We start from the raw sequence: 144179 nt of genomic DNA on the forward strand, positions 1-144179 counted from the left end.
ATTTATGGAGGGTTGCGTTTAATTTATTCGGGAATTTTTGATTTGCCGTTTTATTTCTTTAAGACCGATTATTCTGACGGGATATTTTACAGTATTTTTTTCTCTCTAATTGAAGCTTGATTGTTGAACATGCGTCACGTGACATAACCTTTATTTTCGAGGTAGACCGTGCAAAGCCGGGGAACGCAGCTAGTTCTTAATAAATGTTGATTAGAATTTATCGGCTACAAAGTTGATTAAAGAAAAGTAGTATTTCTTGCTTTATTGGACGAGTCTTTCTTAATGTGAAATGTTTTGCTTTTTATCGGAGCTCATAGTTTAAAACAGTTAAACTAAGTCTTTGACTAAATAACATAAACAATTCTAAGTTAAGTTGTTAAGTAACACACGCACCAAAAAAAAAAAAAAAAAAAAAAGCTAAAATTTGAGAAAAATGAGAAAAGTTTAAAATAGAGAAGAATTGAGACCCAAAATGAGGCGTAGTAAAATGACATCATGTTTTTAAAGTTCTGAACAAATTTTTTAAAGTAAAAATGTTTCTTCGTTCTTGAGGAGAAAAAGTAATGATTGCAGGGAGGCAAGTCGTTGTGAAACAATAGAAAATATATTTTAAATAAAGTTTGACTCAGATTATTCTCTAAAAGTCATTAGAGAAGGAAAAACAAAAATCATCCATCCGCGATTCCCCATTTCCTCCATCTTTTTTAAACCTATTTTTAAACTATTCTATTTCAATTTAAGTTATATGTTTACCTACTCTCAATGGAATTTTGCTGGAAAATTTAGTGTGCTTTCATTGTTTGTTTTCTAAATATCATTTTGTTTTAAGTATGTTTTCTCAACTATGCTCGTATTTTAGGGGAAGTTAACAGCCAAAGAAAACGTATCTAACTCTAAAACAAGCGATATTACCTGCATTAAAATAAATGTATAGAGGGGCCAAAAAGGGGGGGGGGAGAAGAATATTTCTTTTTGCCCAGATTGGACCAAATATCCATTAAAGGAAGACATTGCTATTTCATCGTATCGTTCAGTATTCTTCATGTAATACTCCCCTTCCTCCTTAAATCTAGTACTTTTTTCTCATGAAATGTGTTATTTTGATATTTTCATAGTCCTAATTTGAAGCAATTTCCTTCAGTAAAAGTACTACTTTTTGTCACTGAAAATGGTAGACTAAAAAAAGAAAAAAAAAAAAGAAAGAAAAAAACATGGACCCAGAAAATACTTTCATTTTCCCAACAGTTATTTTTAAATTAATTTTTTTAAATATCCGATTTTTCAAACGAGGCGTGGTCTTGATGACGTCACAAATGATGTTCTTTGGCGCATCTTTCTACAGCATTTCCACGTTATGATAATCAAGAAGCGAATTAAAATTGCGTTCTACGCTTGCTATCAACCATATCGTTGCCAATAAACGTGAGTAAAGATGCGAATTAAATATTTTGCTCCGTGAATGGCAACACTGAATAGCATTTCATCATTAGTAACGTCATCGGACAGAAAAGTAAACAATAAAAGCGCACCGATTTAAGTAATTTTTTAAAAATATGTATTAAACTTATCAAATTATTTAAAAAGTGGTCAGATCCTATGTTTTTAAGCATGCTCTTTCAAAAAAAAAAAAAAAAAAAAATATTTTTAAAATTTTGGAAACGACCTCATTCAACCCTTTAAAATGTTGATTCGATAAACTAGTTATTTAATTAAATGACATTTTCCGTGGGGAAATAATATTTTTTCCCTATCACCATCCATCGATAAATTCCCATGATAAAGAGTTTCGCGGTATCTGCCATATTTCCGAGTTTCCCTTCGGAAAACCAGAAGTTCAATAACCCAAGATCATGATGTACTTTTCAAGCGCAATCTTTCGTTTTCTCCGAAATAGCCGGATATGAAGTGGACATTAGCGAGATGAGGGTAAAATTTTATCGTCTGCGAGGTAAATTATCACTCCTACTTCAACTCTGCGTGCAAATTTCATTAATGGAATTTCACGAGATTTACTTGAGCATAAAGATGTCTTTCCTTCGCTCCAAAAAGAGAAAATGGTAGCAAAAATGGAAAAGAAAAAAGAAAAAGAAAAAAAAAGAAAACAGAAAACGTTTTAGGGTGGAGGGATTCATTAATAAATTGCAAGTTTTTGTGAGATGAAAACCCTAATATCTTTTGAAAAACATTAAAAATATTGCGACCAATAATTTTCATTCAACTTAGAATGTTATAATATTGAAAGTTTTGCTTCTAAACTACAAAATTTCGAACAAAAGAAAAGCACACACACACACAAAACAGTTACAGTTTTACCTTGATTTAACGATTGTCAAGGGACTGGAAAAAATTATCGTTAAATCAAGGATATCGTTAAATAGAGAAGCATCAGGAAACTGTTTCAGAACTCCTAAGAGGTGTAGGGCGCATCGTTACGACTCGAAATCGTACAGCAGTGGGGTCGGAAATAATTTCTTGACCCGAAAAATTTTAGATACGCCGGGAGTATTCCGGACTGTTCCGCTGAAGATGTGAGATGTGTATCGTAGCCGGTGGTAAAAACTTCGAACACTTACTTTGACCCATGTACCTTTTGCTTTATTGCATGCAAAATTACAAAGATTTTTCACTTGTGATATCTTACTCTATGGTCTGTGTACATCACCCAGGGGTGCCCACCTGGGGGAGGGGGCGGGTCATGATGCAAGCTGCGCCATTGAAATTTTAAGAGGTTGTTTTAAGGGGTATTTTTTCGTTTTTAGGTGGGTTCTTGTTTTTTGGGGGGACTCTTCGTGATATTTAGGGGGTGTGCCCTTGCTCTTAGGGGAGTGGGCACCCCTGCATCACCGCTTCAGGAAAGCATTTCCGACCCTACATTGCTATTGTTTGACCACGAATTGTATGGAATTGGCAAACATCCAGTTAAGGCGACTCCATCTGAATGAGGGGGAAAATAAAAATTTTATGCGCTCATTTGAATGAGATTCTGCTTAATTTAGAGGCTAAAACACATCTGCAAAATCTGACATCCCTGAAAACTAATAGATGCTTCCATTTCCGGATGTTTGCCTTTCCATACAATCCGTGGTTAGACAGTATATGATTTCGAGTCGTCACGATGCACCTTACCCTCTTAGAAGTTCTTAGATAGTTAATTGAAACACCCTGCATATTCAATGCAGTTAAATCCCGGCCAGTGAAATGTAGCATTAAATAGAGGAAAACGTTAAATCGGGAATTGTTAACTTGAGGTTATACTGTAGTTTGAATTTTGAGATCTTGAATTCTCTCAATGTTTTTCGCAATCACTAATTACGATAGAGTCCTGCTCGTTGGGATTCTTGTTTCTACTAATTTTTTTCATCGCAACCATAATTTGAATTCAAGACGTCAAAATTCAAATGAATGCCAGGGCTGGATGTCATGTGCTGGGTATTGTTTTCGCGTGAAAAGGAATGTGTAGAGTCGAGAAGTGTCGTTTATAAATAATTCGATTCCGAGGCACATGGATGCCTGCATTACAAGCATAGAAAAAATGAAATCAAAGGACGGACGTCATTCAATGGACAAGTGAAAACAATAAGCAATTCGTGATTGCTCAAAAAGAAACAATTTCAATTATTTTAAAACTGTTTTAATGCTTCTGCAAAGCTGAAAAATTTAAGTTCTAAAACCAAATGAATGAGCTCAAAGTTTAAATGTAATACATTAAAAAAAATAATAAATAAATAAAAATAAAAATTAATTTAAATTTTGACATCTTGAATTCAAATTACGTTTTTCGCAATCACGAGTGTGTGTGTGTAAGCATGTGTGTTTGTGTGTGGGGGGTATGTGTATGTGTGTGTAGGCATATGTGTTTGTGGCTGTGTGCAGGCATGAATGTGTGGGTAGTTGTGTGTATGTGTGTATGTATGTTTTTGTGTGTGTGTATGTGTAGGTGTATTTATGCGTGTGTGTATGTGTTTGTGTGTGTATGTGTTTGTGTGTGTATGTGTTTGTGTATGTGTGTGTAAGTGTATGTGTGTGTAGGTGTATGTATATGTGTGTGTAGGTAGATGTATGTGTGCGTGTGTAGTTGTGTATGTATGCTTGTGTGTGTAGGACATGGATGCAACCTGGAGACGGCCTTCGCTATAGCAGCAGCATCGTGAGGAGCCGGTTGACGGTGATGGTGCGGAGGGTGGCGGTGGGAAAATAAAATGATAGGGCGCCAAAAACAGTCAAATGAAAGCAATAAGCAATCGTGATTGCTCAAAAATAAATAAATTAATTAAATTAAAAAAAAAATAAATTCGAAAATAAAAATGATGAAATTGATAGTATTCTACATAAAAAATATTTGCTTATAATACGATAAACTAATTCCGAAAAAAATATGGCAAGATCATTGAAAAACTAGATTTTCTGGCGTAATGAAGTAAAAACAAATAACTCCTTTGATCTAACATAATTTCGGTAATGATAGGTTCGTCGATTCGGGGAGTTAGGGGGTGGGATTCGAAATCAAGGAATCTGAATGAAATTTGCTGATTTCTCTAGGAACAGCGAAAAAACTTTCAGTGAGATGTACGCCGGTCAAAATAAGAACAACACTGCAGGAGAATTTTTCTAGAAATAACACTGAAGAAATTTAACAAGATTGCTGATGACTTTCCTCTGAGAGAACATTTGTTCGTCCTTTGTGACCGGGATCTTGGGACAGTATAGCGAATGTTCAACAGATATGACAGATTATAACCATGTGAAATCCCATCTTTTATAAGTGAAATCCTGAAGTTACATCAAGATTCACCGTCAAATCTGTTGAAAACAATGAAATCTGTAACTGCTTAAACGGGTGCCCTTCATTTTTTAAGAGGACTTATCCCCCAAATCGAAATTTTGGAAAAAGATTCTACTGGGCGACAAATGTTTTCAATTATCAACATTCATTGATGCTTAAATATTCGATAGAACATCAAAGGAACGGTTTCAGACTAGCTATTTTATAGACGCTTTTCAAGAGAATATTGCAAAGTAATGCTTGTCGACTGAACTACCTTTGCCAATATTGAGTATAAAGAGAAAATTTTCATATTGTTGAGAGAAATAACAAATACCAAGATGATTATTCAGTGCAATTTCGAACATAGTCATATTAATATGTACATCGAACTTGGTACACTAGACAAGAGAAGGATGGAAAAAAAGATTTCCATGGAAGATGTATTTGATGAATATGAATATTTATATAGTTTTATGCACAAATGTAAAACTTTTGCTTTTTATCTCTGTTAGTTTTTATATTTTTTTCTTCTAAATTTTTTACGCCAGGCCAGACTTTATTATTTCACTAAAACAAGACGAGAGAAAGAAACGATGCATTTTCTTAAGAAAATGAACTTCTGAATACAGACTTCACTAATTATTTTTGTCACTTTGTAATATTACTTTTTATTATTATAAATCAGTTTGAAACAAATCTGTTTCACTTGATTTAGATTTTCATCATTGTAAACTAGTCTTTCAGGAAATTTATAACAGAAAGGGCATAAGTCCAAATTAAATTGTTTTTTTAAATTAATTTCAGTGACGAAATGAAACGTAATTTAAGGTGAGGTAATGATCCTTCTTGTGGTGAATAGATTACTCAAAAAAGTTTTTGTAGAATTCAGTTCATTTCTGAATGAAATATTCACTTTTTATTGATTCCTGAAAAGTTGCATTAGTTATCTTACGCCCTTTCTGAAATAATCAATTCAAGTATTGTCGCTGATTAAGGGGGGAGGGGATCGCGACCCTCATGACCCCCCCCCTTCTTCATGTAATGCCCGAAAAATTAAATTAAAAAAAATACGTTTCCTTATTTTTTTTTCATGAAGTTTTTTGTTTTTTCTAGCAAATATTCAAATACTGTCGCGGGTCTGTGAAGGGGGGGGGGAGTCATGTATCTGCCACTGTCTAATACATTAAACTGTCGAAAATTATTGAACAAATTGAAAGCTTCATTTAAGGAAAAAAAGGGAAACTAATTTCATCCGTATTCTTAGTACGAAAAAAGAAAAGAAGAAAAAAAGGGTGGGGTGGGGGATGGGGATGTTGGGGGGCGCCTATCTCAGGGAAATATTCTAAACTAGATGAACGTCTAACTCAGCTTCTGTTCATGTGATTTTGTTTCAAAAATTAATTTTTCTTGAAAACAAAGTTTCATATTTTTTCGCTTTTAACCTAAAATATCTTTTCAAACACTTTTCTTCATGAAGAAAAAATCCGCTTTTAAATTAACTCAAATCTTTTGAACTCAATTTTGAATACCTATTCTGTTTAAAAAATAAACTTATCTGATGTTTATACGTTAAAAGTTGCCACAAAATCTAACAGATGTCGCTAGAGTCTGACCGGTTTTTTTGTTTGATTGGTTATATACTACAACTTTTATTGAAATTGTTATTGTAAAAATATATATCTGCAATTCTATAACTTTAACTGTAGCAATATTAACTGTAAGTAAGTAGTTCAGCTACTACTCAACTTTGTATCTGTATCGCGTGTGGTGTGTTTACTATGATGTGTGCACTTTTTCTCGTGTAGTATGTATATTAATCTTAATGTAACTTGCTTAATTACTTAATATAACTAATTTGTCTACTCTGCTGCTTTTTAATTCAAGTGGTTATGGGCCCAGCAAGCATCCATCGTGCAGAGTTGTTAATGCAAGTTTAGAAACTGTTGACTTAGCGCCTTTGATCGTTCGTAAGGCCTAACTTCTACAGTGAATCACACGTGTGTTTTTGAAATTGATTTATTATCTCCAGTATGGATAAGATGAATTCAATTGAGAAGTTAGAAGGTGAAAGCAATCGGGCTAGCTGGAAATTCGATGTAGAATTGCATTTAACAGTGCAGAAAGCAATGCCAATTGTCTTAGGTGAAATGGTCAAACCGGAAGCGCTAGCTACGGAAGCTACCGAAGCAGAAAGAAAAGCGCATGCAGCTTCTTTAAAATCCTTTAATGAGGCAGATGCGATTGCTCGCTACGTTATTGGTTGCAGTCTAAGATCTGAGCCAAAGCAACATATTTTAACATGTAAAACTGGAAAAGACATGTGGGATGTTCTCCACTCTGTGTATGAGCAAAAGAATGAACGGCGACTCGATCTTCTGTACTCTCAGTTGTTCAACTACTCCAAAGATCCTTGTGACAGTATTGCAACTCATGTATCTAAGTTGCAGAAAATCTGGCAGGAGTTACAGGAAGAGTTAAAAGGTGAGAAAGTTGAACTTCCCATGTCGATGCTGTTAAATAGAATTTTAAATACTTTACCTAATGAATATTTGGAGTTTAGGAATGCATGGGAATCTGTTCCAGGCAGTGAAAGAACAATTTCGAGTCTTACTGAAAGACTTCGTTTGCACGAACAAAGATTGGAAGAGTTACATCCTGTTGAGAACAAGAATGTTGCCTTTGTAGCAAAGCCCTCACATGCCAAGAAAACTCCTGATAAGACTTATTCAAATCAGAATGAAGCCAAAAACAAGAAATTTAAATGTTTTTTCTGTGGTCTCGCTGGTCACATGAAAAAGAACTGCAACAAGTGGAAATTGCAGAATAATGAGAAAAAGGAATCTTCAAAATCTGGACAGGTCTTTATGACTGTTGCAAATCAAAACAATCAAGATTATTGGCTCATTGATTCAGGAGCCTCGCACCATATTTCTTCGAAATTGGACTGGCTTTCTTCATACAAACAGTTTGATACTCCAAAGCCATTAAGATTAGGAGATGGAAGATCCATGTTTGCCAAAGGTATTGGTGAAATTAAAATTGAAATGTTAATACGTGGTAAATGGATACCTGGTCTTCTTACTAAAGTTTGGCATGTACCTGAATGTGATCAAAATCTTTTTTCATCTGGTGCTGCTTTGGATAATGGCCTTCATGAATATGCAGATAGCAAAGTACGTGAGTTTAGAACTTTAACTGGTGAAACTGTTGCTGTTGGTATTAGATATAACAGTGTTTAGAAACTTCTTATGAGAGTTGTTCCTGATTTGGCATGTGTTGTTGTTGACAATGACAGTCTTCAACTGTGGCATGAACGCCTAGGCCATCAAAACAAACGCCATGTTCAAAAATTTTTGAAGAGAAAGGGTATTGAAGTAAAGCTTGATGGTGAATTTTGTGATGCCTGCATGTATGGTATTGACTTAGTTTTGGCTCTCGTCAAGATCGCCCAACTAGTCCTGGTCATCTTATTCATGCTGATGTCTGTGGTCCAATGCCAGAAAAATCTCTTGGAGGTAATAGGTACTATGTAGCATTCAAAGATGATTATTCTAAGTACAGAACTGTTTACTTAATGAAAGAAAAGTCTCAAGTCAAAGATATGTTGGGCATCTTTATGGCAGAAATGAAGACAGCAGGTTATATGATGAAAGAATTGTTAACTAATGGAGGAAGGGAATTTAATAACTCTGAAGTTCATCAAATTGTGCAAAAAGCAGGGCTGCATCATCGAATGTCTATGCCATATACCCGAGCAAAACGGAGCAATAGAGAGGGAAAATAGAATTCTAGTTGAAGCAGCTAGATCAATGATCCATGCCACAGAATTGCCAGAAAAACTTTGGGGTGAGGCAGTGAATACAGCAGCCTATGTACTCAATCGAACAGGTCCCTCATCAGAAGAAGCAAAATCTCCCTTTGAACTATGGTATAAGAAAGTACCACCAGTTGACCATCTCAAAATATTTGGTACTGAATGTTTTGTTCATGTTCCAAAAGTCAGAAGGAAGAAATTTGACAAGAAAGCATTGAAAGGCTACTTAGTTGGTTATTGTGGTAATAGAGATGGGTACAGAGTTTGGATTCCTGGGAAAAATGATGTGGTTTTGTCCAGAGATGTGGTTTTTAAAACAGAAAAAGTGGCTGACAACATCTACCAAGAAACTCTTTCGCCTCTACAATCTACAGAAGATGTTCCTGTTCCTACTGAAGATGGAGGTAGTAATGATGTAGGGGAAGCTGCTACAACTGAAGATGAGAATAGATATACTACTCTAAGAGATAGATCCTAGTTGCGAAAACCAACAAAATTTGATGGATATGTTATGCTAGCTGAAGATGAACCAGCATCTCTTCATGAGGCAGTAAACTCAAGTAATGCTGAAAATGGGAAGGCTGCTATGGAAGAAGAAATGAACTCTCTCACTGAGAGTGGAACGTGGGAACTTGTTGATCTACCGAAAGGAAGAAAAGCTATAGAAAATCGTTGGGTTTACAAAATAAAAAGAAATTCTGAAGACGAAATAGAGCGGTTCAAAGCAAGACTGGTTGTTAAAGGATTCTCCCAAAAAGCTGGTATTGATTATCAGGAAACATTCAGTCCAGTGGTTCGTTGGGACACTATCAGATCTATTATTAGTGTGGCTGCTAGTGAACGTTTGAAGCTTGCTCAGTTTGACGTGAAAAGTGCCTTTCTATATGGAGACCTGCATGAAGAGATCTATATGAAGCAACCTCATGGATTTGATGATGGAAGTGGGCGTGTTTGCAAATTAATAAAAAGCCTATATGGCTTAAAGCAAGCTCCCAGATGCTGGAATCAAAAGTTTAAAGATTTTCTTCAGAATTGTGATCTCAAGCAGATGGACAGTGATCCTGGCTTATTTGTAAATAAAGATAAGACTTTGTTTTTGATCTTATATGTGGATGATGGAATTGTTGCTGTGAAAAATAAAAATCAGTTGGAAATATTTCTTAAAAAACTTACAAAAGAATTTAATGTTAAAGTTGAACCAGCTACATACTTTTTGGGCATGCAAATTAAATATTTAGATGATGGTTCTATTTTCATTCACCAAGAAAATTATTGCAAAAAGATCTTGGATAGTTTTACTATGTCTTCAGCCAATCCTGTTTGTATCCCCTTTGACAAAAGTTTGTTATCTGAACCTTTTGAAAAGCTTGATGAAGAGGTACCATACAGAAGAGCAGTTGGCAGTTTAATATATTTATGTATGGTAACTAGACCAGATATTGCTTATTCTGTTAGTGTTCTATCTCAAGTTTTAGACAAACCTTCCAAAATGCATTGGTGTTTAGTGAAGAAAGTTTTGAAGTATCTTCGAGGAACTTCAAAATATGGTATCTTGTATAAGCCAAATTATATCTGCAAGCAATTGGAAGCATATAGTGATGCTGATTATGCTGGTGATACATCAACCAGAAGATCTACATCAGGGATGGTCTTCAAGTTTGCTGGAGGAGCCATTACCTGGGCCAGCAAGAGACAGACTTGTGTATCGCTCTCAACTACAGAGGCAGAATTTATTTCAGCCAGTGAGGCTTCAAAGGAAGTAGTGTGGCTACAGAGACTTTTCCAGGATATTTGTCCTTTGATAAGTGTTCCTGTGTTGCAGGTGGACAATGAAAGTGCTATACGACTAGTCAAGAACCCTGAATTCCACAGTCGTACTAAGCACATAGATGTCCGCTACAAATTTATTCGTGAGAAGTATCAGAATGGGCAGTTAGATGTTCAACATTGCGAGAGTAATTCTCAAGCTGCTGACATTTTTACTAAACCTCTACCAAAAGCTACATTCCAGAGACTCCGCCAAATGATTGGCATGTGTGAAATAGAGACTTGATCTATGATATAGACTTGAAAGAGAGCCCCCCCCCCCTCTTTTTTTTTGTATTGCAGATATCAATTTAGGGGAAGTGTTATTGTAAAAATATATATCTGCAATTCTATAACTTTAACTGTAGCAATATTAACTGTAAGTAAGTAGTTCAGCTACTATTCAACTTTGTATCTGTATCGCGAGAGGTGTGTTTACTATGATGTGTGCACTTTTTCTCGTGTAGTATGTATATTAATCTTAATGTAACTTGCTTAATTACTTAATATAACTAATTTGTCAACTCTGCTGCTTCTTATTTCAAGTGAAATGACTGAGCCTGATAAGACGCGTATCAAGTGAAGCCTTGATTTGAGAATTAGTTGACAAATTATTTTACGTGTTAACAAATTTAAAGAAAGAAATATTAAAGAAATGGCGATATTTGGTTACATGGTGAAAACCGAGAAACAGTATTGCGTAGTCTTTAGCTTCAAAAACAGCTACAGTTGAAAAAAATGCCAAATGCCTTAGCTATTGAAATGATTCCACAAAAAAAGTTTGGCTAGATTCCAGCTGATCGATTAAATACCCAGTCAATACATATAGATAAAAAAAACATTAATTGCCTCAAAGTTGCATTAAAATGGAAAAAAAAATCAGCCAAATCCATGTATTATTTGCCAATCTTGTGCAAAAATCTTACTTCAAGATTTGACTTGAGAAAAGCCTTGAACAGTCACGAAAAGCAAAGATAGTCAACAATACAACAATAGTCGTTATCGACAGGGAGTTGAGATGATACACTAAATATTGTATTGAGTTAAGGAAAGCCTTCGAACATGGAACTAAAAAGCTCATAATTCGTTTTTTATTCTACTTAGAATTTTCGAACAGGTGCCATCTTCAGCAGAAAAATCAGAGCTTTCGATGGACATATAATGTTAATATGTGCAAGTATTTTTTCATCCCCATATTAGAGAATTTATACGAAAATTGTGTTTTGTTGCCCCCTAAGGGGGTTTTGCCCCCCATAATGGGACGAAAACTACCCTATGTGTTATTCTGATGCATAAGCTATATTATTGTAAAGTTTCATCAAAATCCATTCAGTAGTTTTTGCGTGAAAGAGTAACAAACATCCATACAGACAAACTTTCGCATATATAATAGTAGTAAGATTTATATCAAAAATCGCAGTTAAGAGTAATGTTTAGAAGGATGGAGTTCTCTCCCGAATCTTCATTAAAACTGAAGTCAGTTTCAGCTTTTGGTGACGTTAAGAAGTTTTTTAGTCTTTTAGGGTCTTTTCTTGAATATTTTCCAAAATTTACGTTTTAAAAATTCAATTTAAGTCTGTCTTAATGGACGTTTAAGGGAATGAGGAAGGTTCAGGGGCTCACAATGGAAACATTTCAACTTTGAACACTGAGAAGCGCAGTAATAGTCATAAGCAAAACCTTACATTTCGAAGAGGTTTTTTTTTTCTTTGCCTCCAGTAATAGATTTAAAGTATGATTCCCTTATTTAGCTTTTTTTTCTTGTCCACATCAAAGGTGCTGAATCACCGCCCCTAAAAAAATGCCGCCCGCGGCGGACAGCCTTCTCCCCAACGTCCTAGGTCGTGTCTCCGGCAATTCGCCTTCTCCACCGTTTCGCCATCCAAATGATTGACAGGTGAAATCAGGTGAGGCATCATCACACTTCAGTGATTTCCCTACAAAGTAGGAAGGGAAAAGTCGTAGGGATTATTTATCCCTAAAGAGAGAAAATATTCCTAAAAGTTTAAGATCCCTTGACCCCTACCTAGCCCCTTATCACCTCGTGGGTGTTCATTTGCACATGGATTGAAGAGAGGTACGCATTGGAAAAATGGCGGTCAACTTCATCAACTTTCTTTACTAAGAACATTTTACGCATTTTATCAGGGGAAAAAAAATCTGAGCTTTTCTATAGCAATAAAGTTTTTATGAGCAACAACGACCAAACAAAAGAAAAAATAAAATAAATGGAATTGTTGTATTTATTTTATTGTATATTATTTAGACTACGTTTTTTATTTATCGTTTGCCAAATTTAGCTTATGCATTTTGGAAAAAAAAAAAACATTTTTTTTTTATCTTTTAATTTTTAGAACACCGATGAGAAAATAAAATGTTTAAAAGTTAGTGTTATAGGTGGCTTTAGAATTATTATCATACATTTTTTAACAGTATTATACAAAAATGAAATTCTATCTTTTGAAATTCGTGTTATATTGAAACCGTGTAATATTGAATTAAAATTTTGTTCCGTGTAATATCGAAACCGTGTTGTAGAAGCACCGTGTGATATGAGGGACGCCTGTATACAGATACGCTAATCTCCGCTCAATGAGACTAGGGGCCATTCATTAATTATGTATGTGTAACGAGGAAGAGGGGGAGTTGGAAAAATCTCTACATACCCTTACTTGGGGGAGGGGAGGGGTCAAACCCATTCTTACGTAATATTTTCCAAGTCGATATTTGATATTAGAAATCGCGCGGTCAATTGGTTTGGAAGGGATCATATTTCATTTGCTTCTACAAGGTTAAAAACGTATTAGGATGAGATGTTTTTTTCTTTTCTTGTTTATCAAAGACAAAGAACTAATAGTGTAAAATATAATAAAAGAATCGAACTGTGTATCGTATGTCTCATTTTTAATTAGTATCGCATTATTTTCAGAAACAATTTGTCGAAAAACATTCAGTCACGATTTCTTTTAATAAATAATTCTTTGCACAAAAATGTTTTTAAAAAATTTAATAATAGTGAATTTAATAACATTTCCAGTGATGTACGATTCGTTATTTTATTATTTTGAATAACGAAGTGGAATCTTACGTAAGATGGGGGGGGGGGGGATGAAAATCTTACTCACCTTATGGGGGAGGGGGGGTCAAAAATTGCCAAAATCATCCTTACTTAGTTGCTGGATGGCCCCTTACTAAGACAATAATTTTGAAAACTTGTTAAATTTTCAGAAAATTTTTCAGTGGTCGATCCAAGTTTTATTTTCCGGGTCCCCATTTTGTTAAAAAACAAAATTTTTTAAAAATTTTCTTTGTTTTTGAAAATGAAGTTATTTTGAATTGCCAGGTTAGATATGGGCATGCCAAAATGATGCTCATTCACAATATGAAGTACAGTAGAGAACCAATTATCCGGGAAGTTCGGGACCATCGCTATCCCGGATATCTGAATTTCCCGGTTTTCTGGATCGCTAAAAAGCGCTATTGGCCGGTTCTTTGTTAATCTTTAATACATAGTTATGCATACACTGTTAAAAATTCAGGAAGATTTTCTGGTAATTGTTACTGTAAAATGGCGGGCTAACGCATCGCTGATTTTTACGGTAATTTTTACCGGAGAAATTAGCGATCCCAGCGCCAATTGGTTGCTGCGGCCTACCAAGGAAACCGTAAAATTTTACAGTAACATTTGATTTTTACGGTAATAGTTACTGGCAACATGGATGCCAGTAACAATTACCGTAAATTTTCCAGAAAATTTTTAACAGTATTAAAATAAGAAGAAAACAGTTCAGAAATGCCTTTAAATACCGAAATATTAAAAAACTAATAGTGAGAGAATAATTTAAACACCAAAAAACTTAAATTATTCATAATACCTGGGACCCTCACATTCTGTTTGGAAAAGAAAAAAAAAATCCACCACTTTTCGATGTTTTAAAACGAAAGAAAATGAAGGGAAGGGCAAAAAATAAATTTTTAAACCTAAATGTGCGATTTTTCTACTATAGTGTATGGATAACTAATGCTTTTGTATTTCGTTAATATGAACAGAAATTTGATTTATGAGTTCTTGCAGTCTTATTAGTCTTGCGTTTAATGGATTTCTAGATTTCACGATCAACTAACTATCCGGAAAATTCGCGAATCTAGTTTCGGCGTTTCCCGCACTTTCGCGACGTCACTTCGGCTAAACGCCTTAAATTATAGGCCATTCAATAAAATACTGCATTAAATAAGAATTGTTTAGAAATTATTTAGAAATTAATGCGACCCTTTTCAGTTAGAAGAATAAAAGACGAAAATTTCAGAGTTACTACTCATAAAGTATAACCAATTGAAGTTGGTGTTTGCAAACATTTTCCCGAGTTATACTTGGGTAACATGGTTTTATTGAGAAATTACTCATATTCTTTTTTGTATTAAAAAAAAAATGCTTAATTTTTCGAAAATTGCCAAAACTGCTTATTTTAAAAAAATAGCGGGAAAACCGTGCAAAAGTTGCCGGTTTTCTGGTTTCCCGGTTTTTTGGTTCCCGGATAAAAGGTTTTTTACTGTATAAGAAGAGAATTGTTAATGTCCTAGTGACAGAATCACAAAAACCGTTTTTTGGAGATCGCCACTTTGTCAAACTGGATCACCATGTGGCAAGGGGCGACCCTATATCTTAAATTTTAGTTCATGATGCAAATTTTTGTGAATGAGCCGCTTTTACGATGCGAAATTTTGTGAAGCTGCCGCTTTTACAATGCAGATTTTTCTGAAGGGGCCGCAAAGCGGACCCATTTCCAGTCGGGGGTCGACCCTATTTTGGTGAGCGCAGATCCGCATAGAGCCGATGCGGGCCCCTTGTCATTTTTGCCGCCAGGTCTCCCTCTTCTCACAAAACTTGTACATTTATATGTCTCAGATTCCAAGCTGGGCCCCTAATTCCCGACTAATCTGACATGGCCTCTGGGGGAGCAACAAATGTTGTTCGCTAATTTTGTGTTTCTCCCAATTAATAATGTTGAAAAAAGAGCAATTATAATTAAAAACACATGCTGGTATCTTTGTGGTACTCTACTCACTGACATTTTTGCTGTTGGTTATGATATGGCACTGGAGACTCTGGAGAAATACAGCGGTTTTTTGCAGAAATTTAAGAGAATTTGAATTCATAGTTTTAAATTTTATCAAGATCTTGGTTGGAGGTTGTGCTGTACTGTAAAGTATTGTTTCTGAATTCAATGAAATCCATCAACTTAAAACAGCAAAACATGCAACAAAAAAAATCAAGTAACTTTAATTGTTAATGGAGTTTTTTACAATAACAACAAACAATATCAATAATCCTGATTATTACATTACGAAATAAAATGAAACTAATGTAAAAATTTGAGCATCAAAACACCATAATTGAAATAACATTGGACAAGAACTATTTTTACCTACCTGTCACAATTCAAAAAAGTGTAGCCTATAGAATAAAAAAGTCAGCAATTGAGTATGTTAGATTTTAAAGTACTCTCTTAAGTAGCATTCTCTTTTGCTGCCCATTTTGTGATTGATGTTTCCATAACAAAGTTCGTTTGATGCAGTAGCGTATTATACAGACTAACTTTATATTCAAAAGAACAATGCAGGAATGACAACAAAAAAAGCTTGTAAACATTTTTTTTTTTTGAAAAAACTTTCTTTGATTCTGACGCCTCTAATGCATATTCAATAAAATCAAAAATGAGAACTAAATAGAAGACGACAGAATACTTAAGGCGAATCCGATTGACTTTTTACATAGTTTTTCTTAAGACTATGGATTGAGCAAATGACAGGTATGGAAGCTTCTACATTTTACGCTACAACATGATCTTCATTCCCTGTTTCCAAATTCGATTGCCAAACAGAAGCGCGGCGCAATGAAATCTTTCTCCCAAACCAAAAATATAGCATGAAAACACCAAAAACATATTTTTAATCCTGAATTTTAACGGCGAACTTTTCCAGTACTTAGCATTGATATTCAAAATGTCAACTCACGCGAACCACGTGGTTTCCCCTAACCTCGAACCCAAATCGTGAATAGACCCCTTTTTCCCTAAAATTTTCCCTGCCGTTAAGAAAAATCCCTACGATTCAGTAACGGTTCATTGATTTGCAATGTTTCCCCCTCTCCTGCAGAGCAGACACGCCTTCTTTGTGAGCGCCTTGAATGGCGAATATGCGGAGAGGGCGAATTTGGGGTGCATGGATTTTTTCTTAAATTCCGATGATATAAAATAATGAAAACACCCATTTTGTCCAATTTATTTTACATCTCATAACTTATGTTTTTACCTTTTTACCATACGGTTGACTATTGTTATGAAATAGTACATTGTGCAAAAATTAGATTCCTTTTAATAGTTTATTAAATTTGTGAAGTGTTATTCTTTGTACATGCATCTCTCGTACAACACGGTACTTCTACAACACGGTTTCGATACTACACGGTACCAAATTTGCGAGTATGTATTATAACACGGTTTCGGTATTACACGGTACGAAACTTGAATTTAATACTTCATGGTTTTGATATAACTCGAATGTTATATATTTATAAAAGATGGAATTTAATTTTTGTTCATTGCATTATGTTGATGGTTGATAAGTCTAAAAAGGTTTTAGTTTGTTTTTATGAAACTTGGTTTCGATATAAAACGGTACACATCCCTTGATTTACATTATTTCTAAGTCTCGCATAACACGGTTTCGATATGAAACGTAACACGGTTTCGATATCACACGATACATCTTAACCTGGTTTTTCTCATGCACATACATAATTAGTATTACAAATAAATAAAAATGTTATTTAAAAAAAAAGTCTCGTATAACACGGTTTCAGTACTACACGGAACGAATTAACCGTGTTATACGAGGGACACCTGTACTTGGTGTTTTACAACGCACACTGGTTCGCTTCAAATTTTTATTGGCATTGGCACACATTTTTATCTTTTTTCCAGTCTTTTTGTTTTATGAGTAATTGAATAAGAATCCTATCCCTCTTCTTTATGAATTTCCTTTTTAATGTTTGATAGCCTAAGTTTCTGCTAAAACGGTTAAGAGGAGTTCTCTGATACGTTTAAATGCAATAAACAAGTGTACAATTAGGATATTACTTATGTGTAAAAGTGTATGTTGAGCAAGGATAAAACAAGTTTTTCTTCTTCTGGTAGTTAACATTGGCAGCCCTATATATTAGTATGAGCAAGTATTCGAAAGATTCTTTAATAATATCAGAAATCAATCGTTTTCATTCGTAGAAATTACTCACTACGGCCCTTTAATCGATCGAATGACATTAGAGTCTACCTTTAAGCGATTCTAAAGTACGTTTGATGGAAAATAGAAGGAAAAGAAAAGAATGAAAAGCATTCGTGTTCATTCTAGAATGAAAAAAAAGAATAATTGGTTGCCATTTTTACTGGATCGTTTGCTTTGAGCATTTTTCTAATTAATCTGCGTGGCAACAGACCATCCAGGTAACATTTTGTGTTTAGCTTCTCTCTCTCTCTCTCTCTCTCACTCTCTTACAATAAACGCTCACTCTTCTTTCTTTAAAAGGAAATGGTGGCCTTAATACACTCAAAGGCGTGTGTTTTTGTTTCAAGGTTAATGTCAAAAGCATTAGCACAAAAAAAAGTAACCTTCATAAACAACTTTTCACAAACTCCTTTTGTTCTAAGTAAAAGTTTATAAGAAAACTACACATAGTTAAATTAATATTGAAATGATTGAAACCTGATAAAACAACGAAACAAATTTATTCCAAACCATACTGAAGCAGTTATTTTTTAAATAAATATTTTCAATTCAGGAAAACTTTCAGACGAGGAATCATTACTGAGAAAATTAAGTCAAGTAAAACTTTCCTTTTTTCTTTCACTCCAACTAAACTATAATCATTTTCCTCGTTTTAATAAAATTCATTAAAACTCTAACATTTTAAAAAATGTATTTGAAACTCTAATACTAATTTATGAACCGAAAAAACATTTAAACTAAATTATTGACTTTTTTAAATGTCAATAAAGTTATTATAAAGGATAAGTTTTTGATAACTTTTTTAAAATTACAGGGTCTCATGCAGCCTTAACACTTCTAAAGATAACAATTCGAAGTAAAATACAAACTTCTTATGGCATTAGAGCAGCGGTTCCCTACTGGTGGTTCGTGAATCCCTGGGGGTTTGCGAGAGGTTTTCAGGTGGTTCGTGAAAAAAATATTGTAATGGCGGAGTTTTATCGTGAATGTTTTTGATACAGTTTCATGTTCAAGCGATTTCAAGCAAATTTTGCTATTTTTTTTATTTATTTGGCTCTAGCGCATTCGAAACTCTTAACATGAAAATATTTGCATACTTCATGACAATATTTTACATTTAAATAATTTAGTCTGTCATTGCAAAGTGCCGGTTTTAGTGCTTGTATTGAGAATGATATCCCTGAATCCATGCTGAAAAAGTTCTACTTATGACTACAATGTCCGCAGATGAAAGAATTTGAAAGCGTTCGTTTCCTCGGAAGCGTTTTATCGCAAAGATTGATTAAAGTTGATGAAAACATTACATGGAGCATATGCGAGCGCCTAAAATTATTTTGATGATTAGTTTCTTTACCATTTGAGTCCGGCGAAGAGCTATCCCTCTTTTCTTGCGTTGAGTCTGAAATGCATATAAGTGAAATTACGCTGTTATTAGTAGCTATAATTTTCTACATAGACTACAATTTACTTCGAGCTTTACTGTCGAAAAAGGGAAAGTATGGCTAACAACCAAAAAATATCACAGGGAGTATGAAAAATTAATTCATTAATTGCTCTAGAAAATTTCGTGGGTGAAAGTTTGGCAGTGTGAGGTTTACGCAGTAAAAAAAAAATATTCATTGGAATTTGACCGCGCAACTTAATTTGCGCTTATATTTGAATAAGGAGTTTATAAAATTTGTATAGAAAATTACTCTTGTAGTTAAGTGAGCTTAAAAATATTTGTTTTGATAAAAAAAACCTTTTTCGTAAAAATTACAGTAAATGTGTATATTGAAAATACTAGTCGCTTCTATTATTTTCAATATATGCATTTTACAATATACGCACTTATAGCATAATTATAAGAAAATTCTTCAGCAATCAAACAATTAATGTGCGCAGTATATCTTAATCAAACAGCTAGGCACATAGTTCTTTTTAAGAAGACTTAAACCTGGAGATATTTCTCATTTTACTGCAAGAAAAAAGTTCATTTAATTAATCTGAGACAGTTCCCTGAAAGGTATTTTAAAGGTCATTCTTTAATTGACTTCTAATTTAGTGATAATATTGATGAATGTACCTTTGTGTCTGAAAAATTTCAGCCAAAATCTTTTTGAACCTTTTTGTTCCACAAATATCCCATTTTCAAAAATCTTTCGAAGTTGATTGAAGCTCAACACAGAATAATCAATGTGTTTATTTTTTGGTGAATTTGTTTTGCATTATCTTTTAGCGATCATTTTAAGTTCATAGCAATATTTGTAATTTTATATTTTGCAATTATGCTTTCGTTCTACTTATAAACTATGCAACAGCACCAAACTAAAAAAGATGTTCCAAATTTTACTGTCTATATGTGTGCGCGTTTTTTTTTTTTTTTTTTTTCTTTTTGCTTGCTACTTATTACCTAGTACCCAAGGGGTTCGCCGACTTCTTTCGGAGTTTAGAAAGGGTTCGCAAGAGGGGAAAAGTTGGGAACCGCTGCATTAGAGGAATAAAAAAAAAAGCACTCGCAGTGAAATTGTTATTGACTTGACAAGCTAATTTTTTGTCTCTAAAATAAGTTACGTCATTAATTGGTCCTTTAGTATTTTGTTTCTAGGCAGAATCCTCGTTGCCATGCCAGAAAGCTGGAGCGGAATACTGCTTTATTTTGCCAAAGGTTTTCGGACATTTTCAAAAGTTGTCATTTTTTGGAATTTTTAGAGGAACACAGACGAATTGTTCTGTAACTTTTCTCATGTAGAGGGTATTGCACTTTAGCTCACACTTTCCAGTAAACATTCAATCAAATTTGCATAATATTTGCTGAGAATTTAATAATTTTTATCCGTACAGGATTTAATCATCGTATTTCGTAGTGGAGGGGAACTTGAAATATGCAAACATACTTCATGCAGTATCTAAAAATTGCGATTGTTTTTTCTTTACTAATAATAAAGCTGAAAGTCTCTCTGTCTGTCAGGATCTCTCTCTGTCCGGATCTCTGTCTGTCAGGATCTCTGTAACGCGCATAGCGCCTAGACCGTTCTGCCGATTTTCATGAAATTTGGCACAAAGTTAATTTGTAGCATGGGGGTGTGCACCTCGAAGCGATTTTTCGAAAATTCGATTTGGTTCGTTTTCTATTCCTATTTTAAGAACAAAAATATCATAAGATGGACGAGTAAATTACGAAATTATCATAACGTGGAACCGTAGCATGGGCACAAGCCAATTGGCGAGATACGAAATTATGATAACGTAGAACCGTAACATGGGTACAAGCTAATTGGCGAGAAAATTCACCACATATTATTTGTAAATATACCGGCGAACCAAAAGAAGTTTTAATTTTTCTATTATGGGCAAAGCCGTGCGAGTACCACTAGTAGAGTTATAAAATATGAAAGTTGAAGACAACCAAAACAAAAGGGGGGTGGAGGGCACAATTTTGATATGGACATAACAAATTTGATATGGTGTGCTGTTTCGGAGTTGCAAGGAACTGCTTCTTCAATGTATAGAAGCAGGGCCGTCCCAAGAGGGGGGTGAGCGGGGCAATCGCCCCGGGCGCCACGAAATGAGGGGGCGCCGCAAGGCGCCCCTCGTTTCAACGAAACACGACGACATTCACGCGAAATGAGGGGCGCCGTTACCCCGATTGTATACAATTAGGAGCGTCTTACGGCGCGTCCTCATTTCGTGTATACCTAGTCATAGGTACACAAAATTGAGAATCATTGCAATTATTCTCTATTTTTTCCTAGGGCACGAAAATATTCCTCTCTCTAAGTTTCCAAAACGTTAGTTTCCTTTGTATGATTGAAGCAGATACAATTTCTGAGAATATAACTGTTTAGAATCAAACAAAAGGCACGTCTCCTTTGTCTAGTTCTCACCAAATTTGCTTGAATTCTGCCCCTGCGTGCAGTGACGTAACCAGAAATTTTTTTTAAGGGGGAACATTGAAAAAACAAAAACCTTTTTTTTTTGATCTGATAGGAAAAAGGTCAAAAGGTGTCCGGTCAAAAGTTTGAAACTTCCAGTTTTGAAAAAGCAATTGTAGGCATGTTGGTCGACGTTATTGTAAAGGAGGGAACTCAGAAACTGTTTCCGATCGATTATTTTTTTAAATAGATTGAAATCAATTCCTTCTCTCACTGCAAGGTATCGAAATTGAAGTTTCAAAAACGCAACTTTGGATTGAAGATTTTATGGACAGGAGAATCTGGAGCATTTCTCAAGAAAATTGTTTAAAATTATGGTTCAAAAAATTTAAGCAATGTTTTACATTCAGGGGCTATTCCACTTAAATTTTTTGTAAATGTTGTTTAAAAAACCCAGTTTTTGGGACATTAAAAAAAGGCAGCATGAGGACCCTTGCACGAATATTTTCTTAAACTCAAGACTTAAAACGCAATTTGAAAGGCCATATTTTTAATATTAGGGCCAGTGATTTTTCGAAATTAGAGCTCCAAAAACGCAATTCTAAGCGATTTTCGATGTTGTTGAGTATTTATGGGCTTCTCCCTAAAACTTACAAATATTTGATGCAAAAGAATAACATCTTTGTTTATAACATATATGAAAGTTGGTATTCAGTTGGTACAAGTAAAGGCAAGAAAATCTTGGAAAGAATCATTGGATGAGTCCAGGTCGAAATTTAATTTTGATGTAATTTACTTCGATAAATACATTTTCTATTTATAACCAGCAACTTATTTATTCGTGTTCTTAGTTTGATCAATATGAATAACTGATTCAGTTTTAATTGTTTGTTTTTTATCTAGTGGAATAACATTTTAGTAGATAAATATTTGAATTTTTAACATTTCCATTTTTCGAAAAGTTTTTGGGGCATTAATGTTTCACAAATATTAGAAACAGACTCATTGCTTGTGTTTTAATTGGATTATACATATCCCTTTTATTATTCTGTTCATTAATATGTAAGAAATTCAAGTATGTATTATGCACTGATGTTATAGCTAACTTGATTTTTCTGTGTGTATAGGAGGGGGGGGGCAGGAAACTTTCGCCCCGGGCGCCGTCAGAGCTTTGGACTGCCCTATAGAAGTAAATACTTGAACTCTAAATAGGAAGGGAGCGGGGGGGGGGGGGGAACACTGTAAGAGTACCAGGAAGGAGAAAAAGCACGACTCTGATGCTTTTCGCAGATTCTTACGGAAGTCTACAGACTATTTATTTATTTATTTATTTTTATTATTTTTTTTGAAATGAGGGGTTTTGTTTTTGCTTTCTGTATGAATCTGTCGATTTTAAAGTAGAAAATGCAGTTCAAAATGAAACAGGAAGATTAAATAAAAACAATACGCCTGAATATATGCAGGAGTGCCTAGTACCTGAGAGATCTAAAATACTTGCTTAGGCAGTTACCTGCACATCAGTTTCAAGTTTTTTAAGTCTACATTTTACTTGTAATTCTCAATTTCGCATTTTTTCTTTCTTTTTTAGGCAAAATTTGGTGAACGGTGATGGTTTATTTTTGTGCAAGATTGGTCTATGTAAGTTTACCTTTCCAGCCTATTTTCGGGTTTTTTAATCTGTTCGTAGACTACTTGCTATTGGCTAAGAGGCTATCAAAATGGGGCGAGGACTTGTCGGATTTGAAGTCGTCCACAAATTTGTGAAAGGAAAGAATTGGTGGAAATAGAATCACAGTTTCAAAACAAGCTCATGCAGTTTTAATTTTAAATTTGTGGTTAGCGATATTGTTTGGATTCGATACACTGTTAGGCGGAAAACGAATCATTCACAAAAAATTTGCTTTCATCAAGAAAACCACAAAACACTGGTTCTAATACGTATATGCCACATATATCGTTGTTGTCTTTACCGTCCAAATTTGTGATTAACAATATTGGTTGCGTTCGAACCACTGTTAGACGAAAAACGAATCGTTCCCCATAAATTTGCTTTCGTCAAGAAAACCACAAAACAGTGACTCTAATTCGTAATGCCACATATATCGTTGTTGTCTTTACAGTTCAAATTTGTGATTAACGATATTGGTTGCGTTCGAACCACTGTTAGACGAAAAACGAATCGTTCCCGATAAATTTGCTTTCATCAAAACCACAAAACAGTGACTCTAATTCGTATATGCCACATTTATCGTTGTTGTCTACTGACATTAATCTTCGAGATTAATCAGATTGCATCGTGCGATTTATGCCATCCGCTTGCTATGCAGAGGTCGCAGTGAGACAGCGGGAGTTTCGAGAGCTGTGTTGACTTGCTGTATGTTCTCTTTACCTTCTCCCTTAATAATAAGATCCCTCTTTTCGGCTTCACAATACGTAATTAACTTGACCTGGCACACTTAGATCTTGTGGAACTCCTCTACCGTGACGGTCACTATCTTTGTTGAGGAACCATTACGGCGAGAGCCAGCTCTTGAAAAGTTCGAGCATGGAATATGATAAGCGCAAATCGAAACGGTGAGCACTTGCCGGATTTGAGGTCGTCTGCTAATCTGTGAATATTGGATAGATTAACTGAGTTATAGTCACACACAATAGTTAAACAATAGATATAATTGTGCCTCTTGAGTCTATTTTGATATCAGCCGCCTTTGGCGACAGACCATAGGGCCTGCTATGTTGATTATAACAGAGAAAATAAGGCCTTTTAGTTTAGTGCAATTCCATGTGTGATGAACTGATGAATACTTTTAAGACAGAGAAGAAACGATTAGAAACTGTAAATTTTAATAATTTTCCATGTATTGGGTTGATTGATTCAAGTTTATGGGTTCTGACAGACAGGGCCTGATTAACGCACAGGCCAACTAGGCCTGGGCCTGGGACCCCATCTTTCTAAAGGGCCCCGAATTTTTGAAAACTTATGCATAGCATTAAAAACTTATGTATTTTTGTAAAAATAATGAAAAATCCTCTTTAAAATAAATGTTAAGCATTATTTTAACATTATTTTACGTTGACTTAAAGTGATAGAATAGAGAGGGGGCCTCCAAAGCATTGTGAACCTTGGGCCTCACCTTCATTTAGTCGGGTCTTGCTGACAGAATGACTGTGGCGGAATGACAAAAACTTTTAAAATCCGTTTTTTACATTGGAAGTGACCATATTTTTAATGAAATCAAAAATTTGTTGCACTAATCTCATGTAACGCTACTAAATAAAGCAGAATGAGTGAAATAGTTTATAAAATCATTCCATTAAAATTAGTGGAATTTTTTTTTTCGTAAAAGTTGTCATTTTTGGTGAATTGTCCTTCACCAAAATTAGAGGCCCAGTGAAAATGCGTTCTTTCATACATGGAATGCGTTGTTTCATAAAAGCTGTGATTATTTTTGGTACGAATATATGCGCGACTTTCAGTTGATCGATATTCAACTGGAGTATGTATTTTTTAGTGAAAATATTTTTCTTCCGGGAGGGGGGGGGGATTTTTATTCTTTGTTACTGTGACACGTATTTCAATCAAACTCTTTTTTTTTCTTCAGGGGAAACACAGATTTTCTTTTGTTCTTGTTGCACTATGTACTACAGTGAAACCTGTGTATAACAATTCTGTCTAACAATAAACCTGTCTATAACGATATTTTCCTTGGTCCCGCCAGCAATATGTCAGCATTAATGATCAAACTGTCTATAACGATAACCTGTCTATAACAACACTTTTCTTAGGTTCCAAACAGTATCGTTGTAGACAGGTTTTACTGTATTTTAATTAAATTCCTTATTCTTCGAGTCGGGAGATTTTCTTTTGATTCTGATTCAACAATCAAGTAATCAAAATTGCTTAGTATGGTCACTTTGCACAATGCCTGACGTTTGTCATAATCTGTTCTATTTGCGATTGGTAGATAGCGAACCACGTGATCTTTCGCTGTGTGGCCAAAGAAATTCAATCACTCGAATTAAAAATTATCATCTTCTTTTTTTGCATACGTAAATATAGTGATTATTTTTATTGCTTTTTTAATTTTATTATTATTAATATTTTTAGACGATAAATCTTAACTTAGTGATATTTTTTATTAATTGCATTTTTTATTGACATTTTTTTCGGATTGGATTTTGCAAGTTTTCTTTTTCTTTTCTTTTTTTTTTTTTTTTTTTGACTTTAGCGCTTAGTTATGATGGCTTTGAAGGATTTTGAGCGTTTTTTAATTGGATGCTTTTTTTATTTGGAAAAGAGAGTTTTGATGGACAGTTGTCGTCATCATATGAAGATTTTTTTGAATTACTTCATGGAATATGCTCGGAGCTTAGGTAAAATTGTGTGTGCAGTGCACATTTTAAGTAACGAATGATAATCTTCCCTTTTATTTCAGAGGGGGAAGGGAAATTTACCTATGCTGAAAGGGTTAAAAAAAAAAAGTTATAGCACTAGCACAGCCTTGCGGGTACATCTAGTAACATTTTAAAGCACTGCTGTCTAATCAAAAACTGTTTTTTGACGAATTTCAAAAAATAATTACTCATCAATGATAAATAATCGATTTAAAAAATAAATAAATAAATTAAAGATTTCAAAGAGAAAGATTTCTGAAAGTTTCATGGAAATCTGAGATAGTCTGGTTGATAGTGCGTTATTTTATTTATTTTTTATTATTATTATTATTATTATTTATTTATTTATTTTTTTGTTTGATTTGACATACATTGAGCACAGTGTTGATAAGATTTTGTTCCCATTTCATATTTTTTTCAGGGATAACAAAGAGAGAGATAGAGAGAAAAAGAAAGAGATAAATTACGCAATACTTAATTGATGGTATTTTATAATTTTTCAGGGCAGGGTCTTCCAAAAAACTTAGCTTCAAATTTTCAACAATATAAGTAAGCAGCAGCGAAAAACCATCTAAATGACAAATTGATACTTAAAAATACTCGGGACCCAGGTTCAAACTTCCTGAACTGGTTAAGGGTAAAACTTTCATTTACTGCGTTTCAGCATTCCAATACAATGCTTATTGGTTTAGTGTTTCGCGATCACTCGCGCGTTTAAAAGAAAAACATAAGTGTTTAAATTCTAAATCAAAAAAATAAAAGAACGAAATACATTGCCACTAAGTTATTCCGCGTAGTTGGAAATCTTAAAAACGTACTTACATCTTACATGCTTGATTTCCTTCTAATTAAACCCTAAACAAATTTGTCAAGGGCAATCGAAAAGTCTATCTGTCTATTGTTTATTTATTTCTTTACAAGTACATTTTTAAAGCAAAGTCACTGTTTAAGTCTGATCTTCACCAAATTTGATCCCTATAAATTCACTTAAAGAGATGTTTTGAAATTAAAAAAAAAAAAACTATTTTCGAAATTTAATTTTGACGTTATAAAATTCGTCTTATCTACACTAATTAATTGTTATTTTGAATCCGGTACCATTGATAAGCTTGTAAAATCCCTCTCCATTTGCCGCCCCGGAAAAAGTACCTGACTACTGCTTGAATTGCATCACTAATTTCAGTGTTCATAGTGTTTATGACTATTAAAAAATGATAAAAGAAAAAAAAATTAAAACAAAAAACTTAGTCATTTTTTGCCGTATAAGTCGAAGAAAGAAGGAGAAAAGTATGAAATAAGACTTGATGCATCTTAAAAATATCCCCCCCCCCCCACCAAAAAAAAGTTAAAAACATATTTAAAAATAAAATTTATTTGAAATTTGACGTATGGACTCAGAAAATACACTTCTGTTTGTGAAAATTGCTACACCATGAAGGAAGCATCATAGTTGAATGAAATTTAAGACAAAGTTGAGTGGTAATGGTACAAATAAATGATTACATTTTCAAACCAAACAAACATTAAAAAGAGATAGAAATTGGTATTTTGTGTGGACACTACGCGCCGCAATAAGAGCTGCTACACGACTCGGCATGGAGTGAAACAAAGTTTGAATATCTGCATGCAGAAGAGTATTTCATATTGTTTGTAAGCGCAACCAAAGTTCGTCTGTCGAAGCAACAGGACGAGGATCACGAACGAAACGCCGCCCAACGAAATCCCACACATGTTCAATCGGTGAGATATCCGGGGAATTTGCAGGCCGAGGAACAATCTGTACCTGCTGCGAATCAAGGTAGGATTTGACAGTTCTGGCGACATGTAATCGGGTGCTGGAATACAGCCCCGGGCAATCCTTGCTGGAAAAGAATAGCTTGGGGCTGTAAAACTTCGTTTTTTTTTATCGGGTACTGTTCAAACTGCCCACAATTCGTAGCAATTGTGATCGTCCATGATATGCTGTGGCACCCCAGACCATAACTCCGGGTGTTCGGCCATCATGGTGCCACAAATTGAAGCGGGATTCGTCAGAAAAGACGACCTGCTGCCAATCAGCGCGCCAGCTCCTATGCACATTGGCCCATTGTAGCCGCAGGCGGCGATTGTTTTGCGTGAGAGGAATTCTGTATAACGGAATCCTTTCGCGCAGCCCACGCTGCAGCAGACGTCACCGAATTGATGAAGCACACACTGAAACACCCGTAGCTGTTGACCACTGTGCTGCCAATTGTCTAGAAGAAGCTGTGCGGTCTGTTAGCGTCATGAGCACCAGGTGTCTGTCATCGCGAGCTGACGTCACATTTCGGGGTTCACTCCCGTATTTTCGAGCTCTCTGACCCTCATCCGTTCACTGCTTCCAAACACGCATGATTGTGCTGCTGTTACGCTGCACACGAGCGGCACGATAAGACAATCCAACTTCACGAAGGCCGACGATTCTGATTCTGCCCCGTTTAAACTTCGAAATTTGCTCAAATTTCGCTTTCTTTCGTCGAAGAGGCATAGAGAAGATTCAGTTAGCGCTTACTCTAGCATAATTCCACCGATAATCATACACGCCTCGCTACAGCCGTCTTTATATTCGGTTCGATCCGCTGTTCACAGGGCCGGATTTAGCTTTTGAACCACTCCGTGCAAAAGGGAAAAATTGCGCCCCTTTTGAACTGCATGTATAAAGAGCCCCCCCCCCCCCAACAAATGAAAAAAACACATGATCTTTTTTACATTTTTTGGCAAACACATAAAATGTGGCAAAGTAACTTGGCAATTAATGTAAATTGTAAATAACAATTTTCAAATCGGTTGATAGATTTGATTCTGGTGATTTCAAATTCTCCATTCATAAGACAGCGATCTGAGAGAGAGAGAGAGAGTAGATCTGACGTCTGTGGCTTAAGTGGGAGTAAAAAAGCCAAACCCTGCGGCACGACAGTCCATGAGGGCCGAGGCCTACTGTGCCCAACTCAGTTTTCCTGACCAGGGGCTCTGGGTTGCAAGGCATACGACCCGGTTAGGTGGTCAGCCTAACGCGGAACCCCCAGTGTTTGGTTCCCAAGTGCACTTGGTACTCATTTTATCGACCCACTGAAGGGATGAACGGCTGAGTTCAACCATGCTCCACCCGGGAATAGAAATCCAGGCCTGTGGCGTGGGGGCGCGAAGCGCTATGAGCTCACAAATCAGGGGACTTGTGTTATCTATGTGGAATCTAGAATTAGTAGAATTATGCTTATGTGTTACATGCATATTACTAATCCTTTTTCTATGTGCAAATAAATAAATAAAACAGTTTGAATTTTGAGATTTTGAAATCAGATTATGTATTCTGCAATCACGAATTGCGATAGGACTCTACTCCTTGGGTTCTACTAATGGCTCCTATCGCAACAAAAATTAGAATTAAAGACTTTAAAATTCAAATGAATGCCAGGGGCTGGTTGTTATGTGCTGAATGTTGTGTGCTGAATACTTTTTTCGCGAAAAAAAGATTGTGTACAATCGACGGTCGTTTCTAAATAATTCGATTCCGAGGCACGTGGACGCCTGCATTATAATAGAAAAATAAAATCAAGGGACGGGACGTCGTTCAACGGTCAAGTGAAAACAATAAGCAATTCGTGATTGCACAAAAAAAAGGCAATGTGAACATTTCGTCATGGGTAAATTTTGCGCCTAAATAGGGGGTCTAGGGGTTACACCCTGGAAAGTTTTCTGAATAGTAGCTCTGAAAACGCTATTTTAGACAATCTTTGATGATTTGATGATGGAAGAGAAGAAATGTTAAGGGGACCTTTTTTTGGAATTTTTCGAACTTGAGGCTCAAAACAAAATTTTAAACGATTCAAAATTTTAATTCTGTACACAAAATTTGAAAAAGAGAAGGGAAGAAGAGGTTGTCAAAGCGTCTAGAGAGGAAAATTTTCCAAAAAAAAAAAAAAAAAAATGCAGTTGTTAGCAATCTTTGTCTTTTTTTATTTATTTCTAATGGGACTGTGTTAGAGGCTTTGACTTTTGTAGACCTAGTGCGATCTTCCGATGTAGCATCCGTATCAAATGGAGGTACCTGGGCTCTTACAATGCGAAACTGAGCTGGGAATTTAATTTTCCCGAGAGTACTTCAAGCCAAACGAATAATCGAAGGATCTTTCACATGCCGCAAAATCATACGACCCGGGAGCTGTCTATTTTATTCATCTTGAAAATCCATCGATTAAAGCCAGGTTTGAACCTTTGTCTTCAGGCGTAAGATGCCAACGCCTAACCATTACACCACTCGGTCGGCAGGCAACACTTGTTAAAGTAAGGGAACGGAATGGGATCTGGGATCATCCCCCATACATTTTTCGTCCAAAATACGTAATTGTAAGTAATTGTAAGAGAAGGAATGGGATTGGAGAAATCTTCATTAGTAAATTGTCAGAAGTTTTAATTTCCAAAATCGCAGTTTTAGACGATCTTCGGGATGTTAGGATGAGGAGAATTTAGTGCCTCTCCCCTCGGAATTTTTCGAAATTGAAATCGTTTAAACAAAAGTCGACCTTTAAAGGTGGAAAGGGAAGGTTGTAAAAACTTCCGCGAAAACTTTTCAAAATTGAAATTATAATTACGCAAATTGTAAGCAATCTTTGATGACGTTAGGGTAAGGGGTAAGATTTACGGAGACTTCCTCGGAAATTTTTCAAAATTCAAGTTTCGAAAACAACTTTAGACAATCTTTGATGATGTTATAGGGATCAGGTTTTAGGGTTCTAGGGTTTCACCTAACCCTGGGAACTCTTTCAGAATACACTCCTAAACCCGGAAATACTAAAACTTTTAATTTTCACCCTTACCTTACATTTTAACATGTTTGAATTCAAACGCTTACAGCCCCAGAAGTATATTTTATTGATTTGGACGGTGGTGTTTTTATTTATTTATTATTTTATTTTATTTTTGACTTTTGTGTGATAACTATGGTAATTTTTCTACTATGTTTCATTTTAAATATCGTGTCTCATTAATCTCCTGCAGAGTTCTTGTTTTAATCTTCGTTTTTTCCCTTCAACCATTTAACAACTTCTAGTGCGACTTTTCATATCAATCGTTTAAATCTCACTTCTCTCTATCTCTCTCTACTTTGATTTATCTGTTTGAACCATATTTTAACGGCATATACATTTTTCAGCATTCAGCTTTGAGATTTTCATGGTAAGAAAAAAATGAAAGTAAGAAAAACAGAAACAGAAAAACATCAGCACCCCAGACGCTATCTTGTTTATTTATAAATTTATACATTTTTTAGTCTAAAGCGTGCCATGAGTTTCCAAATTGCACTGAATACTGTAAGAGCATTTTTTTCGCGAGGCTTTAATTTTCACAACCACGTCATAATAAAATTTTTTAAACCTTGTAAAAAATCTTTTGACGTCGGATTTTTCAATTTTCGCTTCTGTTTGCAAAAAAAAAAAAAAAAAAAAAAAAACCGCGAAATTTTGTTTTCCGATGGGAAGTCACTGTAATCTTCCAAAAATTTCATAATTCGGGACATTTTGCCTGATGATTCTGAAAATTTGGAGACATAATCTTTACTAATAATAAAGCTGAAAGTCTCCCTGTCTGGATATCCGGAGGATGTCTGGATGTCTGGATCTCTGTGACGCGCAAAGCGCCTAGACCATTCGGCCGATTTTCATGAAATTTGGCACAAAGTTAGTTTGTAGCATGGAGGTGTGCACCTCAAAGCGATTTTTCGAAATTCGATGTGGTCTTTTTCTATTCCAATTTTAAGAACAAAAATATCATAAGATAGACGAGTAAATTTCGAAATTATCATAACGTGGAACCGTAACATGGACACAAGCCAATTGGCGAGATACTAAATTATAACGTGGAACCGTAACATGGGTGCAAGCCAAGTGGCGAGAAAATTCACCATACATTATTTGTAAATATACAGGCGAACCAAAAGACCTTTTAATTTTTCTGTTACAGGCAAAGCCGTGCGGGTACCACTAGTTGAAATAATAAAATGCCTAAATGTAATTATTTACTAAAGATGTAAGCACATGTGTGAATATCCATAATTTATCGTTCTGCAAAGTTTAGAGCTCCGATCGGCAGAAAAGTTCTCTCCTCTTAAAAATTTAAGTTCGAGGCGCCCCTGCTGGTGTTGATCCTACTTATGACAAAATAATTTTAAAATCTCTGTAATTAGTATAAAAGAACTAGCACCTTTTACTTCAGACTTGTGCAGACTACGTTTATAGAATAGATAAAGGGATATCGCGATGCGCCCTCTTCATTTGTAGATGGTGCCAGTATTTTTTTTCCAGAGAAATTAGTTTTTTTTTTTTCAGCAGCTCAGTTGCAAAAATTTTTCATATTTTGATTTGGCAATTTTGCGCCCCTCAAAAATCTTTACTCCGTGCCGGGGCACGGACTGACGGAGTATTAGTCCGGCCCTGCTGTTCAGAGGACGCTGCTCAGCATAAGCATGCGCTACCGGTCTGCAATTCTAATCATTTGCATATCAAGTCCTACTTTACATTTCCTGCAATTTTCAGCTCACTCGCGTAAGTCGTTCGTGGTGTTGCAATTTTCACAAACAGGAGTGTACTTTCATTTTCCCAACACTTAATTTTGAATCAATTTTTTAAATTGTCTGATTTTTCAAACAAGGCGTGGTCTGTATGACGTCACAAGTGATGTACATTGGCACATAATCCACTGACGCATTGAATGCTTACGCTTGCTGTCTACCGCGTTTCCACGTTATGATAATTCAGAAGCGAATTAAATATTACGCTCTAGGCTTGCTATCAACCATATTGTTCCAGTTCATGTGGGTCAAGATGCGAATTAAATATTGCGCTTGCGCTAATGGCATTTCATCACTTGTGATGTCTTGTGCAGAAGCGTAAAAAATAAAATTGAATCTACGCAATTATTAAAATAATTTTTAAAAATATTATACTTTGTCAAATTATCAAAAGAATGATCAGACTATGTTTTTCAGCATGCTCTTTTAAGAAAATAATAATAATAATAATAAATTAATTTGAATTTTGACCTCGTGAATTCAAATTATGTTTTTCGCAATCACGAGTGTGCGTGTGTATGGAGGCGTGTGTGTTTATGTGTTTGTGTGGGGGGGGGGGGGGTATGTGTGTTTCTGTGTAGGGGGTATGTGTATGTGTGTAGGCATGTGTGTTTATGTCTGTGTGCAGGTATGAGTGTGTGGGTAGTTGTGTGTATGAGTGTTTGTGTGTGTGATTGGGGGGGAATGTGCATGTGTGTGTAGGCATATGTGTTTGCGTCTGTGTGCAGGCATGAGTGTGTGGGTAGTTGTGTGCAGGTGTGTGTGTTTGTGTACGTGTGTGTAGGCGTATGTATGTGTGTTTGTGTACGTGTGTGTAGGCGTATGTATGTGTGAGCATGTGTTTCTCTGTGTGTGTACGTGCGTGTATGTATGCGTGTAAGTGTAGGATATGGACGCAACCTGGAGACGGTTTTCGCTAGAGGAGCAGCATCGTTAGGCGGCCGGTCGACGATGATGCTGCAGAGGATGCTGGCGGGAAAATAAAAGGATAGGACCTCAAAACAGTCAAAGGAAAGCAATAAGCAATCGTGATTGCTCAAAAAACTTTTAAAATTTCAGAAACGACCCCATTTAGATTTTTTTTTTTTTGCCATCACGGATTGCGATAGAACCGTACTCGATGATTTTCTTGTTTCTACAAATGGACTAGAATGGAAAGAAATTCGCAGCCGTCATATTATGAATGGTGATTTTCTGCACTAGGTAATGCGAGTGATATTCATAAAAAAGGTCATTAGGATGCGGTAATAAAGATCTGGTTACAATCACAAATTTGACCCGTATATTTATCATATAGATTAAATTTATAGTGAATACCTTTATAGCATTTTTTTTTCTTATCAATCATATACTAAGGATCAGGAACCTGCAAATTTTGCATTTAGATAAAGTTTTGATTTTTAAGCTCATCTATGCTGATGATTTTCCTGATAAAATATAATTTTACAACCCCCCCCCCCCCCCTTTCAAAAGTAAAATCTGCTAAAGTTAAGCTTTGAATAAACGCAAAGTTTTGTAACCATTGCGACGAAAATTTGTCCTCTTAATAAATATTTAAAGGAACTAGACTAATTCTCGTCGCCATGGTAATCTGAAATATCAGAGCAACATTAGCTTTGGTCAAGTGTGGATAATAAGGAATTCGTGATTGCACAAAAACTAACATTTTGAAATTATGGTTTTAATATGGGGAAAATGTGTGTCTGTTGGTCAGCCCTCCCCCCTCCACCCCCTAATAACTTTTGAGTGAATAGTTTGATTCGAACCAAACTCTTTTTTGTTAGAAAGATCTCGGCGAGGACACTTCCTCCCCAATTTCACTTTTTGATTTGAACAATTTTTTGTTCAATTTTGAACAGTTCAAAAACATTTGCACCGATAGGAAAATTTTAGGCAAATATAAATTTCAAACTTAGAAACGGATTTTCTTTAAACAAACTACGTTCGAAAAAGCTCTTGATGAAGATTTTTTTAAATGTAGCTATTTTAAGGCTATTTTTTGAACAATTTAAAAATTTTAAACATTAACGACAGCACGAAAAAAAAAAAAAAAAAAAAAAAAAAAAAAATTGGCATTGAAAATTGAAAAACTTTTGCAGATTTTGAATATATTCTTTGTTTTTGGTTTCAAGAAATAGAAAAAAAAAATTATATTAATTTGAATTTTTGGCATCTTGAATTCAAATTATGTTTTTCGCATCCGACTCTTTGAATTTCAGAAATTTGACTCCCGAATCCGACTCCTTTACCTGAAAATCAATCCAACTTCGACCCCGACTCCGATGCCCTGGGTTTTACTGTGAAATAATGGTTGTTGAGATGATTTGTTTTCATTTTCATTTCATAGTTTTATTTTATTTTTGTCAAAGGGAAATAAATGGTAATTCGGGTTGCTTTATTTTTTTAACGGATAATAAAAGAGCGGTGCAGGCTATTTTTAATTTTTTTGGTGAAACATTAATCATTTGAAAATATATTTTATTATTTATTTATTTTCTAAAGTATATTTATTAGTTTTTGATAACCGGGGGAAAAATAAATTCCGATACTCTTAATTTTTACGCAACTACAAATAATTTTTTGTGACAAAATGCATTTATTTTAATGAGCTTTACATTTTTAATTCTTTTTTTGAAAACGATTAAAGACATTTTTAGTGGGGGGGGGGGGGGATTTTTTTCCCTTTTTGGAGGGTCTCCGTTTTAGGGGCTCCGCAGTATTGGGAGGGAGGGGGTACCCCTGAATACAGAGCTATTTTTTATTCCCCCAGCCAGAAACTAAACATTTTTCTTCATACAAAACTTACTTTTGCTGACAGGAAGAGTAAATAGCGAATTTCTTATAAATAACACAAACACAGTTAATATTTCAATCATTTTAAAAAAGCGTTTTTTTTTAATTTTAAAAACTCAAAACTTATGTTTCTTTAAAGAACATTGTTCTTTGTTCCGTACAAGGACATTTATTTGTCAAAACAGTGAACAGTCATTAAAAAACTTCAGCCTGACAAAAGTACCGACGCATTTCTTTTGTGCGCGACTTTCGCAGGAAATCGCCAACCGCAAACTCCCTTCTCAGCCGAAACGATTTTTACCCCGTATGTTTTTACCCCCTGTCGAGACGCACCTTTGTGGAAGAAACATTACTACTGAAGTGCAGCGTCGGAACGACTTTGACAGCAAGTTATCGCCATCTTTGGCGAGTAAAATCGGTTTCAAGGTTGCACAAGCCATTTTCTCCCAATCTGCTTCTTGGCTGAATTCTTGAGACCCATTCACAAACAGTTTGCCAAGAAGAAATTATTTGCCGTAGGCGCAAACGTAATGCCGTCCAAGCATGACGAGAAGGCAGCGACCTTTTACCTCCTTTTTACATAAAGAAGTAGCTCCTACATTTCGTCCGTGATTTTGTGGATCTTTCCGATCAATTTTAATGATTTTTGTGTGTTGGATACTGTGCATTACTTAAGGATTACTGTTAAATAACAAAGGTAAGATCTGCCAGTTGTCACCGGGTTCAGCGACATTTAAAGCGTTCGATCTCTTTTGTTTATGTTGATAGTCGGTAAGTTTTAGCTGTGGAATCAACTAGTATTCAAGGCCGACACTGTTGAATACTAACTATAGACGCGCGCATTTCAAGTGCGAATAATTTTAAATTTAATATATTTTTGTGTATCTATGTGTCAATAATCGGTATTTATCTTCGAAAAGTGATTGACGATAAATAAACACTCACAAAAGCTGACTAAATAAACTGTTTATGAAAATTATCAATTTTTACAGGGCATGATGTACCGGCAATGAAAGTGGTCTAAGCTATCGAAGTGTAAGTTTAAAGCAAGGAAGTTTTAATTTCCTGTTCAAATTTGAGCGTTATATAATACTTAAAATCTATTATAAAATTGTGATGAAACGATTTTAATACATTCTGAAACAAATTTCGTTACCTCAACCTTTGTTATGAGGCTCAGTTGGAAAAATATTTTAGAGATAATTTAGTTCTGAAATCAGTTTTTAATATCATATATAGTAGTATACTGTCAAGTAACAATAGCCTTTATATGCTTCTGATTATAGCTATATTGCTGAGACAAATATTGTCACTTCAGAAAAAATGGGACATTCTAGTTTGTTTAGTGTTCCTTTGTTTGAACCACTTAATTTGTCCAGAAAGAGCATCATACTGTTAATTCTGCTTAATCAGGTAAGGGATAAACATATACCCTGCTTACATGAATTAAACCTTCTGGATCTGAATATTTCCCCATAGATGCAAAACGTTCAAGATCCTCGATTAATTGAATAATTTCCCCGAATCAGCAAATAATATTGGTCAGCTTTCTTAAATATTTTTGCTGAGAAAATTTTTGAATAACTAAAAATAAATCAAGAACAATTATTGACGTAAAAATCTATATACAGTCAAGCCCCGTTAACATGAACTCTTTTTCGCGCAAAATAAATGCCATTAGCCGTCTGATAAAGCTACAATTTAGTGTTAAATCAATCGCTTAACACGAAGAGGATTTACACAAAATCCCGCGTAAGACAAGGAATATTTTATGGTCTTAAAGGCAAGAAAATCCCTATACTTTTTCATCAAATTAGCTTCGGTAGTCGAAAGATCTGCACTTGAACACAAGGGACATTGATATCAGCGTGAAAATTCCTCTCCTTGTGTAGGAAGATCAGGAACACCACGTTGCTACAAGAAAGTATGAACTTTATCTATAGACTGCTTACCAGGGTATCATGATATTTTCGAAAATATCCAATATTTTTGATATATATCGAATAATTTGATATATATCCGATATTTTCAATTAGCACAAACTAAAGTTTTCAAAATAGTAAATGCATCCTCAAATCACTCTTTATTTTCTTATATTGTTATTACAATATGTAGACTTAAAATTAAGAATTCTTCAATCATGTTTATCTGATATTTCATTTAACAGTTTTATCAATTTCAATGGAGTTAATTTAGCATTAGCTGTTTTACTCATTTTTCTTCTGTTAGCTACTTTTACATGGTTCATAAATAAAAAATATGCATTAGTCTGCACAGTCATTAGACATCTTCTTTTTTTCTCACCAGTGTTTCATATTTAATTAGGCACTTACTATGAATTAAAATTGTTACATTACTATTAATTTTATAAATATAAAATAAAAAAGGAATATTTTATTACTTTGTTAAAAAATTATATGTATTACATCATAAAAATATAGTACATAACTTTTTGTTATTTTTAATAATAAATGAACAATATTACTATGATTATTATAGTTTTATATTGAAAATACCATAGTTGAAAAAACAAATATCAAAATATACAAATACAAATACAAAAGTGACAACCAGCAACAGGCTCTGGGCCCAGCTAGACTGGTCCTAGTCAATTTACAATCCCCAGTGAAGATCAATGGCTCTCTTAAAACTATCTACTCCCTTACTCATTACCACCCCTTCCGGTAAACTGTTCCAAGGTTCCACTACCCTGCTAAAATAATAATTTTTCCTAACATCCATGTTAGCCTGAGATTTAAATAGCTTAAAACAATGACCCCTTGTCCTGTTTTCAGTGCTAAACTTCAGCCCCTTAACATCTTTCATTTTAATAAATTTAAACAACTGAACCATGTCCCCTCTGTCTCTTCTTTGCTCAAGACTATACATGTTTAGCCTTCTAAGCCTGGAATCGTAGTCTAAATGAGAAAGTCCATTTATTAGCCTTGTAGCTCTCCTTTGAACCCTTTCCAATGCATTAATGTCTTTCTTAAGATAAGGAGACCAAAACTGAACAGCATACTCCAAATGAGGTCTTACCAAACTTCTATATAAGGGCAGAAGAACTTCTTTAGATTTGTTTGAAATAGATCTATTGATAAACCCAAGCATCTTATTGGCCTTGTAACTAGCAATGCTGCATTGTTGGTTAAACTCTAAATCCTGACTTATTAAGACTCCCAGATCAGTAACTTTGTCTGCCTGACTAATGACTGAACCTTGCAAATAATAACTTGTATGCTTATTTCCACGCCCTAAATGTAGCACTTGACATTTCCCAACATTAACACCCATACCCCATTTATCAGCCCACTCCGTAATATGATCTAGATCCTCTTGCAGCCGTTTTGCTTGTTCTTCATTTTCTACAGTCCCCATAACTTTGACATCATCAGCAAAACAATTCATGTTCCCAGAAATATTTTTGTGAATATCGTTCATAAAAACAATGAACAAAACAGGCCCTAACACCAGTGGCGTACCCAGGGGGTGGGCTGATAGGGCTACAGCCCCCCCCCCCCCGAAATTTTCAAAATTAATTATAAAAATTATAATAAAGAACAAGTTTTTTTTTATGATGTATTTTTGAAATCTTACATTCGTATTGATATCAGAAAAGCGATACATGAACTTTTCTTAGCTACAGTTCATAAGTATCCCCCCCCAGCTCAAAGACTTTCGAGCTCAGCCCCCCCCCCCCGAACTGATTTGTCTGCGTACGCCGCTGCCTAACACTGATCCTTGAGGAACTCCACTTAAAACCTCACTCCAATTAGAATAATTTCCCCTTACAACTACCCTTTGTTTCCTTCCGGTCAGCCAGTTTTTTACCCAAATGAAAGTTTTCCCTCCTATTCCAATATCAGCTAATTTGCTAAGTAGAGCAACATGCGGTACCTTATCGAAAGCTTTTTGAAAATCAATGTAAACAACATCTACAGGCTTCTTATTGTCCAAAGCTATGGTAACTTTGTCATAGAAATATAATAAATTTGTTGCACAAGATTTACCTTTCCTGAAACCGTACTGAAAACTAATCAACAGATTATTAGTCTCTAAAAAATTTACTATCTTAATTTTTATCAATGTTTCAAAAATTTTGCAAACCACAGAAGTTAGACTCACAGGTCTATAATTTCCCGCACTCCCTTTAACCCTTTCTTGAAGAGCGGTGTAAAATGTTAGCCAGCTTCCAGTTCTCTGGCACTAAAATTTGCATGATACTCGACACAGATCCATATTGTATGCAGAAAAATACTATTAAAACATCACTTAAAATAATAGTAAAAAATGCGGCGAAAATCTAGTTAAAAATTACATATTTTATGAATGTAATTCGAGCTTGATAAATACTCACCGACTGATTCTTTTCGATTGTAGAAAAATCGGAGGTTGAGGAAGACGTCACAGTCTCAGAGTCTGATACAGGAACTTCAGGTATGTTTCCATCGGTTTTGAGTTCATCAGTTTTTTTTTTTTTCCCAACTTTCCAAAAAAAGAGACTACACTGTTTTATCATCCGAACACTTCATTGTTTTTGTTATAGGCCAGGGGTACCCAAAGTGGGTGCCGCGAGTTGTCCATATTTACAATATGCGTGATAATTGAAATAGATTAAGGTGCCGCGAGTCAGAAAAGGTTGGGAACCCCTGTTATATGATGTTTTTTCTAACAAACAGACGTTTTTCAAGAGCGTTTGGTTTCCGTCCAATACGGTGGGCTAATTGTCGCGCGGGAGCCTTCATATAAAACATATTTAATGTATGTATTTGCGTTAAAACGATGCTGAAATTTTTTATTTTTGCAAACCACTGAAGTTAGACTCACAGGTCTATAATTTCCCGCACTCCCTTTAGACCCTTTCTTGAAGAGCGGTGTAATGTTAGCTAGCTTCCAGTCCTCTGGCACTGTCCCCGAGTTATAAGAAGCATTGAAAATATTTACGATTACATCTGCTAATTCCTCCGCACATTCAACTAAAATTTTTGGATAAATATTATCAGGTCCCGGAGCCTTAGTCTCTTTAATTTTTTTCAAATGAAGTAAAACGTCATCCCTGGAAAATACTAAGTTCTCAAGCTGTACTATAGCTTGTGTCTTGTTGGTGTCAACTGTTGAGATACAGTTATCGTTAAAAACACTTGAAAAAAAGTTATTAAGAACATTAGCAATATCACTATCGTCCTGAATTAAAATTCCGTGCTCATCAACCAGTGGCCCAATATGACTATTTCGAACTTTCCCCGAATTAGCATGTGCAAAAAACCCCTTAGGAGTCCTGTTTATGTTATCAGCCAGTCTTTGCTCCAACTCTCTTTTCTGAATCCGTACCAAATACTTAAATTTACACCTTGCCTTACAATATTGGAGCCTATCTGCACTGTGACCAGTTTCTCTAAACCTATGAAAAGCAGCTTGCTTGTAATTTAGAGCATCTTTAGTTTCCCTGGAGAACCACATTGGCCAAATTATGACCATATGATATTTTCAAAATAAATATTGGATATATATTGTGATATATGACATGATATATATCGGCAAACCCTGCTGCTTACAGTAAAAAAGTTTGGATGAACAGTGAAATCTTCACCAAGTGGCTGACAAACCTAGACATAAAATTTCATCGTGAAAATAAAAAGTCTAATTCTGGACACCTGTTCTGCCTGTGGTAGAGGTTTAAGGTTTAAACGCGATAAAATGTTTTTTTACCCATCAACACTGCAACGAAAATCCAGTTGATCAAGGAAAAATCTGATGTTTGAAAATGCACTGTTCTTAGAGAAATGGTATAAATAGCCATTGCTTGTTTCAAATTACTTGTGCTTCTCCCTTAAACTATAAATTTGAATGCTTGAGTGTACGTTTTTGTAACAAAGGTGGTTTGGTTTCAATATTTTCTGAGACCCAAAAATAAAAAAACTTGTCTGTTTACACAAAGTCTGGTAAAAACCTCGAAATCGGTTAACGCGAAATTCGGTTAACTTGAGATATTTTGGCAAAGGCGCTCATGTGGGGGGGGGGGGAGTGGGGACTCAAGCCCCCCCTTGAAATTAGAACTTCCTTGCTTTAGGCATGGGGGGCGACTATGAAATGTTTGAAATCGAAAAAGGAAAAAAAAGGCTAGATATGTTTGACCAAGTTAAGAAAAAGGGGTGGGCAAGAAACTAAGATCAGGTTCTAAAGATCAGTGGCTCATAGGGAAATAAAGGAGTGGTTCATAAAAGAGTTCCAAAATCAAAAACCTTAAAATGCAACACACTGTGCACTACCATTCTGTTTCTCTTAAACGATACTAAGCTATCGGGAAATTAGGGCTTATTTTTAATCATTTGATAATTTAAAATTCAGCATATTTTTTAGACTTATTTTATGTTTTTGTAATGTGAAGTTCTTAAAAAAATGTTTAATTAATAGAAATATAAGCAGCCTGCGGCCACCCCCTGCTTTGGCCTCCCTCGCGTGGTCTTGGTCTTCAGGCTTGGTGCTTCTTATACCTGAATTTGCTTTTCTGTTTTCATTTTTGAATAATGAGGAAAGCATAAACTCTTTTGCTTTCTGATAATTTAATTAAGTATCTTCTATTAGCATTTTTTAAAAAAATTAATAGACTAACTAGTTATTCACTATTTTATTTTTTACTGTTTTTGTTCTCGAGAATGGATAAAATCAAGTGAATAATGTTTAAAGGCATATTCAGGTATGGTATGAAAAGGGGACTTTTAATTCTGGACCCCCCCCCCCTTGCAAAATTTCTGTGTGCGACACTGCAGTAAACATATTCACATTATTAAGAATTTCTTATGGTTTAAATATAGGGCATCAATTTCGAAAAAACATTGAAAGCAAAACATTGTTAGAAAAAACATCGACCCAGTAACATCGATGGTAAAAATATCAATGTAAAGTGTTTGGTTCCCAAGCCCGCTTGGTACTCATTTTCTTGACCCACTGAGGGGATGAACAGCTGGGTCAACCATGCCCCAAGGATAGAACCCAGACATAGGAGCGCGAAGCGCTACCACTTAGCCACTGAGCTTCGTATGTGTAATGTCTACATACCTAAATTTGAAAACATAGAGTGGCAGATAAATTAGCAGTACTATTTTGGAAGAAGTTAAAAAGTTGGAAGAAGTCTTAGATTGCCATCTCCAAAAAGCTGAACTTATTTTTTACCAATTTCAATTATGGCTTTGACAATTTTTTTTCAGCATATACTCGTAAATTAGAATGATGGTTATAACTGAATTTTTGTAGACATGTTAAATAATTAGTTTTCAAAGTATTTAATAAAATATTAAATCATACTTAAATTACCCCACATAGCCAAATCCCCCCTGTCCCCCGTCTGTATCCGCTCCTGTCCCTTACCAGCATTGGGTTTGAGTGCTACCATTTTTTTTTCAAGGAATTTAATGGTGACACTTATTGATAGTTTTGTAACTATTCTATTTAGCAAAATCTCATTTTTCATGACCTATGTTATAAATAGGAATGTAAATTTACATTGGTTCTATTGGGTTTTTTTGGCATTAGAGCCTTAATAGGCTATTCTGTCATGATGACGCCTGTAATAAGTTTCTAGGTATTAAATGAGCAATAGGGTGGTCATAAGGTACATGGGGGAAAAAAAATTTCAACTAATCTTTTGCGGCACCCCCCTAAAATGTGCCAATAGACTAGAAAATGTGATTTGGAAAGTTTCAAGTCGTTTCGATGATATTAACACGTGCCGCAAAGAGACTAAAGTTACGAAAAATGGCAGTTTTTAGCAAAAAATCGTAGTTTTTCATCTATGAAACCAAAACTATTCATTCTAGAAACTTTGTTCTGGTCTCATTTTATAGGGAATTTTATTCTCTTTAAGTATAATCGCATTTAAATTCTTGTAAAACTTGATTGAACATTATTCAGGATTTTTCAAGTCAGGTTGTAGCTAATATCCTCAAAATCGCGTAAAAAGAACGAATCATTATAAATAAATTGTATTGCTTATTTTAGTTAATGGTTGTAACACCCTTACAAGGTTAAGCAAAATCAGAGCAAAAACAGCAATATTATCAGAAATGTATGCAGTGAAATCCTGTTACAACGAATACCGATACAACGAAATATCTGTTTCAACAAAAGAAATTTTTCAGCTCCGATTTGATTTCCATTGCGTTGCTTGAATTTCATTACTACTAATAACTCGTTACTACCACGGGCGTCGTTGGCACGGGGGACAGGGGGGACACGTCCCCCCTCAATATTTTGAACTCGTCAAAAGTCCCACTCAATATTTGAGAATAACAAATGCGCATACAAAAAATTCCGATCTTACTCATTTGTGATAAGAAAAAAACAAAGAAGAAAAGATTTTGGACTAAAATAGAATTACTGATCTACCAAGAAAACGAACAGAAAATGACACCCCTTGTCCAGCAAAAACTGTCTTATCTATATCATTTGAGGAACCATCTAAAAGTCAGTTGATTTCCACACTGTTTGCTGTCCGTTTACTTGCCTTTTTTGCCCTCTACTTCTTCTTTTTCTTATTTCCTGTACCTCACTCCCACCTCCTACTAACAAAACTCATTAAAATAACGATCCACCATTCAAATTCCCCACCATCTTTCTGACCACTCGGATGGGGGCGATAAAATCTTTGTTGGGGTTCGCTTCGTGTTTCTTACCCTTGATCACATGGTCTCAAAGAAAATGTTTTCTTAGAATTGAGATTGAGGGTGAGTCTGTCCCCTGCAAAAAGTGTATGTTATTTTCTATCCAAACGGAGCTGTTTGCACAGCAATCTTGGGACAAAAAAAAATTCTGTAATCTGAATTAACCATCATTTTTAATTTCTCCAAAACTTCAAGGCCCATTTTATTTCTTTTATGGTAAGTCATGAGGCTTAGCTAATTTTACTGTAAGAATAAAATTTTCACACCTTCTAATTGTGTTATGTATCGTTTTTTGACAAACATTCAAGCCTGTCGTCTGATTAAGTTTCCCGGTTGAGTACTTTCCAGTTGATGAAAGTTTGCAAACTCTTCTTTCATAACTTGAGGACAAAGCTCTAGGTCTTCCACCATTGTTCCTTTTACAATAATTGGCTTTCAATCTTAAAAAAATTATTGACTGCAGACTTCGATCTTCTTATTTTTCCGTAAAAGTTCAGCTACTCGTCTCCGTTGAAGAAAAAGTTTCAATCTGCCCTCATTCATGACCAGATAACTTCTTACCATTCGACATATTCACAAAGAGCGCCAAAACTTCGAAGAAATTAATGAAAAATTTACAAGTTGAAAGGTCTCCACATTCTTATTAACTGCTATGATATTTATTACAGTAAATGTACATGTAGCTTTTCAAAAATACTAGCGTCCTTAAAGTTTTTACTCAGGCTGAAATACTAACTTTGAATATATCACTGTTTTTCTGGTAGTTGCATACTTCACAAAACCTGTCTATTGCGTGATTTCTTACATAAGAACATTAATAATTCAATAATATTAAAATCCTTTCAATTTTATTTTTCCGTTGTCTCAAATTTTTTTTACTGGCCTTAAAGTTTTTTCTCAGGCTGTATGAGGAGAATGCCATTTCCTTGCGCATCTAATTTTGATCTAAAATCTAAATATTTTCTCTCTAGATAATTAAATTCAATTACAAAATGAACATTGCTATAAGATTAAAGGAAAAGTGAAAGATATAAAGTTTTGATTTAATTTGTTATTTTAAAGGAAAAGGTTTTTGGGTGGTGTATTATAGATCAATGTGTGAATTCACATGCATTGTTAATCATGCATTTATTTCTTTGAAAATTGAATAGTACGGCTTATTTTGTCATTATCCTTCTAGAAATGAAGAAATGAATCAATTTGTTCCTCCTTTTCTTTCAGAGATAAAAACCGATTTAAAGGAATACATTTTTCTATTCATGTTATTTTTACTGTTTATAAGTAAATGCGAAACGAAAAAAGTAACTTAAAGAAAGAAGTAAAAAATATTATAATATAATAGTGCAGAATATATCAAAAATAATAACTCTGCTGCTATAAATTAACACTGAAGTTACTGATACTTTTATATCACTATTATCTTGATATATTTATGATCAGTGATCAAATAGATATTCAATTTTGTGTTCGATGTTCAGTCGTCTCTTGGAATTTCTTTGCATTTTAGGGCAATGCCTGGTATTTTGAACTAGAAAATACCAGGAGAGGGGGGGAGGGGAGGTCCGTTATCTAGTAAGTAAGTTTTTTTTTCAAATTTAAAACTTCTGCTTGTGAAATAAGTCCAGCTATTCTCTCTTGAAAATAAAAAGTGAAAATATTGTTATGTTATTGTTTCTTTACTAGTATTTTTTCTTGATGCGCTTAACTATTTTATCCACAGGGAAAAAAAATTCACCTTTAACGGGATTAGATTCTCATTCAGAGACTAACTTCTTATTTTCAGTTATCTTATTGAAACGTTAAGAATACGCTTATTTGAGACGGTTTTTGACCGTATTTTTAGCCTTTTGTATGTCAACGTTCCCGAATGGGAACATCAATTTAAAAAAAAAAACCTTTATAATAAGTTTCGCTTGTGAATATTTGAAAAAATATTTTTATCAACAAAAGTAGATTTAATTTTTAAAAGAAAAACTCTCTTTCATTAATATTGTTCCTACAAAACAAACAAAAACCCCGTTTTTATCGATTTTCATTGTTAAAACTTTTTTAGCTTAATGCTGATAAAATTTCACATATAATATATATAGAAATCATGTTGATGAACAAACATGACCAATAAAACGAGCTTTCCACAAACTCCCTTCTTTAAGATAGAAAATGGATTTCTTGTTACTCCGAAACACGTGCTTGCTGTTTCCTGAAAATTAGTGTCTATGAACTTTGGCTTATTTTCTTTTACTTTTCAGCACACTGATATTTATTTAATTCTTACTTATGTTCACATTATTTCATTCTTTTTATTTTTGAGATGGAAGGCTTCCCGTTTCTTTTTACATCATTAAATTAAAGTTCCCTTTTTCAAAAAAAAAAAGGGGGGGGAGGTATGGTTCCCTTTGGTGATTGTTCTACATTGCATCAATCGTCCCCCTCGATAACGAAGAGCCAGCGACGCCCATGGTTACTATGAAGAAAATTTCTGATAATTTGAAATTCGTTGTAATAGAATTTCACTCTACTATAGTTATGTCTCTAAAACGCAAAGCTAAAACAAACAACTGCATGTAAAACTTATGAAATTAGCTGTAGAGGCCATAAATATGGGACGTTGCTTCCCTCCTCAGTTGTCAGCGCTGTAGCATAAAAATCCCAGTCTTGTAAGGGTTTTCGACTCCCAGAGAAAGGAAAAACTACGATTCCCAGGAAAGTGGCCTGTGTTCTTAGACGAGGACTTATTAGGGCTTTCGTTAAAATGACAGTCTTTTTATGACTCCTTTCTGCAGTACAAATCGGCGTTTTCTGAGTACAGTTGTTACAGAAAAAGTTTTTGAATTTAGCACCAAATCTTAGAAGTTGGTTTGAAAGCACTTTTGATTTGCAAAATAGGTATGTCCATTAGTCCTCAACTGGATGTTTTCAAGAATTTCAAGATGAATGGTATAGATAAGAGGCAATTCAAAGCAAGTATAGAAGATTAAAGACAAAATAAGCAATCCAAGTGAAATTTCAAGCTTTCTTTTTGAGAAAAAAAACAGTAGCAGCTTAGGGATGACTATAAGAAGTTCATTCCACTTTGCTTAACTTATTTAGGGAGTCTTTCTCTATACAATGATACTTTTCGAGTACCTGGCGCTAATCATCACACAAGATGGATGGCAAAGGCCATATGACGTAGTAAGAAGCAAAGGGATGTAAGTGGACTTTTTAAAGTTCCTTATAAAATGAGTTTAAAGTGCAGATCCTAGGTAGACTTTCATTGAACTTTTTTTCTAAATCATGCTATAAAACAGCCCCTACCAGAGCTGCTAGTACCATCTCTTGTCCCTAAGCAGAAGAAACGTTCCCCTATTATTTGTAATGATTATCTCGAAAATTTAATTGCCTTCCTTTGCTTCTCACGGCTTCGTATACTCTTTAAAAATATATCTTCTCAGGGATCAGTTTTCCTTAATCGATTTAAAGATAAAAGGTATTGAAGGTATTTGGCTGTTTATCAACAATATTTACGGAAAAGTATGGTATATTGTCTGCGATCCTGCTTTGACCCCCAACCAAGATCTACAGTTAGTAAAATCTTTGGTTCAATACAAGAGTATTTATGAAGATGTTATAGGCACAGAACTACCTAAAGTAATTAATCATTTGTGGTCCCTGAACTCACAGAAGGTTGCATTTCCCTTTTTTGATGATACTTTAGGGAGAGAAAAAAAGATCAAAACAAAGTAGGCTGCAAAATTAAAATCCAAAGTTGGAGATAATGAAGATGATTGTAATGATAGGGATACAAAAGCACAGCTCAAGCTGAAAGAAGCTTAGTTTATAGGACAAAGAAGTAGTTTTCTTCATTTCTCCTCAAACTTTTTAAGAGATACAATTTTTTACAGAAATTCGAAATCGATACAAAGTTTTTAAATACTGATCTTGATGAATAATGTGAAAACCAATATTATATTAAAGCTAAAAGATAGTTAACAGTTTAAGGGTTGTTAATGGCACAGCTGAAACAGGTGTAAAACTTATGTCTAACTAACGGCAATTTCTATTATAGGTTATGTCCGAATGCAAACACATTTTTCCACATTCATCAAAATGAGTCATATCGAAGCCATTACCACTTTAACTTCTCTATATGAAAAGTAATAACATAATGATGTACAATTTAACAGTGTAAGCAATAAAATGCATTAGATTTTTTTTCTTTTTTTGTAACTTTTTAACTCTGCTTTCTCTTCTGAACTACTTGATTATTTTATTTTAAATCAGCAATTTGTTGCATTTAATTTTTAAAGTATCTTCAAATGAAGCCTTTTTAATGAATAAATTAAAATCAACAAAGAGCAAGTAAATGTAATTGAGTATTGTAATACTTTTAGATCTTTGCATGAAAATTCCTTATTGATGATGTCTTCCATAGCCTGACCTGAAAAATGACCAGTACCATTCTATAAATTTTGTTTAAAAAATGGATAAGATAACTCATCAAGAGAATAAAATTTCCTATAAAATGAGACCAGAACGAAATTTCTAGGATGAAAAGTTTTGGTTTTAAAGAAGAAAAACTACAATTTTTTGCTAAAAATCACTGTTTTTTGTAACTTTGGCCTCTTTGCGGCACTTGTTAATATTATCGGATTGAGCTCAAACTTTGCAAATCATGTTTTCTAGTCCATTGGCACATTTTAGGGGGGTGCCGCCGAAGAAATTCAAAAATCGATTTTTTATGACCACCCTAATGAGCAATCTAGGTACAATTTTAAATTAATCAAATACATACATATATAAGAATACAGAAAAGGTGTAACATTAAATTGAACTATTGTACATTCCAGTAGCATAGGTATGTATATAAGATCTGTATCATTACGAAAAGGTCGTATTAAACTGCGTTCTTCGTTCTGCAATGGCAAAAAAAATCCGAAGAGAAACCCCGAACCTCCTTCTTCTTAACATTATTGGAGATAATAATTGCATTTGTAAGGTTTCAATTTCAAAAAATGGGCGGGGGGGGGGGGGGTCGCACCCGAGCCCTTAATATTACGAAAGGCAGTTAAAATGAATTTCCAAGATTATAAATCAGAAAAATTTCCTTAGATAGGCTCTCAAATCTCTCCTCCCTCTAACATCATTAAAGATCGTCTAAAACTGCATTCTTAGAGCTGCTATTTCGAAAAATAGATAAGAGAGCGCCACCGGATCTCTTCTCCCCTAACATTACTAAAGATCGTCTAAAATACGTTTTTAAGACTTCAAAATTGAAAATTTTCCAGGAGAGAAACCCCCGAATCCCCTTTACTTCGGAGTTAGTAATATTATACTTACTGTTGGTTCATATCGGCCTCCTCTTAAGTCAGAAGTCCTATACAATAAAGTCTCCTCAGAACACAGTAGTGATTACACGAATACCACTTGAGGCCGCAATATGCACACGTTTATTAAGAAAAGAGGAAAATTATTGGGAAGGTTACAGCCTTTATGTTACACTTGCGTCGCCTAGTGAAAAATTCCCTAAAAAATGCTCTAGCTAAAGGTGGGCTTATTAATATTTGTAAAATTCAAAAATTTTCCAAAGTATCGTATTTTTCCCAAATGGCCCCCACAGAGAATTCTGTCTGGATCCGCCCCTGTTTCTCAAGTTGTTAGTTTTTAGTTTTTGACCAACTTTCATCACAAATTATTTTAAAGCAAGCACTAAATTTAGTTAACGTGCATTCATGATACAAACACAATGCATCAGGAACAGAGTTAGAAATAAGGGGTCGTTAGTCACATTTTTAGATCAAAAATTGAAATTTAACACTAGATTTGCAAGCCTAAGAGCCTAATAACACCTTAAATAAGACACCTTAAATTTTGAATTGCATCCACGTTTTTCTTTCCAGGCTCATCATGATTGAGATCCGCTACTGACGAGAAAAATATATTTGTAAAGTTATTTCAAAATACAAACGATTTTGTCTCAGTAAAAAATGATTTTCTTTAACTAAGGTCAATATCTTGAGTATTTTCAAACCATATTTGGTGACTCTCGAAGAAATTCTGTTTTTTCCAAAAAATATATACTAATATTATGAATCGAGATGAATAACCATTTAAAGATACAATGTGTTGCTGGTGATGTTACAAAAATGTGTCAAAATATGCTTCATTTTGATTTGTAAAAGAATTCCTCTGGGGTACATTGAGTGTTTTACGTCCGACGCCAAAATGTGCAGTTAGTTATGCTGAGCCAATAATTTTAAAGCTACATACTTGTATTTTTGGGTACAAAGTAAGAAATTCAATCTCTTTTATTGTTTCCTATTTTCATTTTGTAACAAGTGAATATATTTTACTAAAATCTAGGTGTCGGACGTAAAAATTTTTTACGTCCGACACAATTTACGTCCGACACTGTTACATTCCTTTAAACAACATATGTTTTCAACTGTGTTTCCCCGTTTTTTGCCTTTAACTTCAAAGTTAAAGTGAAACATGCATAAAAAACAACTTAGTGAATTTATTGTATATTACTTTTAGGGTTGATAGGGGTGAGTAGGACCCCTTTTATGAAAAGGTGTGTTGAATGAACTTGATTAAGATCAATTTCGGCAAATTTGCCAAAACTATAAGTGGCAAAAGATATTGGAAACACTAAATGATTGTGTCTTTGTAAAGTTGACTAAGGAAGAACCATTATTAACATTCAACCCATATAAATCTTGATGGTTTTCTTTCAGGTAATTTTCACTAATAACTAATCACCAGCTTTTGTAGCTGAACTATCAATTCCTACTATGTCATCATAGTTGTCTTTTATTTCACTAATACAAATATTTCATCAGAGTTGCTTTTGATTTTCAAATCCTCACTGTTATGGGGGGGAACCACTTACCCCATAGTGTGGGGACCTCTTATAGCGAAATTTTACGGGATATGTGAGGCCCCTCCTCTAAAGCCGTTTTTAATACTATTTTACTAAAAAATTCTGATTGCAGTATGCACTTTAAGATAAACTCTACTTGAATGTTTAATGATCATAAAATAATAAATGCTAACCAGGAAATACTTCTTAGAAAAATGCTGCTTAAACTCGCCAAAAAATATTTTTCAGATTTTTTTATTTGACTAAGTGTCTGACCTAGAAAAAAATTCCACGTAATCCAAATATATGCAAAACTAATCACTGTGATGAACAATGACATGATCAATGTAAAAAAGTGTAAAAACCATATGGATATTTCAGTTTTTGGGGGTGACCCACTTACCCCAGTGTCCCGCTTCCCCCAATGAACCCTACTTTTGAATTTACTTGGTAAATTTTGTTTCAGTATATTTAACCTATAATTTACATATTTATAACTGTAATCATTGTTATGTATTTACATTTAAGAGCAATAGTTTACGTCCAATTTGAACAATTTACGTCCGACACCGAAAATTTACGTCCGACACCAAGCTAAAAATATTTTTTAAATAATTTTATTCCTTATAATATCATTTGAAAACTGAAATATGCTTCAATCATAAGTATACTTTAGAGTTATGCTGCTTTTAAAATTAAAATGTAAGTCAATTCACAAACTTTTAATAATTTTTAAGTGAATCATCAATTTTACTATTTGTGTTTACGTCCGATACCAACTCTTTAAAATTTTTTAGTTTAAACTTTAGGCATCTATTTTGAAAAACTAACATAATTTTTTATTAAGTGGGATGTAGTAAGTTTCTCTTAAATAAATTTGATCATTTTGGAACAGTTTATATTTGGTAAATGGAATCAAAACTGAGAAATTTTCCTTCATTTTTTACGTCCGTCACCATGGAATTGCCCTTCAACTTAATTATTAGTAAAGATATAAGCAGTTCATATGTTGGCTACTTCAAGGAGAGAAGAAGTATTTGCTCCTCTGGAAATTTCCCTTAACAGAAAAAATAAAGTGTATGGAAATAATTAATGGAAATAATAAAGTCAAAGTTTGTAATTAAGAACTCATAATTTTTTTATGATAACTAATTTATTTTAAATTAATTGTTCCCTTTTTTCGAAAAAGGGTCTCCCAAAAACTTATGATGACGTGTATACTGTACTATTCAAGTTTTAGGCTGCAATGTTCAACGCTGCTTACAGTCATGCTCGATTAAGATATCGGGAGCGCTAGACCAAACGCAACTTTGCAGCAAGTCAAGCGTTACAATTTGAGCAAAACAGTTTTAGATATTTGGGGACCCCTAAAAAGCTGGAGCCCGTGACCGTGGTCTAGTTGACCTATTCAGTAATCAGGCCCTGCTTGCAGTCAATACACATGTAATCACTAGTATAGTTACTTTAAATTATTTGTGTTTTTAAAATGTTTCTTGTACCCATTTGACTTGATATGCACAATTCTATCTAGGCAATTGTAATTTGTATAAACATTAATGAGAAAATAGGGTAAAGTTACCAGTAACAGACAAGGGTCCAGTAACAGACAGTCATAAGTTTTGTTTTAAATAATGAGCTTTTTATGCAAGTAAAACTCATGTTACTGTGGCCCATGAATATGGTGCAGCCATCTAATGTTGTCATCAGAGTGAATTTTATGACCCAGTTGGTATTTACAAGGCAGTGGCAGGTTATGAGCAGCCAAGCATCCATCATGAGGTCAGCTGGTGTTTCATATTCATTTGGATTTAATAAGACTTTCTTCTTCTTCGCTGGTGCTACAGCCTATTGCAGGCCAAGACCATCTCTTGAAGTCTTTCCCACCTTACCCTATCCCCTGCAATTGCCCTCCATCGGTTCACTCCTACTTAAGGGTGCTCTTCACTGAGAGTCTGAAAGATTCGGATCTAATGTTAACCTATGGGGAAAGTTGGAGCTTGTTTTACAAATTCCTGTAAAGTTTTCGGATCCGTTTTTTTTTTCTGAGTATTTTTCAAGACCATGTCTGTTTCTTTTAGTTTTTACTTTTTGATGTGTCCATTCTCCGATTTTTTAAAATTCGAGAAAAAATGAATTTCTTCGAAAACGAGGTACTGTTGGACATTTCGCTCTGTAAAACATCTGCAACTCGTGCTATCGAAATTTTAAGAACGCCCTGACACGCAAAATATTTCCAGCTCTCTTTTGAGATCTTGTTTGAAATAATGCGACCATTTTTTAAACAAATATCATGTTCTAACTATTGAAAAAAATTTCAAAATACGTTCACTTTTTGCATTTGCCCCGCCCTAGAATAGTTACCTCCCCTTTTTGAGGGGTAAAAGCTAATGGGGTGTAAGATTTATTACCCTCTCATTAGTTCCCCTCAATGACCTCCGCTGGACGTTCTTTCTTCTTTCCTCTTTTCCTAAGGCTTTCGTGAAGAATCAAGTGCTTTTGAAAGTGAATCCATGTAGATGCGTGCTATTAGCTGTTAAATTCGCAACATCTGCTTTTTTTCAAATTTGTGGTTTGAAAAGAAATAGATTTGAAAGGAATATTTCTGAGTCAAATTGTTTATTTACAATATAATGAACATTGTTACAATGCTGTCGAATGCGAAAAGTTGACATTTTTCCCTTCCAGTGGAAAAATATTTTTATATATAGATTAAATCGTATTCCAGATACTGGGTATTTTGCATCGTTTTACATGTGTTTTATGTTACTACAAATGGTACACACATAAAGTGCTTTCCACAGCTCAACAAACATTTTTGAAAATTATTTGTGTCTTTAAGAGCCTGACTCGTCAAATTTCTTTAGAAGGTTTGGGAGGTGGAAAATTCAATAGCGGAAAACATTCCGTACACCAACATACTCATTAAATACATAGAAAATCATGAAAAATATATTAGCAATTTAATATGATTCAGTTAATGTAAAAAACACACCGTGGTAGAATTACTAAGCATTGTATGTATTAGTTTTAATGACGTTTTCAGCCTTATGTTGCCGACAAAGCTAACTAAAATGTGAACAATATAGAATGGGGGTTACAAGTTTTCACTGTTTTCTATTTTCATTCTCAGAAGCTAGATCAACATTTTAATACAATGTAGAAAAAATTAATTACAGGCATAAAGGTTTTCAGGTCACATAAGCACCCCCCCCCCTTAAAAAACATCATTAAAGATCGTCTTAAATTTCGTTTTTATGGCTTTAATTTCAAAAAATTTCGGGAAGGGAGTTTGTGAAAAGTCCTTCTAAAAAAAAAAAAAAAAGAAAAAAAAAGTCGTCTAAAATTGCATTTTTGGATTTCAAAAACCTGCATGTCCCCAACGTTAATAAAGATGGCCTACAATCATGTTTATAACACTTTAAAAATTTTGCCTCCCCCCCAATATCACACTAAGACTGCGTTTTTAGACTATTTCGAAAAATTTCGGGGAAAGCTTCCGAACTCCCCGTTTCCTAACAGAATTGAAGAACCTGAAATTGTGTTTTTGGCGTTTCAAGTTCAAAAATTTGCTGGTGGAAGATCACAGGACCTCTTACTTACTTCCAAATACTACCAGAGATCGTCTAAAAGTGCATTTTGAAAATTTTTATTTTCGAGAAAATTAAAAGGCATAGCCCCCAAACAGAGTGCTTGGGAAAATAGGGAGTATTTCTGAGTAAATAGTATGCTTACGATAAAGATCATGTTAATTAAATATAGAAATGGTTCCCTCTCCTAAACAAGAAGCTAAATCCTTTCTCTCGCTGTATTTACATATTACTAGGAGTCAATAGAATAGAAAATGTGGGATCTCAAAAAAGATTTTTGTTCTATACGAATGAAAATTACTTGATAATCATTGGATTAGAACATTCATTTTATTCTGTGACTGAAGACAGGATACGATAATTTTTCGGCACAGAAGTGCGTAACACAGAACTTAAAAGAAAAAGTTTGTCTTGTTTTTTTTTTTTTAATTGTGAACCCTTACTTGTACCTATAATTGCTTTCCTAAATGTAAGCTGTTCATTTTCATTTTTGTTTCAACTTTATGTATTTCCTGCAAATCTGTTTCTTGCCTTTTTTTTATTTTTTATTATTGATTCATTAAATGCAAGATGCATGAAAACGAGGCAGAGCGATAAAAACTTTAAAATCTGGCAGAGCGAGGCGTTGAGATTTTTTTCATCTAAGTATTTCGAGTTTTTTTTTTTTTTTCAGGCAGATATACATGTAGATAATATTTTCGTGCCTTCTGAGAAAAAGGACAACCCTTAATATTTATTATGACAACTAACGAGGATCAGACACCAACAAGACTCATTAGAAAATTTTAATAAAAACTCAATGTGTTGAAGTAGAAGCACTATATACACTATATGACCAAAAGCATTGGGACACTTTCAAAAATTCACATGTTTAGGGATTTCTCGAGAAATAATAGACCAATTGCTCTATAATTTGTTTCGCATAAAATGTATACTCTAGTTGTCATTTTCCAATAAAAATTAAGTCTGCTATTCATTTAGGGGACCGACAACAAATTGAGTAAAAAAGTTTTTTGATAATTTTTCATTGCAAATTGCTGGGAATAAGCTATAATTTTCAGAAATGAGTTAAAAATCTATCAAAAACTTATTTTTATATTTTTGTGAAAGTATCTCTTATACCCATGGAAATATAAGCATTTCTTTCAAAAATGCAAAATTTTTTTGAAGGTTTTCGCCTTATATTACGCAGAGTATTTCGTCAAACGTTACTAAACTTTTAAAATATTTGACAGCATTTTAGAGAAACATAATAATAAAATTTGAAGTTAAAATATTGAAAATTTGTTGAAATATGAACAGTTAAAGCTATTAATTTTTCACTGCGCAGACACGAAAGATAGCAATTTATAACGTTCATAATTCAAAGCTCAGATACATCCTACAATCCATGAAAAAAATTCCACCGCAATTTCTTTAAATTTTAAAAAGTTATCAGCAATCTAATGAGCCGAATTTCTATAATTCTAGGATAGGCGACGAATGGTAAGGAATTGTTAGCAAACTGGCAACACTTTCCTGCCATCGTTATAGAGTGATTCATGATAAGAACAGATTATTTGTTGCTGGTCCCCTAAATGAATATCAGACTTAATTGTTATTGGATTTGACGTCTGGAGTATACTTTTCATGAGAAAAAAATTACAGAGCAGAGAGCAATTGGTCTTTTATTTTTTGAGAAATCCGTAAAATTGTGAATTTTTGAAAGTGTCCCAATACTTTTGGTCATATAATGCATGTAATACCTCATGTATTTTGCCGAATTTAGTAACTGGGAATCTGAGACTCTAAAAGTGCTAGGTTTAGTTTTATTGCAAAATTTCAACGCAAGATAGTTTACAAACATTGAGAGTGGGGGAAGGAGTAATTTTTGCCTTTGAGCTTGGAGCAGGGTGAGCACCCTTGTATACAAAGATCAGAGAAAAATCTTTAATTTTTCAAATTCAGGAAATCCTTATCCGTAGCCGTCCGCGACTTTGCCGTTGTTATGCTCAATTTGAAAGAACTTTCACCGTAACAACCCCTTGAGAAATGCTATCGTAGCCTTCTCATCTGCATATAGTACTTAGATAAATAAATAAATATTTTTTCAAAAAGAAAAGGATTCAAAGATAAAGATTAGGGGAATTTTCTGGTCACCAGTGGTGAGAAAAGGCATTTATAGTAGCCACATTTTTTTCTAGTCGCCACTACATTTGTAAAACAGGTAACTAACCAACAAAGTAGTATTTAATTTAGCACTAAAATATAAATATTATCAGTTCAAATAAAGGTTAATGTAAGTAATTAGTGGCATTAATGTTTATTGTACAATCAAGTATTAACTATGCAAAGAGGATCTAGTTTCATTTTTAAGAATGTTTTCTGCTAACTCGGATGGGGTTGGGGAGAGTGGCAAACAGGCAGAGGAAGTGAAAGAATTTCGCCAACCGATAACTAGTTAGTCCCCACTTTTATTCGGCACTCGATTTTTCAGATTTATTAAGTAGGATCATCCATTTTTAAAGAATATTTTTTTGTTAGAATTTGGAGTTCATTTCGTTAAAATTCAGTGTGGTCATGTAGGCTATCTTTTTTTTTCTTTCCTTTTTTGATATTATCAATTTTCAATAACGAACATTTTTCTAAAAATAAAACAAATTTATAAATTTATTTATTGCAAATATTCATTCATTCGTTAATTTTTCCTAGATGAGATCAGGAACCGTATTAATGGGGAAAAAAATCTTCGTTTCAAAAATTAATTTTAGTGCGAATGCAAATAAATTAATATCACAAGCGGGATTGCAAAATGCCGCGCCTTTTACACTGAGTAATTTTTCTTTTACCTATGTAGTCAAGACTCAAGAGGGAAAGAACTAGAATTTCCTTGGAAGGGTCTGTAAAAAGCTGCGGTTTCATTTCGCCGTCAGCTATTACCTCCTTCGACTACTCTGCACAGCAGGGGAGCATCCGGTCTGTCCCCCTGCAAAATGTGACAGGTCACATGATCCACACTTTCATCGGCCACCGCTCGTTCTATTGGTTGTTGAAGTGTCAACCACTTCACTGATGAACATTGCTTTCGTTTAAAGAAAAAGCCCATTTTCAAGCGAGATCGTTTTTCTTCCCCACTGAAGAGCAGCCTTAAGTCCTTTTCTACCCCATCCTGCCATCTGACATGGGGTCTCCCTCTTCGGCGTTTTCCGTCAATGTTGGAGAAGGTGACTCTTTTTGTGGGGAATGCATCTACATGTCAAAATATGGTGGCCCAGCCACCTAATGGGAGATGCCTTTATAACCTTTAAGATGTTAGGTTCACCATACTTTTTGTAAATTTCATGGTTATAAGCACTTCTCCAGCAGTTATCTTGTTTTACTGATCCAAAAATCTTTATTTAAATTTTTCTCTCAAAAATCAATAAAAGCTCTTCTGCCCTGTTGAGAGCCAAACATTCACTCCCATACAGGATAACAGGTCTTATCAATATTTTATATAGACTTATTTTAGTTTTAATGCTAATGGGCAATTCCATGATAAGGTCAACCAGATGATCAAATTTTCAAAATTAAAATTTCTAAACAAATGAGGCGTCATTTTAAAGGTAAAGAGTTGTATATTTTGAAATGCCTGTTTAAAATTTGATCATTTCAGTTATAAATAAGTTACAGAAGGTTAAACTAAGGTCAACATCTTGAGTATTTTCAAACCATATTTGGTGACTCTCGAAGAAATTGTTTTTTCCAAAAAATACATACTAATATTATGAATTGAGATGAATAACCATTTAAAGATACAATGTGTTGCTGGTGATGTTGCAAAAATGTCAAAATATAATTCATTTTAATTTGTAAAAGAATTCCTCTGGAGTACATTAAGTGTTTTATGTCTGACACCAAAATGCACAGTTAATTATACTGAGCCAATAACTTTAAAGCTACATACGTGTATTTTTGGGTACAAAGTAAGAATTACAATCTCTTTGATGTAACCTATTTTCATTTTGTAACAAGTGAATATTGTTTACAAAAATTTAGGTGTCGGACGTAAATTTTTTTTTACGTCCGACACTATTACATTCCTTTAAACAACATATGTTTTCATCTGTGTTTCTCCTTTTTTTGCCTTCAATTTCAAAGTTAAAGTGAAACATGCATGAAAAACAATTTAGCGAATTTATTGTATATACATTTAGGGTTGATAGGGGTAAGTAGGACCGCTTTTGAGAAAAGGTGTGTTGAATGAACATAATCCAGTTGATTAAGATCAATTTTAGCAAATTTGCGAAAACTATAAGTGGAAAAAGAAACTGGAAACACTAAATGACTGCGTCTATGTAAAGTTGGCTAAGGAAGAACCATTATCAACATTCAACCCATATAACTCTTGATAGTTTTCTTTCAGGTAAGTTTCAAATAACTGATCACCAGCTTTTGTAGCTGGACTATCAATTCCTACTAAGTCATCATAGTTGTCTTGTATTTCACTAATACAAATATTTCATCAAAGTTGCTTTTGATTTTCAAATCCTCACTATTAGTGGGGGAACCACTTACCTCATAGTGTGGGGACGTCTTATAGCGAAAGTTTACGGGGTAAGTGGGGCTCCTCCTCTAAAACAGTTTTTAATAATATTTTACTCAAAAATTCTGATTGCAGTATGCACTTTGAGTTAAACTGTACATTAATGTTTAATGATCATAAAAAAATAAATGCTAACCGGGAAACACTTCTTTGAAAAATGCTTCTTAAACTCGCCAAAAAATATTTTTCAGATTTTTTTTTTCACTAAGTTCTCTGACTTAGAAAAAAAATTCCACGTAACCCAAATACATGCAAAACTAATCACTATGATGAACCATGACATAATGTAAAATAGTATAAAAACCATCTGGATATTTTAGTTTTTGGCAGTGACCCACTTACCCCAGTCTCCCACTTCCCCAATCAACCCTACTTTTGAATTTACTTAGTAAATTTTGTTTCATTATATGTAACCTATAATTTACATATTTATAACTGTAATCATTGTTATGTATTTACATTTAAGAGCAATAGTTTACATCCAATATGAACAATTTACGTCCGACACCGAAAATTTACGTCCGACACCAAGCTAAAAATATTATTTAAATAATTTTATTCCTTATAATATCATTTGAAAACTGTGAAATATGCTTCAATCATAAGTGTACTTTAGAATTATGCTGTTTTAAAAATTAAAATGTTAGCCAATTCACAGACTTTTAATAATTTTTAAGTGAACCATCAATTTTATGATTTGTGTGTTTACGTCCGACACCAACTCTTTAAATTTTTTTAATTTATACTTTAGGGATCTATTTTGAAAAACTAACATGATTTTTTATTCAGTGGGATGTAGTAAGTATCTTGTAAATAAATTTGATCATTTTGGAATAGTTTATATTTGGTAAATGGAATTAAAACTGAGAAATTTTTCTTCATTTTTTACGTCTGACTCCATGGAATTGCCCTAATGTAATTTGAATTTAATTGGTTTTTAAGGCCATAGAAGCACCTATTAGCCATGGGTAGCCTGTTTTTAATCTCAATATATAGGGTCAGGTGGGGTGAAATGGGTCATGCTGTATATTTTTATTAATAAAAATTTTTGGTCGGGCTGAATTTTTCTCAAACTTTACACAAGTTATGAGAGGCTTTTTGGCTACAACTCTGATTTTTAAAAAGTTTCTGTGTAAATTGCTGGGAGCGCTACACTAAAATTTGTTTTCTCAAGTCACATGTGAATTTTTAGGAAGCCTGACAAACTTTGTAAAATCTTCCTATACATTTTTTTTCTCTTGAAATCCTCATGTGTTATCAGTTAGAACAGACTTTCATCTACAATTTGCAAAAAAAGGTAGGAAAAGTATCAATTCTTTCTTCTTTTGTTGCCATTTTCATGTGGTGGGGTGAAATGGGGCATAGTTAGGCTTAGAGAATTTTAATTCATAATGAGAGTAAATTGACTTTTAAAATCCATAAATTGGTCTTAAACAGAAATTTAGAAGATTTTTAAATGTAACAAAAATAAAGTATGTATTATTAATGTGTAGAATTCAAAAGCTAAACTTGCCATCCATATTTACAACCTATTACCAACCTACTCTTTCCTAATTCAAATTTTTTATTTATTCAATGAAAATGCCTGGGGTATATGTAAGAAAAAGGGAAAAGAAATATTCAGACTCTGATTAAGAGGCTGCACTAATTGAAGGTGGTTTAGCAATTCCTGCAGCTGCAAGGAAATATAATATGCCAAGAGAAACACCAAGGAGATTGGTCTCCGACACACAAAGTCAAAATGGTTCGGGTGGACGTACAATGCTAAGTGAAGAAGAAGAAAGATGTATTGCTTCAGCTCTACAAAGTGTGGTTTCCCATTTGATAGAAAGATACAATCACTATTGCTAAGGTTTTCATCTTCTGAAAAATGCAATTGTGGCACTATTGGCATAGAGCGCGTCAGGAATTTTGAAAAAAGGTCGGCATGCCATTTGTGTAAGAGGAAGCCAGAATTGCTCATGAAAGCAAGTGCCAGGACATCTTCTAAGAAGCAGCAACTGAATGAAACCCAACTCTTGGATGAAGAAATGTCCGAGTTACTCATGCAAGAACCAACACCTGGGAAGTGGGCTCTTGTCTAATACAAGGGCAAGAAATCATCAAAAGAATTTGTTGATCACTTGACAGAAGTCAATGACCAGGATTACAACAGCGTAAATTTTCTATAAAAAGCCAACTCATGCAAATATTACATCTTTTCTGAGTAGGAAGATACCGACATTGTTTCTAGATGTCAAATTCTGAAGACATTGAACGAGCAGAATTCGATTGTTGTGGACATTATATTTTTGGGTTTTAGTTCAAAATATTTTGGTGTTGAATAAGTTAAAATAAATAAATGGTTCATGGGAAACAATTTCTTTCAGCTATTGTACGTGTTTTGGTAATAATTTCTTAGTTATTGTATGTTTCTATTGCTATAACCCATTTCACCCCATTAAAACCCATTTCACCCCACCATGGGGTGGAATGGGTCAGATACTTTAATTGCAATTCTCAGATTATCAATGACAACAAATTTCAATGAGAAGCAGCATAAATTAAAGGGGAAGAATCAAATGTAAAGAAGAAATTTTTTAAAAAGTACAAAAAAAAGTTTATGGGTTTGCAAATGGCATCATTTTAAAAAATAGACAAAATCCGCCCCGTTTCACCCCACCTGACTAGGTCATTTAATAAGGCTTAGTTCCAAAAAAAAAAGAAATTTTGCACATATTGAAGAGATAAGAGGAATTCTGTCCATTACTCTTCCTTTCCTCATCCCTGTTGCCTGTTATCAGATTTTTCGATGTCGATTACTGGGGATTGGACCTTTTTGTAAAAGTAGAGCAAATAAAAGCAGAAATAACTAATCAAAGGATCCAGAAGCAGCCAAACGTTAGATAAGATGTTGTTGCATGAGAGAAAAACAGTTTAAAAAGTCTAAATTCATTAAAAGACCCAGGAAATTGAGTTAACCTGAGAGCTATGTCTTAAGCATTTCTGTGACTGGTGCTGTTACACTAGTACCTACACATAATTATTTCCATCAGTGTTTTTATATAAATGTATTTTTTTTGAAATTTACCCTGTCTTTTTGTTACATTCCTTATGTTATGTAATAGTCATGTTTCGTTTATTTTTTTCTCAGGTTCCAAAGTTTTAAGCAATGATTATTTTAATTTCTTGTACTACACAACTATGATATGCTTTATACATTGTCATGAGGGAAGAAGATTTCGAAATTGCAATCAAGGTATTTATTTTATGGTGTTAAGAAAATTTTGAATTTTGCAACTTTTATGTTTGTGTAATTTTATTTTATTTTTAGAAATCTATCCAGACTTTTCAGATAATGTTTTGTTTTTTATGAGATTGAAAAATCTGCTCTAGTTTTGTGATGAATCAGGTTCTTCAAACCAGGTTCCTATTTTTATTAATTTGAAAATAGAATCCTGTGAATTCAAAAAGATTAACATCTAATGAATTTATGCATCACATTTTAACATTTATGTTGAAATATACTGCGTGAATAGATTTAAAAACTTGCAGCGTGAAAGGATTTAAAAAAAAAAATATTCTATACACTCTTAATAACAGCATATATTTATATCACTTGTATATTTAGAAATAATACAGTTTATTTGAGCTTTAAAATATCAAGATTTGTTTTTGAAAGAAATGTAATTTTTAAAATGCAACAAAAATTAGCAAAGCCTAGAAACAGTAACTTTATGATGAAATATTTTTATGAAGGACTGGTTTTTATGATAAAATATTAATTTGTTAAGGGACTGTTTGTGGACCTAAAGTTCTTTTAAACAGACCCTTGATTTTTATTTATTTAAAAAAAAAAAAACTTCTAGAATTATGTTTCTTATAGAATAAAGGTGGGACATCGCTGGCAAAACATCGATGTTATAGATTGAAACATCGATGGTATTGATACATCCATAGAAAATGATGGATGTTTTGAAACATTGATCTTTTTATCAATGTATAACATACATTTTTGAATATACTACTCTAATCTAAGCAATACAAAAGAATACATACCCGACGAATATATAGAAAATAATGAAACTCAAATAATGAATACAATTTAATAAGAATAATTTGGCAACATCTTGATATTATAGTGGGATATAAATTAATAATAAGACGAGCACCAATTAATACAAACTAGTTATAGTAATGAGGAAATAATTTCAAACTGAATGAAAGTAAATTTACATCAAAAAAGAATCTAAGAAAAAATGTATCATAGAACTTATTGTCAGTGGAATGATGAGAAAAAGTTGTGCTAATTATATTTAAAATACAAAATTAATTCTAACAATTATTTTTAAGAGCAAGAAATATGTGTTGTACTGTTAGTTAATAATTAAACACAAATTGTAAGTAGTAGAAGCATGACTTGTTGGGGGAAATCAATAATTAACCTTGAATATTGATGTTGACAGTTTGGAGAAAAAAATGTTTGTTTACTTTGTCCCCCAGAAGCGCATTTCTCTTTTCGCAGACTATCCCACCAGTCAGAGAAACATCTCTTTTCGTTGAAACAAAAGTTGCCATCACCATCAAATACTTTAAAGCAACTTTTACCAGCTCTGAATTTTTAAAGTTATAGTATTCACCGTAGTAACGTATAGGATTTTACTTTAGTTTAAGAACTGGAGCCTTGAAATAGACTGCAAGTTCTGGCACCAGACTACCAGTATCAGGTTCTTCCAATAGCTTTGACCTCTTCCTCTATAGTTAACCTTCGACTGTCTTATAGTGATCTTCTCAAAAATCATCCTCTACACAGAAAAAGTGATGTTATAAAAGGGATGCAAAAAATGATTTTTTTTTTTTTTTTGGCAACTCCATAAGTAAACTTAATTACCTAGCGAGAAAATTGGAGCAAATTTTATGAAAATTTTCCATTAAAATGCAAGAACATCAACATAAAAAAAAACATTGAAATCAAAACATTGAAAGTAAAACATCGATATTTTAACAAAACCGTTGATGTTTCTAAAACACCGACATCGATGTCGCACCCCTATTATAGAGTAAAATTGTTCAGCACTTTTAATTATAACGCTTTAGTTGTTAATTCTTCTAATGTTGTTATTAGTGAATTCTCATAAGCAATTGAGCCATCATTTTAGGTCATGAAGGTAATCTTTTAAAAGTTTTCATACCCCCCCTCCCTTGGACTGGATTTCTGAAGGATAAGTCATATGTTACTTTTATGCAAAGTTACATCAATATTTGCTACGGGGAAAAAAAGCTCTTTCTCTCTTCATTGCATTGCATGAAACAACTCCAAAAAGAAAAGAATCCTGATATACTAATATCATATACAATCAATTTTATCGATAACTCAAATCTAAAGGGACTGACGAAAAACTTCGACTTATCGGAAGTTCGACTTGCCGCTAGTTTCAGTTTTTGACATTTTAATATTAAAAACCATCAAATATTTTTATTAATATATACATATAACAGACAAAATTACAGAACTTAAAGTTTTTTTGCACAATACAGTAAAACCTATCTACAATGATACTGTAGAGACCTAAAAAAAAATATTGTTATAGACAGGTTATCGTTATAGACAGTTTGATTATTTGTGCTAAAATTTTGCACAATTGTTGTGGACAGTATTGTTATACACAGGTTTCACTGTATGTAGTTTCTTCGTGAAGAGTTCTGAAGACGAAGTTGTGTCTGATCTTGCACTTCTCCAGTTATCCAGCACTGGCGTGGAAATTTTTTATGTTCAGTAATATAGCTAAATTCATTGCTTTCTCACACAGTAAAAACCCACTTATGGGAATTTCATGATCGTAATTTCAATACTGCTGGAACCACTTGAATAGAACTGGTTCTACTTCAGGAAAGGTGCACATCTTCATTTGTTTCAATTTCAGATTCATGGATTCGTACCGCTTTTGAAGAATCTTTCTTTTGATGTTGGATTCCTTTCAATGCCACAAATAAGATTTAGTTCACTTTCTAAATCTGAGGTTTTTAGCTTTCACTTAGACATCTTTAATAGTAAAAACAAATCTTCCTCTTCTGTCTCTTTCTCGAGAACTCATCAGCAAATGATTGAACTGAAGAATGAAAGGAAACACATCATAACTTAGATCAGCCTTTGAATAATGGTACAATTAGTTGAGTTGACAACGTGACAGCTTAAAAGCAGATTTGTAGTCCAGCAACATGTCTAAGTGTAAACAGTACAGTACAACAACAAGCTATTCTCGTTTCCGTACATGTAACTCTTTTATCGCACATTGACTCAACAGGTGATCTTGCTTTAGAGGTCTAATGTGCAGGAATGGCAAGTAAAAGTGAATGAACTTTTCTCTCCTAGCCACTTGTTTCTTTCTTCCTTTTTTTCTTCATTCTTTCGAAATAAATTTCGAGTCATCTTTGAAAAAACTTTGAGTTGAAGGAAGTTAACTAAAGGTCAAGATCTAGAAAATTTCTAAGTGGCCAGTGGCCACTAGAACCAAAAAACTTAGTGACCACCAACTGTCACCGAGTTTTGAAGTACAAATAGGGAGGGGGGATTTTTACTACTTTCATATAAAAAACAAAAACAGATATGTAGAACTTTACAGAGTATGTTTTAAAAGCTATAAATATACATTTTGGTTTATTATTATTATTTTTTAAATAAATAGATAAACAAATCAATGAGAAAACGGCAGGAAACTGCATTTTAGTTGAAATAGTTTTAGTTCAGCGCAAAGCCTCTGAAACAGCAAGGATCAAATACAATTTTGCGGATAAAATTTCACTTTTCTAAAAAATAACTAATTTTTTAAAAAAGATCATGATTTCTGGCAATTTTTATGTAATTTTCAGTAGTTTGCATTGAGATAAGCATCCAATTCTGTTTTTGGCTGGGCAATTAATAGTCTTGTCTACTTTTGTTTTGCGAATGACCAAACATAGCTACTACACAAAAAATTATAGATAGATTTTTGAATTTGTTGCAAAAAAGTAATTATAAATAATCAAAAAACCCAAAAAATTATAATTTGAATGAGAGTCAGTTTTTAGCACATTAACATTGAAGCAATACAGATAAAATAATATTCTAAAGATAAAATTTGAAGGAAAAAATTTTGCGTTTTTCAAGAAAATAATTATCTGGGGGAGGAGGGAGGTATGGCACATTTTGCAAAATTTTCAACAGTTTGCATTGTATTGCAATAGATATCCAATTCTATTTTTGAAAACTTAGGCACTTAAAAGAATCTTGTCCACTTCCATCTTGGAAGTGACCAAATCTGGCGACTGTGCTAAAAATTAAGATTTTGGTTTTTGAATTTGTAGCATTAAAAAAAAAATCCCCATTAAACATCAATTTAATTGGATTGTTATAGCTTTTAGCACATTATCGTCCAATGTAATAAGGCTAAGATGAAAGTTTAAATTCAAAATTTTTCATTTCTCAAGAAAACTATTTTAAATAATCAATAAATAAATTAATAAAATGCTTTATAGCACATTTTGCATTATTTTCATTAGTTTGCATTCAAGCAAAAATCAAACTCTGCTTTGTTCTTGGAAACTTTAGCACTTAAGTATCTTGCCTACTTCCATCTGTGAAGACGAAGATGTCTTTTCATCCATAAGCTCATTATTTTTTGCATTGAAAAAGGCGTTCCCTGTAACGCCGAAACACGTGTCTGCTGTAAATTACAAATTTGTGCTTCTACTTAAGTTGTTTGGTCTGACTTTACTATTCAGCACAAAGGTATTTATTTATCTTATGGCGTCTATGTTTCATACGTAATTGAAAAGTATTGCCGTTCTGATCAAAAAAACGATCTTCGTTGACCCCACACCCTTCAGTGTTTATTCTCAAGCGTATGCTTCCAAAGCGATTTATTTTCTACCACCATCTTGAGTTGGTGCATAATTCCTGTTCATCAAAAGGTTTTTTTTTCTTTGGAACTACAGGAGGGAAAATGACAACTGAGGACGTTCTTTTAGGTTGCAACTTTTTCAAACTAGGTCGTCACGTGGCGAGTGGCGACCGTGAATCTTGACATTTAAAGTTAACTTCGATATATAGAAAATAATTAGCATGGAACTAAAGACAAAGGGATCGGGACTTCATAAAAACTTCAAGTTATAGTAATAGATTCAAGTTATTGGTCTTCGAGTTATCGCAAATTGACTGTATTTCAACGAAAAAGTACAATAAAATTGACAGCTTTAAGTTTGCATACCTTTGTGTTTTAAAATCAAATATAAAAAATAAAATTAGATAATCTTAAGTAAAAGTATACTTTTTTATTCCTTAAATTTATTATTCGTTTTATTTTGTTTCTATGTAGAATGCTTGTTTAGCAAAAAAATTTTGTTTAATACAGGAACTTCATTATAGCATGCATACATGTATTGCATATTTTACTATTAGAAAACAATTGTCTAAAAAAATTTAGAAATATATTTGAAAATATAAATTGTAAAAAAGTGCAGATATGAAATGAATCTTTTGGTAAAATTAACTTAGTATAATTTTTGTTAAATAATTCTTTGCTTTTTTTGCTCTAAGTTATTATTATTATTTCTAAATATGTGTAACATCAATTAAATGAATGTATAATATACAAACGCATAGAATATTGTTATAACTATTGAGATTTATGAGAAAAAAAAGTTTTTAAATTATATGTGGGGTAGTTTGGTTCGGTCCAGCATGCCCAACAAGGAGTGACCAACCTACCCCTTTTTCTTGGTCTGAAAAAGTGATGCCATAATTCTTTTCTTTTTGACAAAAAATTTAAAAATTGCCTATTATTGTGAACTAAAAGAACTTACTTTAAAAAAGGAGTTCAATTTGTTTTTTGCAATCTTGATGAAAAATCATTAAAAAAAAGAAAAATAAAGTTACAGCTTTCCAATAATTACTCAGAACTACTGAAATAACACTTGCTTTAATGAAATTTGTTCAATATAACTGTACCATGTGTTTTCATTATAGGATTTGTAGGACCATAAGTGCTATTTGTTGGTCATAAAATAAAATAAAATACATTAATAGTATTAAAATCCAACGGTCCAACGTACCCCACCTTCCCCTTCCGAATCTGTTCACAATCAGTAATTGGGAGTTCCTATGAACCAAATTGAAAAACCTGAAATACCTTCACAGTTATATCACAATGATTGAAAAGCATTAAATAGAAGATGAAGAGAGGAAGTAGGAATCTTTTTTTTTGTATATATTGCTGCATTACATAAATTCATTCAGCTGAGCAATATAAGCCTGAAGTTTCTGCCACTGAACTGCGTATTTCAAGAAACCAACCATTGTATGAAGTAGTATTCAAGACCTTTAAAGTACGATTATTGCAAGCAATATGCGGCTGAGAATCAGGGCCGTCTGAAGAGCTGACGGCCCCTGAATGCAAAACATTGCTTAAATTTTTTTAAACCATAATTTTGAACAATTTCCCTTGGAAATAAATGCTAGATCCTCTTCATAAAATCTTCAAAGTTTGTCTAAAGTTACATTTTTGAAACTTTAATTTCAATAACTTGGAATTGATTTCAAATTAGTGAAGCACCATTTATACGTTTCTCTTTTATACGTTTTTATCAATTATACATTTTTTAATTTGGTCCCTACAGTTTGATACGTATTAACGCATACCTTTTATACGTTTTTTTCATTTATACGCTTTTTTTCATACAGTCCCTTCAAAAACGTATAAACGGTGCTTCACTGTGTTTAACTGAATAATTGATCGGAAAGAGTCTCTGAGCTCACTCTCTTATCTTAACGTCATTTAATCTGGCTTATAATAGTGTTTTTAAGGCTGAAATTGCGTTTTTAAAAGTAGAAGTTTAAAATTTTTGACTGAACACCTTTTGGCCTTTTTTCCTATCCGATCAAATTGTCTTTTTGTTTTTTCAATGTGCCCCCTTAAAACTTTTTTCAGTTTATGTCACTTCACGCAGGGGCAGAATTCAAGCAAATTTGGTGAGAACTAGACAAAGGAAAAGTGCCTTTTCTTTGATTTTAAAGTTATATTCTCAGATATTGTTTCTGCTTCAATGATACAAAGGAAACTAATGTTTTGGAGACTTCGAGAGAGGAATATTTTCATGCCCTAGGAAAAAATAGAGATTCATTACAATGATTCTCTATTTTATGTGTCTATGACTGTGTATCTATGATACACAAAATGAAGGGACGCCGCATGGCATCCCTAATTTTATAAAATCGGGGCATTTCATAAGATGAGAGAGGTGCCTTGCATTGCTCCTCATTTCATGTGAATGTTATTGTGTTCCGTCGAAACATGGCGCCTTACGGCCCTCCTCATTTCGTGGCACCCTAAGCAGTTGCCCTCCCCCCTTGGGACAGCCCTGCTGAGAATCACCGAGAAAGCTATTCACTTAAACAATTGGATGATAATACAGTCTTTTCATGTGAATGCACGATTAAAAAGCAGATTAAAATTACTCTCTGCTTCCCTTCCAGATATTGTACTGATAGCTGCATTGTAATATTTTATTGTTGAATGTTATGTAAAACTTTTATATTAAAAAAGAAAGTAGTAAATGCAAGAGTTTAGGTCCTACTGAGTTGAATTAGGCATTGCAATAGCCACCAATCCAAAATTCAGCACCATTATCTCAGTAACTGGTATAGCTCACTAGGCGAAGTACTGAACATAGTCCATTAATGCAACAGAATAGATATACATTCATTATCCAGTCTCCCTCTTTCATGAACACCTCCATAACCTGAACACTTTTGTTTGGTCCCATGAGTGCTCAGAATAGAGAGTCCACTGTACCTCTTATGCAGCATTTCCCAAAGTGTGTTTTGCCGAAGTATATGAAGGGTTTTGCCGTGAGTCAACCGTTTCATAAATTTATTTTCCACTAGTGTCAAAAAATGAAATAATCAATATCAAGAATCTAAAATGTCGCTCTGAAAGTAGTAGCCATCACTGTGTTTTGCATTGTTGTACAGTATCATACCAGCATGATCAAGTAATACCATTTGACTTGAGGAAAGTTCTTGATGAAACACAGAAGTCGTTCTTTTTTCCAAATCTCATTTTCTCCAGTCAAGACTTTAGCAAGCTTTATGAAGACGTAGGTACGCAGCACAAATAACTATTTTTTAAAAATATTCTATGAATTTCCAGATGAAATGAGGGTTTTTCCACAGGAGCAAAAGGCATCAATATTTTCAACTCTTTTCGATGTTCTTCATCCGACTGATAAATATTTTGTCGACGTTTTTGGTGAACTGAACTAACTCTTAAATGGTTAAGTTAGGTTCAGCGCACCTTAAAACGTGTTAATTTGTCAAAATACAAAAATTCTCACATAATCAATAGTTTCTTTTATGCAGAAGGAAGTAATCAAATGGTGATCATTTTTCATCTGTATCATTTGACTTCTAGATCGTTACCATTTCTTCTTTTAATCATCAATCAAAATGGGGGTTCCTTTAAGTGAAAGAAAATTACTAAGGGTTCCATGGCCTAAAAAGTTTGGGAACCGCTGCTCTGATGATAAAGTGCCTAATCTTGATTCTTCTCTTAGTGTAACCTGGCTTGTGATATGTTTTGCTTTAACTTAGACTAATAATAAAAAAATAATATCAATGAAAATAGAATTACCTGTGAAAATATGAAGTCACACATCATTTAATTGTAATTAGTTGTCATTTTCCCATTCATTACCAGGTTGTTGTGGTGGGAAATGGAGCTGTTGGAAAGTCCAGCATGATTCAGCGATACTGCAAAGGAATTTTTACTAATGCTTACAAGAAAACTATTGGAGTAGACTTTTTAGAAAGACAAATTGAGTGAGTTGCATTCATACATGTTTTTAAAGAAACCTCTTGATTTTGTAAATGTGTGTGGAATTTGTTTTTAGCATCTTTTAATTTTATTTTAATTCATGATGTTTAATTAATAGAATGCTAAGCCTCATATTGTTGGAAATGCACAGAAATCTGTAGTTTACTTTTACAATTTTTATATGTGCCATTTGCCCTTTCAGAGTAAAATCGATACATTTTGTGTCTTTTGTAAATATATATTTGAAACCCTTGTTGCAGAAATATCAAGTCATATTTTTTCCAGTTTATAAACTAAGATGAACATTCTTCCTTGTTTGTATTTATTTTTTCTTTTGTTATTCTCTACAGTAATACAAAACGTTTGGTAGTCAAATTAACTATAAACAAGGGTATGACCAGAGGAAATTTGGGTCCGTTAACGGACCCTTCACAAAAATCCGATCAACTCAGACATACCTTTCATAAAATCTGGATCAACCAAAACGGACCCTTAACAAAATTCTATAAACAAAAATGGATCTTTCACAAATTGTTTATTGAAAAGCAAATCTTAAATCAAAATAGCGCAGCATATTTCTGTGTGTAAAACTGATAATGTTTGGAACCTTTTTTAAAGTTAAATTACAAATTATACAAAATCTGCTAATTTTGCAAAAAAAAAAAAAAAAAAGGCACTTTGTGATGCTTCTGCTAGCGATAAATAACTACTACTGCCAAATAAATATAATGCTTTTTGTTGATTTCTTTGAAAGAAATTAACAGCTGGAAGTCAATTTGGTTTATAATTTTGCTTGTTTGTTTTATGCAGTGATGTTGTTGTAAACGTCTCTGAAAAAGGGTCAACCTTCTCTGAATAGGCAATAATATACAGCAAAATGAACTTAGAACTGCGAAGGATAGTAGGGGTGGGGAGAAAATGATCGCTTCAGGTTACCTTACCAACTTCAAACTTATCGCCACTTAGCGACTGGCAGTGCAATGCTTAACTGTTATTTTGTGAGAAAACTATATGGGTTTGATTTTTCGATGCTAAAAAGGATAATTAATTTTAACTAAACTCGTTTATTTACCGTTTTTACTTCTTTTTACAAAAAAGGTAGTAAAAACGGTTTCGCAAATACAAGACTTCCTTTTACAAAAAAGGAAGTATTGTATTTGCAAAAAAAATTTCGCTCAAAAATCGACCTTAATTTTCATTTTACTCATCCCCGGATGAATATTGAGTTTTTTTTCAACTCGACCACACGTGGATAAGTGCCTAGGAAGGTATAGACACCCGAAATATCCATAATGATGATTCCCAGGTTAAGTACAACGAATTTTCTCGTGACGTTTATATGTACGTATGTATGTGCGTGCAGATGTGCGTATTTGCATATGTATGTCACATAACTCCAGAACGGTAAGTCCTAGAAAGTTGAAATTTGGTACGAAGACTCCTTGTGCGGTCTAGTTGTGCACTTTCCCTTTTGGTTGCATTCAGGTGTTTCTAAAAGTGTCTTTTGCCCCTTTTGGGTCGAAGGAAATCATTGTTAATTTCAATGTAAACTCAAGTGGTGTTATAATTTGGCGGGCACTTGGCGATATATCGTCAGTCTTTTGGTCGCTAAGTTTTGTCGCCAACTTGGCAACAAATTTGGCGATTTTTTAAAAATCTGTTTCAGTTTGGCCACTGTTGGTGATGTTTAGAGAGTAAACTATTGAATCACATTAAAAATGTCAGTAATGAGGAAATGACATTAAATTGGAGTAAAAGGAAGTCATATGATGCACACATCAGCTCGTTTTTCTCTAGATGCGGACATTTTGAAAAACGCGATCTTTTTAGATCTTATATGAGAACCATATTTTATTCTTTTTTCAAGCTAACTTCGCTTTATTAGAATGCAAATAAATGAAGTCTCTTTATTTTTGTAACAGTGATTTTTTCAAGTTTTAAAGCGGAATTCCATTTTTTTTTTTATGAATCAAAAATTAAAATGCTGAATTGATGGTTTATTTTTTATATTATTTTATTTTTTTGCTTCAACTGTGCCCAGATATTAATAATATTTTTATCATAGGACTCTAAAATGCAGGGTTTGAAAATATCACGATATTTTCAAAAATATCGAAAATACACGATATTTTGATATCTATCCGATATTTTCAATTAGCGCGAACTAAAGTCTTCAAAATAGCAAATGCATTCTGAAATCACCCTTTATTTTGTTATATTATAATTACAATATGTAGACTTAAAATTAAGGTTTCTTTCATTATTTATATCTAACATTTCAATTTATATTTCGATCAATTTTAATGGACTTAAGTTAGCATTAGCTCACCTTTAAGTGTCAATAATGCAGTTTGCGCCATCAAAAATTGTAAAATTTCGTTTTTACAACTTTTTTTTTTGCAAAATTATTTGATTTTTCACAAAAATGGACCCTGCGAAAAATCCTGTACAGACCCCTGATAAAGTTATGTACATTTTTTGTTGTAGTACTAGAACATTCAAAGAAAGTTTTTTAGAGAGCTTGAACCTTATCTGTTAAAAAGTGTTTGATATGACTTAGAATATTCAACAGATATCTATTCAATTTGTTTCACAATTTTTAAGTTTGCTTTCGTCAAAATTTAATGGTCTTTCTTTGAACAATTCTGAATAATTAGGATGTATTTGATCTGCAAGGGGAGGGAGAAGAAAATTGAACCTAAGTTTTGTTGTAATTTATTTTAGCTACAATGGTGAAGATGTCAGACTTATGATTTGGGATACAGCTGGTCAAGAAGAATTTGATGCCATAACTAAAGCATACTATAGAGGTATTTCAGCACATTTTTGTACTAAATTGAGTTATTATTATTATAATTATTAACTGTTTAATTTTGAATGTTATCTCTTGTTCAGAGGGGTAACATATGCATGAACTGTAACCGTAACTGTACATAGTGGTGTTGTGAGCTTGCCATGGGAGCTGTTAATAAAAGTATATCTACTTGGACATTGGAATCATGTCTTGTCTTTCTACACTATAAATTATGGACAATGATCAATATAAAATGATCATCCAACTAATTAACTGATTCTAAAAGAACCTAAGTTAACAAGAGGGGGTCACTCCACTAAACTCAACAGTATTGACCATCCATCATTTTTGTATGTGATCATCATTTAATAATTGTATTCAAAATGAATGGATGTAGAATATCATACAAATTACAAATCGTGTTCAAATACTTAATGAATAAAAAGTAAGTGTTTACAATAAGCTTTTAATGTATTCATTATTTGTTTAATTAAACATTTCAAATAATATTTCATTTTATTGCTTCTGAAATTAATTGATGAGTTTATGCTCTACAAGGGGGCTTATTCCTGAAATTTTTCTTACCCAAAAATTTATATTTTTCAGCATAAACCCCCTAAAATGCTTGTCTGTATTTGCCCCTGGTCATGGTAATTTGTTGCTGTAATCAATGAAAATACTTATGTCAGTTATTGTGAGGCTAAAACGCTGCTTTCTGAAAAGTAACCACTATTTAACAAAACAGGACCTATTTAATTATGTTTATTGCACAAGATTTTTTTTTTCTCTCTTTAAATTTACTTTCAAGTCAATGGGTAATTTGCTATGCATGTTTCTCCTGTGGGTTTTGTGTATCTTAAAAATAAGAGCTTAATAAAACAAAATCCTTTACATATTCTCTTTTCTTGGCCCAAAATGAGTAAGAATTGACTAATTAAAACCAGGATGCAGACAAAAACATTTTTGTTGCATAGTGTAATGTGATGAAGCATAATTTCTGACTTTTGTGTTTCACTTATTATTGTTATATGTTTATTAATTGATGAATATTTATGAGTTGATTTTCTAAGATCAAGTAAAAGTTTTTTAAAAAGTATTATATGAACCAAAACTTTATTTATCATAAATTATAATTTCATGTTCAATTGTTCAATTTTTTTGTTATCCTCTTTTATCTTGCTGCAGTGAGATTTCAATAACTTGATGATATTATTTATATATTTTTAGGTGCTCAAGCTTGTGTTTTAGTTTTCTCAACTGTAGATAGAGATTCTTTCAAAGCTATTGAATCATGGAAAAGAAAGGTAAAATCAATTTATACTGTACTCCAACTTGCTGCAGGCGGTAAATCATGCCACGTATGTCGGCAACAGTAGACTGACTTTTTCAACTTAACCATCATTTAATTTCTTCAGACTCTTTCCAACTTGATTATATTGTTGATTAGATCAATGCTTCTCAACCTTTTTTACTTTACGGCACACTTGATAGTTGGCTCGATCCTAGTGGCACACTGAACCAGATTTCATATGTCAGTATGAAAAATATTTTCCTCATTCACTAGTCAAATCAAGGAAAAGTAAAACCCAGTGCTTCCATATTTAATCTTTTAAATATTTGAAATCTTTTAATTATATTAGTTTCTTTAAAAAATGGAATTAAAGTTCATCATGAATTTAAGTGCTTATTACGATTATTTTAGTGCTTATCATGAACCTAGTCGTATTCTTCTATGCCAGTCAACTAGAAGTAGTGCTTAAACTTTGTTCTGAATCATAGCCAAATGTTCTGCCACCAAATTCGATAGATTTTCTTCAGGACATGTGTAGCTGGTTCGTTTGAACATGCCCAGTGAGCCACTTTCTAAGAGCCATTATTTTGAAGTTCAGACAAGGTGTGGCAGTGACCATTTTTGATTTTTATAATTTTTTTATATGTCAAAGTAGGTCATGAGAAGTGAACATTCTGAAATTTTTAGCCTTCCAAAAAATTTTTTTCGCTCGTAAAAAATTCCCAAAGTTTGACGTTTTGCAGCGCTTTTTAGAAAAATTCTAAAAGTCGCGTTTCAGTGCGCTTTAGCTCTTTACAGAAACACCACCCCACGGTTATGTTTATATTTATTGGTTGTACTGTATCTAGTGATGATGACTTCATAGGTATTTTGGTTGGGGGTTGTTGCTTTCTTCAGATAAGGGATCACAAAGTATGGATTTTATCCGTTTTCGCGCAAGTTGAACCTGCGTTATTTCCCCCAAAAAGCCACCCCCCGAAAAAAAATGTAACATATACTGAAAGTTTATACTATGAAGAGAGTAAATGGCACAAAATTTGTTTGAGGTTTAATTTTTTTAGGAGAAAAATACCCTGATATTTTTCAAATTATCAAAAATTGTGCTTTTTTGATCGCAGTTAACTCAAAACAACATCACTAGGAAAAAAACCTTTTATATATTATGGTACCTGGCTATGTGTAAAACATCATGAGAAAGAAAGCAGCATGGGATCTCTTCTTGTTTTCCAGAAAATAATTTTTTTTGTAGCTCATTTTATGCGTTTTCTCGTACGTAAAACATGTGTCCAGTATGCAGATTAGATCTTCTAAAACTTTAAGGATGTAGTAAGAATGTATATATGTGTGTATAGAGAAAGAAAAAGACTAGTAATACTTTATTTTTCTGATTTTTACAAATTGATGGTATTTTAATTGCAGGTAATTCAGAAAACGATAAATCCATATCATATATATATATATAAATATATAAATATCATGAACAATATCTGCTTCACTTTCCTCTAAATGTCTATTTTCTATGTCATCTTCAAATACCTCTAAAAGGCTGTCAGTTCTTGATAAATCAGTATTATTCGCTTTTTCTTGCTTCGTATATCAGCTAAAAACAGTTTGAATTTGGCTTTTTGTCAGATATTCGTTCGGTTGGGATATTTTTATGTCTTCAATCATCTCTGTTCTCATTGCATGTTCTACTTGGTCGGACGTCTGTTTTCTGCCGGTTTTTTACCATAAAGGAACTTTTCATAAAGAAATTCTATTTGTTTCAATGAAAATTGTGTACTTTTACGAGTTGGGAGAGCCCACCCATTTCCAAAATGTTTTCTTCTTTGTTTTCTCTTTTGTTGCAGAACATGCAATGAGAATAGAGATGATTGAAGACATAAAAATATTCCAACCGAACGAATGTCTGACAAAAAGTCAAATTGAAGCTGCTTTTAACCGATGTACAAAGGAAAAACAAAGCGGATAATACTGATTTATCAAGAACCGACAGCTTTTTAGAGGTATTTGAAGATGACATAGAAAAAAGGCATTTAGAGGAAAGTGAAACAGATATTGTTCATGATATTTCTTCCATTGCTACGGACATAAATAAGAAAGAATTATTTTGGGATTGATACGATAAATCTATATATATATATATATATATATATATATATATATATATATATATATATATATATATATATATATATATGTGCATGTATAAATATATACATGTAATATATATATATATATATATATATATATATATATATATATATATATATATATATATATATGATATCGATTTATCGTTTTCTGAATTACCTGCAATTAAAATAACATCAATTTGTAAAAATCAGAAAAATAAAGTATTATTAGTCTTTTTCTTTCTCTATACACACATATATACATTCTTACTACATCCTTAAAGTTTTAGAAGATCTAATCTGCATACTGGACACGCGTTTTACGTACGAGAAAACGCATAAAATGAGCTACAAAAAAATTATTTTCTGGAAAACAAGAAGAGATCCCATGCTGCTTTCTTTTTCATGATGTTTTACACATAGCCAGGTACCATAATATATAAAAGGTTTTTTTTTCCTAGTGATGCTGTTTTGAGTTAATTGTGATCAAAAAAGCACAATTTTTGATAATTTGAAAAATATCAGGGCATTTTTCTCCTAAAAAAAATTAAACCTCAAACAAATTTTGTGTCATTTACTCTCTTCATAGTATAAACTTTCAGTATATGTTACATTTTTTTCAGGGGGTGGCTTTTTGGGGGAAATAACGCAGGTTCAACTTGCGCGAAAACGGATAAAATCCATACTTTGTGACCCCTTAGCTGAAGAAAGCAACAACCCCCAACTAAAATAACTATGAAGTCGTCATCACTAGATACAGTACAACCAATAAATATAAACATAACCGTGGGGTGGTGTTTCTGTAAAGAGCTAAAGCGCACTGAAATGCGACTTTTAGAGTTTTTCTAAAAAGCGCTGCAAAACGTCAAACTTTGGGAATTTTTAACGAGCAAAAAAAATTTTTTGGGAAGCTAAAAATTTCAGAATGTTTACTTCTTATGGCCTACTTTGAGATATAAAAAAATTAGGAAAATCAAAAATGGTCACTGCCAAAATTTCGGTTTTTTGTCTGAATTTCAAAATAATGGCTCCTAATTCCTCTCTCCACAGCTGAATTTTTGATTTGAACTCATTTAGCTTATCCATACATGTAAACAGAATCTTTCCTTTTCTCTGGATTCTTTGATTCAGTTTGCCAAGGTTCTCAAAAATATGAACCATGTACGCTTGTTTTAGACCAGACTATTTGTCCTGTTGACCAGATTATTTGTCCTGTAACAAATTAGTAGATTTTGTTTCGTAGTGAAACATCAGAAATTAGTTCCTCTTCGCCCAGCCCCAAAACTCTTGGCTGGACCTTGCTTCTCAAAAGCCAGCGAACTCTTGTATGAAGAAATAGGGAGTGGTAATATGCCCCCACTCTTCAGAAAATTATGATAATATGAGAATTGAGTGATGTTGATTGTATGCTGAGAATTTTTACGGCTTCAACTACGGCTGCTTTCAGCTAATCTGGCATATTTTTTTCCAGGATAGGTTCAGGATGGGAGAAAACTGACTTGAACACTCGGATTTAAATTTTCTCCATTTAATATTAACTCTTTGACATTTCCCATAATTATAACTGCCTCCATCACTGCAAGCACTTTTTCAGTTGTAACACTGGATCCCGTTGCTTTTTATTTATTTATCTGCAGCGCGAAATAATTCATCACCAGTTGCCAGCTCAGAAAGTTCTTTGCAGTAAATATAATTATTTTGAAAGTAGTCCTCATAAGTAAGAATGGTGCACTTTTTATGTCTGTTGATTCATCAGCTCGAACTGAAAGTTTTCCAGCTATTTGTAGTTTGTTGTCCGGTTTCCATGAGCAGGCACTTGACTCCTCCTTCGTCACATGGTATCTGATTATTCTATTTTGCTGCTTTTGGCAGAAGACATAATCAGATCATAGCATTTTTTCGTAAAAGCAGCAGTTTTTGAAATGTAAAAATACCGAAAGTAGCAACAGAGACAAGTGAAGGAAGTGATATTAAGGAGACCGAACTTTTTTGCACATTAAAATGCTTGCCAAAGTTAAGGTTGTCTCATTTACTAGCGCAGAGATATGTTTACCGACCACCCCTGCAACATTATATCGGATCTCTTGTGCAGGTAAAATACATTTCTGTTCTTCCTTTTCTACAACTTTGAAACTGCCGCGGTACACCAAGGATCTTGTCTTGGCACAGCAGTGTACCAAGGCACACCATTGGAGAAGCACTGGATTAGATAGCTACAAAAAATACAAATCCTGGGGCCTAGGAAAAATTTTAGGCATCTGAAAAATTCAGTTAATATTTAATCTCAGTGTTAATAGGAAAATCCAATTTAACATAGCTTCTGAAGGATTCTTGTTCTGTAAGAGATAGTTGCTATGGTATTTTATTTTAGTCTCTTGTAGTTTGCTGAACCTTGATAATGAATTATGTCACATATGTATTTTACATGTCATTAACTTCAAAACAGGAAGTCCACTGTTTTCCCGTTCTTGAGGTTTTGCTACATCACAGGGTTTAATGTAAAATAAAATAAAATTAATGAAATGAGCAAAGATGAATACCCTTGATAATTTCATACAAATCTCACTAAAATAACGATAAGTTTTAAATCATTAGTACCATCAAGAAATTCAGAGATTAAATTCCACACCTCCACTCTATTTTTGTGATGCAGGTAACAAATTATACATAGTACTGCAAGGAAAAGTACAGTTACTCATTTTCAAAACAAACAAATTGGAAATTTATTTTGAAAATTACAGTATATAAGGAAAGAACAATGTAACAATGTATTTTATATTGTAATTTGTGTTGAAATTTTACTTTTGATTTTTGGTAATAAATTTACCTTTAAATGGCAGGGGGAAGTTATTGCCTCGCTGTATGTAGAGAGCAAACTGATGCTGATAATTCATATATTTTTAATGAAATGTTTTCCATTTAGTTATTTAAAATGTTTTTTTTTTTTTTTTTTTTTTTTGAGCAATCACATTGCTTATTGTTCTCATTTGACTGTTTTAAATTGCTATGATTTTATTTATCCCCCGCCTTGCTCTGCAGCACCACCGGCCCCTCCTGATGCTGCTTCTTTAGCAAAAACTGTCTTCAGGTTGTGTCCATATCCTACACTCGCATACATACACACACACACACATACATGCACACTCATGCCTGCACACAAACACATACGCCTACACACACACTCGTAATTGCGAAAAACATAATTTGAATTCAAGACATCAAAATTCAATTTTTTTTTGAAAGAATAAATAAATAAATCAATTAATGAATAAATAAGGATATGGATTTTTTAAAAAAATTATTATATAAACTTTTGTTTTGTTTAATATATTTGACAATTGTGTGATAAATGTGTGTGCACATTTTAAAATTCTTGTTTTCCCTAATAGGTTGAAAATGAGTGTGGGGAAATCCCTACTGTTTTAGTTCAAAATAAAATTGATCTTATAGATCATGCTACAGTAGCTAAGTAAGTATTTTTCTCTAGGTAAAATATCAATAATATTTTAAATTTAATTCATAACTGAGCATATTTTTTCATTTAAAAAAATGACTGCATATTTTTTAAACCATGTTTTTTGAATATTTATAGAGATGAAGCTGAACTTTTGGCTAGACGTTTAAAATTAGATTTTTTTAGAATTTCCGTAAAGGAAGACTATAATGTCTCTGAAGGTATTGATCAAGTTTAGTATCTTTTAAAATTTGTATGAATTTTTCCGGATTATCAATGAAATAAATATTTCTTGTTTGTAGTGTTTCGTCATCTTGTAAAAAGGTACCTAGATTTGACAAATGAACCTATAGAAGAAATAATTCCAAATATACATTCACTTGGTAGTCGTAAGTATTATTCTTTATTTCTCTATTAAAAGATGTTGGAAAATTATATTTACAGGGAGGAAAATACTCCATTTTTCTGAGAATTTCTTCGTGTTTGTGATTTTTAACAGTATTTTGCTGTATTCAATATTTTACTTGACTGCTTTATTTTTTATTTTTACCTGGTTTCCACTTTATTTATTTTTGTATGAGTTTCACTTTTGATTTTTACGTAATTTCTTTGTTTTTATCCACTCCCTTAATATTATAATTTAAAAAAAATGGATGCATCACAGAAGATAATCCCACATTTTTTCGAACAGAAGTAGCTCCAAGATTTGATTGTAAAAATTAAATAACAGAATCACTGTTAAACAATCCAAAAAATGAACTCTTGCTTTAAAAATAATTCAATTTTCGTTTTTTATTATTTTATATTAAATTATCCATTATGTTGTAATTAATATTTCAATGCTCAATTATGCAATATGCATCAAATTGTCATCTGTTATTTATTTCAAAATAGTTAGGAATGCAAGTATCTATAATTGGGGCAAACCTAAGCTGGCAGCATTGTGAAAGCAATGCAGATCTTAATCACAACATTATGACGCTGCTATGTTAGGTTTGTCCCACCAAGAGCAGATACAGGAAGAGGGTCATGGGGGTCGTGACCTTCCCCCCAAAACCATCGACACTATTTTACATGCACATTGTGCTTAAACAATTTATGAAAAAATGTTAACAATTGCAGTAATATTTTTAATTTATTTAAAAAATTCAAACAGAAACATTTGAAATACTGCTTCATTTCATTGCTTATGAAATTAACTAGCAACTTTTTGCTGAATCAGTTGCATTATTCCTGACCAATTTGGTGCTTTTTATTGACATCCAAGCAGTTTCAGAAATTTTTCGTACCCAAAACCGTAGTTTCCTTTGTAGGAGTGGGTCATTCCTTAGCATACCCCCCCCCCTCCTAAAATGGTAGTCTGTATCCACCCGTAGCCCCAACTATACCTTCAAAGGCCATGAAATAAAAATAGTTTTTCTTTCCTGTCACATTGATTCTCAAAAAAGTATATCATTTATCAGTTAGAAAACTTTTAATTCCAGCTTTTTTTTTATAATTGTATGTTTTCATGACGGTAATTAAATCACTGTTGAGAACTTATTTGTATCTTATTTTTTCTCTTTTAGGGGACTATGATGGATATCCTCCACATAATGTATATATGCGATCCTCATTCTCACATGGGGCAAATGGGACTATATCTTTACACAAACCAAAAAGAAGTAAAAGTGGAAAGAAACATTTCTTTCGAGGTTGTCGTTTGTTATAACTCTTTCAACCATCCTCCCAATTGTATTATTTGAACTATTTTCCTCTGATCAGTACTTTTTTTCCTAAGGCATCTTCACGAAAGTATATCTATGTACTTATATATTTTAATTTGCTCACCATTTTTTATCACTAGTTCCTAAAATTATAACTTGTACTTATATTTTTTGTTGGAACTGTGTTTTATTATCCGATTTTGCCTCTTGTTAATGTTGAAACGATATAATTTTGTTTCTATGGCAAAAATACTTAATGTTTAGAAGTTTTTAAAAATCTGTTCAAAAGAAATTTTCAGTTTAAATCTAATTGACAATAATATTTTTGAAGAAGAAATTAATTTCTCTCAATTCACAAAATATTCAATAGATACAATTTTTGAATGCTATTTATTTGATGTGACGGACTTTTTGTGAAATTTACGTAAAAATTTTCAACTAGCATTGCTGTTTAGGCATGAGAATAATTAAATAGCTATTATAATACAATAATTAAAATGTTATAATGCACTGATGACGTGTATATCCTACTTGTATATCCCTATCTTATGTATCCTACCCTCAGTAAGTTTAGTCATAACTGCAGTATGTGGATAACACTATATCATATCTCTTTGCTGCATTGTGAATTTATGCAATCACAATCCTATATTAGGATATTTTTATTAAACTTTTCCGTAGTAAAGACTGAAACTATTTGTTAGTTCAAACATTTTCAAAAAATGGTTGAAAAAGGACAGGGAAATATAAACTAGTATTTTATAACTTTTTGGCACTGGCTTTTATAAAACTTTTTAAAAGAAAATGCTATATTTTGAAGTATTTATTTATCTATTTTTTTCTAATTACAGTAAACCCTCCTTTTCGGGTTACGTTCTACAGAAATATCATGTAAATCGAAACCGCGTAAACTGAGACCTAATAATAGTGTTAAAATAGGGGTTTGGTTCTGTAGATAACAAAATACTTCATTCTAGTGATGACTATCAGTTTAATAAGTTTCATGTTTACTTATATCGACTTTTTTGCACAACATGCAAAAAGAAAACATAAATTAATTTCATGTTCTGTTTATAAAGAGGAACTGGCTATGATAGTCTTTTGGCAGTCATTAAGAATTTTTCTCTGTAGTTCTTTGCTTCTTTGCAAAGCATTAACACATCCATGATCACTTTCGTCATTTCCATGATAGAATCTTTATTCACGAACAAATCAGATCATTTCTATTGTCTAGGAATGGCTCAAGTTTTTCAATGTGAACGTTTTTGGTTGTGTGTCATGGATCTTGGTATCCTCGTTGGTTTTTTTATCCTTTGTCACTTTTAAAAGTTCTTCTTCCAGTGAGCTCTGAACTGTGTTAGTTTAATAACTTAATTTCTGGAAAAAACTGTATAACCAATTGCATAAAATATTTCCAGTGACCCAAGCTCGATTATTAGCACTCCAAAATGCAGTTTATTACGTGTAAGCTGAAATCTTTTGGAGTTTGGATTTTCAATGAGGGGAAAAATTTATCTGTTTGCATTGCCGCATGGGTAAAATAAAATAAAGATGTTGAATCTTAAATCGCATATAATCGATACCGCGTGAAATAAACCCGCATAAAACGAGGGTCTACTGTATGTCTAATATAAGAACTTTATCTTGTGATTTTTAGAGCAAATATATATGTTTATTATTTTTAAAAAACACTCTGTAGTTTTTTTTTAAACTGATCAATGTGAATTCTGATCTGAATAATTGAATTTACAGTGAAATAAAAAGATAAAGCTGAAAATTTCAATAACAGTAAATGAGGCAGAAATTTAAATTAAGCTAAATATAAAACATTTTTCTTGAAATAAAAAGCAAAAAAAGAAAGAAAAACTTATGATTTTTTGTATTTTTTCCCCTCTAACTACATAAATGTATTTTTAAACAAATTTTTTTGAAAAGTTAAATACTGTTTTTTGAAATCCCTATTTGTGTAATGCAGATGACATATGTATCGTTTAATGGTATCTTTCATAGTTGTCGAATACACCAGGCACAAGAAAAACTGAATTATAAACAACAAAGCTATACTATTAAGTGTGAGACATTACTAGTGATTGGTGTTTGTTTCATTTTGTTCTTTTAGTTTCAAGGTTGGGGGAAATAAAAACTTAAAACTCTAGAAATTATTTAAAAAAAAATAATAATGTAAGTACATTTATCAAGGTAACCATTGCAATTATTATTAATTTATTTCTTATGCTATGCAGAAATGTTTTTTCATTTAAAAATAAAATAGGGGACATAATAAACTTTTTTTGTATCCTCTTTTGTTTTCAAAAAATAGGTTTCTCCGAGCGTGGTTCTTGCAATATTATTTGATAAATAAAAGTTTTTCAAAATGTGCTAGAGTAGGGGTTCCCAAATTGGGTCCATGACATCCTGGGGAGTGGCAAGGGGTGCCATGAAATCAATATACATAATGTATATATAATATATATATATACATAAAAGGGATAACTAGGGTGCTGCAAAAAAATCCCAATTCTTCAAAGGGTACTTTTGTGAATTTATGAGAAACCCTCCGCTAGCGTAGAAAAATTTGATAGCACATATGCAATGTTTTATTCTAAATGTTTAATTTTAATTTATAAGTTGTTGTTTTACTTCCTACAAAATTTCTTAGTTTTTGTATTTCTGTGGTGTTAAATGTGCCATGTTTGTTAGAAGTCTTTTTTTTTTCTGTTTTATTATGGCATAAATAACTGTTTAATCTTTAACCCATTTTTGTTAAAGATACTAAAAATAAAAATTTTGAACTGCGTTAATAATTTGCATTTTATTAAGCTAAAAAAATAATAAAATAAAAATCTGTGAAATACTGGAAAAGCTAATTCTGAATGCTAAATCAGCACAAGTACAAAAGTGATGATCAGCAACAGACTTTGGGCTCAACTAGGCTAATATTAGTCTATATATAAATCTTCAGTGAAGATCAAGAGCTTTCTTCAAACTAAATCCCATTGGGAATATCAGCAGCTTTTGGTAAACTCTTCCAAAGGCTGTTCCTGTTCTACACCCCCATTGTAGTAGTAATTTTCAAGATCAGCTTGAGATTGAAAAGTTTGAAACATTGAACTTTGGTTCTTACAATCTGCGGAAATTTAGTCCATCTATTTTAGTAAATTAAAATGGATCATGTCCCTTTTGCTCCTTGTTCTAAACTATATACGTATTGAGCTTTTAAAGCTAGAATTATAAGCTAAATCTAAAAGTCCATTCACTAGTGTAGAAGCCCTTTTTTAACTTTTCCCACGAAGTGAATATACAATAATACAAACAACTGTGGTGTACATGCATATTAAGACATCTTCATAACTTGAATATTTAATCATTACCCAAAACATTGATATAAACTGTTATAAAACATTTGTAGTCCAAACATGTGATTGTCAAAGCAGCATGACTTTAATAAAGCACAAACTGTGAACGACCAAGGTAGAACATGTGGCATCATATTCTATTATTGCCCAAAGCATGAAGTAAACTTTTTAATGCTTAAACTGTTCTGCATCTGGGATTAGCAGTGTAAATGAGGAAAATATTAATGCATGATTATGACTTCTTCAGATTAATCTTTTCCATTTTTGAAGAAGATTAAACAGAGTTTTTAGTACTGATTTGAGCTGCTTTTAAAATTGAAAAAATATTTCAATTTACATGACACATGTTTTATAGAGTTATTCTGAAAGTAAACCTTTAATAAACTGCATACCATATGCTTCACTGATTTCTGTTAATTTTTCAAAGTTTTACACAAATCAAAGTATTTAGAATGCTAATGGAAGAATATTGTATAGATATATTCTTCACAATGCCTTAAACTTGAACCTTTTTAGTACATTCATTGCGGATAAGTTTTTTGAGGCAAAATCTAAACCGTCCATTCTACTTTGATATGATGCATGTTGTACCCTACTAAGAAAATGGAAATTTCTGAGTGCAAAGTATAGACTTTTTGTAAAAAAAAAAAAAAAATGTAGTTATGACTTAATTCATTGAGAATAAGTAATTTTCTTCATCTTTAATTTTTTTCAAATAGTTTTACATATAAAGAAAATTACGGTGCCATTTAAGTAAATGTTATTTGAGAAGAAACACGTTTAATCTCCCAACAATGTTGTAATGGGATTGAAATTTCATTTCATTGGTGAAACTGATGTTCTATTTTATGCTTGATTAAAAATTAGCTAACAATATTCATCTAGTAATTGTTGTGTGTTATCAACCTACACCATCCATTGCATACAATACACCAGTTTTTTACTGCTACATAATATGAATATATATTACAAATAGGTATTTTTCTGGTGATCAAATTTTACAATTTGTTTCTAATGAAATCAGTATCATATTTTACTGTGATAGTATTTATTGAAAAAAATTGTTATTTCTTTTTATTAAAAAAAGTGACTTTTACATTTTCTTAATGGGGTGAAAAATTTTGATTTACAATTATGTTTTCCTCATACATGTTTATTATTATTTTAAGTAATCATGCACAATTTCTATATAATGTTAAATTATCAAAAGAATGTAATACTTGTATTTTGTAAACTACTTCTTGTGTTGCTAGTTCAAACTCATGTTCTTTTACTGATTGAAGTGTGTTGAATAAAAACTATTCTTTTGCATTTTCATTTATTACTTTTAGTTCTAGCCGTTCTTGGCTGGCCTCCTGTGCGAATTTGTCAATTACGTTATTCTTTGTTTTTTGTCAATCAAGTACAGTGAAATCCCGCTATATAGAACTTCAAGGGGCCGCCTTCCCCCCTCCCAGGGTTCTAAAATATCATGATATTTTCGAAAATATCTGACAATGCTGATTGAAAATATTGGATAGATATCAAAATATCAATATTTTGATATATATAGGATATTTTGATATCTATCCGATATTTTCAATCAGCATAAACTAAAGTCTTCAAAATAGTAAATGAATCTTCAAATCACTCTTTATTTTGTACATTGTTATTACACTACGTAGACTTAAAATTAACGCTTCTTTCATTATTTCTATCTAACATTTCATTTAAGTGTTTTATCAATTTTAATGGAGTTCATTTAGTGTTAGCTGTTTTACTCATTTTTGCCACTTTTACAGTTATGTGATTCAGAAGTAAAAAACATGCTCTAGTCAGTGCACACTCATAAGACACTTTCATTTTTTCTGACCAATGTTTAATATTTAATTAGGTACTTTTAATGTGAATTAAAATTGTTACTTTACTAATAATTTAATGAATAAAATAAACTAGTATGTTGTGGCCATCACGAAACTTTCTTCTATATTGTTCCTTTTTCTGATCCCTCCTCATGCTTGACGAAGAAGCAATATTCCCAACAAAAACAAAATTACACATGCAAAAACTTGACGACCATCGCAATGTCTGAATTATTGTAAAAGCAAAGCAAAGAGCGAAAATTGAAAGTTATTTTAAAAACCTTGCTTGAATTAATTACAAATATTTTATTTATTAACAAACATAAGATGGCAACAGTTAAAAATTTTAAATCATTGAGATAATATTTCCGATCATTTCCATACAATTAAAATCACGAGAAATACGCAGACGACAATCTATTACGATTTATCTTTCTTATTGTTGCATTAATAAAGCTATTTTTATTCGCAAAAAAAAAAAATCAACACCTCTTGGAGCGATTGGAGTCAAAATTGAACCAAAGCCTGTTTACGTATGGATTCACATATATTCCAAATTTCAACCAGAATGTAGCATTACTTCTTGAGATAGGGCACTCACAATTCAAAAAAAGAACGGGCGATTGCGCTACCCCCCTTTTTAGCTGTTGACACCAAAATAAAATCAGCTCTTATACCCACTAAGGGCGCTACTTGTCAAAAAAATTTTGTTTGATTCCATTCGTTATTTCTTGAGATACAGCAGTCACAATTGACGACAAAAAATGTTCTATAACTCAACCCCCGTTTGAGCTATTGACACCAAAATTGAATCAGCACCTGCTCCTGTTAGGGGCAACATGTGCACCAAATTTTGTTTGATTCTGCCAGTTACTTCCTGAGGAATAGCTAGCACGCGTAACTCAAAAAACGTCCCATTGCTCCACCCCCCTTGGAGGAATTCGCGCCAAAAACCAATGGGCACAAGTTCACATAAAGGCATATATGTGTACCAAATTTCGTTCAGTTTCATGCGGTAGTTTTTGCTGTAGAGCGGCCACAAAAAACTGGTCACACACAGACGTGACACACACACACAGAGACAGACAGACATTTTCCAAAAATAGTCGAAATGGACTCGGCACACCTCAAAACGTTCGAATCCTTCGAAATTCGAAAATTTGCACGAATCCAATACTTTCTTCTATGTATTAGATATAGAAGAAAGTAAAAAGGAATATTATATTGCTTTGTTACATCAATGATGTATAAATAGATCAAAAAAAGTATAGTATATAACTTTTTAGGTTTTTTTAATAATAAATGAACAATATTACAATGATTAATATATTTTTCGTACTGAAAATATACTGTAGTTGAAAAAATAAATATCAAAAATATATTTTCAAAATAAATATTGGATATATATCAGCGAACCCTGCCCCCTCCCCTCTGTATCTAGGATTTTGTGGTAATGGAATTCAAGCAATGTAATGGAAATAAAATCAGGACTGTAAATTTATTTTGTTGAAACTGGTATTTCGTTGAGTTGGTATTCGTTTGAACGGGATTTCACTGTAATATTAAAACAGGTGAATAAATGTATTGTGTTTTTAATAAGAAATTAAAAGTTTTAAAAGCATAATGAATCAAAACCTTGTAACCAATAAATAAACCAAAATAATTCAACAATTTATCCCTTAATTTTGATAAGGGGTAGGATTAAATTTAAATATCATACGACTTTTCACATTCTCGGATGCTTCACTGTAGTTTTAGAAGCATTCTACTTAAGGATGATTTTTTGTGGTCCCTTGGAAGTTGTAGAATAGAGAATCAACTACCAGAACCTGTTTTTATACAGTGGATAGGGACTGCATAAAAAAAAGTCTCACGTAGAAAATAACCCCAAAAGTTATCTTTAAGTAGCCAACTTAAATGAGATATTAAATGTGACTTGATCAAGGCGATGAATGTCTCACATGGAATTCTCATGCTCTTTTCTATTTTTGTTCTGAGGACACCCCCCCCCCCAAAAAAAAAGGACTGCACAGGCGCTTTTTAGTACATTCATACATGTACATTTGCTTGTAAAGCATTCACAAGCAAAGATAATTAGTTGTATAGGAGAGGGGAAGGGGGCGGAAAGTACCAAAATTTCAAAAAATTTCCTCTTTTTGATAATAGAAAAGGTATACAAAAGGTTTGGGAAACAGTACTGTTTCCCAAAATATTTAGTTACTCTAAAAATACTGTATAACCTCAATTTAACGACTGTCAAGGGACTGGAAAAAGTTATTGTTAAACCAAGGAACGTATTCAATGCAGTCAAATCTGAACAAGTGAAATGTATCATTAAATTGAAAAAATAGTTAAATTGGGTATCGTTAAATCCAAGTTATACTGTAATTCAAATAAAATCTAAATTAATTTCAAACACCTGTTCTTGTGAATTTTTTTATTCACAGCTTCAGCACTTACTCTGCAACCAGCAACCATATACCTCTCTCTCTCAAAAAAAAAAAAACCTGGATCCGCTACTACATACATATATTTAAAGTGGGATATTTTACACAGGGTTAATGAGCATGTTTTAAGGGACTAAAGTCAATTTGTATCTTAAGCAGGAAGGTCTAAAGGAGTTTTACTACATTAATGAAGGGCGCGAGTGCATAGACTGGCCATGCAGCATACAAATAAAAGGTAATACAATACTTTTTAATCACAAAATACAATTTGCTGCCCACCCTGTCTAGTGGTCAGAGGAATCCAACTGCAATGGGGAGGTCTCGGGGTTTCAATCCTGGCTCTGGCATGGATGTACTTACTCTCTCCTGTCCTGGTCCTTCCTTTGTGTGAATGTGTTGATATGCAGTGAATGGTTGCCTACCCTATAAACCGGTCCTTATGACGTGTGTTCTGTGGAAGTCTGACTTCACACCAAATTACGGTACAGTTGGAAAAGTGAACAGCTCACCCCAAATGACCAGCCTAGCTGGCACAAGACAACAACAACACAATACAATTTGATTTATTTGTTCAGTTTTTTTCAATGCTTTGGATTAATATGTTGGAAGATAAAAAAGAAAAATGATTCTATACCTGTTAATAATTTCCACATGAGTCTTAAAGAAGTATGCTATTTTATTTTTAAAATATGACAGTACATTTCTGCACTGCAAAATGTAATATACACTAAAATACTGAGTTTAACATGGCCAAAAAACAACCAAAAATTAAACATTTAGATAACAATAAAACATTTAACAGATGCATTTAAACTACTTGAGATTTTGTATGCTGTGACTAGAAACTGCGTATGGAATAATTTAATTGAATGTATTCTGATTTTAAAAATTAAAATGAAAGGCAAGTAATGTATGCTTGAAATTAATTTGTAGAGTGAATAGTAACAAAAGTTATCCTTTACATCCATATTACAAGTGAAACTTTTAACTTCTGGAGAATTAAGTTCAAACAATTTTCTGTGGCAAAACTTAGGTTGAAAAGCAGAGATTTTTACAGGTGTGATTGTGAGTTCACAAAAAAGTACCTGAAAGTTTAAAAGAAAAAATTTGGGAGGGAGCTTTTTCAAACTAAGACCACTAACACTTAAATATACATAATTATACTATTTTTTTTTACAGGAATTGCTTAAAAAAACATTCAAGACACATTTCTTATAGATGTACAGTTTCTTAAATCAAAATATTGTGCACATGCATTAAAATAATGATCAATAACAACCTATGAGCTGGTATTATGCAAATTACCTCCTTTAAAACATATTAACAAAAATACAAAAAAAGTGTACGTTTTTATCAACAATGTGATTATTATTAGACTTACAATAGATATTCATTTTGTCTGGCTGAAATGTTTTGAAATTAATGAAAAATGCACTGGTGTTTTCATTTTTGTCCAGTCTCACACAACTTGATTTAGTAAATCTACAGTTCAAGTACTGATAAAGTATAAATTTTACATTAGACATAGTGATTCAAAACTTACCTATTATGACTCATAAAAGGAAAAAGGCAAATGGAAAAAACAATTACATTAACATTAGAGAAAATAACAGCTATCATAATGCTTTGAACATATGACTGAAAATCTACAAATAACGAAATTAGCTCTATTTTTGTTCTGAAAAATATGTGAACCAAGTTTAGCAACAATAGAATATTATGGTTAAAAGTTTTTTTTTTTTTTTGCAAATATTTTGTTTTTACAGTGAAAATCAAAAATATTTCTTCTTATCAAATATGAACTTGTGATAAGCAAAAATATCTGCTAGTTGTAAAACCTTAAAAACAAAATGCTACAGTATGTATAAACATCACAATATTGATGTATTTCATTTTCACATATACTTTTCTTGATAATCTGGAATACCTTCCAGTAAAGCTGCTAGAAATTTTGGATTTAAAACATAGATACACAGAAACACCTCATTGAGTTCAACTTGATTCAATAACGAATATTTAATACTGATGGATTCATAATTGAGCAGTTAGGTTTTAAAAAAATTCGCCAAAATATTCCCTATAAATGATGAGTACTGATTGTTCAAAGTTCAAGTATCAAACTTAATGGCAATAGACAGACATCACAGTGACAACATAAACCTCTGCATGATAGACTCACTGTGCTAGCAGAAAAAAACAAGTGTGAAGAAATATGGAAAGACAGTGGAAAAGAATGTGAAGTAAATGAAAAAGTTAAAATTAAAAAAAAAAAAAAAAACAGAAGCTGGAAACAACCCAACCATTATAATATAAAATTTTGCTTGGCTGATTTTTTGATAAAATTTTTTTTAAATTAATAAAAAAAGTTTCTTCCTTTTTACTTTTACCCTTTTCCAATTTTCACTGATTTAAGTTAAATAAATATCTTTGCTCAAACAAACTTAGATTTACTTATTTTTCTAGATAAAAAATGTTTCACTCAGTATAAGTTTATTAAATTAAATACTTCGGCATAACCAATTAACACTACTAAATGAGGTGTTCCTGCATATATATATATATATATATATAGATACATTCATTTGTTTTCATTTATATGAAAGTCTAAAAGCAAATACTAAAAAACTTGAAGACAAATATAATCTTACATATAAATATCATCATAGGGATGACATTATAGATTTTAGTCTTTTACATATCCTTTTTTGATCATCAGCAGTACATTCCAAAATAACGGCTTGGAATTTTGGATCAATGGGACCTTTACACTCAGACAGACAGGAATTAAGATAGTGTTGAAGTTTAGTCTTGGCAGTTTCAACATCTGTTTCTATATTAGCATTTAAGTCTTCGAAAAATGAATTGACATTTTCTAATGCCTTTTGCTGCAATTCATTTCTAGGTGTAGTGACGGATACTTCAACTGTGCGAGTACGGTTTAATAACCGCTCTGCTGTTATCTCAATTTCTTCCCTTTCACCTAAAAGCATAAAAAATAACATATTAATGGTGCATTTGACATTTAGTTATTGGACTATTACAGGAAAAACAGCCATTTTGTCCTGCATGTGACAGTTATATTTAACTAGTGAGCTCCATACCCCTGCTCATTAATGCTGGCCAATCCCTGAAATTGTTGAGGTAATACCATAAGATAGCTGTACTCGCTCACCCATCCTTAAAGTTTTTAGTCTAGCCTCACTGACACTTTTCAATTCTTGAAAACGAATCGATAAATTCAATTGAAAGAGAAAAAATGTGATGTAAACAAACTTTCATTATGTTTCTATCCGCCTATTTCTGCTGATCAAGTTTCGCTCCATTGGTGATATTTTAAATAATTTTGTGAAGTCAAAAGAAATACATAAATTATGAAACATACATTTACATTTTAAAACCAAAATACATGAGTCATTTAAAATAAAGTTTATAGCTGCATCTGCCATTTTAAGATAGTATCAGTTTTTTCAGTTTTAACGCTATACGTTGAACTTCAGCAGCTAGACCTATCATCTGACATTTTTAGCTGCAATCATTGGTTAATTCGCAAGAGTGTTGCCATTCGATAAGTTGCAATGAGGCCTTTTTTCTCAGCTTCCTCGTACTGGTTATATATATATAAATTAAAACTATAATTTTAAAAGGTGATGAACAACATTTTGATGCTTAAGAAATCAAACATGATTGAAATTAGCTCTAAATACTTTCTTAGCAATAAGCACTTATTATATTAGGCAATCAGAGCTTATGTGAATCAAGTCATTCATGGACTTCACCTCTGAATGCCACATATGAAATTTCTTAAGAAAAAAAAAGTTTATGATTATTATTTTCATTTTTAAGAATTTTTTTAGTGAAATATATCAGCTATGATGTGCGGATAAAAATGACAGCTTTTCCATGGAATGTTCCTTCTACACAACTGCCCATCTCTAAGTTAGATTTTTTTCTGGGTTGGTATTGAGCAGTGTGATTTTGGACCTTTTTTTTATGGTGAAAACCTCATGGACATGAATCAAGCCCACTTGCATGAGCTTATCTTCAACACTTTTGCTCATGTGTGATTTTTTTCTGGTCAACAATAGCATCAGGCACTGAGTCAGCATTTGACTGAGGTAGTGTGTAGTGCTCTTATTGTTTTTTTTGTTTTTTTAATCTCAAAGAAAAAGATGAACAAACAGTGCTGCATCAAATTTTGCAATAACCAAGTGAAAAACATTCAGAAGATACAGGTGGCTTTTGGTCACGATTTCTGAGCACAGGTTTCACACTTGATTCAAACTTTTAAGGAGAAAAACTCAACTCCTGTGTTTTAACGGGGTTCCTTCCTCTCCTGATATAGCCCCCTCGGACATCTGGCTCTATCTCAAACTTAAGAGGCCATTGAAAAGAACAAAATTTCAGACAAGAGACAGAAAGAACATTATGGCTACAATAACAGCCAAGCTAAACAGTATTTTAAAGTAGGTCTTCTTGAACTGGTTCTGACAATAGCAGCACCGTTGGGGAGTAGTGTGTCTCAAGGAGAAAACTTTGAGGGTGATTTTTTTTTTCCAGGTATGCCACCTTTTTCTTTCCTTGGTTAAAAGGCAGAAACTTTTCTAATGGAACCTCGTGTATCTAATTTATTAAAAATATACCTTTTTCTTTTTAATGTTAAGAAAATTTATCCTAAGGAAGTTTTTATGTTTACATTTTGACTCTCATTTCTAATCCGGGTAACATAAAAGAAGAAAATCGGCATGCTTATTATAAAGAGGAAAATGTTCTTACCTTCACTAATCAGAGAAAAATCTTTATTTGACCGTATAGTAGACAGCATAGACAGAAGGGTGTTTTTCTCCAACTCCATGGCAGATGCTTGCTCTCGTAACATTTCAACCCTCACCTCAATGTGATCAAGCATTTCTATTAGTCTTTGGGTGACATGAGGAACAGATTCAGACCGGTGGAATAATTTGTCTTTATTGTCCAGAGTGTTATGATTACTCATATTGAAATTTTCTGTTAGTATTAACACATTTATATTAACAAACACAGGATGCAATAATCTAAGGAAAGAAATTTTATGTTAATACATGTACATTATTAAAAAAAATTGAAATTCAACAAAATATATTATTAATTCTAACTTTATATTTCATTACCACAAACTGTTTGTCATAAGAGTTTGAATCAGAACATAAAAAATTGTGTCATAAAAAATTCAAATTATCAAAACAAAATATTTCAGTAAAAATACACTGAATCCTTAATACATCAGCAACGCAGTGTTGCCAGATGGTCAAATCCAGATTTCCCCAATTGCCTTTCAACTTTTCCAAAAAAAGCAATGTTTTCTATAAAAATTCCCCAAATTCAAAAATTATTTTTCCACTAATATTTTCATTAAATAAATCAACTCCCTCTAATATTTTTGTCTCTTGAAATTTTTTTTTCCCCAAATAGCCAAATTTTCTTACAAAATTCCCCAACTTTTTTTCTTTTTCCTTTTTTTTTTTGTCTTCTTTATCTTTATCTTTACTAATAATAAAGCTGAAAGTCTCTGTGTCTGGATATCGTCAGGATCTCTGTGACACACATAATGCCTAGACCGTTCGGCCGATTTTCATGAAATTTGGCAAAAAATTAGTTTGTAGCATAAGGGTGAGCACCTTTAAGCAATTTTTCGAAAATTTGATTTTGTTCTTTTTCTATTCCAATTTTAAGAACATTTTCCCGAGCAAAATTATCATAAGATGGATGAGTAAATTACCAAGTTATCATAACGTGGAACTGTAACGTGGGCAAGCCAATTGGCAAGAAATTCATCATGCATTATTTGTAAATATACAGGGGAATCAAAAGACCTTTAAATTTTCTACTACGGGCAAAACCGTGCGGGTGCCACAAGTCATAAATACAAGCGCCTGACCGAGAGACAAGAAATAACCAAATATTTTTTTTTTAAACGTATTTACTACTCTGCTTCTGTATGTACATTTAAACTAAGATTTTTGTATATATTTATCCAAGAACAGTCTTCATCACATTTATTTTTACCCTTTTCACGTATCAACTAGTTACTCACGCAGAACATTAATGCGAATTCCGTAGCATAATATTCCACATAATGCGAATTCCATAAAGTTGAGCAAAGCTAAACCAACGCTGTTTGATACAAATAATGTAACTACTACTTCTTAACGCGAATTTAAATACGAAAAAAATTCTTTTTTCCCCGAGGGTGTTTTTTCCCCAAGAAAATTTTTTTCCCCCATAGAATTCCCATCAAAACCTATTTCCCCAGAAAGCACCAGATTCCCCCAAAATGGGGAAATTTCCCCCAATCTGGCAGCACTGCAGCAACGCAATAGTGCTGCTTGCTCAATGAAATAAAACTTGAAATTTTTCTCTGCACTTTTCTATTTTGGTACACTTTCTGTATTTAAACTTCGGCGAATATTTTAAATTTTACTTATTAGCTATTGTTGCTATGTTTGATCAAAGTGACATAAAACTACTTATTTGCAGATGTTCCTTTTTTTGTTTTGTTTGAAAGGACTTTTTAACAGAACAATCCTCGAAACAAGAATAAAACTTTCATTAATATGAAAAATAATCCAGTTAATAATTAAATTAAGCCATAAAAAATAAATAACCCATCAAATAAAAAATAATCTTATAAATAACAAAAAAAAAAATTTGATCAAAATTATTTGCCAAATCAACTTCAATTACTGCAATAACACGCACCAATTTTTACTGCAAAAACTCTGAATAGGAAAGTATCAGATAAAATTAAATTCCATGACGACAAGAATTTAAACTTGAAAAGTTCCATTTTAAAAAATAACATTAATATTTCTCTCTCATAGAGAAAATTATAGTTGAAAAATGTGAGCGTGTACCTGTGCAAGAACTAACCTACATTATTGAAAACGCAGAAAACATTCAAATAGAAAAAAAAAAGGGATTCGAAAGTAACAAACATTGTTTATATTAAAAACTAAAATGATCATGTGGAATAACACAAACATCAGAGAGGTATAAGAATCAGATTTACCATCTGCGGCAGCAATAAACGTAAAAGTTAAATCATCAAATTACCATACCAATTGAGCTAATTGAGCTTTTGAGCAGAATGACAACACGAGAAATAGCGTTTAGTATTATATTACATTAGACATGCAATGAAGCAGAGAAGATGAAAGCTTTGAATGCCAAGTCCCTTCTCTTTAATACATATATTCCATCTCCGGCAACTGTAGCACATGTATTTTTTCGGTTAAAAAGAAGACTTTTGAAAGTTTTTACTTAGAAATGATGCAAAAAGATGATGAACAATTCATTTGGTACATTGCTGTCCGAAAAAAACCAGTCTCGAATACGCTTCCTTGCGGTGATTTATAAAAATACAGAAAAAGGTAAAACGTTACGTTCCCCGTGTGTCTGTTGGTGAACATAGGCAGTTTGTTATGAATATTTAGTAACGCATTCGATGTGTTTTAGATTGCTTTCAGCAACAGAAATTATTTTGTCCCTTAATGTTATTCTCGAGCTTCTTTAAATAATGTCACTTTCCATTATTTCCCTCTAAAAAGCGAGTTGACTGTCGTAAATAGCGAAAGTGCAAACAAGAAAATTCTGAATTAACAAACTTCGCATTGGCATGAAAGTAACATTGATGCTCGTTCGGAGCATTTTTTTTTTTTTTTTTTTTTTTGTAAAAGGAAAAGGTTTCATCGGGTAAATTTTGTCATTGTTTTGTGTGAATTTGTCTAAGTATGAGGTTTTTGATAACATTAGCTGAAGAATAACGTCTTTCATCTCCGCCGAATTTAAAAATAATTAATTTAACTAACCTTATTTCACTGCAGCATTTAGTTGGAATGGCTAGTATGCAGAATATTTTCTTGAAAATATTACCGGAAAACGAAATAAAAAACGTTTAAACGAGAATGAACGTTTAGAATTTGAAATAGCAAAAACAAAACTGAGAATTTTAATCGCTAAAATAAAACTCCAAGTTTACTTTATTGCTTGCTTTATCGGCTGAAGAGTTTCCCCAAAAAATTGTTGAGGGTTATAGTTTTAGTATTGCGCGAGCAAAGAACCCTTGGCAAAATTTGGCTTATCAGTTGAACCATTTTTATAACGAGTGGATTAAAAAGGTAGAAAGATTACAGAATTCGAAAAGTTAAAAGAAATAATGGATGATCAATTAAAAAGAAAACTACCACCATATATAGTATGTTATCCGTGAGAATTTTATTTATGATTTGCATAGCATGACGTAATGAAATCATTTAATTCAAAAATTAGAAACACACGAAGCAGAAAAATTTAAAATTAACCGATTTGGTTATTTGAAAAATACCTCAACTACAAATGAAAAACAATTAGCGCTAGCCAAACGAAACAAAGAAACATCATCTTCCTTCATACATCATTCGTTTTCGTATTGATATATAATTGAACTAGCAAAAATACCCGGCATTTCCCGGGTCAGTAATCATTGAGAGAAACAGTTGCTACTTTCTTTCTTTTTCTGTTTTAACTGAAAGAACTCAAAACAAACCGCTTTGACGTGACTAAAAATCGAGCTTCTTCCTTACTCATAAAAATAAAATGCAATAAGTATAAAGAACGAAGAGTATTCATTTAGAAACGAAAGCAAGAGTTTAAGCATATAAAAATTTGAAGAATTTCCAAAATATGAACTAACAAAAACAAAGATCACTAAAAAAACCGTTTCGCTTTATTTAATTAAATAGTACACACACACACACAAAAAAAGAAAAAAGTCTCTACTATGTTTCCCTAAGTGTGCTTAAAGTAGAGTTTCCAAATGTTTAAATTACTTTAAACTCTTGCAGGCACGTAGCTAGAACTTGGTTAAGGGTCCAAGGTTGTACGAACTTCAAAAGAGGAGGCATGCTAAAACAGAATTAGTAGCTCATATTCACGTTAAAAAAATAAATCCAATTAAAACTAATTATGAAAATATGATAATTAACTAAAATTGATAAAATAATTGAAATTGATACAGCAATTAGTTAGAATCAGATAACAAAAATTTTATATTAAAGAAAAAAATATTGTCAGTTTATAAAATTAACATTAAACTAAAAGTTATCTCATACTAAGTTTCCAAACATGGATAGAAAAATTCCATCACATAATCTTCCTCTGTTCTGATGCTTTGAAAATGAGTGATATAATTCCTATTAATAAAAAGTTCACAATAAAAGAAAATCGGAAAACGAAAACTGTTCTAGAGATTACTTGGAAAATGCAGGTCATAATTTAATAAAATATTAAAGCTTTGTAATATATTTCAACAAAATATGTACAAGTCATTTTATGTGAAAAAATAAATAAATCTACATCTATCGAGTCGAATGTATAACTGTATGAATGATATATAACGTAATTCGGCCACCCTGTTCGATTTGAACAAGATTTCTGGCAACATTCAGCCACCCTTTCGACGAAAATATTAGCAAGGTTTTATTTAAAAAACTTGAACTAGTTTTCTTATTTATTTACGTTTATAACATTCTCTTGATATTACGAAATTAAATGAAATTTCTAATTTTATCCGTTTTCTAATTATCATTTCTAACCATCATTTAAAAGCTTGAACAAACTATTAACTCTTTGAAGGACGGAGATTTCCTTTGCTGCAATCATTTTTTTTTTTTTAAAAAAGCGTTTTTTTTTATCGTTATTATTTTTTTGCAACGAATTGGTAAAATAAGCTCTCTTAGGATCCGTTATGGTATTTTTTTTTCTTTCTAATGGGGCTTCGTTTGAGACCTTTTCGGACCTAGTGCGAACCACCGATATGGCATCTAGTCTTTCATATGCTACCATTAAGGCGCGGATGTGACTGGCACAGGAAATTGTGACGCCGAGTTTCCACCATATGGAAACACTTGAGCTCTCTGCGATGCGAAACTGCACTAGGGGTTTAATTTTGTCAAGCCAAATAAATACCTGTGAGATCTTTTACCTGGCGAGTAATGGAATGTATAATGAATGAAATTAAGCATCTATGTATTTTTATTTTAACAACTTTTTGGAAAAAATGTAAATGATTGCTTTTTATAAATGTTTTTTTATAAGATCATGAATGATTTGAACATTATTGGCAATTTTCCTCTGTTGTTTCAAATTTGATGCTTCATTTAAAAGATCAAGAGGAGGCATTGCACCCACTTATCTCACCACCAAACACGAGTTATGTTTATTCTGCTGATACAAAACAACTTCTGTGCAAATCAGTCTTTTTCAAATTAAAAAAAAAAAATATTGTAAACAACTACAGGGAAAATGGCAATATGCTCTGTTACGAATTATCGTGACAATATTTGATTATAACCTGGTTACTTTACTGTCTTTATTAGCAGTAAGCAAATGTCAGATTCAAAATTTTCATAATTTGGAGTCAAACGTCAAATTTTGATCATTAAGGTAGTCTTCGTCCCGTTTGCGATAATACAGCAGCAACAAATTAGATACATTTTCAACAATATGTATGCATAAAGCTACCCAATTTTCGTAAACAAAACTTATAGGTTTCTTCAGGGCCGGATTTAGTTTTTGAACCGCTCTGTGCTAAGGTGAAAAACTGCGCCCCTACTGAACTTTATCCCCCCCCCCAAATAAATGGATATAGTATTTTTACATTTTTAACAACCATGCAAAAAATGTCATGCGGTAACTGAATAATTAAATGTCAATATTTATCATAATTTTGACTGAAAATGTTTTGTTTCGAAAAACGATTAACAAGTTATTTAGAAGATTTTACAAAAATTTAAAAAAATATTTTTAGTCAATATTTCAACTATTCAAAAACAGCTAAAGCGTTACCAAGTTAATATTCATCAGACAGCTAGGTCTGATAAAGCACAAAAATCAGGTGAAGTGTTTAACATATGCAGAAAAACAAACTAGCAATATCACTCATAAGAGCAAATATTCTTACGGAAATAACGGGTTCGGAGATTCATTCACGGAATTGTTTTTAATTCATTCCATAAACGCAATTTTAGCCGATCTTTGAGGTGTGATGAGATTAGGAAACTCCAGCGGAAGTGTTTCAAAATTGAAGCATTAAAATGCGATTGTATGCCATATCATTTATGACTGTGTGAGAAATGGATTCAGTTATTTTTCCCACAGAAATTCTTTGAAATTTGAATTTTAAAAAATGTAATTTTAGACTAGCATTTATGATGTTAGGAAAAGGGGGGCTCGAAAACTGTTCCCTGAAACTTTTCGTAGTTGAAGTCCTGAACGCAAAATTTTAGACGATTCGAAATTTCAGTCCGATAAATGAAATTTTTATTGAGAGGGCTGTCCTAGAAAAAATCAAAATTGAAGGCCTAAAAACGCGTTTGTGGGCCATCTTTGACAGCGTTAGGTAAAGGAATGAGATTTGGGGATCCTCTCCCAGGAAATTTTAGCTCGAAAAACCAAACATTAGACGATTTTTGTTTATATCAGTAAGATGGGGCTAGGAGAACCTCCCTAAGACTTTTTTGAAATTGAAATTACATAACAAATTTTTTAGACGTTCTTGAATGACTTCAAGAGCGTATAGAGATAGAGAGAAACCCAGGACCCTCTCAAATTATTTTTTTTAAATTAAAATAAGGGTAGTTATTGTTATTTGGTTTAAGTTTACTCACAAATAATTTCCATGTTTTTATCTCCCAAAAATAAGATACTGATAATACTACGTTAGATGACACCAGACAGTTATACAACCAGACGGGTCAGGGGTTCGCGCCCCTTACTCAAGAGAAGAAAAGAACGTGTATTTGGAAAACAAAGTTACTTTAATAAAAAAAAGCAAATAATGTTGTGGGAAAAATCTTCCTTCTTTCAAAGAGAAATCTTTGAACCAAAAACTTTCAACAGGCGAACATTATTGGGCAACAAATAACGCTCCTCTCTCGTTCTTTTATTTCCTCTTTTTTGTAGTCTGTCTGAAAATAAGAGTCTGCAAAACGCTACGCCCTGTAGCTCTCCTCCCCCACAAGAAATTAAAAGGAAGGTTTAATTATTCGTTGGAGTAACAATGGGAAATTGATATCATAAAAGCGTCTAAGGAAATGCGTTTTTAGGAAATCGATTTTGAAACAATTTCGGACAAGAGTCCCCGAACCACCCCTCTTTCCTTAGCGTTACTACCAAAGATAGTCTGAAATCTGATGTCGCGTCTTTAAGATTTCAATTTTGAAAATCTTTGGAGAGAAATCCTTAACCGCCCCTTACTGCTTAATGCCTCTATTGAAAAATTGAAACTGCGCTTTTGAATTTCAGAAACTCTTCAAGCGAGGATCACCGAACCCTAGTTTTGAAAACTCATTTAGGAAGGAACCGCCTCTCTTTCCCCTATTATTAACAAAAATGTCTTGAGTTGCGCTTCGGTAATGGTTCAGAGGAACCTCGATCCCCTAACGTCATGAAAGATAGTCTAAAATTAGCTTCAATTTTGAAAAAAGTTCCGAAGAGAAACCAAACCTCCCCTATTTCCTATTTATACCAAAAGTTACTATGTTTTACTTCAATTTTGAATATTTCTTCCAGGCAGCCCCCTTCTTCCGTACACACATCTCCTCCTTCGTTTTATACCCTGAACGATTGACTAAAAAGGTGTTTTTACTACTTCAATTTCGAAAATTTTTTAGAGTATTTCCACCGAGGTTCTCTACATCCGTCCTTTCTTCCTCTGACGTAGCCAGAGGTAGATTAAAATAGGTGTATCCATTTTGCTTCAAATTGATAATTTGCTGTGTTAAATATGAAGAATTTCTCAGTATTGAACTAATCTTAGTTTTATGAATTCTCCCCTTTTCTACGTTTAAAAATAAAGTGAGAGAGAAAACTTAATAAAAAATCATAAATGGGACGACAGTATCAAGTTTCTGCCCCACCTTAGAAAAGCTCAAAATCTGTCACTTGCTTCTACCTCTAAAAAATTCACATTCCGAAAGAAAAGTGGGAGAGTGACCTAAGTCCTTAATCTTGACCCAGTCTAAAATAAAAACTTAATATATACGCCACTGTTGAATGACATTGCCCTGGAGAAAGGGGCTCCTCCTCTGAAAAACTGAGGGATTACACCACCTCCTACACCCTCTTTTTGTGAGAGCCCTACCGACAATTCTCCGTCTATAAAATGATTTTTAAATCAATGCAATTGATTTAAAAATCAATCCTAGTCAAAATCACAAAAGAACTAGCATCCTTTAGTTCAGTTCATTCAATTTTCAGGCAACGACAGAGTTTAGAATAAATGATCGGGAGGTTTCACGGCGCGCTTCTTCACTTTCTTACTTTAAGTAATTTTGCGCCCCTCAAGTTTTTTACTCTGTGCCGGGGCACGGACTGACGGAGTGTTAGTCCGGCCCTGGTTTCTTATAGCCTCAGTTTGCAAATTTTTTGCTTCTCAGTCATCTGATGTTCCAAAGTCTAAAGACAATCTTTTGTAAAAACTCTAAGAATAATTGTGGTTAAAAATCCAGCAATGATTTAAATCAATTTTCCAAAATTAATATAACAATAATAACACTTCTGATTCTTTCATTTTCAAATTGGTATAACTTCCATACTAGGAACAATTTTGTAATCATCCAGTATTCTCGAAAGTATATCATATTTTATAACGTAGGTATTGACTTTTTTTTTTCGTTCTTTTATGTGATGTTAGTAAAATATATCCTAGTGTAAGATATAGCAAGTAATTTTAATTTGAAGTAGTTAAAAGTTCAAAAAAAAAAAATAATAATAATAATAATAATTTGAATTCTTAAATTTTGAATTTAAATTATGTTTTTTGCAATCACAAACTGAGACAGGACTCTACTCATTGGAGCTATTGTTTCTAGAAACGGCTCCTGTCGCCCCCCCCCCCCAAGCTTGCCTCTCCTCCTGGGCGGTTACGTGTGCATAGTTGTGTGTGTGTGTGTAGACCTGTGTGTATGCACGTTGGCGCATGTGAGGGTATGTGTGTGAAGTCGTGTGTGTGTGTGTGTATGTGTGTGAACGTGGTGTGTGTAGGACATGGACGCCTCCGACCAGGAGAAACGGGTAGCTCAAAACCGGAGCAGCCGCGCCGCCCGCCAGCAGAGGACGGTGGGCGGTGGTGCTTCACAGGCTTCTGGTCCAAGTTGAAAAAGGCACGGACACCAAAAACGGTCAAATGAGAACAATAAGCAATCGTGATTGCTCAAAAAAAAAAAAAAAAAAAAACTAATATAGAAGTGAAAAACACAAGAAAATTTACCTCGCATTCACCTTTATTTTAATTATTTACTTGTAACGCAGTAAATAGCAGAAATTTTCACCAGGCAATTTAGGTAAATGCACATGTCCGTTTTTGTTACGTTTAACGCTACCTTCGCAATTTACTAATGATGGATGCATAAATGCTTACTAAATAATTCTTCAGTACAAAGGCGGTAAATAACAATCAATCAGAAAATTTATTCCAATGAGGCAAATACAAATATGCTTTACACGAAAAACGGAACAACATCGAAGAAAGATTGTTTTTTTTTTTTTTTTTTTCAGTTAAAAATGACTAACGGCTCTTCTCTTGGGACCATAGACTCCCAATTCAGTAAGTTTTAAAAGTACGAATTTCAAATAATTACTTTTAAATTACATGTGTTAATATGACCGAACTTGCAATTTCATAAACTGATCACAGTAAAATATTCGAGTAATTTTCAATTTCATTCTTCGTTTTATAAAATTTTGATACAGCGAAAAGTAATTTCGTTGCATCAACTTCAAATTTTATTTATTCACTTATTTTACCTTCAAACATTCTTTTTGGGCATTTAATATGTTTCATGATCATGTTTAAATATTGGGTGGAAAAACATCCGTAAGAAATCTAGTTTGTTTCTCAGAAAGGAGAGAGAAGTTTCTCAATGTTATCTTGGGCTAAAAATAAGACAAATGTTCAAAGGAAAAAAAAAAAAAAAAAAAAAAAAAAAAAAAAAAAAAAAAAAAAACGAACTTTTTTTCAGGATTTACAGTTTAAAAGTTGTAAGCTTCTGGGGACATAAGTAAGCTATTATTGTTAAAATAAACTAAAAGTTTAAATAAGATTATTAATCAATATATATTTATATTCTGAAATGAATTATCCCAAAAATATAAAGAGCAAAAATAAATTAACTAATGTTCATTTTTTCGCATCCTCAAACACACAAAATGTGCAGAATTTCTTTTTCGTTGCTGTCTGAACTTAATTTTTAAATTAGAAAACACATTAACACATAAAATTGCTCATATTGTTAAGAAAACTTTAAAAAGGAAGTACAACTTACCTAGTTTGTGTAAACTTAATTTTCTTCTGATTACAAATTTGTTCTAGATATGTTTCCTATAAGTGTGTAGTAGAAAAATACTGTGTGTTAAAACAGAAAATAATAGGAATTTCAATTACTGATTCACCAGGGATGCCCCCCACTCTGGCTGTCCTTCGTCAGCATGTGTCTAGAAAATCAAGTCCAAACGAGAAAAGAGTCAAAACAAAAGAAAGAAAGAAAGAAAGAAAACCACGCCAATGAGACTGGGGTAAGGGCGAAAGGAGCGTGACAATAAATGTTTGTTTTCAATTACTTATTTGCCGGTGGCAATCTGGCGGATCAAGGGAAAGGGGCCGAATTTCAAGGTCACAACCCAGCCGAGTTGAAAGAAGAAATTGAAATTCTCCATTTTCGGACAGACTACGCGACATAGCAACAGGCGGCAAGAGGGAACTGCAGTTTCACGAGGTTCTCGTGTTTTGAATTGACTCGGATGCGGGAAAATTGCCGATTAATGGAAATATTTAAGAGGAAAATACCGGGTTTCATAAAATTTTTCTCTTTTGAAAATTTTTTGTTGACGTGAGGTGCAACAACTGACAAAAAGCAGACAGTGGTCCTAGGGGGGGGGGTGTCCGAACCCCATGGGCCCTTCCTTGGCTACGTCCTTGACTCATGTTTGCTCCGGAGAAGCCTTGATTCAAAACTTTCAATATGATTACTATTCGCCACTCCAGCGCTCGAATACGCTACCTTGCGGTGATTTACAAAACTGCAGAAAAAACTTAAACATTGCCACATTGCCTTCCACGTGTGTCTGTTGACGTAAACACAGGCAGTTTATTCTGAGTATTTATTAACGTAATCGATGTGTCTTAGATTGCTTTCAGCTACAGAAATTGTTTCGTCCCTTAATAGTATTCTCGAGCTTCTCAAATTAATGTTAGTTTTCCTTATTTCCTTCTAAAACGTGAGTTGATTGAGAAATGGTGAAAGCGATAACACAAGAAAACTCTGGATTAACAATCTTGGATAACATGGTAAAAATTTTTATTGTTTTGTGTGAATTTGTAAAAATATGGTTTTTTTTTTTAAATTTTAAATTAATTTAACTAACCATATTTTACAGCAGCATTTAGTTGGAATGGACAGTATGCAAAATATTTTCTTGAATATATTATCGTAGAACAAAATGAAAAATGTCTAACCGAGAAATAATTTATTTTATTGCTTTTATTCTCAGATGAAAGGTTTCACCAAATTTGTTTAGGGTTATAGTTTTAGTATTGTGCAAGCAAAGTACCCTTGACGAGATTGCGCATGTTTACCATTCCACCATTTTTAATTTTTATCATGAGTGGATTAAAATGGTAGAAAGATTACAGAATTTGATAAGTAAAAAGAAATAATGGTAGATCAACTGAAAAGAAAACTACCACCATATATCCGTGAGAATTCTGTTGATGATTTGCATAGCATGACATAATTAAATCATAACTCAGAAATTAGAAACATCGAAACAAAAATTTTAAATTAACCGATTCGGGAATTTGAGAGAAATAACTCAGCTACAAATGCAAAACAATAAGCGCTAGCCAAGCAAGGCAAAGAAGTATCATCTTCTTTTGATAATAATTCGTAATGTCACAATTAATTTTCTAGCATTAATTGTTATTCTTGTCTGGCCACAATTATTATTTAGTTTAATCAAGAATTGATAAATATCGAATTCAACATTGTGGAAATAGCTGCTTAGAACTACGAACTACGTAGTTTGCATTAATCTTTGACGTTTAGTAATGCTTCTTGAATTCTCATTTCTTTCTACGTGGGCCAGAATATCCACGAGACTTTGAAAATTAATTTAAAAAGAATAAAGCGAAAAAATCATGCATACGAACAAAATTTACTAGGTTTATTAGCATTTTCTTTGTTACCACGTGCGTTTGTTTTACCTTTCTCGTCCGCCATTAGAAAGTGGCTACAGGTCCCCTATAGTTCGTTGGAGATGCGAATTAATATTGATGTTGTAAGACAACGAATTTTTGTAACAATGGGTTTTAAATTTATTCATTTGATGGGGAAATTGCATGAAATTTACTGTTTTGCTTCATAACTTTTTGAAACTAAATTTTTCAGATATAAATTATAGCCTATATTACTTCCTTATAGTGTAGCTATCTATGGTAAAAAAATGATTAAAATCTGTCCAGTAGTTTTGAAGATTACCTTGGACATACATACATACATACAGAAGTAGCCATTTATGTATATAGATGAGGATACAATTCCTAAGAAAGTATTAAAGTTCGTGCTTGCTCCAGAGAACCCTTGATTCAAAATTTTCATTATGATTACGATTAACATTGCTGTTGTATGGCAACGAATTTTCATAACAATGGGTTTTATATTTAATCATTTAATGGGAAAATTACAGGGCATTTACTGTTTTCCATCATAACGTTTTTAAACTAAGTTTTTTAGGAATAAATTATAGCCTAAGTTGCTCCCAAAGGTGAAAAAATGGTTGAAATCGGTCCAATAGTTTTGATGATTACCCCGGACATACATACACACACACAGAAGTAGCCATTTACTGTCTGACCACGGATTGTATGGAAAGACAAACATCCATTTTACAGCCGGAAATGGACGAATCTATTATTTTTTAGCGATGTCAGCTTTTGCAGAAACAGAGTCTCATTCAAATGAGCGGAATACGAGCATCAAATTTTTACTCCCCCCCCCCATTCAGATAGATTCGTCTAATCTGGACGTTTGAAAATTCCATACAACCGTGGTTGGACAGTATGTATAAAGATGAGGATACAATTCATAAGAAAGCAATAAATGTCATGCCTGCTCCAGAGAAGCCTTGATTCAAAATTTTCATTATGATCACTTTTAATATTGCTATTGTAAGGCAACGAATTTTCGTAACAATGGTACATTAGTTTTGAAGATTACCCCGGACACACATACATACACACAGAAGTAGCCATTTATGTATAAGATTATCTAGTATTAAATGTTATTCTTGTCAGTCTTATGGCCGCAATAAAATGTAATTCCATCAAGAATTGATAAATATCGAATTTAACATCCTGGAAATGGCTGCTTAAGAGCTATACGAACTACGTGATTTCCATTAATTTCCGAAATGTAGTAATGTTTCTTGATTTCTGATTTCTTTCTAGGTGGGCTAGAATATCCACAAGACTTAAAAAATTAATTTTAAAAGACTAAAAAAAAATCATATGTACAAACAAAAATTATTAGGCTTATTAGCATTTTATACGTTTCGGCATGCATTTGTTTTGCCTTTTTCATCCGCTATTAGACGGTGGCTGCAGTGCCCCCAATTGTTTATTGGAGTTTCGAATTATTATACTTCAAGCACATACATATAGGATACATGCATTTATTTACAGGATACAGCGCAGGACATGAAAATATTATGTAAGAATATTTACATATGACATGATTTGATAACAACTTGGTAAAAATAAACACAAATAATTCGAAATTTCCTTAAAAAGAAATAAAGCTCGACAACTCACTATTTCATTTAATGAAGAGGGTAAAAAAGAGATGAAATTGAAGTCGGAATTCTGGATACAGCGGTGCAATTATGGCCGGGGTTATGATAACAACCGAATAAAGTAGCTAATGGATTTAGGTCAATTCCCACTGGATATGAGCCCAGGTAAAGCGGTTTGACTGCATAGGCCCTAGTGCGACCGTAATGAGGGTGCAAAGTTTTTAGTTCGACTCCAGAAAAGCAATAGTCTTTCATTTGAAATTAACCCTTTTTTTACCCTTCTCTAGATATTGCATTACAGTATAGCCCAAATGAATATATTCACAGTATAAGGCAACTCTCACCACCCCTACGTTGTACTAACAAGAGACGTGACAGATGTAAGGAGAGCAAATACTGTGCCAAAGTTTCATGTTCCAAAGAAAACGCTATTGCAGTTCCGGAGCCAAACAAGCAACTTATAACCTCCCTGCATTCGAATTAAAGCCTATGCACTCAAACTATTTTACCTGGGCTCATATCCAATACGAATTGACCAGAAGTTAATCCTACCTTCAAGTTTTTGCCGTCTGAACCACACTGATTTGCAGGCTTCATGAATTGCGATTGCGTTTTCATTGGAATTTGAAACTTTGGGACAATATCTACCCTCTCAAAACATTCGGTGTTTATTATTAGTACGACGAAGGTGGGGAGGGGGGGGCGAGATCTATTACATGTTGTGAATGCATTAAAGTGGCTCTTACTGCATTGAAAATGCAAGAATAGCGTAAAAAAGTTTAATTTCAAAGGGAAAACCATTGCTTTTCTGGACTCAGTTAAAACAGAAAACGAAAGAAAGTAGCGACTGTTTCTCTCAATTATTATTGACCCAGGCAACGCCGGATATTTTTGGCTAGTATTTTAATATTAACTCTATTAAACGCAGTTGCATAAGCACGTATGGAATGAGGGTAGCTTGCGATTGAATCACCACCCTCTGAAGGAGTGGTGGTGATGCCAAATTGGATTTAAGTGTTTATAAAAAATATAAATACCTCAGTTCAGAGTTTTTACTCCAACATTTTCAATTATATTCAACATATTAAGCGGAGTAGCATCACTACGAGAGTGGGGGAGAGAGGGCAGTGCACCAGCTGACATTCTTTTTGGAGGGAAGGGGGTAACACCTAAAATTCATTTAAGAGTTTCTGAAAATTTGAGCAACGACTTTAAAGCTAAATAGAGGTTTACAGACTAGTAGTTAATAGTTTTTCTTTTCTTTTTTTTCTGGTTTTGGCTTTCTAAAGAGTTGTTTTAACTGTGTTCTTAGAGCTTCTCTATTTCGAAAAATTTTCGTCCTCTAAACGTTTCTAAAGAAGACCAACAAACGCGGTTTAAAGAGTTCAATTCCAAAAATTCCCGAGGGTGGACTTTACTGACCCTACTGACCTTTTTAGTACCAAAAAGTTGACAACCGTGGCTCAATCATCGTTTTTAGAAAATCTTATATAGACGAGCGAATAATTTGATTTCCTATAGTGTATATTTGAAAATTAGTAATTTCAGACGTAAATAATTAATAAGTAATACACTTTTACAATTGCATCAGCTCAAATGAGTATCAATATCAGTTTTCTGGTTATTCTTTTCATTATACTGAGTTTTTATGTTTTATCAAAAGTTCAAGGGCCGATTTCTATCGATTCCGAGTCACAACTGACTACAACTGTATTTATGTCGAAGACTGCATACTAAGTGCCTTGCCTCCATTATTGTTTATACCGATATATGGCAGCACCATCACCGGATCGAACAGTTAATGAGAATTTAGAACTAGACCAGGAGCTAATAGCTTCCTGGTGCTAGCACCCCCAGAGGTATCGGGCAAACTCGAAGTGCGCACCGAGCAACCTTAAAACAGAGTTGGCAAAAGAGAAAAGTTATCGCCAAGCATGAACTGCGCTTTTCATCCCCCCGAATGTCGAGCGATCTCGATTTCACCGGGGTTGACATATCTCTCGCTTTATCAGTAAAAGTTTTGTTGGCGAAAAGAAATGAAACATAAGTGGAATTTATTTTTAGCTCGTTATCTTGCAATACATGCACATAGGATGTCGTCTTAATTTTGAAAAAATAAACAAATAAATAAAATACATGCATGTATATTGTTTCTGTAAAAAATAATTAATTGACTTTTATTGCTCTTTTTCCCCATTTTCTTGATTTTGTTCATTTATTTTGACATTTTTGGAAAAATTTAGGAATTTGCAACACTGATGCGTTTTCTTTAACAATTAACAAATTGTATCTCAAGATCAAATTATGTATGGGGGGGGGGGTCTGTTCCCTGGACCCTCGAATACCCAGGGCACAAAAGTGACACATTTTGAAAATTAAAAAAAAAAGTATTCTAATCATTCATTAAAATCTAAATTTAATGATATTTTTTGCCACAAAATTCGCAAAGTGTCTGGTGACGTATAAACGGTATCAGCAGTGACACACTATTAAAATTTCGTAGTCTAGGAAAAGACTGTTTGTACTTCAACTATACACCATTAATTTAGACTAAAAAAAAAAAAAAAAAACCAGTAAATGCGCATATTTCAGTATTTGCGAATAAATCAGTTAAAAGTAGCATTACGTACAACCTTGGTTTTCTCCTAAGCTGATCCCCCCCCCCCCTGTCAATTTTGTTTTCGGAAAGCGATATAAGTAAAAGTATGAATGTTTGTGTGCATAACATGTAACATTTTTTTCCCCTTGATCTTCACAATATTGAAGGAACATGGGGTTACTAATCAAGTTCTGAATAATAGAGCAAGGGACAAGCAAGTTGAACTAGAAACAATTATGATGGACCAGGTGGTGCATCTAATTCCCCCAATTCTTGTATGTACATTCATTCTTTAAAAGATTTTTCGAGTAGGAAAAAGGTTTGTGCTCGAAAACTGTACGTTGCTTCCTGGAAATATTTTTACAAAGAGCTTCATGCATTTTCATCTGTCTTTTAGAAGCATTCCAGCTTAATTAAGTAATACTATTGAATAAAGCTATCTCCCCCTTGGTGGTATTGATAATGCCCCCATACCCCCACTTACAAAAGAAACACTCTTTCACAAGTCTTAAGAATATTTTTGAATGACATTTAAGAAGATAAGGTTAGTCTGTTAACAACTGAAAATGTGAAAGTATAGGTGACTTTTCTGACCTTTAAATATTTAGAGGTCACAGGTACGATCACTAGTACACTAAAACCACGGCAAATATCATTATCAGTGTCAAGAAAAACAGATGTATTTTTTTTATTGTTTTATTTATTTTTTTGTTTAATTTGAGCTTAAAACCTTTCTAGCCCCCCCCCCCCCCCTTCAGCTTCAGCCGTCCTGAAGACACAACAGCGCCCGAGCGAAAATTATATGCCGTCCGCTACCAAAAAAAATGCTTTATGCAAAATATTTAGACAATATATAATTAACCATTGAGTGCTGTTCAACTTAGTTTTTAGCCTACTTTCCCAGTAAAAGATGAAAAGAGGAAAAAAGACATGAAAGAAGGCTGGCTTATTTGCATCTGAAAAATATTGCGAAAAAAAAAAAAAAAATCAAAAATAAATAAGATAATTAAATAAATATTAAAAAACTAAAAATTGAAAAGTAGGGTACTGAGATGGGGGGAAATATCTGTCGGTCTGTCCGCCCCCTCCCCCTAATAACTTTTGAAGGAATCTGTCTCCCCTAATAACTTTTGAGGGAGTAGTCCGATTCAAACAAACAGATCTCGGCGAGGACACCTCTTTCCTATGTTTCATTTTGTGATTTGAAGTTTTTCGTTCAATTTTAAACAGTTCAAAAAAAATTAACATTAGCGCCTACGGGGAATTTCAAAGCAAATATAAATTCCGAACTTAGAGGCAAATTTGCTTCAAACAAACTTCGCAGGAAAAAGTTTTTGAGGAGCATGTATATAAAATATCTTTTTGATTTGAACAATTTTCCTTTCAATTTTGAACAGTTCAAATCCTTTTTCATTAGCGCCTACGGCGAAACTAAAAGTTAATATAAATTCCAAACTTAATTGCGGATTTGCTTCAAACAAATTTTGTTGGAAATAGATCTTGATGAACTACTCCCGACTTCGACTCCTAGAATTTTAGGGCAGTCGACTCCGAATCCGACTCCTACACTCGAAAATTAGTCGACCTCTGACTCCACGACTCCAACTCCGTGACTTTGGAAAAAATTTCTATACGGAGGGAAAATGACTGACTCCTAATTTCGGAAATTTAAAGTCTTCCTCATCGCCTCTTACTCCTTTATCAAAAAAAAAAAAAAAAAAGTCAGACTCCACAAACAATGGCAGAGTTGCGGACTTTAAGGGAGAATGACCGATTCCGAGTCTTTGAATTGAAAACCTTCGACTGCCAAATCTGACTCTTTTATCCCAAAATGAGATTGACTCCGACTCCGCAGCCATGGTTTTTACTTTGAAATAATTATTTTCGGTATGATTTGTTTTCATTTTCACGCGAAAGTTAAAAAGTGCTTGGTGGAGAAATTCGGAGTCCTTTATGTTTCTACATAAAAATATGCACAGACGATTTATTTATTTATTTATTTTTTTGATAATGAAAATTATTTCTTTAAGCTGTCATTTTGTTTTTTCATTTATTTATTTATTTTAAAAGTACATTTACTCATTTGTTTAAAAAAGAATTTTGGTAACAGGGGAAAAACAAACGATTTTTCTTTTTTGTTTTTGTTTGACATAATATATTTATTTTAATGTCGGCGTAATAATGCCGTTTTTATGTATTTATATGCATTAACGACAAAAAGAGTAAAAATGTGCGATTGCATATGCATATGCATTAACATATTATCCGTATTTCTAGTTCCGAATTATGACGAAGTAAAAAAAAAAAAAAAAAAACGAATATTACAGATGTAGGTTTATGTGTCTAATCTTTTATTGTAGGTAACAATAATGTGTGATTAATTAAAATTTACTCATACAAATAGGGAAAATTTCCAAGTACACCATTATGTTACTTAATTGCCGTTGCTCACGGAAATGGCAATTTTGCATATAATACGTGCATTTTTCTTCGGAGCATTGTCGTATAATGTAATAATTAGTACCAGATTTTGCTTACTATCAGTACATAATTGGTATCTTAAGTTTAGTTTACAATAATTTGTAAGAGAATGACGAGTACCAGTTATTGTAGTCATTGTCAGGTAAATAATGTTTTGAATATTTGTTTTTCAATCTTTAACGATGTATGTTTATAGAAGAAGACTTTCTCTGTTTTAGAAAATGTCGTACGCAATAGTTATTAATAATAATCCTGACACATATATTCTTTTAGCTTCTATTATCATAAAATTGTTGAAACGAACATTTGTTATATTTTCTTATTCAAAAATGATATGTATGCTTTGTAGTGTCATATCAGTTTTATCTTCCTTTATTTTTTTTATCTTAATTTACAGTTTTATTGATCGTTCTCCGGAAAACAAGAACACCATTAGAATCATTCGTTTTTTCAGCAATTCTAGAATATAAGTGTAGGCATCAATTTAATTTTAAATTTATGACTTTTTATCCTTGGAAGTAAAACAAATAAGAAAAACGTAATACACTCCTACGAGATTTTGTCTTTAAAATAGCTCTTTTTTCGAACTGTCTCGCCAAAGTATTTAAATTTAAAAGTAATTTATAAATAAACATAAACAAACATTCTTTTATACTTTAAAGTAGCAAAATTAATTAAACGAGTTTTAAAAACATTGTATTTTGGCTGAACTAATTCTCAATCATATATTGGCAATTTTTTCTTTGTCCAAGTCATTCTGTTAAGAAATCCTCGCCAAAAAGGGAAAGGGTTACAAAAACGTTCCATGCAGATTTAAGTTCCGACGGGGGGAAACCAATTTTCTGCTTCGCTGATCTTGGTTAGGGAAGAGCTTCCTCCCCACTTTCTCCCCCACTGGTGCGCATCTCAGGTGAGCCCGAGGTATCGTTTCACTTGGAGGACATTGAGACCACGAGCATATTTAACGTCGCCCAGTCCCCATTAATGACGACGGTGGATCTTCGATCATCGAGGTTCGAACCATTGAGAAGGAATAGATGGAGAGAGTGCAACCCTACTATCCCGATACGGCAACCATACCATGTGACCTGGGGAGCAATTTTAAGTTGACCGTAACCGCTGAAGAAGTTTTCATTAGCTGAAGCCATGAATGATAAAAACATTTAACTGTAGAAGGGAAAAATTAGATTTATAGCAATAGTGCAGTATTGTAGCATTGTAAACAGTGAAGAAAAAGCTATACCAGGAAATCCAGTAACTTTTCTTAGGCATGTACAAATGTTTTTTACTTCAAAATAAAGAAAAAATAACATATATATGCATTCAACGAGTACATTTCCCACAGTTGCCTATAATTTTTAAATTGTTGTACTGATTTTACCTATAAATGAAATAAAACATTGTATATCATGAGTGCAAATAACATTTTAGTTCCATAAAAACACTTTTTACTTAACTAGTAACTATTTTAGCGGCTCTCAAGTAATTTGTGTACGTTTGCTTTGTTGGCGAGTAGCTTCTCGCCAAGCTCCTGTGTACATCAGATGCGTTTAGAACAAGTTTTAGATTTGAAAATAAATATTTGTTACTTTTATGCTTTAATTTAAATACTAGTGTGCCTGCGTATGAAATAATTTCAAAACATTGATTACAAGACACAAGAATCCATAAATTTTCAATCAATGAGAGAATTCTTCAAACATATATTTGTACATGACCGTCATTACAAGGAATAAACATCAAAATACATGAAAAATGCAGTTACATCATATTTTAAAATCCGAGAAGAAGTGGGGGAGGGGAGTTTGAATGACAGGCCTGTATTTGTATCCGTTATTTATTTAAAATTGGCAAAAGGTTCGCAGCTTTGCCTTTGCTAGTAACAATAATCAGTAACGATACCTTTTAGAACTGATTTTTCAACATTGCTCAAAACTCTGTTAATCTTCTAACAGTTCTAGAGAAAGTTTCAATACTATTTTTCGAAAAGCACACACACGCGCTCAATTTAACTACACCGATGCACAACATAAAAACTCATCACAATAATTCAGGCTGAAAACTTTCGCTTTCTCACAACACAATTGGTCGATCTAATATTCTCAGAAAAAATAACAACTCTTAATTGTTTCCGAAATACAATAAAAATAAATTTCGCAGACGTTAAATTAAGAAATAGGGCAGTTGAATTATTCTACTTTGTTTTCTTATTGTTTTTTGAAAGTAGATGATATTTTTTCAGACTACATATTCATTTGAAATTGAACAGAGATGGGCAGACTTTACCAAAATAAAGAGATACTTTTAATTTTCCCGAATTGTCTCGATCTACCAGAAATGTGTGCTAAAGTTATACATAAATGAGTAATGTTAATAACTGTCGAATAGTTATTTACGTAGATTGTTAAAACAAGAAGAAAGACCTTCATTCTAAAAACCTTCTGGTAAACAATCAATGATTAAGAATTGAAATTCAAAATAATAATATCAGCAAATCAAATAAATATTTACATTATGTGCTGAACCAATTCAAAATCTAATTCATCCGAAATCAGTCCTTATTAAAAGATTTGCACTATATGTTATCTGCTATTTTTGTAAGCTTGGTGTATAATTACTGATTGCTAGTCTTGCGAGTTCGGAATCAGAGTCTTAGGCTCTAAAATTCCGGGAGTCGGAGTCGGCCTTTTTTCTTCCGGCTTTGCAACCCTAAATTGTTTCAAGGTTGCAGAGTCGGAGTTGGAGTAGGACTGATTTTGAAGCAAAATGGTCAGAGTCGGAGTTCGAAGGTTTTGAAACTCCGAGTCAAAATCGGAGTCTGACTGCTTTTGGGGTAAAAAAAAAGTCGGAGTAGGAGTCAAAGGCTCTAAAATTCCCTGTGAGTTGGGGTCGGTTCTTTTTCTTCCGACTCCGCAACCCAAATTTGTTGCAGTGCTGGGGAGTCGGAGCCGAACTGATTTTGAAGTTCAAGAGTTGGAGTCAAAGTTCAAAGTTTTTGAAATTCCAAGTCAAAATCTGACTCGGACTGCTTTAGGGATAAAGGAGTCGGAGTCGGAGTCGAAGGCTCTAAAATTCCCTGGGTCGGAGTCGGCCAGTTTCTTCCGACTCCACAACCCTAATTTGTGGCAGGGCTGCAGAGTCGGAGTCGGACTGATTTTTAAGTAAACTAGTCGGAGGTCGTAGGTTTTGAAACTCCGAGACGAAATCGGAGTCCGACTAATTTTGGGGTAAATGAGTCGGAGTCGAAGGCTCTAAAATTCCCCGTTTTAGAGTCATTCATTTTTCTTCCGACTTCACAAACCTAGTTTGTAGCAGGCTTGCGTAGTTGAAGTTGGACTGATTTTGGCGTAAAAGAGTCGGCATCAGGAGTCTAAGTCCTTATAAACTGCAAGAGTCGGAGTCGGACTGCGTTTCTGGGTAAAGGAGTTGGAGTCAAAGGATCTAAAATTCTCGAAGTTAGAGTCGATCATTTTTCATCTGACTCTGCAACCCTAATTTGTAGCAGGGCTGCGGAGTCAGAGTCGAACTGATTTTGAAGAAAAAAAGTCGGAGTCGAATGCTCAAAAATTCTCGGAGTCGGTCATTTTACTTCCAACTCCGCAACTCTAATTTGTAGCAGGGCTGCGGAGTCGGACTCGGATCTGGACTGATTTCGATGCTAAGAGTCCGAGTCCGACGGTTTTTAAATTCCGAGTTGAAATCGGAATCGGACTATGCTTTAGATAAAGGAGTTGGAGCCAGAGTCGGTCATTTTCGCTACAACTCTTCAGCTCTGATTTGTAGCCCCGACTTCATAATTAGTGCCATCGTCTGAAAAATATTTAGTGCCAAAAGAGCGATCGCGTGCCAAAACGCGACAACTTCCCAGCCAAACTAGTCACCTGACCTGGGAGAAATGTTTTTGAAGTTTATCTGACTGAGACATTTGCTGTCGCTCCCTCCATTAGTATTCCTTCTCAATGGTTCGAACTCAGGAGCCTCCGGCCCCGAATCCGACACTCTACCGATCGGGCTACCACGGCCCAAGGGCCGATTTCGCATTTAATTTCAATTTTCGGTACTACTTCTTATTACCGACTATTGCCAAATATTTAATTTATTGGGTTGTTGAATGTGAAAAGAGTTATGACGATTTAAATAATGCAGTATTTTTTTTGTAAATAGTACAATAATTATTTTCGAAACTATAACGTAATTAGTTTCGCTTTAAATTTTCAAAAAGCTCATTCACTTGTATCTCACAAGACTAATGAAAATGAAATGACCGACCGTTGGATCATACATTGCCAAGCACTGGGTCTCTATGGCCGTGTTCAGAATCCAACTTAGCATTGATTTTGACTGAATTTGGAGCAAAAAGCAATTGAGAATGCCTTGTAATTTCAGTTTGCTGTTCTTTTTTCCTTGCATTGCTTTTTAACCCCCGACACACAAAGGAAGGGGATTATAAGTTTGACATGTCTGTGTATCTGTGTATCTATGTATCTGTTCGTCTGTGGCACTCTAGCGCCTAAGCAGATGGACCGATTTTGAAAAACTTTTTTTTTTTTGCTCGAAAGGAGAGTTGATCAAGAGTGTTCTTAGCTAGGTTGCGCCTTTGGATGACCCTTATTAATGAAGATATTAATGAAAAACTCCTAAAAGGTTTTTCGAGATTTTTGCAGTGAAAACATATTCAAAATGTAAAAATTTAGTACCAAAATAAAGAGTAATTTTTTCTTCGTCTGATAGAATGTGTTTAGAACTTTCATGTTATATAGAATTCGAAATATAACGTTTTTCTTTAAAGCAGATTTTAAATATGGCTAAGCCTTTAGGTCTACATTTGCGACCCAGTCGTTTTTTTTTTTTTTAAATTTTAATTGATAGACTTTCACTTAAACTTGACTCTTGAAAACTTTTAAGTATGATTATGAAGTTTAGTTGCTTTAAATATTGTTTGCCAATTCTTATTTAAATTTGCTTTTGAATTAAAGGTGTTTTTAAGAATCTTGTGTTTTTTAAGTGAAATCAGATTACAATAAGAAAACAGTGGATAAAACGTATGAACTTAAGTTACATTTTTTTGGTGACTCAGCCGTGATTTGAACATGTAGCCTTCTGGAGCATATGGGTTATACCAAAAGTACCTTGATGTTTTGAATAAAAATGTTGTTATTTCTGAAACAGACAACTAGAATAAAATCAGGAAACTATGCAATTTAGTTGTACAATGTTTTTGTTGTTCTACTAATTACTGAAATTCATACTTGTATGAAAGCCCACAATCAGGCTCTTAAACGGCCGACTACTGGTGCTTTTACCCTATCATCTGTGGGAATGTTTTGTGCCTGTCTTTTCGTTAATGCAGTTATAATATGTGTGAAATTTTTGACAGGAAGTTTGAAAATGATTCATATTACTTCATGGCTTCCAAGTATTTTTCCAGTTAGATTTTAACAAGGTCCGATCTAGAAATTTTTCAGGGAGGGGGCATCTTTTTAAAAACATTTCCTCTTATTACGTATCTGATTTATGCTTGCTCTGAAGGGGGGGGGGGGGTTGAGTGCTGCTATATCATTTTTGTTTAAAACAAATAAGCTATAGAGGCTTAGCTAAGGCGGTCCCCTAACCTATTTCTTTCCTTTTCAGTTGATAGAGGTATTCTAAAATAGCGTTCCAGAAATTCCATTTCGTAATAATTCCAGGCTTTTTTAGATCTTCAGAATTGAAAAATTACCGGAGGAAAGTCACTGAACCCATTCCTTTCAATAATATTGAGATGTCTACAATTGCGTCTTTAAGACTAAAATTTTGAAAAATGCTCTGGGGAAGGTCTCCTAAAACCACCAAAGATCGTCTAAAACTCCCGTTTTTTAACTTCATTTCCGAAAAGTTTCCAGGAGGGAGATTCGAACCCGATTCCTTTCCATAACTTTGTATCAAAGATGGCCAAGACTTTCGTTTTAACACCTCAATTTAGAAAAATTGCCTCTTCAGGGTCCCTTAAGGGAGGGGCGATCGCCCTTCTCTTATATCCGTCCTTGGATTTTAGTCCAACGAATCATATTCTTAGGAAGTAACAGACACCATAGGGGGGGGGGGGGACAATATAATAAAGATACATGCTTCATTTTCTTTTCGAGTCTTAACTTTCGTATTAAACTGAACTTCGTTTAATTCCATCTAAATTTTAATACCTAATGTTCTGCTTCTACACTAAAATCATAAAATCAGAAGCAACTGTTCTTCCGAAAGCTGGCGTCTTTCGTTGATAAAAAGTTATTCGAAACGAGAAATTCATTTTCATGTTATTAGCTTTTCAATTTGTTCTACATGTAAAACTATTTTTGGATGGTAAATTAAATTTCAAAGTTCTAGTGTTTTGGGAAATTGCTTTCAGATGATGAATTATTTTTCAATTACGCAGACATTTTATGAAAATTTGTTTTATGTTAAAGTTTAAGTAAATATAGTTTTCAAGAAAAAATTAAATCGCATATGAGGCAGGCACTGCTGACACATTGGAGTTCATTTCTGTAGTTTTAGAGAAAGGTGGGGTGGAGGGGTCGGGTTGAAGAAAATTATGTTTCAAATCTTTAATATAAATTAAAAAAAACTTTTAAATTCATCTTTTACTGTTCGCGAAGTAATAAAAAAAAGTTGGATTAGTAAAGATGTTCTGTTTTAAAACTCAGACGGACTTTTAACCATTTTAAAAGAACTCATTTGATCTTTTTCTTTGAAAGACAGACAGAAAAAATTGCTATCTGAAATTCATAGCAGATTCATTTCACGCCAACTGAAACCACAAGATGGTTTTTTGAACTTAAAGCAATACATTTGCATTTGATATTATTTTGAAGGAAATTTATTGAAGTTTCTGGATTGAATGGCTGTTTTTGACAGACATGCATAGTTATGTCTAAACCCATTTTCATTTTTCACTTTAAAAATGTTGCTTTTTAAAACAGCAATAAATGTTTAAAGTATAGTGATTTTTCATACAGTTTAATTTTATACATGAAGGTTCATTGTTTCTGAGGACAGGTTGTCTGAGTTGAAGGTCTGCCCTGAGAATATTTGGTTATAACACATATTGCTACTTCTATAGTATCACATATTTTTTATCTTTATGAGGACGAATATGACCAAAATCCTCAACACTCCGAAAGGTAAATTGTGCCTGACGCGAAGTTGAAAATAGTCTAAATCTTCTCAGAACTTCGAAACTGTATAAACGCAAACGCTGTCGGGAAAAAATGGATTCTGATTGATATAAAAAAGGAATTATGATTAAAACTGAAATATTTTTTTCTTTAACAGAGCAAAGCTTTGCAAACGTCCTGTATATCTATAGGCAGGACAACATCTGCTGAGTTCTGTTAGTCTCTGATACTTTCTATAATTGGTTTGATAAAAAAATTTTATGAAGTAAACTTTATACTGGTTGAAAAAAAAATCGAAACAGCATTTAATTGATGACTAAAATTTTTTTGACGCGACATTAAATTTCCATGTCACAAGAATGAATATTTTTTTATTTCTCTTTGTTCGGTATTAATTTTAGATTTTAAAGATACGCGAATAAAAACACGTATGATGCACTAATAAGCGAACAAATGTTTTTTCAGCAAAATTTGCCGAAAGTTTTTTCTAAAAGATTAAAAAGAAAGCATACAATTCCGGTAATATTAAATTATTAATTTTCAAAATGCATTTTCTGACATAACAATCATATTAAAGAAATGACTAAAAGAAAACTTTCTTAAATGCGTAATGGTATTGCTTTTGTGCAAGATATTCTCGAAAAACAATTATTTTAAAAGCATCTTCTCAAAGCATGGAATAAAATAAGCAAAAGCACGCAAAGAGAAATTTATTATCTCGATTGCAAATTATATATCTGTTGGCATCAAAATATTTCTTCGACTAAAATACCGTAAAATGTAACACAATTTAATACTTAAAATATTTTTATTTTAAATAAAAGTTATATTTTCCTAGTAGAACGTATTTTATAAAATTAAATTTATTTATAAAACAATCTTCTTCCTTTGGGGATTATTCTTTAATATGCTTTTATACAGTTCTTTTTAAAAACTATGGTTCTATCCGCTGAAAACTTCATCAAAGAGAGATGCTCGGCATTTCCCTTTAAAAAACTTTTAGTTAACCTGATGCGAAAAATTAATCCGTTTACTTCGTTTCTTAACTTTTTAACGATCTTTTCGCTTTTAGTATCCTGTTAAGGGCTTTATGAGTAAAATCCTGCATTCAGTAAATTCTGGAAAAAAACTCTCTACCGCATATAATACGGCAAAGAACCGTAGCAGTTACTGTACATTTCGTTGCGGAAAATTTAATTATATTTGCGGAGGCGTTAGAAGAATTTAATCCTGTAATCCGCGACGAAAACGTGGATTTATTTTTCTTGTTGTGTCTCGTGAAATTCCATACTTTAAAACATGTACTACATTGGATCGAGAGATAAAGAACCAGCAAAATGTATGAGAAACTCCTATTCAAACCGTTTTGCTAATCTCTTTAGAGTAGGAATAAGTTACATAAGGAAATTTGTTGGATTTTAGTTGTACTGATGAGTTTAATTATTTCAGATTTAAAAAAAAAAAAGTTTTTGCTTTCAGTTAAAATTGAAAGAACGCGCAGTAAAATCTCGATTATCGCAAACTCTTTTAACTGGAACCCCATATGACCGCCGTTGGCTCCCTTGACAGTTGTTTTTACAACCAAACAATGTCTGAAGGACTGAATCATTCGCGTATTTTGATCATGACCGCCGAAAGGCAATGTTGGCAGGGGTGTCCACCTGGGGGGGGGGGGGGGGGGTCATGGTGCAAACTGCGCCATTGAAGTTTTTAGGGGAAGGGGTTGTTTTGAGGGGCAGTTTTGTCATTTTTAGGGGGTTCTTGTATTTGGGGGGAGGGTGAACCTTTGCCCTATGGGGATTGGGCGCCCCTGATGTTAGATTAGTCGCAAACTATAGGATCGTCTCTTGAGAGGGCCAGACTCGGAGTCTGAGTAGTATAAATTTGACAATTTTCATGAGGGGAGGGGGCCCGACAACCAAACTGACAAGGGGCCTACTTTGGCTCTTTGCGGCCCTGATTTTGATCACGTTATTTTTTTTCGAGTTCATTAATACATTTTTAGAACACTAGTTAATTCTGTCGTGTGAAGATAAACGGCAGTATCTGCAGAAATGCGTTTCCGAAATATTTGAAGAAATGTGCGTTGGATTCAATACTAAGAACTATGGAAATGATGGGATCAGACATTTTTTTTTGCGCCTTTTTTTCCGGTGGCAGCCAAATAAGCAAGCTTGTACTATAAAGCTAACGGACAACAGATGGAAAAAAAATGCAAAAAAAAAAAAAAAAAAAAAAAGGAAAAATGAAAATTTTGCAGTTATTGCCGTTTACCTGCCCAAGGCAGAATTCTAGTTTAAATCTTCTCACTGCATATCCCGTTATTTCCATAGATGAAACAAAATTTGCTCCTCTGGCGATTTCCATGTGCATGATGACGTAGTTTTAGAACCTTATTGCGCCATTTCATAGGTTTTCAGTCAGTAATGTATTTTACGAAGTTTTGGCGCTGACAGTTTGTCCATTTTGCAAACCACATACCTCCTAATTCCCTTCACCCTAAGTGTGTTTTTTGTTGCTCAAATAATTTGGGAAAAAAAAAAAAAAAAAAAAATCCTTGTAATAAAACTCGAATTTGGTGTGAAGAATGTAAAGTCGAACATTTACTTCAACCTTGTTATAAGATTTATCGTTCCAAGTGCAATTTCTGATGAAATTTATAAATTTAGTACACATATTTTTATATTAATTCCATTTATTTAAATTATATTAATTCCATCCAATCTAATTTTAACATTATGCCTAAATATACGCATATTTTTAAGTGCCTTAGTTTAGAAAATTGAGCTGTCAGAAGGTTCAAAATGCTTTTAAATTTGAAAACGATAGAAGCTGAAATAAAGTGCTGTTTTATGTAAAGAAATACGTCCTAAAAATAAAATACGTCCTAAATTTTATGCTATCTTTGGCAATGTCATAGAGAGGTTCGTGCGTATCGAAGGTTTTCCATGACAATGTTTCGAAATGGCCTTAAAACTAAATTTTAGACTCTATTTTATCTTTCGCCTTACAACTAAATTTTAGACTTTATTATCTCTTTTCGTCTTACAACTAAATTTTAGGCTTTCTTTTATCTTTTCTAAGGGGTCATGCCCCTCTTTAGATCCATGCATTGGTGCAACATTTTAATTTGCCACCCCTCAGCCGTTAGTGCCCGGGAGAAAGGTCCTAGTTCGGGGTAATTTTTTTTTTTTTCATAATCTTGTAATAACATTTTTTAAAGTGTAACCTCCCCAAAAGGTTTCACCCGGGATAGATCCTCCCCCTCCCCTTCCGTAGTGATGCTGCTGCTTATACATATCGAGGGCACTGAATCATATAGTGAAGGTCTAATTTTTCGCAGTTCTCCCATTTTTGAGGAGTGCGTTATTGACATTTTCATGCTATTGACGTTTTGGAACATTTTCATGCACTTTTTAAATGTTAATACTAAGATGAGACTACCCAAAGTTTAATACACTCAAACCTATTTTTATGCGGTGAATAGGGACCGCATAAAAAAATAATTGCATAAAAAAATTGTTCGAAATTTCACGAGTAGCTTTAAAAAGTTGTTTTCGCAACAGTTAAAAAATATTTTTTTTTATGCAGTAGATAGGGACCACATTAAAAAAGTCTCACATAGAAAATAACCTAAAAACTTAATAATTGTAATATTTTAACGAAATCAAAATAAACCAAGTGATAATTTTGCCGAGTAGTAAAATTTCCCGAATAAGGAAATTTTTGAGAGGTCACAGTGACTTAACATCGAAATGCCTACGTTATTACTTGATGATACTACCTCGCACTAGTTTTAAAAATAATTTTGTCGATTAAATCCCAATCTGATTGAAATTTTAATATACCGCATAAAAAAAATTCGCACAAAAAACCGCAGAAAAAAAAATGCATGGAAAAAGACCGCATAAAAACAGGTTTGGGTGGCACTAAGTTTAATACAGGAATTGAAACTAATACGCTATTTAAGAGAATGACCAATAATGACCGGAAAGTCCCATAAGCGGTTTGAAGCAGAAAGTCTGTGCAGTAACTACCGAGACTTTCGCCGTTGAAATATGCCATTATATGCTCTATTTCAAGGGCGTATATCTCAAAACCGAGAAAGTTGCAAAAAACTTGACCCCCACTATCGGATTCAGCGCTCTATATGTATATAAAACCCATGTTTTTTGTTTCTCCAGAAAAACAAGTTAAACCATTTCCTTGTTAGTACTTTAAATAATATTTCGTTTTAAAATGTGTTGGTGAATTGACTGGGATAACTTATTCTGTGTTCAACTTGAGTGAAAAAGTTAACTGTTATTAAGTTTAATGGTTTCAAAATTCGACTCAGACATTATATTTATAATGTTTATAATTCAGCGCGGAATACTTATACCTATGTTAGCTAAATCATTTTATGCATCGTATAATGTTTTGCAGTTTTATTTCTCTTTTTATAATCCATATGTTTCCATTTAATTCATAAATTTTAGTAAATTCATATGCAACAGAGTTTAATGTTTAACATTGTTAGATACTGTTGATTAACATTTTACTTTTCTTGCAACAATGGTAGTGCATTGATACCATAACAATATTTTACTCTGAAGATAACTTTAATGTCATTTCGAGAAAAAGTTTGAGTTGCAAGCTTAAAAATATTTTTCCGTCACGTCATTTGTGAGATTTTCACGGATATTTTACGAGTTTTCTTAAAGATTGTATTTTGAGGTAATTGTACTCATGTTTCTGTCAAACGTTGAAGATGCTTAAAAATTTTACTTAAAAATACGAAGAAATGTGAGTAACTTAAACTTTTATTTTATGAAACCATAAGTAAATCATACACTCATGTTTGTCAATATTGCGACACCAAGAAGGAATTATGCAAATGAACTGAAATTCACAGGAAATGTGTAGCAGGATAAGATATGCAAATGATTAGAATTACAGAGTCGTCGCGCATGCGTGGACCGTGTTACACCCTCTGAACTGCGGCGTAGACTCTGTATATAAAGGGCAGTAAAGGGAATTTGGAATCATTGTATGATTATCTGCCGATGATAGATGTTTCTCTAGTACCCAATATGTCCATAGGCGGATTTAGGACTAAGTTCCTGGGGGGGCAGGGTTTTTTTTTTTTTTTTTAGCAACATTTTTATTGCCCTCACTCTCATGTTTTTGTCTGTTTCCTGTGATGCATAAGTCCATGCTTTACTTTTTTGTGTGTCGTTTTCATTAATGCGTGTTTTCATGCTGTCCTTTTTGAATTGACCTAAAGAGAGGAAGCTGGTATCAAGAGAGTGACGCAGGGCTCCAATTTTAGGGGGCCGAGGGTTTCTCCCCCGGAGGAAATTTTGTAAAATGGTTATAAAATTCTGCATTTTGAAGCCTTATAAAGGTTAATTGTATAGACATAGAAATTGATAACCAGATTATTCAGTTATACAGTATTGTTCAAATTTTGTAAGAAACAGCCATTTTAAGTTTGAAAGAAAAAAACTATAGATTTCTCATTACAGCAACTTTTTTTTAATTATAAGTAGTGCAGAAAACGAAAAGGAATAGAGGTAGTGTATATTTTTTTTCCTGGCGAAACAGATTAACAATATGCAGTAGAAGTAATTGGAGCCCACTTTGCTTAGGATTTTCAAAGACTTATCTAATTATTTTCAAGGACTCTAGAATAAATAAAATTATTTAACCCACTTCATTTGTACTTTCCAGTCTCTGATATTTTAATACTTGAGTGTCAAGTTTTACAGTCCTGTTCCAACTTTGTGAAAAATAGCTATTTTAAATTTAAAAGAAAAAAAAACTATAGATTTCTCATTACAACAACTTCTATTCACTTGCAAGTGGGACAGAAAACAAAGAGGAACATAAGTAGAGTGTAATTTTTTTTTTGGGCTAAATAGATTGACAATATGCAGAAGTAAGATAAAAGCAAGCAACACCAAAAAAATTTCCAAAATTTTGCATTTGGGATTGAATAAATAGCAAGATATGAAACATGCGAGTCACAAAAATTAATTTCAAATAATATGTTACGAACGTGAGAACCATGATTTTTACATTTTTGACAGGATGTGGCAAGGAGCTGAATTTGACATATTTTGGCATTCATCCCCCTCTACATTTGTCGAAATTTTAAAATTTAAGGTTTGTCGCCCCACTTTTTCAAATATTCAAGAATTTCAAGCACTTAAAAATGAAATTAGTTTTTTTCAAGCAATTTCCATTTTTTAAGGAACAAATCATGAATTTTTTTGGGGGGAGTTAGGAACCCACTTCAAAGCAGGGGCCCTAAGCAATAGTTTGTTTACCTTATACGCAAATTCGGCCCTATTTGTAATTCACTCTTACCTGCAAATTTCTGATTGATTTGTTTGTAATTTTAACGAAAATTCGTCAGTTTTTACGGTTAAAGGATTTTTACGATTTTACCAATCTTTGTTAGGTTTTTATAGACTTTTAAAAAATTTTAGCAAATTTTTCCAAAACTTTTGATGACTCAATTAATTAGATTTCTATAATGACAAGGTCTGACTCAATTAGACTTAGATGATTCTGACTTACCTTACTTTTTAAACAGTATTTATAAAGTAAGTAAAATTGTACTCTGTAAAATTGTACTCTCCCTCTAAGTAAAAAGATTCATTTAATCAGAATACTCAGATAACTGAAATTTATTCAGTTTGCGGTAGTATTTATTTTCTCTCTCTCTCTCTCTCTCTCAAAGAAGAGAAGAAAATAAAAACAAAAAACGTAGTTTTTTTCCTTCCTTAGAGAGAGTAGGAAAAAAACTATGTGTTGTTTTTTAGAATTTCTCAAAAGGCCAATTAATCTACTAAGAACATAAATATTATGCATAAATATACTTGAAATGTGGACACAAATCATAACGAGTAGATCGTTCTGTTAGCGGTAATGGGGGGGGGGAGTTTTCCCCCCTTTGCTTTAGGTTCTAATTTGTTAAAATAATCGTCAATTATTATAAGTGTTGCAGTTTAATGTATAGCTCGTTTAGCCTATATTTTCATTCATATACTTGCCCAAAAGGTTTTTCAGTTCAAAATAGTGGATTTTGACACATTTTCAACACCCCAGTGACAGCTGTACTATTTTTATTTAATGTTCGTTCCCCCCCCCCCTCTTTTTTTCTCTCATCAGAAAAGGACATTCGCTTTTCTCTTCATTTTCACTGAACCATTCAAAAAAGAAAAAGTCATGATTTTTTGTTTTAAGATTTTGGAAGATGTGTTGTTACTATATAAAGTCCTCCCAAAACTGGGGGGGCATTGCCCCTATGCCCCCCTCTAAATCCACCCATGCCCTTCTGAACTATTCAAAAAAGAAAAAATAATAACATTTTTTTTTTAATATTTGGAAGATGTATTGTTACTACATAAAGTCCTCCCAAAACTGGGGGGGCATTGCCCCCCTCTGCCCCCCCATAAATCCGCCCATGAATATGTCTTGTCCAAAACGCAGAGCGTCATACGAACGAGTAACCGAATGCAGCCGCATGATCTGTATGCGGGAGGATGAACTTACGTATAGAGAAATTAGTGCCCGCACGTGGCTTAATGCATCAGCTGTAATGCGCACTTGTAAAAGATGAACAGAAGACGATGAAATCCCGCCGAAAGACTCCCGTCAGCTCACGCAACCGAGCTACGCCACCAGATAATCGACACCTCACCCGTCTAGCTGTGATGGATCGTATAGCGTCCTCTCATACGTTAGCACAACGTTGGAGTATGGCGACAGGTGTGACTCTTGCTGCATCCACAGTTGGTCGACATCTGCTGCGCCATCACCTGCATGCAAGGATTCCCCTATGTAGGATTCCCTTTACCCTTAGCCATTGTCACTTCCGGCTTCAATGGGCCCACCAACACACCCAATTGCGTGCGAACTAGCAACAGGTCATCTTCTCGGATGAGTCCAGATTTAATCTGCACTATAACGATGAAGGTGTACCCGTCAGACGTTACACATGGGAATATCACCTGCTAGAGAGTGTAATCCGACGTCATACCGGCATAACGCCATTCGCCATAGTCTTGAGCGCTATTAAATATCAAGGGCAGTCTCATCTAGTCTGAATTACGGGTAATCTCAACAGCGAGCGCTACTTCAGGGACGCTGTGATGCCGGAGTTACTACCCTTTCTTCAGAGCATTCCTGGTGCAGTGTTTCAGCAGGATACTGCACGTCCACGTGTCGTACGTAACGTAAAGTGTTCTTCGGTGCACGACAGGTTACGCTACTTCCTTCGTCTGCCCGTTCTCCGGATATGACGCCAGTCAAGCATGTCTCAGATTGCGTTGGTCAGAGACTCACCTATGTGTTTCGTCAGGCAGTTGGTACGGAAGAACTTTGGCTTCAGATTATGGGATGCTATTCCCAATCGTGACATTAAGAGCAGCAAATTTCGTTTATTTTATAAGAATGGTTTTTTGATTTTCAATGCCTGAGAATTTTTTTTTTGTGCATCTTAGGCAGCCGCGGATCCAGACGATCCTGTTGGGAGGGGTGATTGAGTAATACATTAGGGGGGGGGGGGAGCTTACTAATGAAAATAAAATTTGAAAAAAAAAAAGGAAATGAAACATGATGCTTTTTTTCCCAATAATGTGTATTGTTCAGAGTTTGAATGAAAGTTACATATTTTCAGTAGCCATTTAGGTCCTCAATTGTACTTTTTTCCATGTAAGCGAAACGTTGCAGTATCAAGATGACAGTTTTTTTTTCACTTTTCACATCACTTTTTACCAATTTTTGTACCAAACATAATAAAAAGCTAAAATGCATTTGAGGCAGTGAGAAGCAAAGGGATGCAAGTGGACATTTTCAAGTTATGAGTAAAACACGTTTAAAGATAACATCCCAGGTAGGCTTTCATTGAAACTTTTTTCTAAATCATGCTGTAAAACAGCAACTACCAGGGATACTAGCACCATCTCTTGCCCCAAGACAGAGGAGAGGTTCACCTACCATGTGTACTGGTTATCTCCAAATTTTTAATTTTGCCACTAACATCCCTTTGCTTTTCACTGCCTCATTTGTAAATAAAATTTGAACATAGTTATGGATTTGTTTGCTGATTGAGTTGTTTAATATTCGCGCATAGGTAGGAGTGTTTGCAGGCTCTCCCTCCAAATTTTTTTTTATAGGAACGCATTTTTAGACTATTTGGTGGTTAATAAGAAGAAGGAAAGTTTGGAGGTTCCCCACCAGAAATTTTTTTTAATTTAAGGGCATACGTATTTCCGAAAACACAATTGCTTGCTATCTTTGGTTTCTTGAAAGGAAAGGATGAGATTCAGAGATTCTCCCCAGTCGTTTTTTGATATTAGAGCTTCAAAAATGCAATTTTAGATGTTAGTGATGCTAAAGACCAGGGGGATTGGGGGATTTCTCCCGGAAAAAAAATCGGAATTAAAGTCCTAAGGCCACCTTTGATGACGCAGCAGAAGACATGGGGTTCAAAACTTTTCCCCAGAAACATTTTAATGTAGGAGTTCCAAAAACGCTGTTTTAGACGATCTTTGAATGATGTTGAAAGATGAGGAAAAAAGGGGATGGGGCTCCTCTCCGAAAAATTTTCGAAATTGAAGTCCTGAAAACGCAGTTGTAAGCCATCTTTTATGACGTAGAGGGAAGGAACAGGGTTTGGCACTTTCCATTAGAAATTGTTCGAAATTGGAGCTTCGAAATGCGCTAGTTGGCCTTCTTCGGTCGCGTTAGGGGAAGGGATGGGGTCGAGAGGTATCCCTCAACTTTTCGATATTGAAGTTTCAAAAACGTAATGTTAATGGATCGTCACTGATGTTAGGGGAAGGGCTCGGATCGGGGGCTCTCCCCCGGAATGTTTTTGGAATTGAAGTTCTAAAAACGTAATTGGAGGCCTTTATTAACGAAATTTTTGAAAACGTTTTCGATTCCGCTGATGTTTTCGAAATTGAAGTTTTAAAAATTCAAAATTCAATCGACTGCCGTTCTTCACGCACTGGCAGAGGATTATTATCACGAAATCGCCCGCCTTTCTTCAAACAATGGCAGCCAAACATTACCATATGCACTGCTGCCTTTCTCCACTCAGTGACAACCTATTATTACCTCAAAACCAACTGTCTTTTATCACATAGTGACAACCAAGCAATAACAAATGTCCAGCTGCTTTCAGACGCCCGTTAAAAGCCTAACACCCAACTAGACACGTTTAAGTCTATAAAATTTCTACAAAGCCAGATGCCTTTCCACATTGTAGCAGGTGAAGACTGACACGAAACGGAATGACCTTCCACACAGAGACAGATTACGATTGAAACGAACAAAATTTAGGTCTGCAGACACAAAACAGATTGTCTTTCCACATAATAATAGATGAAGATTGACAATATTGACCTCAAACCAAATGCTTTTAAACACAGTGACAGATGAAGAGTGAAACAAAATCAAATACCTTTCTACACCGTGAGAAATGAAGACTGAAACAAAGCAAAAAGCCTTCCACACCATGGAAGATTAAGACTAATTAAAAAAAATGCCTTTTAATACAGATAAAGATTGAGATGAAAAGAAATGCTTTTCCACAATGATATACAAGAAGATTGAAACAACGCCGAATGCATTTTCGCGACAGATGGAAATTGAAATAGCGCCAAAAGACTATTCACCCCATGACATGTGAGGATTGAAAAAAATCAAGAAGGTTTTTCACACCCTGACACCTTAAGACTCAAATAAAACCCAAATGGCTTGCTTCTCACATCATGAAGGATGTAGACTGATACAAAATCAAATGCCTTTTAACATTGTGATAGTTGAAGGTATCCACAAAACCAAATCTCTTTCCAGACAGTTACATTTACACAAAACTAGATATCTTTCGACACTATGTCAGTTGTCGATCGAAACAGAACCAAATGCCTTTCAGCACAGCTACAGATGAAGCTTGAAATGAAACGAAAGCTTTTTTACAACGAGAGAGACAAAGGTTTTTATGATTTTATGACAACACACATTGGGGTATATAGCTGTTCTCAGCGGGGAACCTTTTTACCTCTAATAATCCACAATCCTTTTCCGTATTTTATTTCCAGGACAATACACATGAAGGATGTGCATTACATAGGAACGAAGGAACAGTCAGGGCTACTGGCGGGAATCGAACCTGCGCCTCTCTGCTTACAAAGCAGTTGGCGAACCCACACGGCAACCGAGGCCCCACAAAAGTTTTGAGAACATTCTTATTCAATTATCAACAACTGAGTGTTGCCACTCAAATACGAATTTTATAAATAATAAAATTTAGACCTTATATTCCACCCCGCTCAATATTAAATTTAGTTGCAATTAAATTTAAAATTGAAGCGTAAATACAAAACAAAAGAAAAGAAAAAAAAAGAAACATGCTGTCCAAATCTGTCTGGTGGTCGACCGACGATCGTGTCGCTGGTCATAGTAGTCCGGTTTGCTCTCTTCCTCCGAGCTATCGTTTTCCTCGATGAGTGGATAATCCCGCGAGTATTTGGGGTGAAGATGTTGCACATGATCAATATTTTGCAGGTTGATGTTTATGATCTCGTAGCATACGGCCCCGACTGGACGAACAATTTGAAACGGTTCCTTAAAAATTGGAGATAGTTTATGATCTCCTTGTTTCGACCAGTCGTATAAAACGAGATCTCCTAGCTTAAGGACCCTATATATGCGAGTCGACGCATCAGCTTAAGATTAGCCATTTTGGATCGGAGCGCGTGTTTGAGTGGTTGTCTTTTCTGGCGGGATATCGCGTTTGGTAATTGTTCACTGAAATCAATTAGCGTTTGTTTTTAACGTGCGTAGTTTTTAACTTCTATATAACTTAGAAGTTAAAAACAAATTCCGTCAGACGGGAAAACATTTGTTCTTCCGACTGGTCCTAATGATTTTAATGTGATCTTTTCTACCAAACTCGTAAAAAAACAATAATTTTCGAGATTGTTTTCAGTAATATCTTCGGTAATTAAAATGCTACAAAGATGAGACCTCGCTAAGAACCAGGGGTGGATCTAGAGGAGGACCATGAGGGCTATGGCTCCTCCCAAAACCTCGTGATTGTAGGATTTTTTTTAAGAAGAAAAATATATTATGAGAAGGTAACAAAATTTAACACATGTGTTTTATTATTAAGAAATTTAGGTCTTAATTGAAAAAGAACTCTCTCCTCAAAACAGAACTTTTATTTTCAAAATTTTTCTCCATCGTTTACATGATTTCTCAGTTCGAAATTTAGACATTTGGACGATCTCTAAATGCTGCAGTCCTCAGAGTACACCCATTGCTCACCAAACAGAGCCTAAGTTTGGCTTTCATTTCAAAACTTTTCTGGGGGGATTCCCCTTTCCCCTGTTCCTCCGCAAATGCCCTGAAAGGTAACCGGAAGTTGCATTTTAGGACTTCAATTTGGAAACTTTTATAACGAAGATTAGTTTACCCAATCCTTATCCCTTAACTTTCCTAAAAGCGGCTTAGATGGCGCTTTTTGAAGCTTCAGTGGGATGGTTTCCTTCAGTCAAAAGTACTACTTTTATTCATTAAAATGGATAGAATGAGGAAAAAAAAAAAAAAAACATGGACCCAGAAAATACTTTTATTTTTAAAACAGTTTTTTTTTTAAATTAATTTTTTTTAATGTCCGATTTTTAAAACAAGGCATCATCTTGATGACGTCAAAAATGATGCACTTTGTGCCGCATCTTTCTACTACGTTTCCTCGTTATGACAATCAAGCAGCGAATTAAAATTGCGCTCTACGCTTGCTACCAACCATATCGTTGCCAATACACGTGAGTAAAGATGCAAAGTAAATATTTTGAACTGTGAATGGCAACACTGAATGGCATTTCTTCATTTGTGATGTCATCGGCAGAAGCCGTAAACAATGAAAGCGCTCCGATTTAACTAATTTTTAAAAAATATTAAAGGCAAACAAATTTATCAAAAAATGGTCAGATTCTATGTTTTTAACACATTGTCTGCTAGGAACGAGATAACTCGTCCTACAGAATTATGCTGTATGCGCTAGGGACGAGATAACTCGTCCTCCACTGCGTTTGCTGTGAAAACATTTTCTGATGCAAGCAGGGGTGCGCGCGGTCAACGAGATAGCGCGCGAGTTTTTTGTGCTGCAGTCTGTGAGTAAATAAAAACGTAAAATGAGCAAATGTATGTATATGTCGCTCAAAGATGCAGTGTTATATGTTACTTTATCGGATGATGAACTAATTTACGATGATGACCGGGACAGTTACAACTTGAGCGACGGGGAGATCGACAACGAAGAGACTAATTTCACCAACCCTGAACCTGCTCTTGTAGACCTTCATTGTATGCTGTATTATTCATGAAAAATACCAATAAAACTGTTTTCCTTCAAACTGTTTCAAATAATTAGCTTAGCGCAGGGAGTTCATATATAGGCTCGACGACGCAGTCAATGTGTTAAGCATGCTCTTTCAGAAAAAAATACATTTAAAATTTTGGAAAGGACTCCATTGCAATTGATTTCCAAAAGGACCCCCCCCCTTCCCCTCGGTTAATATCCTAATAGTAGCAGTTAAATGAATCTTTTGAAGGGAGGGCTTAAGAATCTTCCATCCCTTTCTTTAGTGCGTCTGAAAATAGCTTAAAATTTTTATTTTAGACGTTATCTTTAACTTAAAACGCGTTTAATGATAACGTCCAACGTAGACTTTCATTGAAAACTTTTTCTAATTCATGCTGTATCTTGCCAGGGCAACTAGTACTATCTCTTGCCCCTAGACAGAGGTGAGGTTCACCTACCATTTGCACTGGTTACCTCCAAATTTTTTAATTCGCCACTTACTTCCCTTTGCTTCTCACTAACTCATATGATTTCACACTTTTTTTTCAACATTTTTGACCCCCTCCCTCCTTTGTCAAAAAGTGTCACACTTTACCATATCCCTTCCCTGCTTTGTTACTTGTCACGTTACTTTTCATGAACATTTTCTTATAAAAATACGCGATGTCACATTTCTTGTTCCCCCTCCGTCCCCCATGTCATAAATTGTCACAATTTCATGAAATTTCCCCCCTTTCATACATGATGTCAGGATCGACAAAAGGCTGTGTCAGCCTTGTCGGAAACAAGGGCCCGGTCCTTGGGTGGGTCCGGCTCGGATTTGGAGTAGTGTACATTTTATTAGTTTTACTAGCTGCGTCGCCCGGCTTTGCACGGTCCATCTCGAAAATAAAAGTTATGTCAAGTGACGCAAGTTCAACACTCAGGCTTGAACCAAAAAAAAAAAAAAAAGTCAGTGAAATTTTGTGGCAGATTGCGGAAAACCACCATAAAGTAAACATTTTAAATCCCCTGATTACAGGAAAAGCCTCAAAACAAAAACAAGAATTTTACCTGAGCAAAAAAAAATGGCAACAGATCTTTCATCTCAATGATTTTCTTCACGCTCACATACATTTTAATAAAAGTATTGTTGCGGAAAGTTGAGATGAAGCACTGAATAATAATTTAAATGGAGGAAAGCCTTCGAAAAATAGGGATTTGATTTTGAAATCTAAGAGTCATAATTAATAGTTTTTAATTCGGAACTCCAGCGCTCGAATACGCTACCTTGCGGTGATTTACAAAACTGCAAATGAAGCGTTCCACGTGTGTCTGTTGACGTAAACACAGGCAGTTTGTTCTGAGTATTTATTAACGCAATCGATGTGTCTTAGTTTGCTTTCAGCTACAGAAATTAATTCGTCACTTAGTAGTATTCTCGAGCTTCTCAAAATAATGTTAGTTTTCATTATTTCCTTAATAATTGGTAAAAGCGAAAATACTGGATTAACAAACTTGGATAACGTTATACCAGGTAAAAAATTTTATTGTTTTGTATGAATTTGTAAGAATATGGGGTTTTTTTTAATCTTAAATTAATTAAACTTACCATATTTTACAGCAGCATTTAGCTGGAATGGACAGTATGCAAAATATTTTCTTGAATATATTATCGTAGAACAAAATGAATAACCGAGAAAGAATTTACTTTATTCCTTTTATTCTCAGCTGAAAGGTTTCGCCAAATTTGTTTAGGGTTATAATTTTGGTATTGTGCGAGCAAAGTAGCCTTGGCGAGATTTCGCGTTTTTAGTTAAACCATTTTCAATTTTTATCATGAGTGGAATAAAATGGTAGTAAGATTACAGAATTCGATAAGTAAAAAGAAATAATTGTCAATCAACTGAAAAGAAAACTACCACCATATATCCGTGAGAATTTTGTTGATGATTTGCATAACATGACACAATTAAATCGTAACTCAGAAATTAGAAAAATCGAAACAGAAAATTTTTAAATTAACCGATTCGGGAATTCAAGAGAAATAACTCAGCTACAAATGGAAAACAAGTGCTAGCCAAAGCAAAGCAAAGAAGTATCATCTTCTTTTGGTAATAATTTGTAATGTCATATTAAATTTTCTAGCAATAATTGTTATTCTTGTCAGGCCACAATTATTATTTAGTTTTATCAAGAATTGATAAATATCGAATTCAACATCGTGAAAATGGCTGCTTAGAACTATGAACTACGTACTTTGCATTAATGTTTGACGTTTAGTAATGCTTCTTGAATTCTCATTTCTTTCTACGTGGGTCAGAATATCAACAAGACTTTGAAAATTAATTTAAAAAAGAATAAAGCGAAAAAATCATACGTCCGAACAAAAATCACAACACTTTTAGCATTTTCTTCGTTACCATGTGCGTTTGTTTTAGTTTTCAATTCCGCCATTAGACAGTGACTTCAGTGCCCCCTATAGTTCGTTGGAGTTGCGAATTGATATCTCCGCTAATTATTATCGGAGGATTATGTTAAATAGCTAAACATGAAGACGGGAGGATTACGAATCCATCGATACCTGGTTCGATGGTCAGTTCACTGTCGTTCGGGAGAAGAAGCTTGGACATAGATAGATAGATACTCAGATTTTATATGTATAAGACTAGCTGCGTCGCCCGGCTTTGCACGGTCCACCTCAAAAATAAAAGTTATGTCAAGTGACGCGAGTTCAACACTCAGGCTTGAACCAAAAAAAAAAAAAAAAAAGTCAGTGTAGTTTTGCGGCAGATTCGGAACTCCAGCGCTCGAATACGCTACCTTGCGGTGATTTACAAAACTGCCGATGGAACTAAAACATTGCCACGTTTTAGTTCCATGTGTGTCTGTTGACGTAAACACAGGCAGTTTGTTCTGAGTATTTATTAACGCAATCGATGTGTCTTAGTTAGCTTTCAGCTACAGAAATTAATTCGTCCCCTAAGAGTATTCTCGAGCTTCTCAAAATAATGTTAGTTTTCCTTATTTCTTTCAAAAAAGTATTAAATGGTGGAAGCGTAAACAAGAAAACTCTGGATTAACAAAATTGGATAACGTTATACCAGGTAAAATTTTTTATTGTATGAATTTGTAAGAATATGAGTTTTTTTTTAATCTTAAATTAATTTAACTAATCATATTTTACAGCAGCATTTAGTTGGAATGGACAGTATGCAAAATATTTTCTTGGATTTATTATCGTAGAACAAAATGAAAAATGTTTAACCTAGAAAGAATTTACTTTATTCCTTTTATTCTCAGCTGAAAGGTTTCGCCAAATTTGTTTAGGGTTATAATTTTGGTATTGTGCGAGCAAAGTAGCCTTGGCGAGATTTCGCGTTTTTAGTTAAACCATTTTTAATTTTTATCATGAGTGGAATAAAATGGTAGTAAGATTACAGAATTCGATAAGTGAAAAGAAATAATGGTCAATCAACTGAAAAGAAAACTACCACCATATATCCGTGAGAATTTTGTTGATGATTTGCATAACATGACACAATTAAATCGTAACTCAGAAATTAGAAAAATCGAAACAGAAATTTTTTAAATGAACCGATTCGGGAATTCGAGAGAAATAACTCAGCTACAAATGGAAAAAAAATAAGCGCTAGCCAAGCAAGGCAAAGAAGTATCATCTTCTTTCGATAATAATTTGTAATGTCATATTGAATTTTCTAGCATTAATTGTTGTTCTTGTCAGGCCACAATTATTATTTAGTTTTATCAAGAATTGATAAATATCGAATTCAACATCATGGAAATAGCTGCTTAGAACTACGAACTACGTAGTTTGCATTAATCTTTGACGTTTAGTAATGCTTCTTGAATTCTCATTTCTTTCTACGTGGGCCAGAATATCCACAAGACTTTGAAAATTAATTTAAAAAGAATAAAGCGAAAAAATCATACGTACGAACAAAAATCACAACACTTTTAGCATTTTCTTCTTTACCATGTGCGTTTGTTTTAGTTTTCAATTCCGCCATTAGACAGTGACTTCAGTGCCCCCTACAGTTCGTTGGAGTTGCGAATTGCGGAAACCCCCCCAAAAAAGTAAACAATTTAAATCCCCTGATTGCAGGAAAAGCCTCAAAACAAAAACAAGAATTTTACCTGTTCATATTCGAGAAAAAGAAATGGCAACAGATCTTTCATCTCAATGATTTTCTTCACGCTGTAAATTTTAATAAAAGCGTTCATCCGGAAAGTTGAGTTGAAGCACTGAATAATAATTTGAATGGAGGAAAGCCTTCGAAAAATATGGATTTTATTTTGAAACCTAAGAGTCATAATTAATAATTTTTAATTGATATCTCCGCTAATTATTATCGGAGGATTATGTTAAATAGCCAAACATGAAGACGGGAAGATAACGAATCTATCGATACCTGGTTCGATGGTCAGTTCACTGTCGTTCGGGAGAAGAAGCTTGGACATAGATAGATAGATAGATACTCAGATTTTATATGTGTAAGATGGAGGGAAGGGGTCCAGCGACAAAACTGACAAAGGGCCCTCCTTAGCTCTCGGCGGCCCTGTGTTACATCATTTGTGGGTAGCCCCCTCCCCCGTCCCTTCGCCTGAAAAAAAAAAAAATCTCTTCTTCGTATTCAACACGTAAATATATTTTGACCCGGGTTGTTTCGTATTGTACGATTTTGGCTGCAGTTTAGTTTTACACTCACTTAGTACTAATACATCTAAGAATTTAACGCTGTATTTATCACATCATTTGCCGGAATTCAATAGGAAAACCCACAGTGTTTTTTTTTTTTTCTTTTTTTTTAAATTCCGTCTTCGACGAGAAATCCATCAATCCATGAATACCGAATCGAGCGAAAGAATACCTTCTTCCAAAGCCTCAGATTACCTGTAATGAAATGCAAACCTTCTAAACGAACAGTGAATAAATCCTACATTCCGTTTCTACCTCCGAAGTGTAGGAATGCAGTATCCAGAATTTCAGGAGCAGTACGATCATGCGGTTGCCTGGCAACCCATCACTGTCAGCGAGCGCCCCCTGGATGAGACTCCGTATACTCCAGTATTTTTGTGCCAAACTCCTACTGGCCCGTATTTCTATTTTGATGTCTTCAGAATCGCTGGATGCTCCTGCTGTACACGAGTAATCATCATTCGAATATTTGGGAATTGAGCCGTGATGATCAGTGATTGTTGAGTTTCTACGCCGAACGAGTGTAAGTGATTAAGTGAGTTAAGTGATGTGTTTCAGTGTCTGTCAAATGGAGCAGAATGTGTTTTATTTTATCTTTTCATTGTTCTAAAAAAAAGGGAAAGGTCCATTGTGTCTGTACCTATCCTATAAAATACCGATATAATAAGCTCGGGAATTTTTTTCTTTTGTAAATTGACTCAACTGATTTTGGCACATTCCCAACTTTTTCTTCTTGATTAATGTCCAGTTGTTGCGTTAATCAATAGAATGTTTTTAAATAGTTTAAATCTAAATTTTTAATGAAACAAGTAAGCTCTGGTCGCTTTTGATAATATTTTTTTTTAACACAAAAACCATTTAGTAGCGAATATTGTATTTGGGTATGCTTATAAATTCAAATAAATTAAAGCGAAGTTCTCTCAAAATCTCTATTATTTTCGTTAATCAAGCGTTGATTAAAATTAAACTACATAGATATGCTGATAATATATTAGTTTTATTCAAGAGCCATAACGTCAGAATTGTTTAAAAAATATTTTTGTTTCTTGAACGAACTATAATTAATAATAATATTCAATGCCTAGAGTTTATTAATATAAATCTTAGAAGTATCACAATATAACTTTGCTTAAAGCTCTTTAAGTAGTGTTATTATTTAAAAAAAATACTGAAATTTTTCGCGCAAGTATAACTCTTAGAGTGTATATTGCAATAATTTCTTATTACACTGATATCAAAACGACTTAAGTAATTAGCGATAATACAAATTGAATTTTAATTTGCGAGAAAAGGATAAGAATTATTTCACAATTGTAACTCGTTCCACACTCGTTAGCTCTCCCGCCCCCCCCCATTTCAAAAGTGACATTTACGCCTTTGAAATGCATTGTCCTTTTGATACAAGGTTGAAACATCTAGTTGAACTGTATTATTTACTTTTTACATATGAAGCAAGCTAGATTAAATTAAAATTACCGTGTGCTGACCTGTTGTTTGGTAATAATAAACTGAAGTTTAGTTACATTCGTGTTCATTTCTTAGGGGGGGGGGAGTAGCAAAAGGAAAAGAAAAAATGTTTAGAATACATAAAAAACAAAAGACGAACAAACGTTGATATTGACTTATATTGAAAGCTTAGAAACTAAATTTGTATGTTGAAAAATAAAAAGTCTTTTAACTAAAGTCCTGAAACGTCAAACTGAACAGGTTCTAATTTAAGTGAAAAATTTGGAACTGTAAAATGGTTGTCCAGCTTTCCATCAGAACAACAATTTTGAATACTTAATATTCCCAAGAGAAAAATTCGTCTGCGATGAGCAGAAGCTTAAATGTTATTTTTATTCGATTTATCTGTACCAATTGCATTTTTTCAATTTTTAATGTTAACCAAACCAGTTTTTCTGTTAGACTTGCAAGCTATACAATTTTTAAATACACATAATCTTATGGATAGTTTTCTGTTATTTAAACTGTATTTTAAATACGCAGCTTTTTTTTTTTTCAAATACAATTAAAGTTAAAAACTAAATATTCTATAACGAAATAGAATGTCATTTGAAATTTAAAGTCAAAAGTAAAACAAGTAGCAGAATTATTGAAGAAGATCATTTGCTTTTCCAGTTTCTCTCGATATTCTCCCAGTTTTGTGAAATGAGATATCGAAATAATAAGTTCGCGACGAGTGAAGACTTCGTCAAATCATCACTTCAATGCTATCAAACCGGTTGCCGTCTGGGTACTTAATTAAATTTCCAGACGCCATCCACTTCAAAATATCGTCTCTGCTTCTACGAACATCGTCACCTGAACTGGGCGAGATGTTTAAACCCTCGAAAATGGCTATTAAAGACAGCTTCCACGCTTGTGACGGACATATATGGAAACCGTCACAATTTCGGACACTTCTTTGACCAACTTGATCGGAATAATTTTACTTATTGTGTGCGGCTATTGGAAATACATGCTTTAAAAGACAATGGATGGCAGGCATTCCCCGCAATTTGGATCTCGGCCTTCCTTGAATAAAGTGCACATGAGTCCAAGATCTTCACTGACTCTGGAGCAGACGTGGTTTAAACCAGGGAAGTCAGACGAGAGGTAAGTGGTTTTAGTTTTTCATTGTTGTTTCTGATCTTGAAATATTTTGTGCAATGTCCATTTGTGATTTGTGGGAATGGTGATAGCATTCAGGGGCAGATACAGATTAGCATTTTAATGGGAGTCATGATGAATCCCACCCCTATCACCATGAACGAACCTACGGTTTTGGGTACGAAAAATTTCTTAAACTGCTTGAGTGTCAATAAAACACACGAAATCGGTCAGGAATAAGGCACCTAACAGGCATAAACGTTACAAATTAAGTTCATAAGCGATGAAGTACTGTTTCTAATATTAATTCTCAAAAATAATTAATAAATTAAAAGATTGTTGAAATCGTTTACATTTTGTTCATAAAGTGTCCCAACACAATGTGCACGGATACTATTGTTGACGGTTTAGTGTGTGTGGGGGGGAGGGGGGCATGACCTCCCTGTATCCGTCCCCTGATAGCATCTCTGGCGTATGCTTGATCTTACGAGCCTTCCTGTCCCCAGTGCCGGCGCTAGTAGTATTACCGCATGAGACAGCATTTTCAAGATTTATTCCGTCCGATTCAAAATGTAATTCAAAAACATTACCTTGAGATACTGCAGTTGAAGCTGGCGGGAAGGGGGACGCAATTTTTAATGGTATCTATGCAGATCCGTCATTTAGGGGGGGGGGGCAAGGGGTCAATTGCCCCCTCCCAACATCAGGCTTTTAAAAAATGATTTTACGTATAAGTACGTGGTTTTTGCTGTTTTCCAATAAAGTTTGCATTGAATATACTACACCTTTTCTTCGTCTGGAAATATTCAAAATGACGGGCTGATATATAAGGGGCTGATTCTGACAGGGAATGTGTGGGAATAAACCCAAATAGGGAAAACTAAGAGCTTTGGATAATTTGCAAGCAGTTAACTACTGTGCAGTTTCGGCAGGAATGCTCACGAAGAAGATGACTGCGCCATTGAAAATTTTAGGAATTTCAGTATTGCAAGAAAGCACGACTGTTCAGTTCCATAATTTTAACAGTATAATGCTTTTTTACAACGCCATTACGGCAAAAGAGAAAGATTTAGAACACAAGTTTCACTTAAAAATGACCATGAACGGACTGAGAAACTTCTGTACCAAATGTATCACATGCTCTTTCAGTTTACATTTTACAGGACATCTTACAATTATATTTTTTTAAGTTCTCAAATTTTGCCGCTATGTAGCGGGATTTACTTTGTGAGGGAGCTGACGTCCCACTCGTGTTTATAGTTGTGCATTACACCGTTGTTCAGGTTACTTACGAATGAAAAAAAAGTTTGAAGCTGTGAAGAGGGGGGGGGGGGGCGTAAGGGAGAAACTCTCACATACTTCATTTATGTGAAATTAAGTAGGTCGTCTGACAGTAGTGCAGTATGTAATATTTTCAAGAAACATAAAGACTGCGGTTTAAATCCGTTTCTATTTAACAGTAAAGCGTTAGAGAAATAAGGTCATTAAGATGCAGTACCCATAGAAGTAGAATTTCACTAGAACGAGCGCAAGGATTTTATTTTGGCTGTACAAGTAAAAACTGCTTTGACCTCTACTGCTATGCGTGCGCAACGTTCTGAAGAGCTTACTTAGTTTAACACGTACTTTTATCTTCACTATGATGTGTCAAGAAATCTGCCAAATACAGAGCCCAACCCCCTATTTAGTTACTACTTGTTCCTCATGCTGACAGGCAGTTTCTGTCTTGGTGATAAAAAAGCACATACTCTATAGTTGGAGCAAACCTTAACTGACAGACAGCATTGTGAAGGCTTCGCTGATCCTAATCACAGCATTAACACACTGCCAGGTTAGGTTTGCCCTTACTATAGTTGTATATTAGCTCTTTGGCACAAACCTGTTCATTGACATCATAAAGAAATCTAAAGCGAATGCTCAAAATGGCGACCAAGTGTGGCGTAGCACAATTCACACCTGCGAATAAAAAACTGTTGCACTCGGAGTGGAATGCGATCATAATTCATTCGTCTTGTTGGGTGTTGGGTACAAACATCGCTTGAACTTTGTCACAACTATTGTGGAACACGTTGTGTATCCCAGCCTTCAATCTGCTCCAGCGTTGTATGTTACTTTTTTAAAAAAAGTTGTTACTTTCTTCTGGCGCGATGCGAATGGTATTTTACCTTACAATTTAAGTCTGGATTGGAGTGCTGTCAAAAACTAGAGCAGTCGGGGTGGATGTTTTACACAACTACTAAAATTCTATTTTGTGAACTTCTGCTGTTATGTTCGAAACATATCTTATCTACAGAAAGCATTCAATCCAATAAATTTTTACTTCAGCACAGAAATTGCCAATTTGGATTTGATCCCTAGTTGGCCACGCTCTTTGGGATGTTGCTAACTACTACACCTCAAACGCGTGTTTAACGTTAAAAGTATTCGTTCGATACTCGTTGAAATACCACATAAACCAATTTGCCGTTACTGCTGTTTATCTGCTCACGGTAGTATGCTATACGAAAAGATTCTTGAAAGTTTAAATTTACAAACTTTTTGGGAAAATAGAACTTCATGATGTCATACACCGCAAGTAGTATTCCCATTAAATGTTAAACCCACTCTTTTAGTACACACAAAAAAAAAAAAAAAA

General features: G+C 33.6%; 2 protein-coding genes across 2 annotated transcripts; one reads left to right on the forward strand and one right to left on the reverse strand.

Annotated features, from left to right (window-relative positions):
• Window positions 1-35888: 35888 nt before the first annotated feature.
• LOC129220365 (ras-related protein Rab-23-like) lies at window positions 35889-82159 on the forward strand. The gene is made up of 9 exons (XM_054854773.1): window positions 35889-35991; window positions 62080-62184; window positions 70658-70779; window positions 73499-73584; window positions 74796-74872; window positions 80384-80463; window positions 80587-80669; window positions 80751-80837; window positions 82017-82159. Exons 2-9 carry the CDS (start codon window positions 62152-62154, stop codon window positions 82157-82159), a joined length of 711 nt encoding a protein of 236 aa, XP_054710748.1. The 5' UTR covers window positions 35889-35991; window positions 62080-62151.
• A 9974-nt stretch (window positions 82160-92133) lies between these two features.
• On the reverse strand, window positions 92134-96902 carry LOC129220484 (BAG family molecular chaperone regulator 2-like). The gene is made up of 3 exons (XM_054854904.1): window positions 96844-96902; window positions 94572-94849; window positions 92134-92778 (listed from the first exon to the last, which is right to left on the reverse strand). The coding sequence occupies exons 2-3, from the start codon at window positions 94789-94791 to the stop codon at window positions 92459-92461; spliced, it is 540 nt and encodes a 179-aa protein (XP_054710879.1). The 5' UTR covers window positions 94792-94849; window positions 96844-96902; the 3' UTR covers window positions 92134-92458.
• Window positions 96903-144179: the final 47277 nt, after the last annotated feature.

The sequence above is a fragment of the Uloborus diversus genome, chromosome 4, assembly GCF_026930045.1.
Source record: "Uloborus diversus isolate 005 chromosome 4, Udiv.v.3.1, whole genome shotgun sequence".
NCBI classification, from domain to species: Eukaryota; Metazoa; Arthropoda; class Arachnida; order Araneae; family Uloboridae; genus Uloborus; species Uloborus diversus.

What these genes read in the sequence shown, in the direction of transcription:
- LOC129220365 (XM_054854773.1), top strand. Translation starts at nt 62,152, where the DNA reads ATGAGGGAAGAAGATTTCGAAATTGCAATCAAG. An exon ending in TTGAATCATGGAAAAGAAAG is followed by an intron (nt 74,873 to 80,383) that starts GTAAAATCAATT and finishes TTTCCCTAATAG; the next exon opens with GTTGAAAATGAGTGTGGGGA. An exon ending in TATACATTCACTTGGTAGTC is followed by an intron (nt 80,838 to 82,016) that starts GTAAGTATTATT and finishes TTTCTCTTTTAG; the next exon opens with GGGACTATGATGGATATCCT.
- LOC129220484 (XM_054854904.1), bottom strand. Translation starts at nt 94,791, where the DNA reads ATGAGTAATCATAACACTCTGGACAATAAAGACAAATTATTCCACCGG. An exon ending in TTTTTCTCTGATTAGTGAAG is followed by an intron (nt 92,779 to 94,571) that starts GTAAGAACATTT and finishes TTATGCTTTTAG; the next exon opens with GTGAAAGGGAAGAAATTGAG.